General features: G+C 43.4%; 4 protein-coding genes, 1 long non-coding RNA gene and 2 other non-coding genes across 15 annotated transcripts; 3 read left to right on the plus strand and 4 right to left on the minus strand.

Annotated features, from left to right (window-relative positions):
- Nucleotides 1–1754: 1754 nt before the first annotated feature.
- HMGB1 (high mobility group box 1) lies at nucleotides 1755–10674 on the minus strand. The gene is made up of 5 exons (XM_056329224.1): nucleotides 10481–10674; nucleotides 7403–7565; nucleotides 6981–7126; nucleotides 5796–5970; nucleotides 1755–3752 (listed from the first exon to the last, which is right to left on the minus strand). Exons 2-5 carry the CDS (start codon nucleotides 7550–7552, stop codon nucleotides 3576–3578), a joined length of 648 nt encoding a protein of 215 aa, XP_056185199.1. The 5' UTR covers nucleotides 7553–7565; nucleotides 10481–10674; the 3' UTR covers nucleotides 1755–3575.
- A 7578-nt stretch (nucleotides 10675–18252) lies between these two features.
- LOC130144931 (skin secretory protein xP2-like) lies at nucleotides 18253–58687 on the minus strand. 7 transcript variants are annotated; one of them, XR_008820301.1, is made up of 7 exons: nucleotides 58389–58687; nucleotides 46381–46553; nucleotides 44406–44491; nucleotides 44016–44086; nucleotides 37740–37882; nucleotides 34023–34182; nucleotides 22065–23081 (listed from the first exon to the last, which is right to left on the minus strand). XR_008820301.1 is itself a non-coding variant. In XM_056329221.1 (4 exons), exons 1-3 carry the CDS (start codon nucleotides 33241–33243, stop codon nucleotides 23016–23018), a joined length of 813 nt encoding a protein of 270 aa, XP_056185196.1. In that variant the 3' UTR covers nucleotides 18253–21343; nucleotides 22967–23015. The 7 variants fall into 7 exon arrangements, 4 of the variants coding, with proteins under 4 accessions (XP_056185196.1, XP_056185197.1, XP_056185194.1 ...); XR_008820302.1 differs by lacking the exon at nucleotides 34023–34182; XR_008820303.1 differs by lacking the exons at nucleotides 22065–23081; nucleotides 34023–34182 and adding an exon at nucleotides 35781–35865.
- On the plus strand, nucleotides 33252–44015 carry LOC130144933 (uncharacterized). Its single transcript, XR_008820304.1, has 3 exons — nucleotides 33252–33376; nucleotides 34639–34727; nucleotides 38870–44015. It is a non-coding gene; the product is annotated as an uncharacterized LOC130144933 (long non-coding RNA).
- Nucleotides 58688–58834: 147 nt separating the features above from the next.
- Nucleotides 58835–77125, plus strand: USPL1 (ubiquitin specific peptidase like 1). Of its 3 annotated transcripts, XM_056329217.1 has the most exons (9): nucleotides 58835–58999; nucleotides 64114–64280; nucleotides 64838–64966; nucleotides 66125–66782; nucleotides 69037–69123; nucleotides 69540–69669; nucleotides 70904–71029; nucleotides 71692–71852; nucleotides 73018–77125. In XM_056329217.1, the coding sequence occupies exons 2-9, from the start codon at nucleotides 64182–64184 to the stop codon at nucleotides 74916–74918; spliced, it is 3291 nt and encodes a 1096-aa protein (XP_056185192.1). In that variant the 5' UTR covers nucleotides 58835–58999; nucleotides 64114–64181; the 3' UTR covers nucleotides 74919–77125. The 3 variants fall into 3 exon arrangements, with proteins under 3 accessions (XP_056185192.1, XP_056185191.1, XP_056185193.1); XM_056329216.1 differs by lacking the exon at nucleotides 58835–58999 and having other exon boundaries at nucleotides 59037–64280; XM_056329218.1 differs by lacking the exon at nucleotides 58835–58999 and having other exon boundaries at nucleotides 59040–64209.
- A 2484-nt stretch (nucleotides 77126–79609) lies between these two features.
- Nucleotides 79610–79682, minus strand: TRNAV-AAC (transfer RNA valine (anticodon AAC)). The gene has a single exon. It is a non-coding gene; the product is annotated as a tRNA-Val (tRNA).
- A 241-nt stretch (nucleotides 79683–79923) lies between these two features.
- On the minus strand, nucleotides 79924–79997 carry TRNAN-GUU (transfer RNA asparagine (anticodon GUU)). The gene has a single exon. It is a non-coding gene; the product is annotated as a tRNA-Asn (tRNA).
- Nucleotides 79998–86185: 6188 nt separating this feature from the next.
- On the plus strand, nucleotides 86186–94129 carry ALOX5AP (arachidonate 5-lipoxygenase activating protein). The gene is made up of 5 exons (XM_056329590.1): nucleotides 86186–86417; nucleotides 90156–90255; nucleotides 91482–91552; nucleotides 92540–92621; nucleotides 93255–94129. Exons 1-5 carry the CDS (start codon nucleotides 86348–86350, stop codon nucleotides 93415–93417), a joined length of 486 nt encoding a protein of 161 aa, XP_056185565.1. The 5' UTR covers nucleotides 86186–86347; the 3' UTR covers nucleotides 93418–94129.
- Nucleotides 94130–143529: the final 49400 nt, after the last annotated feature.

Below are 143529 nucleotides of genomic sequence, written 5' to 3' on the forward strand. Positions count from 1 at the left end.
TTATTCTAACTAGTAGGTTTAACCTTTAGGCTAGCAAAAATCAGGAAAGCGTTTTTTCAAGCTTGGCTTTGTCACCCATCTAGAGAACCTAGTGCTGTGGCTGCTGTCCGCCCAGCTCCTCTTCTGGCAGGGTCACGCAAACCCATCTTCCCGCTTTCTAGCAAGCCTCAACCCAGCTGTTACTCGGCCCTTTCTTTTTCACAGTGGGCTGGTTACACCCATGAAAGGAGCTGTAAAGGGGCTCAGTGTCAGCATCACCCTAATTAAGCTGCAGAAATCTTTTCAGCCACTTGATACTTCAGCTTTCCAGGGGCCTGTCTGCCTGAACAGAAACATTTTGTTAAATAAGCTCAACTTTTTGCTAGAGCCGGTGTGACACTGAAAGCACAGCAGAAGATACGAATGCTGTCCGTACGTTTTGTTAAACCAGCGTCAAATTACAGAGCATGCCTAGAAAGCAGGTGGCTACAACTGCAGCTCCTTTCAGGACCAACTTGAGATAAACAACCACAAAACCAGCACGGCTTCGTTTGGCGTGGACGATACCGTAATGACTGCTTGTTAACACGCAAGTTCTCTCCAAACCATCCCCGTTTGGTGTTTTTTTTCAAACCAGGAAAAGCCTTTTTTCCCTCTACATCAAGCATCTATGTGAAGGTTAAAGCCCTAGGAAATGCTTTTCATTTTGACAGCAATGCCAATGCCATCCAGTTCCCTTGTAGGGAACCGCTGCCTCAACAGTTGTAATTTCACTGTTCATTATCCCTCAGCAAGAAGCACTTTTAAAGATCACAAGGCAGATTCAAGCGTCAGCAATAACCAACCTTGTATCAAGTAACCTTGTAGTAGTAAAGTCTGACCTATTGGTGCCAAGTATCAGCCAGAGTTTTGACCAAGAGGATTATTTAACCAGTGGAGCTCGCAGGGGAGAGGACGACAGCAGGGGACCAGGCAGGTCCTTTCCAGCAATGCTCAGAAGTTCTTACTTTAAAAGAATTAATCTTCCTACAATTCCCCTCCAGAAACAGCGGCTTCATCATGTCAGAAGTTTTCTAGAAGACACAAGCAAAGACTTCAGTCCCATAGAGGTGTGCAAGCTCAGCCGATTTACAAGCACATACCAACTGCTCATAAGAAACCCACAGCCGCTCCTGGAGAGCCCCGGAGGCTCTGGTACACCTCCCAGCCATCACCAGCCTCTGCAGCGCAGTACTGGGGCTGCTTTTCCTCTGCAAGCAGCGTTTATCGTTATTGTATTACCTACCCTCTTCAGCCTTGAGCACGCTCTCTTTGTTATCAATGTGTTAACCCGAAAGATAAAGGTGAACGCCATGCCTGGCTGCTGGCTAAGCGCTCGCTACTCATCTTCCAAGATCAGCGGAATCCTCTAGGTTACTTCTGTCAACACCAAGAATAAAGGCACAAGATCACAGGGATCTCATTAAGTATATTTGTTCCGAGAACAAGACCTGTGTCTGCTTTTCTCTGATGACCTGAGGAAAAACCCTTCAGCACAGAAAATGTATTTGTAATCAGTTATGGGCATTTGAATGGGCAATATCCAGTTTAAGGAGAAAAAAAAATAAATACAAAAATCTATCTGTCCTAAGCTTTCTATATTGAGACCTAGTGAACAGCATTGTTCTTCTGTTTGAAACAGAAAGCAGGGATGGATGTATCTGAAAACACCAACACACACAAAAAAAAACCCAAACCCCACCCTTAGGATATTAAGTGAGCCATTTAACTAAGTATTTAAAACCTCTGCAATTATTAGTTTATTAGTATCATCCAGGATTCAGATGTTCAATATTTCTCCTGAAGTTATACATAAATGCAAATTGAAATAAGAATCTGAAAGTCAAAATTGTATAACAAAACAATACTCCATCACAAAAGCGTGTAAAATTACAAGAATGCTTTTTTTTTTTTTTTTTAAACACTGGCACTTAAGAGAACCATAATTTTGTAACCACAAAACTGCCAAATTGTCCCCCAAACTGGTAAGCAGGTATATGTGAAAATAGTTAACAGTTGCCAGCACTTGAAATTTTACTAAGTATGCAAAAAAACCCTTAACTTTGGTTTTGGAAGAGAACTGTATTTGACCAAATTAGACATTGTTGGTATACCATAAACATTTCATTTTTTAATGCAAAATTTAATAAAATGTACTTTTCCATACAGCTATATTTAACTTAAAAATGGGCAAACATCAAGAGTGCGGTATAAAACCTAACAGGAAAAATACATCTTATCTCATTTTCAATTTGAGACAATATACAACTTTGTTTAAAGGGCTAAAACTAGAATTTCAAGAATACAAATATGAATTTACATAGATTTAACAAATAATAATGGTACCATTTATAGAAATCTTAGAAAGAAAAATCATTTCTCGTGGGCCATTTGCTACCAGGAGAGTTTCATGGTATAAAGCCCGTGGCCATCACCAGACCTGTCACCAAAAAATAATATGGTAATTTCATGCTTTTAACTTTACACATTTTTAGGTACGCTCATCGCTCACAAGTGTTCAGAGATTTACAAATACAACTTCCATTACATGGTAACAGAGTCACACATGTAAATTTCTCTACACTGGATGGACATACACTCTTCCTATGGGTCCTTCTAGGACAAAATTTAACATTCCCTCCCTCCCCGCCCTCCCCCCAAAGCATTTCATTTCTGTAAAATTGAACTCTATACTTCTCAACTGTCCAAGACTGGTAAACTCATGCAACTCAATAGAACATTACATTTCACAAAAATCTGACCGAATAGCAGTTTGTTGAGAATAAATTTTTTGTTTTGTTTCCAGTTACGGAAGAATATTCTTTGATCATATGCCTATATATTTTTCTTACCCTATCATGACTATGCAGGGTATGCAGATCAAAGCTTTGTTTATCAGCTGGTTATATGAAAGATGAAAACAGTAACATTCCCGTGATCCCATAAGGGCATTCAATAAAGCAAAAGATGAGTTCCCCTCAAAAAAAAAAAAAAAAAAAAAAGAAAAAAAAGAAAAAAAAAAGAAAAGAAAAGAGAGAGAAAAGAAAAAGTGTGATTTTTCAAGGGCACCTATTAAAAGGACAACAATACTAATAAAAAAAATTGTATTTACTTAGAAGCATTCAGAATGTCAACAAAACAGCTGCAACTTTTTTTTTTTCCTTTTTGCAATTACAGAGTGGTATTCAGTTAACAGAACAACAATTATTTTTATGATGCATCAGAGACAACTGAAGATGAAAAATGAACTCCATCCCCGTATATAACTAATTTGTGCTGTGCACCAACAAGAACCTGCTTTAAAACTCCCATGCCAATTTACAACCCCCACACTGTACCAGGCAAGGTTAGTGGCCATTGAAATACCACTAAGGACAGGGCTATCTAAAGACACATTCGGTAGTGTGTTAACTATACAAAAAAAGAGACACTGTACAGTTTAAAAACAAATCTTACACAGCCTTACATTTCAATTTTTTTTTTCTTTAAAAGGAGTGAGTTGTGTACAGGGGGGTTAAATGCTTTATAGACAAGAAAGAAATTGCTCTAAAAGAGACTTATTCATCATCATCATCATCTTCATCCTCCTCCTCTTCCTCTTCTTCATCCTCTTCATCCTCTTCATCTTCATCCTCATCTTCCTCCTCCTCCTTCTTCTTCTTGCTCTTCTCGGCCTTGGCAACTACTTTTTTGCCTGCATCAACCTTCCCTTTGGCCCGGTATGCAGCAATATCCTTGGAGGAGAAAAGCAGGAAGAATCTCTCAAAGATTTAACCAGCCAAGAGCTCTGAGCAACTTCCAAATGGTACTTGTGAAACCAGAGCCACCCACGTATCTGCCCCTTCTCCACATCCACTGGGGCAGGATCGGGAGCTGTTCAGCTACAAGGTGAACAGAGGCCCAAAGCCAAAGAAAGGGGAACCTGCTAACATAGAGATGATACTGACGCTGGAACACACTGCTTACTGCTGCTGAGGGATCGCCACTGTTAGGCTTCTGGGAACACGTTGGAAAAGCTACTGCCTCGGATGGTAAAGGCACAGCTGAGCCCACTGTCCCATAAGGAAATGAAGTAGGGAGACCTCTTAAGGTGCCCTTCTTGCCCTACCTTCTACAATGCCTAAAGAAGTGCACAGGAGAATCCTCCTTTAAGGTACAAAATTGTAATTAGCCATCTGAAACACATTACAATGACATGGCCTAATATTCACAATGTTATGCCTCAGTGAAGAGCAGTTATACAGAATTCTGCCTAACTCAAGTTTACAAAATAAAAGGTACAAGAACTTGATTAAAGGGTAGACAGTGCCACCTTCTGCATGCAATAAATTTATTCTAGTCGTTTATAACGCACAAAATTCAGTTCCTGTTACCAGGAAATCAAATCTGTACCTGGAAAACCAAACCAGAAAAGTGGTTAGACTTCCTGACTTTGTGCCAAAATAACAAAAACAATTAGCTAGGTATGATCTACAAGACAGAAACATACCAGCTGCAGAGAAACGTCAACCTTTTTACGTAGATGGTCCAAATCTTCAAATATTCCTCACCCAGTAAATGTCACTTTCAGTAATAAAATCATCTTTCAGTTCCCTCAGACTCCCTTAAAGCTTAGCATGAGATTTTCAAAAGGTACAACAGTCACGAAGTCAAAGGCCAAGCAGTGAAACACTGACATTACCGCACCTTAAAACCCCATTTGTAAGTGTACGAAACAAGGACAGTACTAGTGAAGATTAAAATATCTGGGAATAAAGATTAATAACTCTACCATATAAAAACTCTCAGAGTCGCCTTGGCTGCATATACAACCAACTACCACGCTGAAGAGTTTAAGTTCCATAGGAAGGACAATGTGGGAAAGCTTCTAGACCCTGTAATGCCTCTCCAGCACATAATAAGGACCCAAAGGGGCCACCCTGCTCACTACAATTTTAAAGTCACTTTGTTTCCCACCAGGAGAAACACACAGAGGAAGGTCACGGCACACAAATGGATCAACATGGTAAACATTAGCTATAGGTGGCTGATACAGATTGCTATACGTTAGCTATAAGTGCATAAAGCATCATCAGGGGATGCGAACATGCATGCCCTCCCCTCCCTTGGTTTTGGGATGGGAATCTGCCCCTGGAAGTAAAAACACAAGCAACACTACCCTGCGTGCACAACCCGATTCTACAGCTCCAATTATAATAGTGGAATTTAGCTTCAGTAATTCAAGAAATTGTGTGACATGCTGTTCCGCATGTATTATTAACTATGTTAATTAGTAGAAAGGAGATGGACACAAACTAGGTACAGGAAAAAATACGTTTAAAATTAGCATCTCCTTAGTGTTCTGACATTATCCCAAGAATAACCTGTAAAAAGCATCTATGTGTATCAATTATCCTAATGTTCAGGGATGCTCATCAGTAACTCCAAAATTAGGGAGAACCAATTCATTCTTTACTACCGTTACTTAACACTACCAACTTAACTCAGATACTGCTGTGACCTATGGTTTTAATAACAATGCAGACACCATGGTATCCATTAAACCATCATTAATGGTCCTGAATTACAGATGAATGCAAACAGTTCAACACAAAGGACTGCAATTTAATGTTACAGTAACAAACCGTATGCCCCCTTATATGGTATTTTCCAACAAATACAATGAAGTTTGTCATTAGCGTATTATAATCTGCAACATCAGAGTACATGAGAAGGGAAGAAACATCTAAACTGAGGCTTGACCTCCCCGAAATGATCTCCATAAACGTCAGTGTTACCTTTTCATACTTCTCCTTCAGTTTAGCAGCCTTTTTTTCATAAGGCTGTTTATCATCTGCAGCGGTGTTGTTCCACATTTCTCCCAGTTTCTTTGCAACATCCCCAATGGACAGACCAGGATGTTCTCCTTTGATTTTTGGACGAAACTCAGAGCAAAACAAGAAAAAAGCCGAACTAGAGAAGAAATTTTAAAAAAAGAAGAAAAAAAGAAGGTAATTTAGAAGATAATTTTAATCTTGGACTTTACCACAACAGACAGTTTTGTGACCCTCGTTACAGTTTCTTAAGAATGTTTTGGAATAGCACCTAAAAGTGAGACAGATGTTAATTACAACAGAAAGTATTAAACTCGAACAAACTACTTTGAAAACTTAATGCATCCTTGTCTCTTAAGTAATGCTGCACATCTAGTCCCATTTTTGGCAGGACCCCCAGCAGAGCAAATTTTATATACCACATACAAAGAAAGAAAATCTCAACAAAAAGAGAGTAAGTGAATAATACCAGGGGAGCAGATGTTATGTAAGAATTGTTTAAAGGCACAGAAGCTGCAACATTTGTTGTTAAAAACCAGGATTTCCAGATGACGGCATCAGCCCAGATAAGACCATTTACTGGTACAGGAACTTCCCCATTTCTTTCAGCATCAACTCTATTTAAAACACACACAAAAAATGTATCACTACAAAGTATTGGTGTCTAGCAGGAGGTGAACCTGAAGTCAGCTGTCTTTACATAGTGGGTGAAGTTTTAGTTCTCCAAGCTGATTTTGCACAAAATCCGCCCTCTAACCCGTCCTGTGCAAAAGCCTCTGATTTTACATGGACTGCCAATGAAAAATTCTGCTCAAGCCAACAGGTGGGGAGAGCAGGGCCTCAAGTTCTTTACACTAGAATGATGCCTTTAACAGAAATTGGGAAAATCAGTCAGAACCGCACAGTGTAGATTTCCGCATCTAATTGCAATGGCTGACATTCCAACTTTGATAGTGGGCCAGCCCAAAAATAAAAACTTGCTATTCGTAACTGAAATTTCAACCTATCTTTATGCCACTGGTCAGGAAGATCATGTAGCCTTGTTATTTCTGAAGCTTCTAAGCCTCGATAAAATGATCATTTATTTTATAGATATGCTCCAGTATGATGATCCCAAACAAGATAACCTAGAACTAGAAATCTACTTACGGAGGCCTCTTCGGTGCATTTGGATCCTTGAACTTCTTTTTTGTTTCACCCTTAGGTGGTACATAGTTTTTCATTTCTTTTTCATAACGAAGCTTGTCAGCCTTTGCCATATCTTCAAACTTCCCTTTCTCCTTAGAAGACATAGTCTGAAAGGCAATTAGAATCACAGAGTACCTCAAGTTGGAAGGGACTCAAAAGGATTTTGGTCTTTTAAGATTCTAACCAAGTCCACTTCCAAAATTTCAGTTGGGGGAGCTAAAGGTAAGGCAAGAACAATGGGCAGTTAACACAACTTACAACTGCACTACATAATTATCCAAAACCTGAACTTTTAAACAATTTATAACCTCAAATAGCATTTCACACAAAGCAGTCATTTAGGGTTATGCGGGTTTTTTCTTCTTTTAAGCGGTTATTCCTACCTTCCATCGTTCTGAGCATTTTTTTGAGAACTCTGAAAAGTTCACTGAAGCATCTGGATGTTTCTTCTTGTGCTCCTCCCGGCAGGTTTGCACAAAGAAGGCGTATGAAGACATTTTACCTCTCGGCTTTTTAGGATCGCCTTTGCCCATTTTTGATGATTTTCTGTAACAAAGGGGGGGGGGGGGGGGGAAGGGAAACAACAAACCCTTAAAACTTGTAGTTTCTACAAACTAAGGTGGAAAGTAAGCTACAACAAAGGACCATGCCAAACAAGACCCATGGGAGCAGTATTCCAAAATCATACAGTGGGAACAAGTTTCTCTTCTGGAAAATTTACCAAAGACTTCTGTCACCGATGTTTGAGGTGACCAAATGCAAGCAACCTGGAATCTCAAAGGGCCTTAAAAACATGCAGTTCTGGTCTCCTGCAAACAAAAACATCCCTTCCAAGCAACCTGAAGACAACTACTGCAGCAGAGACTGTACTCTGTGATTATTGCTAGTGTATCAATCGTGTGCTTGGAAGGAATAAATTGTATTCTTGGAATAAAGATAAATATATTGTATGCTTTGAAAGAATAAATTGTATTTTCTGAGGAGGAAAAATGCACCAGCGTATCTTGTCTCAGCCGGCCTTCTGGGTTACTAAATCCTTTTCCCCTACAGCCTGTGTTTCTATCCCACTCCCCTGTAGGCCCTGGGCACTCGTTTACAAAAGAATTATTTATTTTTTTTAACGCTGTATATTATCATTCTGCTTTATGTGCACTGCAAAAGCCTACTCTTTGTATGTATACCTAGAAATACAGGAATGAACCACCGCACACGGTAAAACATGTTATAACCAAGCCAGGGACGCGAAAAGTATGACATTTACATATGACTAGCAGAGCCTGAGCGCAAGGACCGTCTGACTCTTTCAGGGACTCAGAGGGAATGAAAAATACCTTCCTGGAACTTTCACACCCAAATCAGACATTCAGAGTATTTCTTCTCAGCTCCCTGGAAGAAGCCACTTGCACCCTGACAAACCGCTCTTCAGCAAGAATTGAAAGAGGAAAAAAAAAAAGAAAAAGAGTATTTAAAAAAAAAAAGGGGGGGGGGGCGGGAGGACGCAGAGCCTGGCTGTACGGCCACAGAAGCAGTATTTCCTATCGGTTTGGCGGACAGACAGAAACAGATTTCTGCTGTGTGACTAAACACGTCCGGTTTGAAGTTTCTATCAAGTAAACAAGAACTGAAGAAGCAGGAGCCGCTCCTGCCTGCTACGGAGACGTTCCCAGCGGCAGCCGGGCCCGGGCCAGGCCACTGCCCACCGGCCCCGGGCCGGGCTGCCTCAGCGGAGCCGAGGGGCGGCGGGGGTCAGGCACCCCCACCGGAGCGCTGCGACAGCGAGCTGGCGTTTAAAAGCCGCCTTCCCGCCATTTTGGACGTCTCCCCTGCGGAGGGGACAGAGAAAAACTTCTCAAGTCCCTTAAGAGACCTGCGGGAAGGGGGAAAAAAAAAAAAAAAAGAAAAAAGAAAAAAAGAAAAAAGGAAAAAAAAGAGCGGTCCCGTTATTGGGGAAAAGCTGTGCAAATTTTATTTTACATTCACGCGAAGGCTCGCAGCCCGCAAGCACATGCCCAGGGGCGAGCAGCGGGGCCGGCGGCCGCCCGCAGCCGGCGACCCCCGGTCCCGGCCGTCGCCGGCAGCCCCGGGACAAAGCGCCCTGCCGGCCGCCGCCCCCGGCCCCCCGCGGCGGGGCGCGCCGTCCGCAGGCCTGCCCCGCTCTCCGCCGCCATGAGGCCTGGCCGGCGAGGCGCGGCCTGCGCCGCCGCAGCGGCGGTGGCGGCGGCGGGAGCGGCCGCCATGGCGCAGGCTCCTGGCGGAGGAGGTCACCCGCCGCCGAGTCTCCTTCCATTTTGTGCGCTGAAGAGAGCGAGCCGCTCCCCCCCACCCCCCCGCAGCCCGGCGGGCGGGGCGGGCGGGCCAGGCCGCGGGACCCTCGCCGAGGGGCCGCGGCGAGGCCGGGCGGCGACCCCCAGCCCGCGGAGGCGCGGCGGCAGAGCCGGGCGGCGCGGAATGGCCGCTGCTGGCGTCGCCCGCGCCCGCCGCCGCGCAGAGAACATGGCTCCTTCCTCCCTTCCCTTCCCTTTGTGTGAGCGCGCCCGCTACCCTGGCGCACACGCTCAGCCATTGCAGCCGGGGGAGGGCGGGCGGGAGGCAGCCGGGGGGAGGTGGGTGGGTGCGGGGGGAGCGGGGGGGTGGGGGGGCCGGCGTGCTTCCAGCGCCCGCCCGAGCCCCGGCGGCGCGGGCAGAGCCCCGGCGGGGACCCCCGCTCGCTCCCGTGCCCCGCCGAGTTCCGCGGCCCCTCGGCCCCGGGCCCCGTGCCCGAGCGAGCGGCGGCGGCTGGAAAAAAAAGTTCCCCCGAACTGCGCCCCCGCCCGCCCGAGCGTCTCTCTGCTCCGCCGCCGCTCGCCTTGTTTTCTCGCTCGCGGCTCCCGTCAGCCATGTTACAGCCGGGCGGCCGCGGGGCCAGCGGCTCCCCGGCCCGCGCCCCGCTGCCCCCGCGCTCCTCACCGCCCCGGCGGTGGCCGGCAGCGCGACGCGGCCCGCCCGGAGCCCTCGCCGCCTCGCCGCGCCCGTGCCCGCCGGCTGCCCCGCCGCCGCAGCGATGGCTACGGCGAGGTACCGTAAGCGGCTTACGGCAGGGCACGGCGCGGCCCGCGCCCCCCGCGGCGGGCGCCCCCCAGCCGCTCGCTCACTCACCCCCCCTTCCCTCCGCTCCCCGCCCCCCCGCTCAGGCGGCTTCCTTCGCCCGTCTGCCTCCCTCCCGCCGCCCCGCTCCCGAAGTCGCCCGCCGCCCGCGCCCCCGGCGCCCCCGCCCCGCCCCGGCCGGGGGGCTCGCCGCCCGGGAAGGGTCTCCCGGGCACAGCCCGGCTCGCCTTTGTGTGCCGGCGCCCGAGCCGTCGCTGCCCCACGCTCCGCGGCCAGGCAGCGGCGGCGGCACGGCGGCCAGCGCCGGCTCGCCGCCCGGCTGCGAGCGGGCGGGCGAGCGCGCCCGGCCGGCCCGGCGGGCCCCGGCGCGTACTCACCCGTGTCAGAGTCGGCACGCAGCCCTCGCTCGGCCCCGAGCCCCAGAGACGCTACACCGGCCGCCCGCCCGGCCCCAGCGCTGCCTGGGTCCCTGTGTAGCCCGGTGCACCGCAATGGCTGTGAGAGCGGGATCGATACGCAGCCTCCTCACACTCTCAGCGCTGGTAACATTACTCTCAACACAGCCCCGTCCCCATTGGCTGCCGCCAAGCCAGCCGCCGCGCCGATTGGCCGAGGCCCTTCCATTGTCCTGACCAGAGAGCTCCGCCGATTGGGCGCGGCGCGGGACACGTCACTGAGGATTGAAAGGGCGCGCAAATATAAAAGTGAGTGGAGGGAGCCGGGCGGCGGCGGGATGCAGAGTTCCGAGGCGGCGGCTCGGCGCCGCGCTGCCGCCTGCGAGGAGCGCGGGCCGCCGCCGCACCGCCCGGTGCCCCCGCACCCCCGGGGCTGTCCCCGTGCCGCCCTGGGCAGGCCCCTACGCCCGGCCCCTGCCGCCCCGGGGTGAACGAGGGCGCCGGCGCCGCTGAGCGATACTGCGGCCGCCCCGGCCGTGCCTCCGCACCCCGTGCGGCACCTCCCCGCCGGGCAGCGCCGCCCCGCAGCACGGACGCGGGAACCCGGGCTCAGGGCGCAGCGGGGCTCGGCGGGGGCGAGTACGCCGGTGCCGCCTTCTCTCGCCCGGCGGCAGCCGTCGCACGGCGCGGGCCGGCACACGGGCGCTGCCTGCGGCGGCGTGCGCAGCTCTGGGGGTGTTGCGGGAGGTGCGCGCTGGTGGTTTTCCCCAGAAATGGGTCAGTGCTCCGCAAGATGGGGATCGGAAGGTCTGGGCTCTCTTCGAAGCCACCCCCTGGGTGAGCAGGGGCGGCCGGACAGCCCCTCTCTGGTTCTCCACGCTCCTGGAAGGCGGCCCTGGGCTCCAGCCCGCACGTCCCGGCTGTGCTGGGGAAAAGCCGCGGCCTGGGCCGTGTCCCCCCACGTCCTTCCCGGCCGTGCCTCTCCCCACTTTCCTGTAGTCGCTGGCACTGTGCGAATCGTCCATAGAGGACTGTCGAGGAATAAATACCCTTTACATCCGCTTTGCCATCTACATTTACCTTCATGGGTGCGCACGAGCCCGGGGCTGCTGACCTTCCCCAAAGGCGCTGTCAATGCACCTACCGAGTCACCCGCTGGAATGCAGGGAGTTGTATACAGGTGCACATGTTAAAAACCATTCTTACCTTGTAACTGTTGTTACGCTAGCAATGTGAGTAGCAGGTAATGTTAAGAAATGGTCTGTACAATGCTTAAAAGCCTTGTCGGCCACCTAAATGTGAGAACAGGACAAATCCTCACGTGCCAGACCAGAAACCTTTCCAAAACTTCATGGATAGGAGAAGATTTTACGAAAACGTGATAATTAGGTAGGCTGTCAAAATCAGCTATTTACATGTGAACATTTGTGACTAACAATAAAATTTAAAGTATTTCCATCTGACAATAATTGATAAAGTGCCTCTGTTCTCTTTGCTGGGACCGTGGCTAATAGCTTTCAGTAGCAGGAATTAACTACAGTGAAAAGTGAATCCTAGGGAGTTGTGTTTAAGGTCCCAAGCAAAACTAGCCCCTAAATCCAAGAATAATAATACTGTGTACCTCTTCATTTAGCCCAACGCTACTTGCCCAGTTCTTAGTAAGAGAGAAACTTAAGACAATACTAGTCTATTAACTTTAGGCAAATGGAAAACTGTACAAATACCAAGAACTAAAAAAAAGTCAGACCCACATCTTCAAGTCACAATTGTACCAATTTCCAGTGCAGACAGGCCTAAGTTCAATAAAATACCTTCCTCTTTCTTTAGATACAAATGTGATTATAAAGAAACCAATATAATTATACTAGTACTAGCTCACCGCAGACACTTATATGCTGGGATGGCTCAGTTCTCTGCTTGCTTGCATCCATGTTAGGTGGGTTGAATCTTTAATTGTATCAGCAGAAGAGTCACAGTATAATCCTGTGGAGATGCACCCAAGCAGCCGCTCTGCTTGGTTTGTCTCTGGGGATTAAGCCACAGAAGAGGCTGCAAAAGATTGGCTTTGCCACAGACTTACTTTTTGGTGACCCTTGGACAAATCTTTGTGCTCGTTCTTCCTTCTTTAAGTGGGGTGGTATTTCTAAAACATTTATAAGACACTGTTAGAAACAAAGTCAATCTGAAATGAGCAAGCCTCATAGCAGAGGCCATGGGTGCTGATCTGTTAGAGGCGTTACCGCACTGGATGGTGTGCAGCAACACTCTACACTTACGTCTCAACCCGCAGTGCCACACATCAATGGCTGGTCTCAGTGTCACATTGACATTTATGTCATATTGAACGATGTGAAAAAAAATTGCATTTTTTTCCCTCCTCACTAGCTTACTTTCAATACTCTCGTGTGCATAGTACCATTAAGTCCCACAGAACAAATATATAGGTTTTATATAGGATGTAATAGGTTCCTGTTTAGGAAGCTGTCAGTACATATATTAAGCTGAGATCTGTTTAGCGTCACAAGATGTAAACCACCTCCCAGTAAGCATCTGAACATACAGCAGGGCAACTTTATTATTCAAGAAGTATTATACCAGGGCTTCTTCTGAGTGTTGTTCACACTTTCTACCCTTGTCCTCTGGCAATTCTCCCATACAAGAAAACATCAATCTCTCCTCAAAGTCTTCCCAAGTTAACCAGGTCCCTCACAGCTGAGGAACAGGCCCCACAAGTCATACGCATTTCTACACATCTGCTGACAGAGTATTTGTATTAGTATTCATCTGATACCCTTAATTAATCCAGAATCTGGTAATTTCTGTTCTGGATCCAATGCCCGAGCCAGTTGCTGCGGCTTGGTTATGACTGCTGCCTCCTAACATTTTGCTTCCTCAAGCTGGTGCTTCTTTCAAGACATTGCTGGTGAGTCAGCAAACAAATTCCAAATCTTCTAACGCAATTATCAATTGTTCGGCAAGGTGGGGTGCTTTAGGGAAGTCAATGACCCTAATGCTAAAATTGCCTCGTTTGTGAAGTAGTCCCGATAGACACATGAAGACAGCGGTTCTGCTACCTGAAATCATGTGAAAACACAGGAATAGTAAGGAACACTAATGTTTCTGTCTCAAGCAAAGTCTCTTTTTGGCTGGTTTGTGCCTTAAATTTTAAACCTTTCCGCAGAATATGGAGCAGAAGAAAACTGTAAAAAGCACAAGCATTTATGTGGCCTAGTGTGCAGGAGCTCATAGCTTTGCACATTCTGAATTTCTTTAAAGTTTCTTCTGTGAAAACCAGACCTGAAAGGAAGGAAAAGGCAGGCATTTATTCCCAGCTGTTGTCTAGACCCAACAATTTAGTAAAAGGCGAGCACTGAGAAGGTTCTGATTACATGACATATTCCAGTAAAGGTTTTTCTTCATCTTTGCTAAGTTACATGCTAAGGCCTGTACAGGTTTCCATATCCCAGCAAGGTTTTTTTTGCAGTCCCCAATGACAGAAATAAAAAGAATTTACTCATTGGTTGCAGACAGTAGCATTTTTTACAGAAGCAGTCTATGTTTCTTCTCTTGTTCATGCTGTGCCACATCCCTTCTGATACTTTACAAACATGCTTTCTTCTGCAAACCCTATTGAAGTCCAAATCTGTTTTAAATTACACTCCACATGACAGGTGCAGTCACTGAGATCACTTGGATAACATGAGCCACCTTTGACTTCATGCACAGAGGCTTTGCCTACAGAATAGTCGGGTCATAACAGCCCAACATGACTGGTCCAGAAAAAAAAAAAAAGTATGTAGCTGCGCTGAGAGTTTCAAAATCCCTATTTAGTAATTTTGTTGTTTTGCAAACTGGAGTATACTTTGGGAAAAGTCACACAGATTGGATGTCTTATTGCAAAGCATGAATAAAACTATGGTTTCTGTTAGATAGATGTTTTCAAATATATCAATTTTTACTATATCCTTTGTAGCTACTTATTTGAAAACTAGTGGAAATGTTTGTAAGGAGCTGTTTGGTTCAACTTCTTTTCCATGCAAGGCAAGCTGAACTTGGATGGAAACACCAGCTGTATATTCTTAACCTTTTTTTAAAGCATCCTTTTGTTTTCCATTTTCTTTAGAGATAACAGAGAAAGGCCTCTCCAAAGACAGAACTGTTCTTCTAGACAATGTATTGCTGAGCAGGAACTGAAAAATTCTAACTGAATTATGAAAACAGAGTTTTAATTTCGCTATTTAAAATAATTATGTCACTTCAGATCAGCCCGTCTAGCTCACAGCTGAAGACTTCTAGCAAAGACAAACAAGTATGGAGAATCCCAAGTACAGCCCACCTGGTCAGTGGTGAAGCCTGGTCAAGAGGGAGAAGGCAGAGCGGGGATCTCATTCTCCCCAGCTCTCAAAACAACTTTGTGAAACACCTTGGTTGAGACTCCTTCAGCAGAATTTTCAAGAAAGTCACAGCATATAAAGAGCCACGCCTTGGGAAGTCTGTGCCCACTTGAGTGGTGTGGTTGCTGACGGAGATGAGAAAAGGAACTTGCATCAATTCCAGGAGATGCAGGAGATGGGATGCAGGGCAGCACACTTCCCCTGGGACAAGAAGGTTGCTGTTCCATGCCATCACATTCCCTTGTAAATTTTGCTTTCTGTGAAGGACGCTGCTTACTCCCCAGTGGTTTTGGCTGTAAGGCAGATGATTTCATAGCTCACTTTGACAATGAAGAGATTCAGTGTCGTCACTAGACCTCCAGATTTTGTCACTCTGTCCTCCCTCCCAAGGAATGAGATCATTGTTTCTTCTAGTCAAAATTAAGGTAATATTACAGTGAAAATGGCACAAATAAACCTAGCTTGTTAGTCAAATCCAAAGCTACTATTAAGGTATTTTTTAACGAGACCTGAAAGCCTTTCTCACCGAAAATGTTACATTTTCAGCTTAAAACAAGAGCAAAACATTTGCAGAGACAAGGCACCGAGGCACATGTACATATGACGGAGCTGCTGGTGATTTAGGTTGTCACTGTTGCTTTTGAACACTTTCAGCCATCCAGCGGGTAGGCTGCTCGCAGCACCTTTGGAAAAAGCACTGGCCGTATTTGCCCTTTTCCTGAGGCTGCAGTGCCAGCCTGTATGCAGCCCAGATGAACACAATTCTCGGTTGCTTATTAGATGCAGACTTACAACCAATATTTTTCTCCGGTGCCTTATTTGGAATCTGCCAAATAGCTCCTTAAAATAATTTCCGAAGGAGAAAGACCCCATTCAAAGAAATGAGACTTAGCATGTCTGCAAATAGTAACAATGCATGGAATGTGCTCCGCTTCACCTTTCTGGCTGGATTTGCTCAGATTGCATCAAGTAATCTGCATATATTATTGGCTCTCTTCTATTAGTGAGAGTTATCTAGAGAACAAGATATCAGACAGCCATTTGTCCTTTCAGCATGGATGAGTGGCTGGCTAGTCTACATGGGCGAGTAAGCAGTGACTGCGGACAAGCAGCAGCCACGCAAAGTAACCTCAGCTGACTGAAGGAAGTGGTCTGGGAGAGGCAGTCAGGGAGCAGGGATGGCACCCATGCTGCTGCGGTAATTTCCTCACCAGGCTTCATGTGTGAACCAGCTGATTTTTGTTGACATGTGAGCCCTGCAGACAATTCCATTGTTTCTAGAGCTGATACATTCTTAAATCAGGGTCAGTACTTACAAAGCACTTCAACATAGAATGGTCAACATTACATTTGTATAGGCTTTTGAGGAATTAACAGATAAATAGTAAAGCTTCCAAGAAAACATATTTCCATAGCAAAAGTGTATACCTACACTGTTCAGCTCATGAATTGGGCAAACCTGCTGAAGATACATCAGTATTGACTTTTCTTCTGATGATCAGTATGCCATGAACATTTTTTTACAGTGAAAATGTGTATAGAAAGTAACCATTTCATGGTGACAGTGATGGAAATTATTTACTGTTATGACATGTGATTCCTTTAGCATCCTATTCCTACATAACTTCTTTAAATGTCTCTGTGAAGCTCTCAATGCTGGGTTACAGACAGATAGGAACTGTGTTCAGCTTCAACAGAAAAAAGGAGTTCAAGGAATGTTTTTCTAGAACTGCACTATTTCTGAAATTATTGACCTGTTGAGATGTTTGATTTGCTGAGAGCACAACATGCAGTGCAACATCCACTTACCTCTTCAACTTTCTGGAAACATTGCATCAAATATTCAGTCCCTCCCCAAAATCTCCAGACCATTTAGGTGATTGTACACTCAAGTCTACCACCAAGATAAGAGATATCACCTGCTTCTAATAAACCAAAAATGCTACTGTCCACCTTCACAGACACTCTTCTCTAAACACAGCCTCCCTCAGACCACTGTAGTAGCAGGTAAGCTTCTGATGCTGACGCCACTATTAGACTTCTACATCTGAACAGGCAGAATCCGGCCAGGCTAAGGTGATGAAAAATATCTCAGATTCCCTTCCTTCCTATTTTATCCAGCCCAAAAGACTCAACAAGATATGCTCCCTCACATTCAGGACTCCTTTAGATAGCCCTCAATGCCTCAAGTTAGATTGGCAAGATTCCTTGAGCCAGGTATAATGCTGGAACAGAGCTACTACTCTCTTACCTACAAGTTTTCTGAAAATGCACAATATACAAATATCACTCAGATCTATACTCTAACGCTTTATACAGGACTCTATCCATATCTGCAACACAGGCTAAGCCATCTGCTTCTGAATATGTAGAAGACAACTAACACCAACACAGTCCCCGATATTAGAAATCCTAGCAGTATTATCTCCACAGAACAGGAAAATAATATGAATTCATGTGATGCTGACATCCAAAGAAATAAGGGATGCAGCACATACCACTATCTGGAAACTACACAGGATCTACTGTGATGTCTACACTGCAAGCAAGCAGTTACAGGAACTGCTGGAGGAAATAAACATTAGCTCATAGCTTCAGAAAGGAACTTGCATAGTTTGACAGTCTCTCCCTTCCACTGAATACAGCCAAGTGTGTATGGTTGTCCCTGAGTAGTGTTCATCTCATTCCTAACAATGCAAGGGTAGACAATGGAGCGTTTCTCATTCAGTGTTTCTCATTCATTCAGGGAATCGTCCACATATTCAGCACTTCCCAATGAGATACAGTGCTCAAGGAAGATTACAAGTACTACAAGTTATCAGAGTGAATCACTTAAGGAGGGCAAAGAACATATCCTGGAAAAGCATAGGAAGTCTTAAAAAACTGTTATCCTTTCCTCACCTCTCTCCTTTCTGTCCCCTTTCTCTCTTCTTTCCCCCATACTCCTGTACAAAGAGAAGCTGGAAAATGCACTGTGGCAGCTGAACCTGCTCAACAAATACTTATCAGTAGTATTATTTCATGGGAAGATAATTTGCCAGCCACCCCTCCACTCTCCCCACCGCCAGAATAGTTATCCAGTATATGTTACACTCCAGTGGATGCTGCATTGATCAAACACCTACCATTATATGCAGCCGTCCCAATTTATTACTGGTTCAGGAAGGAGGATCACCTCTTAAATGACTGTTCAGAGAAATGAAGTCATGCTAGTATTCTTACGGAGACTGTCTCCAGCTGCTATGATAATCATCCTGTTTCTTCTACCATCTTCTTTCCCAGTGCCATCTTCTCCCTTTATTTAAGTGTTCTATTCCAGGACTTGGGAGACTCAGGAGAAGAAACTGAGGCAACCTAGGATGTAAGAAATTACAAACTTTATATAAACTAAACCTGTGACAACAAAAGGCATCCAAGGGAATGCCCACTTCTCTCAGATAGTCACTTTGAAAAGGGCTCTGTGAGCTCATCATCGCAGGGGGACATCTTCTAGCCCAAGTCACCCACTGCTACCAAAATCTTAGTATTAACTTTTTCATTAACACACACTTGTAGTCTAAACCTATTTAGACTAGTACTTTCTTAGCCAGAGGCCATTTGGCTTTCTGTTCTGTCCTTATTTGCCTTTACTCCTTTTTCAGGAGTTTTAGAGGATTTAAAGTCTTTTACATTATTTTAATTCTCCTTTTTTTCCTCATTTACCATGTTTCCATGAACTTTAATTTTGCTGAAACAAATTACGCTCCTTATTGAATATGCCCCAAGTTTCACTGAGGGAATGCTGCCAAAACAGAAAGGAGTACTCCTTTCAAAGTTAAAAAGCAAGACAGTTTGGACAGAAAGTCAACCTGGTGACATCAAATTTGTGTAAGAGACAATGTTAGACAAACTTGCATTAAACTGATCTGCAGCACTGAGACTTTAAACAGCCTGTAGTTCAATTTACTGAAAATCTGATTGTTTCCATAAGGAAGAAGTGCGGATCTGTGGATGCAGATTCAATTCAGATGCTGATATGCATGATATGCATAAAAGTCACTGGGTAGTCTGAGATGCTTTGACCAGGCATCTGGTTAGTCTCCTTAGGGTAAATTTAACTCAACCTTGTCCTAAAGTACAGATCAAAATCAAAACGAACAGCCACTCCTTTGTTAAGAAATACTAAAGCAGTAAAAATTCCAAGACCCTCTTTCAAGCTATGGATTTTGATTGTTGGAACTCACACATGACTTCATGGTGACAGCTTTTGTAACAAAAGAAATTCTTAATACTATGTTATTTCTTTTATTACAGCAGAACATAAGCAAGTGGCTACTTATGGGATTAAATGGATGTAAAGGATGCATATGTGCACGCCCATTCACAGTCTCTATTTTCAGTGGCCTGCCTAGTCTGTTACAAACAAAGATTTTGCATTCAATGCTACAAAATTTTGGAAAGTACATATTACCATGTTATCCATAGCACTTAAGGTTTTCTGTATTATTGTGGCTTTACAATTAAGATTATTACTTTTATTTCACTTCTATCTCCTTAAAAACCTCAATGCAAACACTTCTGCAATCCCTCCTGCACACCCATTCTGGATGATTTGATAGCCCTTTTGAAGTTTATGAAGCATTTAAATGTTTTTAAAATGGTCCATCCTTTTCTGTCCTCTAATAATTACACACTCAGATGTGCTGAAGTTATATAAAGTAATTGTTTGTTTTATCTGACCTTGCAAAAACATCAAATTCTGACCATACTAACACAGGGGTAACTAGTGAAGCAATTTCACTGCTGTATATGTGACTAGCAAAATAGTTTTGTCTCTCTTTTAATAGAAAAATTAGAGAAAGGATAGAAAAGAGCCCCAAAACTCATCCAAGAAGGTGAAAAGAAATAATGAGAACCGCAAAAAGCTCACTCAGTTTGGCTTTAACAAAAACCAAACAAAAACAACAACAAAAAAGGCGCAGTAACTTGATTACAGGGTAAAAGCACCTTCCTGGGGAGAAAACAGTGAGTCCTAAAGAGCTCTTTTATCCATCAGAGAAAGGCGTAACCAGAATCAATAACTAGAAGCTGTAGGTAAACAAATGCAAATCGAAATAAGGTAGAACATTTTTAGCAGCACACATGATTACTACTTGTATTACCCTAGTACCTGGAAGCCAAGTCATGGATCAGGGCTCACTCACATTAAGTGCTAGCAAAAAAACCCCCAACCAGCCAACCCAAAAAGCACAAACTAAGCCCAGCAAACAATCCCAACCAAACAACTACAAATAATGTGTAAGATGAAGTAACATAATAAATCGATGATGATATGACAGGCAGCAGTTTCAGGCCATGGTTTCACGATACAAAGTGCAGAGTTGAGATACTAGCTTAAGATGATTCTACCCTATCAAGACACTTCCTGCTCCCACAATTTCCCTATAGCTGTGAAAATTCAAAAACTGATCCTTATTTAAAAAAACAAGTGTTAAAAGCAGTGTTTTATTGTTTTCTTCACAGCAAAATGCAAAAGTACATGAGTTCCACTGACAAGTGTTTTGATTTTTATGAATTTCAGTGAATGGTTTGACCAAAATTTTCCTAACTACCTGTATATCTTAGTATCATCTCCAGCGCTGTTTACAGGCCATCTGAATTTGCTGCCTTCCTTGTGGGAAAAGACTGCAAAACCCAGAGGAAAACATGCAAAAGCAAAGCATAAGGCTGCTTTGTTTTCGTCATAGCAAATGACTAGTCTGGCCACCGAATCTCAGGTGTCACCCATGGATAAGGTAGAACATTAATAAAAACTGAGAGCTGGGCTATGGTCTGGCAAGATTTATCCAGAAAAAAACCTCAAAATCAAGTCTAACATAAAACATAAAGAGGTAAGCTTGTGATTCCCAACACCACTGCTCCGGCACTGGAATCTCCACACCATTCTTGGTAGCTTACAAACACAACAGGCTACTACAGTTTGACCAGGAAGAAGATTAAAGGGACAAGTGGAGTACAACATTTTCTATTATAAAAGGTTTTGCTACCTGTTTTGAGCTCAAGGATTGTATTGATCGCCCCTGAAATTCATCTGGGAGAAAACATGAAGACTTGAGGACTGCCTCCTCTTCCTGACTAATGGAAGAAGACAGATAAGAGAAAATCCCACCTTTGTTTTCCGTTCCTTTATTTACACCTATTAGCAGACTATAGCAACACACCATACACTCCAAACATCTATTGCACAAGAAACTCAGAGGATCTAATTTCTTGAGCTGGGAATGCTGAAGAGAAAACAAAAGCTAGGGTAAACTCTCCCGAAATAGTCCCTGAGACTCAAAAGCAAACTGTATTTTAAGGGTATTACCTGTGCATTTACTACCCAGTCTTCTTCCCTTCCTCCCTCGAGGTGGCCAGCCTCCTACCAGCTGATGTTCTGTATTTCACCGAGCTGAATATTCACGTTCACATGCTAGACAGGGAAACGGTTACAACCAGTTTTAAAAGCATTCATCTTTTCTTGTTTCTTATTAAAAATACTTCAAGCTACAGCTATAATAAGCTACATTAAAAGAACACAATTTCATTGCAAAGTTTAAATACTTAATAGCCTTAATATTTGCCCTCATCCACTCTGCTGAATTTTTCCAGAGGATTGTGGCCGCCCTGTGTGTGCAGGACACACGCTGCTCAGGAAGTGAATCAGGGTTCTGTATCGAATTAGATTATTTATAGGTTGGTATATGTGTTTGCTCTAGAAGTTGTGCAGAGAACAAGACAGACAACTACAGGAAGAGAGCAATGGGCATGTGGTTAAGGCAGTTGAACGCCACACAGGAACACTCAGTTCTGCCTCTGCCTTCGCCATCGGCTTCTGTGAATGAGGAGCCAGTCAGACCAAGTACCTTGGCAGGTGGCCACCAACCTTGTCTTCCTCATTTTCTGGGAGTCCAAACTGAAACACCTTGGGCCTTTTATGTAGAAATGCAAAGCAGCTGATTATAATGGAAGCTTTGGCTTTTGAGGGGGAAATGGAGCTGGAGGCATGAGTTTAAAAGGCAGGAGAACCCAATTAATATCATCAACTTTCCTACTGACTGACTGAGTGGCTTGGTTTTCTCCTTGTCAAACAGGACAGCGGTGCCTTTCTGTTGTTTTGGGAATAAGCAAAAATTCACCAAATACTGTGAAGCTCTTAGATATCATTGTAATATGCCTACAAAGGCAAAAAAAAAAAGGTATTTCTGATTCTCTATATACAGAGAAAGTTTTGGATCTTTTCATCCGTTAATTATCCTATATTGCTATATACTTGCTTTAAAAAGTCTACACAGTATAAATACTAGCATGCACAGGAAGGGACATATCCATTCTTCCTCTCAAACTCTATTTTCAATGCAATTTTGCAAAGTCCTTTCCAGCTTCTATCAGAGCTATTTAACTTTATTACTCAGTGAAACTGCAGCATGGTCATATGGAATAGAACAGGGAACAGCACTCAGTGTAAACAAAAGATACTCTCTGGTTCACAAAAATAAAAATATCCTCACTCTCAGCTATATAGTATGTCATATAACCACAGCCACAGAAATAGAAAAGCAACAGAAGAGCTAGTAAAAGTTAATGCCTTTTCCTACTTATTTTATTGGTCTACATCACAGAGTATCATCATATTGAAAGATTTCAGTAATAGCAGGCTACTATTGCAAAATTTTGCACATTGCAAAATTAAAAAAAAAAGTCTATCAGCATATTTTAAAATGTCTTGAATAGAGCTCCAACAGTTATTCTGACTTCAAAATCTGAGTTAAACAGATACCACAATGACTGAAAACACAGGTGATGATGTCCATTTTAGGTAGGAAGCCATTGAATGTAAAAATATTACACAATAATCACATCAATCGTGAGTTTTTGGCACCTGACAACAGAAGTATTTTGATGATGCCTGACAACGCTGCAAGCACATGGTGTCCTAATGCTACTGAAGTAGATGCGCATGAGATTCAAATACAGTATTGTTTGGCAGGATAATTTTCATGAATTAGAAGCAAATAGACAGGGGAATAAAACAGAAATTTAGGTTCAGGCCTACAATCAGATCTTCAGAGTAGGAACTTGCAGTCATCCAGAGTCCCATGAACTCAGTCAGGCCCCATGGTTATGGCTATCGAGATCCATTTGGACAAATCCAGTGGCAGGATTAGGGCCTAAATACGCAAACAGAAGAAGGGTGAAATCAGGTAACACAACGCACACCTCTAAAAAGACACCAGACTAGTGAAAAATAAAACTCAGAAAAATAATCTGAGTATCTAGACCATTACAAGATTTACATTTTTACCAAAAACGCTGCAGCTACAGGAAAGGCTAAAGTGGTATCTGACATCAAGAGCTTTATACAGCATTAATTGATCATGCCATATTCCCCTTCAGGCAAATACGAATACCTGCAGTGGGTTTGCTCACCTCCTGCATGCTGCCACTCTTTCTTATGTATATATAATTTGTTTTATTATTTTAAACAAAAGATTGTGGTCTGAAAAATCAATAAAGGTGATGTTTTGATCTTCATCAACTCTTCCATTTCTAGATGTGTAGATTTTTAGCCTCTTAGTAACATGGTGGCAAAACTAAAATGAGATAATCTTACCACATTTTAAAACACTGTAAAACTGACAGAAAGTAATATTATTTCTATAAAAAAACCTTTCACTGTTATGCCTATCTGAAGGTTGTGAGAAGTTCTAGCTTGGCAGCGTGTCAGATAAAGTAACTTTTTATGTAGATGTTTCTCCCTGCCATACTAATAAAACCCCACAGTAGCATGCACCTAGTACCATATACAATTGCCAATGAGAAAATAGACTGTCTCAAAAAAATGTCAGCTTTATAAGGAGGTTTGCCAACTGAAATATAGGCTTTAATACAACAGGGATGTGTGACAGCAGCAGTGAAGACACTACAGGAATATCAGGTTTAGGGTGGAACAAGCACACAGAACCACAGGCTACACCATGGAATATCATGTCATCTGAACTTCAGCAGCAGCGTTAATCATCCACCCCAGGAAGGAGTCCATGCTTTCTCTCTACCTATGACCTTCCTGTGGCTATCTGTCAGCTCAGGAGCATGTAATGGCCAATTCACCAGGCCTGTAAACATCACTGCACCTTGCACCTTCACCAGTACTACCTCTTTGAGCTAGCCAGACCAAAAATACTATCAGGTTGTCCAGGAGTATGATACCATTCTTTCCTTTACTATAGTACAGTTAGGTCTTCAGAGATCAGCAAATAATCAGACAAATCAATAAAAACACACTTTCTGTCCAAAAAAATGTTCAGGAGAATCAACCGTCTCTGATTACTTTTATATCCCCTACTTGACGGCTTAAGATGCAGCAAGATCCTTCATATAAAATAAAATAAGTTTAAAAATTATTCCAAGATACGCGAGGACACGAACACCTGAAATTCATTGAAAGAGATGTTGATTTGTCAATAGCACTGACTGAGAGGTAAAAAGACTCAAATTGCTATTATTTCTAGGCAAGAAAAAATTCTATATACAAAATTTTCTATTCAATATGCACTTCGGACATTAAGATACCCTTTTGGCAGAGACGAGACACTGACTTTACTCAGATTACTTATATATGAGGAAATTCATGGACATGCAAGGCAGGTATGATTTCCAAAATCTGTGGGAGAAAGTAATGGTTTCATCTTCTTAGTGTTGGTGTTAGGTCAGGATAGGTACCAAAATCTTTATCTCCACTTTACTGTTGAATTCCCACTTGTATACCACATGCATGCCAGAAACTGGTACATAATAAAGAACCTGTAACACCACATTTAGAATATAGTGTCATATTTTGGTCGGTTTATCTCAAGAGGGTTACAGACTAATATCTGGCTGTTGTTCAGTAAGCATGTTGGGGCAGAAGGAAGGAAGAACACCTCAGCAGGTCCTGCCTCGCCGTGTGCAGGCGGAGGTCCCAGCCGCAGGGCGAGTGGGGAGCAGAGGGATGCCTGACCTCCCGCTTCATCTCTCCCCACCAGCTGTGAGCATCCAGCTGCCGGGATCCCACAGACACATGTCACCTTTGGCCCACAGATGTCTGGCATGCCATGAAGTGTGTTTACTCAGGAATTTACAATTTCACACTTTTTAGCAAGCAAAAGGTCATTTACTGCCTTACCTGGCTATCACTGCTCTTTCTCTGAAAAACCTGAAACTACTGAAGTGCTATTAATATCAAATTCCTTTCCAAAGAGTCACATTTCCGAGGATAGGCAATTTTTTAATTTCTATTCCCTGAGCATACTACATATTTCATTATTTTAATCTGGACATCTAACTACTAGACACCTAAGACAATCTTTCTTCTTGCTTTTGCAAAAATGCATGAACCGTTTATATTTCCAACCCTGGTGGAAATGTATCTGTTGTAAAAATAACAAGAAAGCAGATAAAAAGCTGTTTGTTTTACTTCGGGTTATGCCTCCCTGATACTAAAGTTGCTTCATCTCTGGTTTAAGTGAGAAAGGCCTAGAAACAATTCTAATTCTCACCTGTTTGCTACCATGCCCACACGACTATACGCCAGTGGAAAATTAGCTAAGAGCAGATATCCTCTGCCCTTTCTGCAGTCCCTCTTCTCAGCGTGTGAGCTCTGGGACATGCTGAAGGGGGAAGGAAAGTATGGCTGTGGCTGGTACAGGACTTGGCTATAAAAGCCTCAAGCAAACTGAAAGCTTCCTCCTCTTGGGGAGGATTCTTACATCATCAGGCAGGATCAGAATGAGGAACTGAACCAATTAATTATATTACTGAAGTACTATGGAGTATAGTTATTAGGGACTTGACTTCATAATTTAATTGTAAAGAAATTACCGTACCTGGTGTTCATTAATACCATAAACCAAATAAAACGCTCGGTGCTTTCCCTGCAAATGCAACACACACCTTTTCATGCTAGGCACCCCACTGCGACATTACAAATCAAACTCAACAATTAACATCCCGTCCTTAGTGGCAGGTAGGGAAATATTCTAAGAAATATTACCTGGGAAGCAATCATAGGAGCAAAGAACTCCAAATAATAAACAATACAATTGTATTTGAGGACAGATCTTTAAGGTTTTCATATGAATGACTTAATTGCTGGTGACATACACAACACTGCACAGCTACACAGTCATCCTGCCTATTGCTCAGACAGATAATTCTAGCATCACCTGAGATCCCAAATTTACTACAAACCATAAGATTCGTATTCGTAATTTGCAGATACTTTCAGTACAACATTTCCAAGATGTATTAATTCTTTCAATCAACTGAAGCATTCCATCAGGTTACCCTCATCATCACACTTTGATTCAGCAATGTTTTTCTCTCTGCATTTGAGAAACACAGCCTGATCTCACTCGCATTCATTCAGAACACTGCTGCAAATACCCTTTTGCTAGCTGATCAGAGAACCCATTGCTGTCTCTACAGCTCTCCCTGACTTCTCCTGGAAGATCTGTTACTTGTCTTCACTTTCAAGGCCCATTCGTCCTTGCTTATCACCACCGCACCTATTGTTCCTTAATCATCATCAGGAAGACAGCTGTGGTTTGCTGGCATTTGAAGCTAGGCCAATTTTCATGAAACATAAAGCTGAAAAGACCGTTAGATCATACTGTCTGATTTGTTTATTATTTTCTGTTTGGCTAAAACACTTTCAAAACCCCCACTTTTTCCTGGGGAAAAAAAAAGAATTATTTTTAAAAAAAAAAGTCAGAGGCGCTTCTTGTATCTCTTCCCTTCCTATCTCCCACCCATCATTTAGCGTCATTCAGCTCTTCTCTCACCCACGTTATATTTTCAAACAAACACCTCATGCCTTTTCCTGTTTTACACCTTACACTTTAGGGAAATTCCCTTAAATATCTGAAAACATACTTCGCATTGCTGTTCTTCAAAGCTTTCTCTGAAATTCAGCTTACCAAGGTGCCCCTACAGCCCCTATGAGCAAAATGTGTGATAAGAAGGTATATACACACCACCTACTTTTAAGTAACTGAAGTAGGCAAGTGTGGGATGTAGGACATGAATCCTCCTATGCGGTAAATGGAAAGAGGCTCCTGTTGAGAACAATTTTGATGAAGGAATGCCTAAAATATTCCAAACTGTCCTCTGAAGGAGTCTCTGGGTAAGGTGTGGAAATGGCCTAGGGAGATCAGTCTTCTGATTTAGGTACATGAGTTGGATGCCTGAAATATGAATGTTCTCCCTCAACTCCTAGTATTTCCCTTCTCATCTGTGTATATTCAACTCCTTTCAACTATTTACATTGCAAACATTTAGGACTGCAGATAAACTTTTCAGCCTGTTTGTGTGGTGCCTAGCATCACAGGAACTTCAACATCTAAACAGCACTACTTTACAGTAATAAAAAAAACCAGTCTTACAATGCCATGCAGCATTTTATTAAACAGTACCTGATAATGTAATTTTCATAGAACTATGCACACATGCCAGGTAGAAGATGCACAGCTATGATTCTACTTTGTATTTTCTAAAATCCCTAATCCTAAAACAAAGAGCTGGAATGCATTCATGGCTGGCACCAGCTTGTTTTCTCCCCAGTACCAATGATGGGCAAATCCTCAAGACAATTCAACACAGTGAAAGAGAAGGGAGAATAAGAGTGATGGAAAGGTATATGTGGATCCAAGATGCATACAGAATTTTTGGCAGAGGAAGCAGGGTGGGAGAAACAAACTGTGGAAGCCCTTGTCATGTGTGTGACAGATGTCATCAGCTATTTTCTGAAACAATCAATGAGAAAAAGGTAAAATGTAAGACTGGTAAAACTTAGAAATATAAGGAGTCCCTTCATATAGGCAAAGAGTTCATGCCCCACAATGCACACTTCTCCCTGTTAAACCTACTGAACTTTAAATATACCCTGTATTTAGGGTGTATTTAGGAGATTTCAGTAACATGAAGAAGGTCTCTAAAGCCCAAAATAAGGAAGCAAAACTCCTAGATATATCTTACATGCTAAGAAAATCTCCGAGTCCCCAAAAACATGCTTATTGCTGGGAAAAAGATAATAAAACATTATGAAGAAACAATGACCTTCAAGAAGTTACTTGAATTAAAAAGGAGTCTCACACAAATTTGGAAATCTAATTCTAGTACAAACAATAAGCCAAAGTCACACTAGGCATCACGTACAAAAGAAACAGAATAGAACAACTACTACTGATGATGATCTAGTTCTTGCTCTGGATCTATTCATCTGGATAACAGAAAAGAAGTTCTTTCAAAGCCTGAAGTAAGAAAACAAATCCTCCTCAAGCAAACAAACAAACAAAGATGCAGACAGTCATAGATTAAAACCTGATGAGAATAAACAAGGCGAAATACTGGATTAAATAATTGTTTTCATTATAATAAATGCCATTAATGGCAAAGAGTTAACTGCAAAGTGTCTCAAAAGAATGGATTTGGCCCTGTGTTGTGGTACAGTTGTTAGTCACCCAGAAAGTGGGGTGAGTACCACGGCATAAAATCTGCAGTTATTCAGCTTACTTGGAGTCATGGCACAATGCGGACCCCAAAAACGCCAAGTATAAATGATGACAAATCACAAACACACACTAAAATAAATGCAAGAGAAAACAGTCTGTGTTTTATGAAGTTTCAAATTAAAGGCAGAACTGTAGGGAACTTAGTGTAATATAACTCAATGTGTTAGGCAAGGGGAAGGTAACAGTTACCTACAGAATCTCCAGATAAGTTGACGTTACCCACTGACATTTATTCTCCCATAGATTTAAAATGCTCACACTCGTACGCTCACTTACAAGCACCGAGACTTACCTGTCCAAATGGCCTGGCCAGGATAACTTCCATGTAAAACAGAGGACAAGGGCCATGAGCTATTAACTGATGTCCTCACCCCATTTCAGGAGTTGTTCTTGATTAGCAATAAAACCCTAGGGTTTTTAGCAGATCTTTTAGGATATCTTTCAGAAATCATCAACTGTGACAAGACAGTCCTTTGCCTCAGGATCTTGCTTACCTCGTCTTCCATAAATCTTAGGCCACATTGCTGTCCATTGTCCATTTTTCCTTGTTTGGAATATAGGTCTGAAATATATGCCTGCAGCCTCTTCTCCTGTTTGGCTAACAGGAAAAAAGAACAATGTTTGTGATATACTACACCCTTGTCGCCATCCTCTTGTTGTTAGGATGCAAGGTCTTCCACTAGCAAGTCATCTGTGCTGTAGCACACAGACACTGCTGGGAATGGTGTCCTGGAAAAAGTGTCTTTCATTATCAGTACAGGCCATTTCTTTAACCCTTTGTTTTGCTCTTTCACCTTATGCTTACACATACATTTTCATCCATCCTGCATTTACACCAATCTTCACACTCCTTTACAACTCTGCATAGTTTTATGCCAGTTAAACTGATCTGACACAGATCACTGCATACCCTCCTCCTTCCTTTGCCATGTGCCCCTCTATTCTCCTTGCAACAGCAGCCATCACTGGTAAGTCTGCTCAGGGAGCAAACCAAGAGAAAAATCAACCTTTTACTGGTAGGACTAGGATTGCTTTTTTAATGGTGTAGTTCCATGCACTGGATCACTGGGGCAGCTGAATGCCAGTGTCAGGTACAACGGAGGTGGTACAACTGCCTCTGTTTAATGGAAATTTTTCATTAGACCAGTTATGTCGTAACGGGAAAGAACAGAAGATGTTTTGGCCTCAGGACCACTTCAGCAGTTTAGTGAAAATATCTGCTCAATATGCTGCTATAATAATAATAATAATAAAATTTTTTTTAAATCAGGCTTCTAAAACAATGGAGGAGAATTAGAAGAAAGCCGGTATAATAGATTATAAAAATCAATACTGTGACCTTAACAGAAAAACCTCCACATGACGTACAGGTCATCCCTTCTCCAAAAGGATAATAAAGAACTGGAAAGGGCTCAAATGTGAACAGTGATAAACACTAAAAAGATCCTACAAAGATAAATTAGGAAGTTTAAAATCAAGAGCATTATATGTGGACATAAAAAAAATACAACTGCTCTAGAGAGGGCAGCTCAGACATTTCTGTGGTTGCTACCTTGTAACACAAGAAAAAAATACAGAGAAACATCCAAAGTGTGGAAAATCAAAACTGATCAGAAGAAATGTTTTTCACATCGTATGTAATTTATTCATATTGATTATCAAGGAAATTCGGTTATTAATATAAATACAATGTCCCTATCAACAATGGTATAAATCAAACCCTTTACTACATAAAGAAATCAGGAAGAAATTTATTTAGAGTTAACATCAACTGAGGCATTGGGATATATTTACCAGTGAAACATGAAACTGTATTATGGTTTAAGCCAATATGGTAACTCCACTCCTATCAATTAAAAAAAAGGAATAGCAATTTGATTTCATTATTGAACTCTTACTCACAATCTCACGGTAACTTTTCCTACAGTTTGCATTAAACACTATTACTAGCTCATTAACAACAGTATAGTCACAGTTACAAGATTTTGAAACTACTGAAGTTTGGACACATTAAGCTTTTATGTAAGCAATAAAGGCAAACACATGAAAAACAAAAATCAGCATGATTATAAACTCATTTTCTCCATCACTGCAAGTTCTACCTAAAATATATTTTTCCTGATTTTCAATCACATCCAGCTTCTAAAAAGTTTGTCTATTTTTTCAAAGACCTGAGATTGAACATTTTTCCCCTTACCCTTTTTTTTTGATTGTTGTTGTTTTTTTGTTAACGATTGTTTTAATGGGGATTCTCATCACATATCTTGCTAAAAAGCACCCCAAAAGTGACTACTTACTGATCACTCACAAGCAAGGAAACTAGAAATAGTTTAAGCACTAATTCTTAAGCATGCCACCACTATACTGCTTAGTTATCTTGATTAGATCATGTTTTAGTTTGAAACGCATATTGTCACAGCACACACTAGAAAACACATTACCCTATTGTATTAGTCACTACAAAGACATAATGAAAATTAAAATTCTCTCTCAAAGATCAGAGTCTCAATTTTATTAAGATAGGCAAGGAAAAAAAACACAAAAGAGAGCATAAGGATGGGGCTTCATATATTTTGTTTGAATTTTTTCCACTGCTTCTGGGAAGGTAAAGAGAAGATAGCATTGTTTGGGAGCAGGGCATAGTGGGGGAACGGGAAGGAGAAGCTGCCAGCACTGCCAGTGCAAGGATGGGACTTCATGGCTTAGGGGCTGGGTCAGGTAAACCCAAGAAATAAATGGCTGAAGCATCACACAGTACAATACAGGGTGCAAATGAAGACTTGAAAGGTCAGTAATACGGACAGCACAAAGAACCAGAAAGATTGCCTAGGAAATCTTTCTTGGGTAAAGAAAATGCAGTTGGTACCAAGACAAAATTTAAAGAGCTACATAAGAAACTGAGAAATTTAAAGGGCTACATAAACTCAGTGCAGTGACACTTCAATGTAGGCACAGGTACCGGTTCTGTTAGGGAAGGGAACTTCAGTCAATGTACAGCTGTGGGTCTGAGAAGACCTTACTGTCCACAGTGACAGAGAAGCTATCTGGCACAAAAGCAAGCCCACAGGCTGCAGAAAGGCAACATAAAATTTCTGAACCCAAATTTTCATCTATGTTCTGAAAGCAGCAGACCATTCACCACCAGGAAGACTGAATATAAAATGTATTCCCCTTGTTTAACTCTCTGTTTTGCAGATCACACAGGCTGTGAATTTGTGAGTAAAAGAATTACCACGTGCTAGATTTACCTTTTAGTTGTATAGCTTTTGCCTGTGATCATTTTAATAATACACCCCACTGACAAATAGTGATCACTTGCTGAAATAGAAGGGACCTTTTGCTTTTCTAAAGCTATTTTATTATATGCTTGAAAATATGTACTGAATATAGATAACTTGAAATATACTTAACTGTACATTTACCTGCCGAGTTGCCCCATGCACTTTTTTCAAGTAGAGGGTGTGCAATTACAATAAACTAAACTCGGGGGGAGAAGGTGTAAACTAACCTCATTTAGATGTGAAGGAATTCCTTGTTAAATGCATTTCTTTGTGCATTCCAATGGTACAAAAGCTGTTTGGTAATAAGAAGTTCCTGGACTGAAACAGACACTTCAGGACTTCTCGTTGATGATTAATGTACAGTTTAAGGGAGCCATTACTTTGTGACAGGCACTACAGAAGCCAAGTGTCAGATAACGTATCAGCTTCTGCTCCACTTCAATTCTAATTTAATGATCAGTACTCTTTTATTCTTAACGTCTTGTTTTAAATATTAAACTACAAAGTTCAGCAGGATACATAGCTGCTGTAAGAGTAGAACTCCCGTCTCATAGCGTGAATGTCGTGTAGGCATTAAATGGAAGATATTTTACTATTAATTTTTGGTTTTAACGAAGCTTATTTTTGAACATGAACATCTGCCACAATCCACCGTATTGCCAAAGGAAAATCTAAGTTTACCCTATATATGCACAAAAGAAAACTGCCATAAACAAAGCAATAAAATTACTTCAACTCACACGGTAACCTGTCAGACTGTGCTTATCATCTGGTCCGCATGCTGTGCAAATTACCTTCCCGAAATGAACAAAATATTTCTTGCGACTAGAAATGCTTTTGCCTACAATCATTCACGCACCTTTTCCCGAGGTGCACAAGAACTCTAAGCCGGAGCGTGTCTCCGGTCCAGCACTGGCCCAGCGTTGCAGGGGGAGGCCCGTTCCCAGCGCCACGGAGCTCAGCGTGCCCTCACCTGCCCCAGAAAACCGCGCAACGGCGACCCCGCGCTGCCGTAACGCGGGGGCATCCCCAAGGCGAGCCCGCTGGCTGGAAGCCCCCAGCCGCGCCGCGCAGGCCGGGGCCGAGCAGCTCGCCCCGCGGCAGCCCGCCCCGCGCAGGGAGGCTGCCCCGGCCAGGCACCGCGCGACCCGAGCGGCGCGCAGGGCTGCCCCGGCGCGCACAGAGGCCGCGGCGGGCGCGGGGCTCCCGGCGGGCCAGGGGGCGGGCCAGGGGGCGGCCACGCCCCGCGCGCGCCGCGGCGGGCAGCCAATGGGGAGCGGGCGCGGAGCCCGCCCGCCCGGCGGCAGCTGGCGCGGCCGGCCAAGGTCCGCGCGCGGCCGCGGCCCCCGCAGCTGCGTCTCCGGAGCGCCGGGGAGGGGCCGCCCGGGTCCTAACGCCGCCGCTCCCCGGCCGGCGCTGCTGCAGCTGCCTCCGCCGACTGCGGTCACCCGGGCCGTGCCCTGCTCACCCGAACGGGGAGAGCTTTCTGCCCACGGCGACATTTGACGCCAGTACCGATCTCACGGAGAAGAACCTGCGGCCACTTGAACGTACCGAGGTGCAGCACCCCCGCGTGCGCGCGGCCACGGGTGACACCGCCAGCCGGGAGAAGAGGACTAAAGGGTCCGACAGAAGGTCAGTACCTTCGGCACCCCGCATCAAACCTGGCTCTGCTTATAAGAAACCCCGATTAGGTCCGTCAGCACTCGGTCCCTACTCTTAACCTCCGAGCTGCGCATCTTCGTCACACAGCCCTGGAAAGATAAAAAAACCCTCTGCAACAGGTGGGAAAGCGAGAGCAGGGCTAAAATTGTATATGCTGTAGCATACACGAGCAAGATTCCAGGATCCTAGCAAACAAAGGAAGGATCTGGACAAGCCAAAGGCTCAGACCAGGGAAAACTGCAGAAAATATGGTCTGGTGAGGCAGCTTGTACACCTGCAGATGTGGGGTACACCAGCATGGCCGGGTTCTGGCTTGCTGTTGCTACTTAGGTCTATTAAAGGCAAACACAGCTGTACAGGAGGGCAGAGACACTGCATCTACACCCCATTCTTTCAAACGCATCAGCCTGGCCACAGCAGCGATTTCTGATGTATTTTCGCTTTGCCACCTCCTTCTCCTCGCCAATACTTCAATACCACTGGAAGATGGAACTGTAGTATTGTTTTATCTTTATACCTTTTATACTCTTTCAGTGACACATCTTTAAGTGACCCGAGATGACTTGGTCTGGGGTGCTAGAATTAAAGACAGGTTTGAAATGGCTTCTTTTATTACCTTCCAGTGTTTCCTGTGGAAATTGTGATCAACTTTGTTAATAGCTGCACATAGTTTTCTTTAATGTGCCTGCAGTCTTGCAGCCCAGACTGGACAAGGGATGGACAGACAGGCTCCACATCAGTGGAAGTAGCGTTAGGTGAGCATTGACAACCTCCTCCTGAAAATGAAGAGGGACATAGAAAAACTTCACACCCAACATAGAGCTGTTAGTAGTGTTATGTGAAACATTTATGGGAAGACCACTTTTTCATATAAATCTGTTTACTTTGGCATAAACTCCTCCACTACATACTATGCATGGCAGAACAAGACTTATTTACAAGCCAAAGTACCTGAACTGTGGCTATGTTGTAGCTATTCTATCACAGCAATCTGTTTTACTCCTTTCAAAACCACAGGTCTGTCATCCAGAGAACAAAATTTCTGGAGCTATATGCATATTTTTAATAACAAATCAACGCAGGCTTAGAGTTAATACTACTATATAGCGCATGCAAAAACCCAAACATCCTAAAGATTCAAAAGAGTATCTGAAAAATTTTACACCCCATGCTTTTCAAAAGCCTTTCTCTCATCTTGCTTCTGTGGGTGCATGTCTGTCTCTGTATTACAGATACCAAAGAAATGTAGGACTGCAACCCCTGCAACCCCTGGCCAGACAGACCTGCTTCTTGCAGCGTTCCAGTATGAAGCTTCTGTAATGTAAGTGGTAATTTCTGTCACATGTTGTGAATAAGTAAATCTGTTTTGTCTTTCACATTTTTATTAAATGAGGAAAATTTAAATTGGTAAGAAAGTAAAAATTCAAGGAGAGCTAAAATAGCCAGCAGCCAGCTGGTTCACTCCAATTAGTGTTTTCACAACACGGAGAGCATTAGATCTGTGCTATCAACTTCCAAAATAAAAGCATTTCTGAATCTGTCTAAATCATTAAAAAAATGCACAGGTGGCAATGCAAAGAAGATATTTCTGTAGCCTCTCATCAAACAGTCAATAAATTAATACACTGAAACTGTGCCACTTTATTAAAAAAAAATACTGAAAAATCACTGTTTCTCAGTTCCAGCTTACGCTCACAAGACAGATGTAGCCTACCAACTCAGCAAATCAATGGTGTTAAAAAGAGCAACCAGACATGGTAAAACACAGCTTTTTGAAAGCAAGTACATTAAGTAATTGATAGCACACATGTCCAATGTGCACAGAACTCAAGGATTCAAACGGGTATGAGCATCTTGCAGATTTATATATATATATACACACACAGATGTAATGGCATCAGGTTTCACTGTGGGCTGCCATACTGAGGACATGCCTTTAGGCTGGCATGTTCATTTAACATGAGTCACTCCGTTTGGAAACAACATAACAGAAACAACCACAAACTAATGAATTGTGAAAGAACTATAATATTTTTCTCCTCAGGGAAAACTCAAGTGTCACAAATAAAGTTAATATCACAAAAATGATTCAACAAAAGAGGAATTAAACACTAAATGGCAGTCAAATCTTTTACAAGTCAATCCCTTGTTTTTACTTGTTTTATTTGAAACAATACCAGTCAGGACAGTCACCTTAGAAAAGATCAACAGAAAAAGACACTCCAGCTTTGGTTTATATAACTACTACAAGTCCATATAAGATACTTCTATGGTGTGGAAACTGCAAAGTAGGTTTTTCTTGATTGAACTTGCCCTTCAGAATTTGAGGGGTTTCAAAACTAAGAGCTCACCTTCCCTTCCCTGCCCCCCCCCCAAAAAAAAAAGTTGGTTTTAAATGTAAACAGCTCCAATAAATAACCAAATGCTCGCCATGTAATGAACCAGAGTGAAAGATTAGCCTGGCAAAAAAAAAAAAAAAGTTGTGAGCAGCCTAAATTCCTTGTCCCAAGTTACTACAATAGCCTACAGAATCACAGCAGCTTTAAAATCTACTTATAAATATATCTAAGCAGGTATCTAAGCTTATATTCCTGTATCTAGCATACATACTTGTCCAGTGCAACTAGAGGAACCTAGTCCTTACATTACAATTGCTGATTTGTGTTCAGTTTTTTGGCACTGGAATGAGTGCATAGCACTTTGAGGGCCAGATTTTATCTCCCACCCACCTAAAAAGTAAAAATGAAAAGCTGAGTGTTGCAGAAAGGGCTATTAAATAGAAGTCACTATTAGTCAATTCCATACCAATTAATTTCAAATTAGGAGACTGCTTACATGAACTCTTTCATGTCTAACGTGCATTTATATCAAGCCTCTGGAGTCTGCCCACAGACCTCTCAGGAGTTCATCTACCATGCATTTTCTGTACTTCCAGTATCTTAGTGAGGATACTCTCTTTGAATTAATGCTGCCTTAGGTAGCTGTTAAGTTATGGTGCATGTCTATACTGTGCAACTGAGTACAGCGCAACTAGATTCTGTCAGCTAGGCTGGTCCTCCTCTCCCCCAGGATACACCACAGTTTTGCTGCTCTCATCAGGTGCCCACAGGAAGTATCTGTGTTAGCACAATGATCTGTCTGAGCTCCTTATCCTTGCCTCTCAGCAGGGCTAAGGCCTCCACAGGCATGCAGTGGACCAAACGCTGTTACCATGCTCAGACATTAACCACCACCCCTCTGACCAACATAGTCTATCCGATTAATGCCTAATCTGCTTGTGAATCAGCTCCTGAGCCACCACAGCTTTCAGCATAGTATGAGAAAATTAAGACTTCCTGAGGTCTGTCAAAACCCTGATTTCACTGGAAGTAGCATGCTGCTGGAAGAGCTACATCAACTGTGAAACTCATGCACCAGAAGAACACTCTGTCTCTGTGCTGCTCTTTACTACCATAGTGTAGGCATACCCAGGATCTCAAAATATCCTTAAGAAGAAGCTTTAAGAACTGCCAGCTGTTACCAGAACAGTTCCACTGCAATACCAACCACCAGTGGTGCCAGTTCTTTGTTAATTTCAAGAAGTCGGTACATGCAGAGATAAGAACAGAATTGGTTTTGGTGAAAACAAGAATTTTTGCTTAAGGAATTGTTGGCCTAAGCTATTTCAAAGACTAAATTAGAAGGAACCACTCCTACTATACTGTAGTTATAGTAAAACTTCCACTGGTGTTTCTACTTGCATTTTCTAATTGGTAGATTTAAATAGTGTAAAACCTCCAACAAAGTTGTACCAGTATAGTAACTTGACATGCTGCCGTGTTACTTTTTTTTTTTTTTTTTAAACCTATACAAGGATTAAAAGTTCCCAGCTACGGTTAATTGTCAATAATTACATATGTTTCATATTTCCTGAAAAGTCGGATGCAATGCCCATTAGAATAGTTACATGTGTAGTGCTGAAATATGCCTCCTGAGGTTAGTTGTAACATACTGTGAGTGGAAAAAAAGCTGTTAAAAAATATTCACTTTAAGTATTCAGAGAAATAGATTCACAAACAGTGAACCATAAATGGCCACTAACTACTTCTCTAAAATAACACTTCTAAAAAGATGCTTTAACTGTTTTTATATGCAAGAAGTCACTGCTAAGTAAACTAAAGTTGTTGTATAGTTTCAGAATTTAAAATACTGCATGGTACAGAGCAATCCTCCTATTTTCAAATTTTAGAAGAAATTTTCATTAAACAATCAGACAAATCTTCGGAGACACATACAAACACGTTTTACTGTAAGCTATCATGTACTGTTTAATAAATCACATGCAGATTCTTACCAGAACGCCATTGCTTTTGAAGATGCCATATCCATTGTTGTCCTTGAGATATCCATCCATATTCATCATTAGTACCCTGCTTGCCTGCACTCAGGCTTCAGAATGGATTTCTGACAAGCAACCCACACCTACCAAAATGGTTTCTAGAAAGAAAATTTAAAAGCTGTAAAACAAGGAAAACAAACCAACAATTTGCAAACCACTGCAAGTGCAATGCGAGCATAGTCAATATAAAATTAATTCTGAAACATTCATCATATTATGCTGGACTGTAATATAACCACAGTTATAACAATTATACTTTTAAATGTCTAGTTCGCCTATAGAAAAACTGCAAGAGCACAGTCCTCTTACCCTGTTACATCTCATATGCCTTATTTCATTAAGCATACTCATTTGCCTAGAAATAATTTCTTATAAAAAGACAGGATAAATGAATATTATTCTTAATCATATTTAAGGTCTTTTAAGGACTTATGAAAATGAAGTTCCATTATGCTGGGCAGCGCATAAACACAGAACAGTAAAACGTGCCCGATCATATAAAAACCAACAGTCTAAACAGATAAAACAGCATGGGGGTAAGTTCACACAGAGCACAAACAGCACGACTGTAGTAAACGTAAGGGTAGTTCTGTCTTCGGGGTGGCTTCTGCTTACAAAGAAAATGGAAGGAGATACAGAGTAAGGAGGACAGATTGGGTGGGGGGAAACATATGAAGTAAGCAGGACTGAAGACAGGTAGAATGGACAGAAAGAGGGTGAAACAGTCAATGGGCATAGGACAGTGAACAGCTAATTAAAGCCAGTGAATGTTCTCTGAATGGTCAAAGGTCCCGGCCTTTTGGCTCTTTCTGTTCCTGCTAGTTAGTCTCTGACTAGGTCCTTTCTTTACTGCTGCCAGGCTAAGAACAGAAGGGCTATACTGATTTTCAGTCTTTTCCCCATCACAATCCCCTCACCACCATTTAATATGGGATCAGTCTCTCCCTCACCGTAGCTTTAAAATGGGAATCATCTGAATCTGCTCAACAGTATCTTTTTATAAAACAAGCACGTCCAGATCATCCTTATTTGCAAGTGATCCAAGTTCTGATGTTCTGACTTCAACTTTTTTAATTCTTTTTTAGGTAACGCACACTGGACAAGATTCATTTACACAGCAGAAAAGTAAGGCAAGACACTCATCTATAAAACAGCACTTGAAAGTTTGATCAGAGTACATAAAACATTGCATTCTATACTGAAAAACAGAGTTAAGTTAGGATTTGGGTTGGGGACAGCTGCTTTATAGGCTCTGGTGCATGCAGCCAGATGGAAATAACTGTAACCATTCACAGTAAACTGCACTTGTTCTAGTATCAACTGAATAGATTAGGCTTATATCAGAAAGGAAGATGCATTTTTATTGTCAAAACACTCACCATTTATGTCTTGTAGCACAGATGAACGTAAGTTTGTGTAAAGGGCAAGTTTGCCCACAAAGGCAAATCGAACTTACGAAACTGAAGTGGTGTAACTTCTTATGGGGCTCTATGGATAAGGGTAAATAACCTAGAACGAAGTCACTTTCTTCTGGTATAAAGTCTTCAATACAAATAGTTCATACAGGCATAGCAATGGCAATGTAATTTAAAACAATTTCTGAAACTAGGCCAGCCCTCCTAGGCTGTTTGCTTCTATGCAGAAATAAGCTGCCAATATATATACAGTTTTATACTGATACAGCTCTGTTCACACTGTGGGGAAAGATGGCTGATGCTTTAATTATGCCAGTACAGATAAAGTAGCAAAACATCTGATAGAGAGCTTAGTATCTCAGATATAGTCCATTTACCTATTGCAAGATAGCTGCAATATTCCCAGCACAGGCAAAGCTTTAGAGTACTACTTCTTGCCTTAAAAAATAATCCCTCCTGTGTAATTCCCAGATCATCATCAACATTTGAAGTGATAATGGAATTACTAGAGACAAACCAGACTTTGAATTTCTGCCAGATTCTGTCAGGAGTTCAGCTGACGAGTTTTCTGCCTGCCACTCAGGTGTCTCTATTCTTTTCATAATACTTTTTCTTTTAAAAATAACTTCTTTTTTTCAGCAACAATGCTGTGATAATTTTGAATCTTAGTAAAAACACTGTAAAAACAAAGCGTGTGTTTGGGCTTGAAAAAATACACATAAAAGCAATTACTCCTCCTCAGCCAGACTACAGCTTTGGAAATTACCTCTGACTTGCCAATGACAATAACAGGCAAGCAGTTGTCCAGCAAAATCCCTTTAGTTTAGCTGCACAATAGTAATTCCACCACTGTCTGTGCTTTATTTGGTTGTTTGAAACCACATCTGCAAATCCATGCTGCACTGTTAAAAAACCCAACCTTTTTGCTTCTAAAAGAACAAAATTTAATTGCTTCCCCAAGTATTCCATAACATTTTAACCAGCATGTTCCCCTTAGGACACTATGAATGGTATCTCCCGGACACATCTCAAGTGAGTTGAGACATCAGAATCACCTGATAAAACAAGAATGCATTTTCCTCCTTACTTATGACTTGTTTTACAATAGCTTCCAAAACAAACTCAAGATAAACGTATATATGCATGGTTGTGTGTCCCTGTCTCCCTCTCCCCTACAAATAAGATCGCTGCTCCCAAAAATCTTTGGATTAAGTGAAATATCTACAATAGTAACTTACGTATCAAGAGGCAAACTGTATGTGCTTCAGTAAAAATAAGAATTGTGTTGATTATAACCTAGCTAGCACATAGAAAGTACTGATGGGTATGTTAGTTATTAAAAAAAATAACAAAATATTTAATTTTTAGACCTTAAACTTGTTCTAATTTTAGGGATGGATCTGTATTGCAAACAGAGGTACTTAAAAGTTGAGGGTTTTGTTTGCTAGTTGGTCAGCCTCAGCAAGAGCAAAAAAATTGAAAATAAAAATAAACACAATCCTTGTAATAGTAGCATCCTGTCATAAATAAATGTAGAGGGCATACTTATACAGAAAATATTGTTAAACAAACATGACATCTCTGTATAGAAAGATTACCTCATTACAAATAGTTAACAGAGCACTTTAAGGACCTGCCAGTAAGTGTAGTCTATTACACATAGGAATTGAAATTTCTCAATGCTATGAAACTCAGTAACAATGTAACTTCATCTAAAATATTTGTTACTTACAGAAAGCATCTTGAAGGATGCAATACTGTAATTTTTTACTTTCAGTTCAACTTCACTACTGATTTTGAAACATGCAGAATTTTTTAGTGATGGGCCATTTTTACCAATAGACTGAGGGGGAAAACTGAGGAAAATGCTTCTTTTTCCTGAAAATTCCAAAGCTTTTTTTCTCCAAGTGCCTCAGCCACAATTCTTTTTCTAATCCTCAGAGATCCTCCTTTCTTTATTACTAAGGTGAGATCAATCTTTGATATAGATATCCTGCTAAATAAAACATGGCTAGGAAATTCATGCCACACAAAACTTGCCTCTGGCCCCATGTTGCCCCTAAAAGATATAAGATTCTATTCATTGCCCTTTGTTGTGTGAAGGATAGTCAGATAAACAAGGTTGGAGGGTGGGAACATATACAACTGATGTCTCCAGGATTAAATGATCCAATAGGAAGTTAGTCCACAGCAAGTTGCAACGAAAGACACTGTCTCTAAAACTAGAGAAGGAAAAAAAGCAGTAGCATAAACAGGTCATACTCTAAAGAAAACACCCTCACCCGGTGTTTAGAAGCAGAAGGCTGTGCCAAGACAGATCCTGCATAAAGAATCATGGTCACCGACAACTAGAGAGTAAATCAATTCTAGAAGCATCCCTGAAAACAACTGGTAGAACTTAGCAAAAAGATAAGTCTCCAACCACGGTCTTTACTAAACCAAAGCAGAGGGCACTTCATCCATCTACAAACTGAAATACTTTGCCCCTTAAATTAATGAGTGTCTGGAATCCCAAAGCCAGGTCTCTGAATGACAGCTGTATTCACAGAGCAGCACAAAATGAAATTCAAGTCACTAACTATCCCCCTCTGATGTACTGATTGAAGCTCTCATTTGATACCAAGTACAGTATTTGTATCCTGTAAGATGGTAGTCCATAACATACACAATTAGCCACTACACAGTAGGATGATGAAGTTAATCTTAGGCACTACATAAGTTTCATCTTCTCTTCTTGGTGAGGATGTCAGGAGTGAGATATCTTCTCTTGGAAAACCTTGAAACTCCCGTAGCCATATCGCAGATAAGGCGCAAGCATCTCCTTCCTTCAAAAATGCAACTAACCAGCTCAAGATGACAACGTTGAAATGGCAGGATCCAAGAGGACAGTATTTAAGCTGGGTGTTGATGATCAAGGCAACAGATTTCTGGGCCTGCTCTCAAAAAAATGTCATGATGCTGGGAACCAAAACCTCCATAGCGTGCTGCGGTGGTATGCAGTCCTGCTATGGTTGTTAAGTCATAAGGTAAGCTATACATCAGCTCTCAGCCAACGAGCCCTCTCTCAGACATTCCTGGATTACAAGCTCCAAGAACAAGGCAAAATATGTCTCTCTGAGACATGGGAGAGGAAGCTAATTGTGTTCTAAAGAGGAATGGAACAAAGGTATTCCATAACACTAATACATTAATGCATTAAGCACAAAAACTGGCAGGTGCACAGATTATATACTACTCGGGTACCATGCTTCTAATTTACAGCGCTAAGGGCACATACCTACCTACTGTGATACAAACTGTCTCTTAAAATATGTCACTTCTCTAAGACTGAATGTGCTGTCTCCTGATTTAATTTTTTTAATTATCAAGAACTCTTGTAACCGTTGCTTAGATTTTATGTAACTTTATAAATTCAAGAGGGGCAGAAATTTGCCCCCAGTTGTTTAGTATACCCATGACAAGAATTACAGGGATTACTGAATTGTCGGGATGGGGGGTGAAGGGAGAAAAAAAAATTACTGTATTTTTCGTCACTCCTGAAGAAACGTGCAACTTACTACAAGCATGTAATATTTCTTCCACTTACTTAAATTGAGAGCTACTATGAAAACACTTGCATTTTAATAGTTTAGTTTAACCAATTGCTTGGCGGGAATCGTTGCTTACTTTCTTAAACCAGATGATCCACTTCAGATGCACCTGGTTCTCTCACAGTCTATATTGTTTATAGAACCAAACATAGAATACCTTAAATATCTCATCGATGTTAATGGTTCTCTGAAGTTAAATATTCTTAAAAGGTAATACATGCATTTCTTTGATTTGTTATTTCTCTTAAAATACTCTCCATTTTTATTCTTGATCTTGATCTCAAAATACTGATCTTTTACAGTATCTTTTCTGTTTTTGGAGAAGGCGAAGAAGTCAGTCTATAATTGAAGCTGGGTAAGTCTTAAAAAAATCTGCAAAGCTTTAATGTTTTCTCTTTGAAACCCTATCATGCAGAGGAAAAACTTTTTGTTTTTTTTTTTAAACAGGAAAAATTCTTGCTCTTTTTCTACCAATTACAGAACTATTTTCCACCTTTTCCTCCCACCCCCCACCAAAACAGAGAATGAAAGAGGACCCTGGGTGATAAACTAGGACAGATTACTGGAGATGGCCGTAGCAGTTCCTGTTCCTATTGCACACCTTATTCCTCTCCAAGTTCCCCATCTCCACTACTGAGGCAGGAGTACCTGCTGCACCACTATACTTTCAAAGAGCAGCCGTAAAGTAGAATAGCACCAGTTCTGAGTGACTTTAAGGCTCGAGGTTACAAACTACATTGAACTGTCACAACACAAACAACTAAACTACCCTTTCCTTGGATCAGCTGGAGCAGGAGACAAACCAAGTTAATCCTGTGATCTGAACAGAGTCCCCAACACTTACTCCATGTAGAAACTGTTACTTCTAAATTATGCATGCATTACCAAAAGACATCTCTGTCTTTGTAAAATGGAAATTGCGGTAGCTGAACTAGCTACACACTCATAGCTACATGTTGGAAAACAAGATAAAAATGTGGCTGGGAATAGAACTAGACATTCATGTTTTGTGTCGGTAAAGAAGTCCTCTTCAGAAACAGTACTGCTGAAATGTTAGGTTACTATATAATGCTCAAATGGTAACTAACAAATCCTCTCACAAATCTATTTTAAATGTAAATGTTAAGTGGAAAATATTTATAGTTTAAGTTGCACCCTTTGCTACTTAATTATCATAATTTATAAAGAAGAAACCTTTAAGTTCCTCCTCCAAAGAAGTTACTCACCTGAACTGCAGCTTCAGAGTCCCCAGCAGTCAGCCTGTTCAGAGATTCTCATCCTACTGAATGTCAGAGACCTAGTATTTCAGGGATGGGATTTTAAAATCACTTGGTGATGACTTAACTTTGTCTCACTAAAGATACACCAACCTTTATTCCCACTCAGGTCACCTCACTGATTTCACAGAAAACACATTTAAAAAGCAGAGCTGAATATTTTCAGAAATTCCACCCGTGGGGTTAAAATGGAAAAAAAAAACCCCAGAAACTGATATAAACCATTTGAGACTTCTTGATGCATGACAAATCAAGTATTTTTGTATATTCGTGTGCATTAAAAGTAATTGAAATTACTTTCAACTGCTTGCTGAAATAATATAATCACAAGTACCTTACCTTCTTACTCTTCAGATATAGGACACTGAGGAAAATCCAGTTTTGTCTATGTACAGGAGGTTGTTCTAGGAACAGTAATACTTCTGCTGAAAGATTCAGAAAAAAAATACACTCACTGTTCTCAATGTCCATATTATACACATCATAAGCACTATTATTGAATAATACTAAACTTGTTTTATGTTTTACTCTTGTCCTACCTTGGCTTCTATGGAACTGTGTTCAATAAGGTTTGACTTCATGTACAGCCAGAATCCATACACACCAACAGGAATAAGCTTAAAAAATATTATTTTTAATATCCTTAAAGAACAAAGTTAGATGCATCAAAGCCCTCAGTTTTTATTATTCTGTAGCATTTATAAAAAAGCGTTTTAAAATTGTTATCTGGTGGACACTATTTATAGTATTCATACTGCAAATTAATACTAGAAAATTTACGAAGTGTCTCCAGAATGAATTATCTATTGTGATGATTTCATTGAAATGCATTTCAACTTTTAAAACTCCACTGAAGCAACAGCCTCCTTTTCACTAGTGCTTTCCCTGTTTGGAGTTCCTTAACAGTTCAAAAAGCTTTACTTGACTAGTTTCTGATTTTTAATTATCCATTACATTTATAAAGCATTTATTTAAAACAGTATCTTCATGTTTTGTCTGAGTGTAAGAGGACAAAGTAAAGGCTTACAGTAAACGTACTGTTCTTTCTATGTCACTGAAGTTCTTAGGCATCAGCACTGTACCAGGACGGCGTTGATAAGTAGCTAAGCATGTGCACAAAACCATGCAAAACAGAATCCTCAGTTTCTGAGCCCAAAAGATATGATAGTATTCAATTTGAAAAATCTAGTACTTCTCATTGTGTAGGATTTTTAGCAAGACAAATGGTAATGTTAAGGCTCCTCAGATCATATATGCATCTATAAAGATATATTTTATAGAAGTGATCCAGTAATTTAGCAAAAAAGTAGACAGGTATCATAAAAAAAGTTCTAGATTTCTGTGCACCACTGACATAAAAAAAGATCTAGATTTCTGTGCACCACTGAAAAGGCTGACAAACTGTACTCTGCCTTTCTGATAAGAAGCAGTTTGGTTGGCGTTGTGTTTTTTTTCAAATTAATCACTTGTTTGACCACTGGTTAGAACACCAAGCTCATAGCCAGTGAGAGACACCACACACACACACACAGTTTGCAATGAGAACATGGGAAATGAAATTCAAGTACTATTTAAATATTCATAATTTTATTATTATTCTACTGCTAACACTTCTTATTGAATGTATACTGCATACAGTTCCCATGCAGAATATGACTATGAACCAACTTCTGCTGTGAAGTCATTATTATGTTATAAAAATAATTGAATGTCTAGAAAAAAATAAACACAACATACAGTAACCATTCACCTAAAATTAAATCCTGATCCAGTGTTACCATGGCAAGATTTAAGGATCCATTTTAGAAAAAAATTCTGACTGGCAGAAGATTCAAAAGCTGATTTTTTTAAAATAGAAAATTTGAAGATATTCCAAGTTGTGAATACCTGACCGTTACTTTCTTGTTATTTCCCCTGAATGATTTGAGACTTAATAATGAACACTTGCATCCAAAACAACTCTGGCTTAGCAAAATACTGAATTCAGAAAATAAATACATAAGAAACTCTGAGAAAGAACTCATAGCAAAAGAGAGTTGTGTCATTACGAACATCATAATCTCCATCCTCAACAAGTACTCCAGAGATAATAAATTGTGCTAAAATAATTTTCCAGACAACTTCCCTCCACACATCTCCTAAGCATGCGTGCTACTGCATGCGCCTTTTCATTTCAAGATACTTTCCATGTCAAATGACCAACACAAAGGCTGCCACATTCTGACATAACACTGCATGTCTGTTAATTTAAATGAAATGCCAGCCTACCAAAACCAAGTGTAATTTAAATAATAACAAAGAAAAAAGTACTTACCTGAACCTGACAAAGCACCTCTTAACTGCATCACTACTATTTCCCAAATGAAGACTTCCTTGCAAATAAGTGAGTTTTCTTCAGATCGTTATTCTGTGGCACAGGCTCCTCCAAATGGCAGAATGAATGTATTGCCATTATTGAAAATTTACAGATCATCTGAAGAAACTGAACTGAAAGCAAGAAATACGGCGGCTTTATTTTGTGTAAACTTAGTGAAAATACTTAGCTTTCAATAACTTGTCATTTTTCAATAGCATTTAAAAACACACGGAGGATATGTACATGCACTGACTGATAAATTAAGTACAAATTACTTAATTTAACCAGGTGGACAGTTCATTTGAGCAGAAATGCCCAGGTAAAGGACTTCCATTTAATGCTACTGTGAAGCAGCATTTCAATAAATTTTAGGGCTGTTTCTTTTACAGTGGGTACACTGCAAAGAAGTTTCCACCAGGACATGTAGAGTGACACATGCCTTTTTGCAGAGCATTTACTTGTAATTTAGAATTATCTTCAGGTAGTTCAAGGTATTAATTCCAGTGTAAATTATTTTGTAACTGCAAATACTGAATGACATCTACCATTGTTATGGTAATATATCCAGCCTGAGAAGATTACCCTCAATTTTCTCACAACTTTCTCTCATTTTAAGAATGTATACAGTATTTTAACTGTGAGTGCTTATTTCAGGACAAGACTGATCATTTCTAAGACAGATTCTAGAGGCATAATTTGATGAACATCTATTTTGGTAAAAATGCCTGTTCAAACAGAGATGACCCTCCTGCTGCTTGCTACAACCTCATTTGTGCAGATGTACCTGCTGGTGGAACCACTCGCTATACCATATTGAAGAACTAACTTGGGTTAAAAATTGCTGCTTGCCATAGAATTGTCTTGAACTCAGGATTAATTTTCTGATCCAAGTCACTGCATAACGACACAAATGGCTGTGCTAATACAGCAGGAGGGAAAATGAGAAACGAGCACATAGCTAAGTGCAGCTACAAATGTCAGCACTTTAGAAACTACCGTTATTCACCTAAGTGTAAATTACAAGGTAGATTACAGCTTTGCCACTGACAGGGCAATACCACAGGGTATTCTTGGACTGCTTTAACTTTCTTTTCCATCTCTGCAGCAGAGTTCACCATCGCCACAATTGCACCAAAAATGAATGCTTGTAGGGCCACACCAAAATTGTTTGGATTACAGAGACAGTTTCCTGCCAGAGACCATACATTGTAAATCTAAGAAGGTGGGAGGAAATACACACAGTATGCAAGTATATGAAGATATATGTGGGCATGTGTGTCTTTTTCCCCTAACAACAGAAGAAACTTAGATCATTGTTTAGACTGCTAAAGACAGAAAAGATTAATTCTGTTTAATGTATCTGCCTAGGTCATGTCTGATTCTAACTTTTGAATCCACTACCTGATTTGAAACAGTTTTGTCAAAGAGGAAGATTCAAAATTCATTTACAGTTGCAGGCGGATAAAGACTGGCTCACAAACTGCCTGAAGTAAGTATAGGCTGCATCATATGCCCGTGTTATTAGAGAACACACACATATGTAAGAAACACACATAGTAACTACCCCAGCTGCAGCTTGTACTAAGATACAACTATCTCGGTATTGTTAGATCTTATGTTCACAGAACTACTTGACTATCCATTTAGTATTCAAATCCACTTACATGGCATTAAAACATGCGTCTTTGGTCTGCAAATTCCAGATCTGCTCTTTGTGTTCAGTTTAAAAGTACAGTACATACAACACTTGATGGATTCTGGTTTTCTGGCACAGCATCTCATCCTAACAAGATGCATTCTTCTTAGCAGACCAGCCACTTCATCCTTTAGAACCAAATAATGAATGATTCTAATTAAGTCATCATGACTTAGGGGTCCCTAGCACTTTATTCTAGCATTCAATCTTTTGATTCTCTAATCCCATAATCAGATAATGTCCCATCAACATTATTTGAAAAGAATAAAATGTCCACAACATCTCTGCAGTGAGGATTAGCATGAAGAAATCACTCTGCTCCTTCCTAGGACCTCTTGTTAGTTGCTTTCTACACTCCCTAAAAGTCCAGGAGACCCATCAAGCCCTTAACACATTACTTAATATGTTACCATCCTCCTTTTCTTTTTAAATAAAAGCATACAAATGAAATATTTCTGTGAAAATTTTTCTGTGAAATACTATACAAAGTATTTCCGTGAAATCTGCTGCTACCAATAACACATGACAACAACTATACTTTGTTACTGTGGTTAATTCACATGTTTGGTAGGGTTAAAAGGTTACATAAAAACATTTCTGCTCACATGCATGTGAAAGTGAGTGGCCTTTTACAGCCAGTAATTTTGAGACTTCCTTCCTCATCACCACCTTCTTGCTTAAAAGTAAATGATTAACAATAATAAATGAGAACAGTTAAAGGGGTGTCAATAGGTACAAATTTTTTCCAGACACAGGAAGGAAATCCATATGAATTCCCTGCACATCTTAATAAGAAGGATCATACTACTGTTAATCAAAATACAATGTCTTAAATAATGATAAAGAGACTGTTGTGTCTAGACATTACATATATGCAGAATCTACACAGTATATTCTAACAGTGGGGGGGGGTTGTTGGGGGTTTTTTGGGTCATGGTGGGTTAGGGCTTTTTTTTTTTTAAATATAAAAATGCCCTCCCACATTCAGTGAGAAAACTTTGGCAAGTTTTTAGGGCCTCAAGCCTTTCTTAGACTGCTAACCTGCTCTGATGCCTTTGTTCCTGTAATCTCAGTCCTAGCGGTACCTGAATCAGGCAGACTAAGCTGAAGTCCATTCGCATGTCTCAACTGCACCTAAAGCATAAAATATTTAGGCACTCTACTGTGGGCTAGTTCCAGAACTGGAACAGAGTCAACTGTATGCTAGGAAGGAATTCCTGTATTAGGATTTCAATCTGATATAAAACTGTTTACAAATAATCCAATGCAACAGACAAAAAAGCGTGGCTGTATTTCTCTTACTGGTTTAGATCTTAAACTTGGGTCAAATTTGCAACTCCATGCTACAACATGATGCAATAGGCAAAATAATTGCAATGATTTGCTAGAGCTTAGTTTATTCAATAAATACAGTTTTTATAACTGAAATATCTATTTCCACAATACAAGTTTGATAATCATAAAATCATTCTAGTTGGAACAGACCTCAGAGGTCATCTAGCTCAACCTTCTGCTCAAAGCAGCATTAATATGTGAATACTTATTAATGATACAGGTCATACTCTTAACCTTGCAGACCACTAATCGCATGTAATCCTTAATTAAATGCACTCAACTGCCTTTGATAGGATTACTCATTTGCAGAAGAGTCTGTGGGACCAGTTACCTGCCATACGTTATTCCTAAGTGTGGCACATTATAATACTTCCCAGCTATACCTGTAATCAGTACCATACATCCCTTTCACTGTAAACATCTTTTAAGCAGATACCGTTTTGAGAGCAGTTTTCAAAGTGAGCCTGCTGTACATGAGTAGATTTTGATACATGAGAACAGGATGGAACGAAGTAGGGGATGATAAACCAGTAAGTGAGGCAGGAAGCACAGCTGGGTCCTGGTTTCATGGGTGTTTCACAAGTTGATTAATTCAGGATAGAGGTCCTGCTCTGAGATACACCTATAAAACCAGAGAAATTAACACCACTGGCACTAACAATCCTTTAATCATCAATGCCAGTGACTGAATTTCAGCAGAGTAACTTTGGGAACCTCTGCTTTAGTACTGCAGTTTTATTTTGTTCTGATAAGGATCTCCATGTTGGATTTGTATTGAAGTTTACACCTTTCTCTCATGCATGAAGAAGTGATTTAATATGTTGCAGTATTGCTAATTAATTTTTTAAAAAAAAAAAAAATCACTGAAACAATCCAAACGTAAAAAGAAAAAAGTTGAAATGCTTTATAAACCCACAATTACCCATCCACACAAGCTGAACTACAAAAGAAATTTGCCTTATACCCAGTAACATCCCTCTGTTCTGAAGCATGAAACACAGTAACAGTTTATCTATGTTATGTGGCAATACATAAACTCTGACACACTGACTAAATAGAGAAGAAAAACTCATCTTGTAAATAATAAGTTTAAGTAAACAGTTATTACCTGCTATAGTAAATAAATTCAGATATTAATACATCACATTCTAATTAAAATTAAGCTTATTTAATAGAACTGAAAGAGAACATAATATTTTTATTCACTTTGTTCATTTGTTAGGATTTCATGGTCATTTTTGTTTACTGTGGACACTTTACTATAAACCATAAAAATGCTATTTAAGTGGTAACAACAGCAACAAGAAATAAACAGCAGCAGGATATATAGAAGGAAATAAATTAACTTTAGCTGCTTTGATAACCTTGGTCTTAGGCCTATCTGAAAGACATCTTTAAACACCAGTATTTTAAAAAAATATGCTGAAAACCCTTTAAATTCTATAGTTGAAGACATTATTTACATGCCTTCCCCAAGGATTCATTAATAGCCATGCGGTATGCCTGGTTGCCTAGAGGGCTTGTCCCTGTTTGACCTGATATACTAGCTTTTGAAGTACAGGATACTCCCAGAATTTTACCCTTAATTATCCCCCCAAATAGTTAAATTTGGACCTCTCAGCAAACTTTCCCACCTCTGTATAAATGGCAGAAGTTAGGTCACATGATGGTGCACATGCATCAACCACAGATCACGAAAGTGACACGGTTGAACAATGCAGGTAAGAGGCAACAAGAGACAAGAATCAAGCAAGCAATTCTAAAGCCAAAAATGAGATCAGACAGATCCCCAAACTGACATCACCAGCAAAATTTCCACCTTATACATCTTTATTTTTCAGTTTTGTCAAGACACTTTAATATTTTTCTGATTAATAAAGCTGAGTAATTGAGTCCACTGAATATTTAAGTTCCCTTTTAACACCAAACTATATTGCTTCTGTGTTTTAGAAAGTGAAATTTTACTAAAGAATACTTGCTTGAGACAAAATTAATTGTATTTCCATGTTTGTGGTAACCTTGTATAGTAGTATAGTATTTGGCATTCCAGTTGAGACAGGAAGCTCAATACCTGACTATGAAGTAACAAGTCACTGTTCTGGCACCTTGCTCAAGGGAAGAGTGAACAAATTTTGAGATGCTCTCATGGTGTCTTACAAAGACAGATATGCCCAAACCTTGCTAGGTGCTGCTGCCCTATAAAAAGCAGACAGTTGATTTTGAATTTTGGCCAAGGTGCAAAACTACTTTCCTGGTAACTCTGACTAGAAAACAAACAAACTCAACAACAAAAAGAGTTGTGAGTATCAATTATACTGTATTGTACGTAGAGAATGACATCAGTATACAGATGACATATCAGCACCTCAAAAACTTCTGCATTAACACACCAGAGGTTATATGAAAATTACCAGTGTGGCTATTTAATAACATTTCTGGTGTTTTCTGGAAAAAGCATTATTAGACTGAAAAGGACAATTATAGCCATTCCCTTCTCTTCTAAAGGCAAAGGTAAAAATTATGCTTTATGTAGAAGAATTACTGAACATTATCACAGCTTTGCAATATATTCTCTCTAATTTTAAAGAAAGGTTGAGAGACTGACAGGGAAAAGGACGTACAATTAGATGCATTTAACACTCCAACACATGCAACACACGAGAATGAGAGGGGAAATACATTTATAGCAGCAAACAGAAAGGTAGTAATATTTGGTTTCAGCTAGAAGTTGAACTATTGATATTTTAAGCTCCAGGAAAAAAACAATGTAATAGTTTCTTTGTCCTCACCATCATCACCCCCATCCACTCCCCACATCCTCCACCAACACAAGACCTAAGAATTATGGAAAAATGCTCTACAAACAGTTTGGGGGATTTTTTTTTTAAACATTTAATTTATTTATTTATTTGCAGAAGGATAATGGTCTTCAGGCCCAAAATGTTTGCTTTTTAAGAGTGAAGAACCACATGCATTTTTACAGTAACCAGCATAACAAAACTCAATCATGATGTGGCCTTCCAGCACCACCACAAAATAAAACCTGACATATAAAAATATCTATGTCATATACTTCATAAAGTCAAATAATTTTCTTTGATTAACCTTTGCTAAGGAATTAATTCATACCATCAAGTTTACTAGCTGTTTCACAAATACACATTAACACCATGCCCGATACTATGTTTTCAGACATTAAAAAAAAAGCAAACCCAACCAAAAACACAAAACACCAAAGGATAATTCAGTAACAGGAAAATTTTGCAAATGCTTTGAGTTTACACAGAATTGGTACCACCAAATTTAGCAAATTATCTAGACCCATGCGATTCTGTGAAAAAAAAAAGGGAAGTATGCCATATGTTGGCTATTGAAGAAAGAAGAGATGGGACAGGTATTTTTAAACTCCTCAGAATAAGCATTAGTCGTTCTTTGCATTTACACAGCACTCATTAGAGAGAGATGCCAGCAACAGGAGCTTCAGCTCATGCATAGTGTCAATGGCTACAACAGTACTAGCATCCTTACACAATCCCTTGAATGTGATAATAGAAAGCAAAAAAAATCCAAGACTAAATAAGAAAAGGACCACAAGATAACAGCGATAAAGTTTAGCTCAACTGTCTTAAGTACTGGAGGGAAATGTTTCTGATGGATGGGTAGTAATATGTTTAACTAGACAAGTAAGAATGGATAATCTGTCGCTTTTTAAATTTTTCATGAAATATGTCATTGCTCCTTCTTCTTTCTCAGTATGAATTGCCATTTTACCAACAAAGAATCAGTTTACTTAAAGAGATTCCTTCCTTTTGAAAGTACCAGAAACTGGAATACAAGAAAAACATCCTGAAGCATGTCATAGACAATAACAAGAACTGGTTAATTTCTCAGACAGCAAGTGCATTACTTAATATTCTTTGTTCTACTAACATCTGAACCTAGTTTGGTAGGCAAGGTATTTAGAAACTTTCTCCGAGAGTCACAAGGGTTTGACTTTAATATGTTTGATTACCACTTACTTTCAAGAAAACAAAACAGCCAGCCTTCAAAGTTACTTTGAAAACAGAATGAAACCATTAGATCCTTTTTTAAAGAGCCATGTGTTACATCAAATATTGCATACTTGTGTAGATATAAAAGGGAAATCAATTCCAAATTATAAATACACACAGAAGAGAAACAGCACATTTTACATCATCCCAATTTTCCCAAGTCCTGTAAAGCACTGTCTTCAAGCTTGCTCTTGCTGAACATCACCATTCTCAAAACTAATGAATCACCTTACTGATAAAATGTCTTTGAATTCTGCCATAAGTCAATCACTTAAAACTATAATCACAACAAAGAAAAACACCCGCAACCTTAGAAATCTCAGACTTCCATGCAGAAGAACAGAAAGCCAGTATAAAGGCCAAACAAAAAGGAGAGTCAAATATAACATGCCTTTAAAGAACAATATCAATTAAAGAAAAACCAGTATGAGACCAGAAACCATATCACTGGGCATAAAATACTATCTGTGATTTGTTCACTTAATTTCAAAACACTTGGCTTGCTGTAAACCTTTTTATTTTGTATGTCTTTCAACCAATGCATCTCCAAACTTTCACATCAGTTTTCAAAGTCCTTACCATCCTAATCAAGCTAGCCAAGATCTTTGCCCTTGGAGATGTGAATTTTGTTTGACTGTTCTTATATTACATCATGCTGGGTCCCATTCAATTTCTTCTATCAACATTAAAATGTATTTTCTATTTATGCTGACTTGCACTAAGCATAGCAATGCAACACCGTGATGCCACAGGAATATAACCGAACTATTGGAAGAATCCTAAGGACACAAGTGCACAAAACAGTGATCATACAAAAAAAATGATCATACCAAACATCACCCATCTTTACATGGGTTTCTGAAGCAACATTTCACATTGATACTTTCCCACTAGAAATATTCCTGAAAATAATTCATTTCTGAAAACACAAAAGCTATTAAGTTTTGGCTATCGTTCCCTACTGGAATGGAGTCAGAAGCCTATGGGCTGTAGGACAGGGAGGTAAAATAACGGAAAGAACAGAATGAAAATGAAGAAAAATTATTTTGAGGGCCAGCTACAATTCCCAAATGGAAATTTTTGCAATGATTTTTGAGAACACTGCATCAGGCCTAAAGTGTTCCATTTCTCTCTTTGCTACAATGTAGCAATCTCTTTGCTCCTGTTAAGTATGGCAAGATAAGAGCTACTTCTAAGAACTAATAAAAAAAAAAATTCAAAAAAGTGTCCAACTCAGAGCAGTGAATAGATTTCTCCTGTTCTGGCAATGATACAGACCCCATAACAGAGAAACAATGTAGCACTTATTTTCAAAAAAATAGGGGGCGGGAAATGTCATAAAAATATAAGAGGCTTTACTCCAGAAAAAAGGGTTTAAACCAGTAGTGGTTGACAGAAAAGAACCTGGCCTCATGTTTTAGCTACCGATTTTATAACTTGTCTCAAAAAAAGATATCCCCGTCTTTGCAAAAATGCAAAAACCAAAGGATACTACATGTATACATCAAAATCAGTAATGTTAGTAGTTTGTGGACTTAGAAATAGTTATGGAGAGCAAAAAAGTTTACCATCACAGTAATCTTGCCTTCATACACACAAAAATTATCAAAATTGAGATTATCGTTAATAAGCTTTCTTGTGGTATATTTAACAGAACATTAATAACGAATTTGAGCATTAAACAGAGAAAAAAAAAAGTATAGATATAATTAATTAGTTACTTTAGCCTTTTCACATTTCCAAAACGGCACTTTGTAAATTTAAATTTTAATGTTCTTTTGTTAATTTTTGGAAAAAGCAGAAGGAAAGCCAAGCAAACATAAAACCTGAGAAACAAAACCTTCAGAGCAAGAGTTTTCATTTGGTACCTCCCACTCCATATTCAGTTTCTCAGGGACCATCATGCAGTGACAATCTGGTTAGAAGTAAGCAGCCAACGGGTGTGTAATTTGCATGGGAAAATATTTTTAGAAGACACGCATGAATAGCATATGTTGTCAGCCTGAGTACAATCTTCTAAATATATGCTCTGAACATTATTTCTCCAACACTCGTAATCATTTTCCAGATAACGATTCCTGGTACAGATACGTTACCGTCTGAAAACAACATGTGTATGATGCCTTAAACAACACTCATTTTAGAGTTCACCTTGGGGGCTGGGGGGAGCCTCTATATGATTATGTTTTCTCCTCCATATCTGAACATACTAACAGAAAAAGAAGAGTGTTTTTTTCCTGTTATACTACATGCACGATGTACATGCCAATAGAACTCAGTCATGGAAAGTGCCCGTTTCAGATACACCTTTTAAAAATATAATAAATTACAATGAATTCATACTTAAATTGTTTTAAAGTCTTTACTGCCAATGTAATCTCAAAGTTGGCAAATTATGTTTGAAAATAGAGGGCAACAAAAGGATACCCTGATTCAGAAAGTTAAATCAGATACATATGTTCATTTGCCTGAACCAAAGCAGCTTCAAAAATTGTATCAGAAAACCCTCTACTCCTCCTATGTTAGGAAAAAACAGTTTAAAAAGGTAAAGATGGAAGTCAGTAAAACCAGAAAAAAGTCGTGTGCTCATACATTGTTAGTCAAATCTAAATATAGTCACACTGACACAACATGCTGGAGAAAACAACGTTTGAGCAAGTAACAGTCTAACTACATCCCAAAGTCATTACCAGTCCACATCTGGAACACCCAAACCAATTCCTGGTGACTCTGGAGTTTGCATCATGTAGTAATTATTACTTTAGGACTGTTTTGTTCAGGCCAAACAAAGTTCTATTTTACTGCAAGATGAAAAATTTCAGGTTTTTTCCTTTGCCAACATGCAAACTCTCTTTCTAAAGCACATGGAAAAACTCAGATCTGGATTCTTTCTCTGGCCCAAGCTCTCCTTTCTTTAACTTGAATGTCAGTGTGGGAAAATGGAGGGATACCAGTAAATCATACTGTGCTACTTCACAGTATATAGAAAATACCTGATATTATAGAACGGTTTGGGTTGGAAGGGACCTTTAAAGGTCATCTAGTCCAAGCCTTCTGCAATGAGCAGGGAGATCTTCAATGAGATCAGGCTGCTCAGAGCCCCATCCAATCTGACCTTGTGCGTTTCCAGGGATGGGGCACCTACCACCTCTCTGGGCAACCTGTTTCAGTGTTTCACCACCCTTATTGTAAAAATATTTCTGCCTTACATCTAGCCTGTATCTACCTGCTTTTAGTTTAAAACCATTACTCCTTCTCCTATTGCTACAGGCCCTGTTAAAAAGCCTGTTCCCAAATATAAGTTAACTTACCAAAAAAGCTGGAGTGGGGGAAGACAAAACAGAAAATGGAGGCATTAGGTCGCTTTAAAAATCTTTACAGCTTCAAGTCATGAATTCCAATGGATCAGAGAACTGGAATCTATACTGGACCTTCTTCAAAGCCAGTCCATGCTAACAAGCAGGAAAAATGTCTACTTAATCATTGTGGAGCACAAACACACACAAGCAAATGCCTAATAATCATCTGTTAGGCAGTATATGCTTGAAACAAAAGCTTATGCTTGGTGGAAGCCAAAAACAAAACAATGAACCCTAGCCATCCCTTGAAAAAGTAAAAAATTAAACTACGATGAAAACAAGCTAAAAATTTATTATTGAAATTAATAAACAGAGCATATATTAATTTTTGTATATCCAAATACTGTATTTTAACCATGAGTAAGTATTACTAGGGCTAAAATCACAATACTAAGTCCTAAAACACCACGAGAAAAAAATCTTTGCATACATACAACTACCTAATGAAACTACTTAACAGCATTCAGCGGACTGCGTTATTGAATGTTTTAACCGTCAGAGGAACCAAAAAAGAGATTAAATACACACACTGCATTTGATGAGTATGTAGAAACACCAGTCTCAATGGCTTTAGAGCAAATCAGTTCCTTCTCCTACTCAACTTACCAAAAAGCACTTTACACTTTTGATCAAAGTACACAGAAAAAAATACATTCTCCACAATGAAAGCATGAATGAATCAAAACTCAAGATCAATCTTAAAGAAAAAAAAAAGCACTCTTCACAAATTACAATCTTTCCTCAGAACTGCTCCAGTTGAGCAAAATACCCTCAAACATCAATTCAAAAACTTCAGAACACTGCTGTACAAATTAAAGGAATAACTACAGCAAAAAGATAAGATGATGGATGCTACAATGGAATAACTACAGCAAGAAGACAAAATGATGGATGCTACAATGGGATAACTACAGCAAAAAGATGATGGACGCTACAATGGAGCCATCGTACTAACAGATTATTTCACGGTGTAAATCATGTAATGCTAAACGCTTTTTAAAAATGCAACCGAGAGTAAGGAGTCAGTAAAGCAGAGGCAGGCGCTAAGAGAAGGCATTTTTGGTGCAATCTCCTGACTCATGCCAACCCCGGGCCTCGGGGACCGGACTGGCTTGGCCCGCACCGCAGCCCGCACCGACCTACACGCCGGGGCTCCGGGGCTCCTGCGGGAGCTGGCGGGAGAGGGGCCCGCACGGTTCCAAGGCCGCACCGCGGGGCCGCTGGTGCAGAAACGCTCGTTGAGACCCAGCGCCCCGCATCACCTCAGCCTCCTGAGGCTGAAACATCCCAAAAGGGCGGCCGGGCAGCCTCAGAGAACAGGTTCTCTAAAGGGAGCTGCGCTCGGCCGCAGCGAGCGGCAGGACCGGCAGAACCAGCCTCTCGGCGCTAGGAGGGAGGTGAGACCCGAGGTACCGAACCTCGGGCGAGGTTAAACCGCACCCGGGGGCTGACTTTAAGCGTGTTCAGTGAACTGCAAGTTAGTCATCGACTGCCTGGCCCGAGCAAGACGCGCAAAGGCATTACCAGGAGGAACGCGGCTGCGAGGCGGCGGCGCGGGGCCCCCCGTTAGCGGCCGGGCCCGACGGGGCAGGGGGGCCGCAGGCCCAGGGCGGGCAGGGCCGCCGCCGCCCGCCGCCGAGCTGCACCGGGCCCGGCCACCGCGCTTCGCCCCGCCGGCGGGCGGGGGCACCAGGCTCGGGTCGCCCCTTTGCTGGGGAGCCGGGGCGGGCGGCGGCGGGGTCTCGCGCAGGCGGGCGGGCCGCGGCGCGGATGGTCCCCTCCCACCGCCCCGCACGGGGAGGGAGGCGGGAGGGCAGGTACCTCGGGCGCCGCTGCCGCTCCCGCCCGCCGCCCGGCTCCGCCTCCGCCGCCTGCCGGCAGCCTGGCGGGGCGGGGCGGGCTGGTGGGGCGCCGGGGACGCGCCGGAAGCTGCGCAGCAGCCGGGCGGGCGGCGGCGTGGGCTGGGCTGCGCCTTGCGGTGCCGGCCGCCCCGGGGCGACGGCGGCACGTAACGGCCGGTGCCCAGCGGTGCGGGCCGCGCTGGGAGGCCGCCGAGGGAGCCCGGGCCTGGGGCTGCGTGTGCCTCGCGCGGCGCCGGGGACCGGGAGCGGCGGCGCGGCGGCAGCAGCTAGCAGGTGAGAGCGGGGCCCGGCAGGCCGGGCGGCGGGAGGGGCGGCCGCGGCGCTCGGCGGGGTGCTTGGAGCCCTCCGGCGGGGGGCGGGGTGCCCGTTCCGCGGCGGAGCGGGGCCCCTGCGGGTTCCGAATGCCGACTGAGTATTTCATGTCAGTAGCTGCGCGGCTGAGGCGTGCGGTCCCTCCGCTCGGGTGGCGCTGGCCGGGAGCGCCGTGCGATGGAAGGCGCGCTCGCTGAGGCACGGGTGCACGCATATGTGCAGACGTGCACCGAGCACAGGCTTCTATAGTCTTAACATAGGTAGCTGTGGATGGCTCTGGCTGCGGGCTGAGGGCTCAGGCGGCCGTTTCCCCGCGGGTGTACGCGGCAGCCCAGCGCCCTCGGGGGCGGGGGGCACCAGGCGGGGACCCCTGGGTGGGAGCTGGCCCCCCTGCGCCAGGTCCCTTCCTGAAATCCTCCATCTCATAGCTGAGGCTGTAATACGCTACGCTAGTTCAGGCTTTGTTTGCCCCACACTGCTCACTGTTTTTTTTCCGGAAGGACGGAATGATTTGTCAACGAAACGGGTAGTCCCTGTCCCTTGTCATACACGTATTAAATATGAAAAGGTTTAAGAGAAGACTGACTGTAGAAGAAACTTTTAGAACAGCAGAGTAACAAACGTTGTGAGCATCAGTTTTATCCTGGTTCGCCTTAGGTTGGGTTAGGCATCTTGCAGGGAAGAAATTTGTGTTTGCCTCCACATAAAGAGATTTGCAGTTATGCACAGCAGTTACAGGCTGCCCAGTAGAGAGAGTTACCTTGTAACAGCAGTGATGTCTTGTTATAGTTGCACTTAATGGAGCACATTTTGTAGCCAAAATTGTAATTTTTTTTTTCTGTGACTTGAATTTTTATGGTTATGACCTCAGATACAGAAAAACGTTCATAGTCTAATTTCTTCTTGTATAAAGAATGGAGAGGTGACTAATAATGCAATGGATATTTTCCTTTTGTTTGTTTCTTTTCATCTTTTCAATATCCCCTTGATGAAGGAAAGAAGACTTGTAAGATGATTTACAAGAAGGCCAGTTTTAAGTGTTCTTTTTAGTCTTTGAACAAAGGGGAGATGTTCTTTTCACTGTAATGTAGTCAGTGTTTTGTCACCTGCTTGCTACAGTTTGTAACTGATTTTTATTTATAAGGTACTGTTTCACAAGGTACAGCTTACTATTATGAAAAGGTCCAGGTCCCTTTTACCACAGCATCATGCAATGGTTTAGGCTGGAAGGGACTTTTAAATCTAATGAAGTCTAACCGCCCTGCTGTGGGCTGGGACAACTTCCACTACATCAGGTTGCTCAAAGTCGTGTCCAGTGTGGCCTTGAACATTCCCAGTGATGGGGCATCCACAACTTCCATGGCCAACTTGCCCCAGTGTCTACAGAATTTCTTCCTTACCTCCAGTATAAATCTACCCTCTTAATATTTAAAACAGTTGCACCTTGTCCTGTCACTACAGGCCCTGGTAAAAGGTCTCTCCATCTTTCTTATAAGCCCCCTTTATGTATTGAAAGGCCACAGTAAGGTCTGCCTGGAGCTTTCTCTCCTCCAGGCTGAACAACCCCTACTTTCTCAGCTTTTCTCCATACGAGAATTGCTCCATCCCTCCGAACATTTTTGTGGCCCTCCTCTGGACCTGCTCCAACAGGTCCATGTCTTTCCTGTGCCGAGGACTCCAGGTGGGGTCTCACCTGAGCAGAGTAGAGGGGTGGAATCACCTCCCCTGATCTGGTAGCCACGCTTCTTTTGATGCAGCCCAGGGTCGGACGGGCTGTCTGGCCTGCAAGCATACATTATTGGCTCATTTCCAGTTTTTCATCCACCAACACCCCCAAGTCCTTTTCTGCAGGGCTGCTCTCAATCCCTTCATCTCCCAGCCTGTATTGATACTGAGGGTTGCCCTGACCCCGGTGCAGGACATTGCACTTGGCCTTGTTAAGCCTCATGAGGTTCGCTTTGGCCCACCTCTCTAGCCTGTCAGAGTCCCTCTGGATGGCATCTCTTCCCTATAGCATATCAACTGCATCACTCAGCTTGGTGTCATCCACAAACTTGTGAGGTTGCACTCAGTCCTGCTCTCTATGTCATTGATCAAGATATTAAATAGTATTGGTCTAATACAGACCCCTGAGGGACGCCACTCATTACTGGTTTCTACTTGGGACATTGAACTCTTTGGATGTGGCCACGCGGCCAATTCCTTAGCCATCTAACAGTCCATCCATCAAACCCATATCTCTGCAGTCCTTCCCCTCTTCTGTCTTCTGCCCTGTCAGCTCTTTAGCTCATTGAACCTTCTCACAGGCCAATTTAACTTACTAGAATAGTAGAAAAACTTGTGCTTTACTGACGTTTCTGCTGGTTTGTGAGCTCATTTAGCTTGTGGAAAGTCTGATAAGGATGTGAGCTGTCAGAGAAGGTAGGGGGGAGAGAAAGAAGAGAAGAGAGACCTCCCTATTCTGCAGCAGTGAGCCATTAGATCAACTCCTCTACTCAAGGAAACGTAACAATAGCCTTAGTAATTTTATCAGGTCCATAGCATATTTTGCACTACATTTTTCAAGTATCCAGGATAAAAGAAGGAAAGTAGCATAAATGATTTTAAATGTGACTCTGTAAGCTTGAAAGCACGTTCCTGTGTGCTTTCCCATCTGTAATACGGATACTACACATTGCTACAATGGGTTGTTTCAGTACTTGATAAAGCAGTCTTTTAATTGTCTGTTTTTCTTGGCAGCTGTTGATCTGATGCCCAATTTTTGTACATTGTGCAAAGTTCACTAATAACTTGCTGTAATGTTACAAATACTACAAAGTACAGGCAGGCCACTTGGTACAACTCTGCCTATCTAGTACTGGCAGATCAGTTTTATTTGCTTGTTGTGTTTATGTCCTTGAAATAAAAGGACAATTAATACTTTTTAAATGTTCATTATATTCAAAAGTGCAATAAAAGTCTTTACGCCAGTACTATAGTACTATTGCTGGGTGATAATAGTTGAGGGAGGTATCGTACATCTCAGAACAGTATTTAAATGATAAAAAGAAGAGCAGAAGTAACAGAGAACATAACCAAAAAAAAAAATTGCTTTCCTTTTGAGAGGTATAATGGGGACCTGCAAAGAAATAAATACATTTTATAAAACGCAGGCATACTTAAAAAGGAATAACCTGCAGGTTGTTAGTGTTACTAACCTTTCAGTGTGTGTTGTATTTGTGCGGTGAGAAATTGCCTGGAGTTACAGTTGTGTGATCTATGTATTTTATTTACTCTGGACAGCTGAGACTGCTTCGGGCCAAGGAACTGAGTAAAAGTCCCCTGAACAAGTTAGAGGCATTTTTTTTTACTAGCTATAGAATGGAGGGTAAAGTTTTTCAGTGTTTTAGTGTGGTTGGTATCTGCACAAATTGTATAAAAAAACTCAAGGTCCTCGCTTGACTATTATACGGTAAGAGAGTTGAGTCGCAGTGTAATAGTACTATTGCCACTGCATGAAAAATTGGGGAGCTTGGCTTTCCTTTATAGTCCAACAAGCTTGTATACTTTAAGCTAATTCATTAATTTTTACCTTGAGTGAGTCTGGGACCATGGTGTTTCTTGCACATCTTCCAACTCTACTTGGAAAACTAAGAATGCGCTCTAAGGCATGTGGGTTGATGTTTTTATGTTCTTACCTTCCATTACGGCCATTAGTTTTATGAGTCAGGGTATCTTTGTACGCTGCAGCATGGTAATGCTGAATGCATTGAACGTGTCCTTATCATCTCATTTTGACTTTCTCTTTAGTTGCCATTAGAGATTGATTTGAAATGAGTTGTTAAATTTTTCCTAGTGCTCTTTTTTTTATTCATGTTCTGTTGGATTTTAGCATTCTGTTCAGTTCTATAGGGTCAATCCTTGCCCAGTATTATAAACAGTTTGGGTTGAACTGGTATTTACACAGGTCTCCAAGAATATCTTGGGAAATTTCTTTTTTTGAAAGGAAGTATGATCTGAGTTAGTGCTATAGTGTAAGAAAGGGTTGAAAGGACATCATGGTGTGGGAGAGGATGTTGTTCAGTGAAAGTGATGAAAAGGGAACAGTCATGGCTGAAAGATATTACATTGATGACTTCACAATTCAACTTGCCTTAATTATGTCCTACATCTTAGAGAGATGTATTTATTCTAGTTAGTTCCATTTGAAGTCAGCAGGAGCAGAACTGGATCCCTGTAGTTCTAAATCTCTGTTTTTCTGGTTGATTCAGGGTGTAGTTAGCCTCAGTGCCAGTGAAGGAGTGGACTTAGGGATATGCCTTCTGACGTGCATCTGGTTCTTACTGAAGTTGTCCTCCATAAATGTGTCTCTGTGCATGTGTGATATGTGAGAAAGGCAAAATTTCCCCCTGAATTTGAGAAATCATTTGAAATAGAATGTTCAATGTCACTTGTAAAATATGCAATGGAGTTATAGAGCAATGGTAACTGTGGAAGAGCTTTAGTTTGCTAGGAAGTCTGTAACCCTGTTAAAATGACATTAGAGGTTTCAAAAAAGTGGCAGTAGCAGCAGGATGCCCTTCTGTAGTTAAAAATTGCAATGTTTGCAGGATAAACTTTTAATAGTTTATTATGCAATGAATTCACTGTTTTGAAAGATGCAACAGTGGGTTGGTTTTTTTTTTTTTTTTTTTTTTTAATGTTCCTCAGCAGCCATCTATAACTGTATGGGATCTTATTGTAGCCATTTTTAAACAAGTTCTTTCTTTGAGGCTTAGGTGCAGTAAGCTGAGATGCTCAGGCAAAACACTGATGTTTCTGTAAAGCATAATGCACTTGGAAAATATGCGAGACCTTGTAGAAAGCAATGCATAGATAAGCTTGCAAATTCAAGGCCTAAAGCTGTTAAATCTATTAGGTGACTTAAAGTTTTGAGTTCATAATCTGCGCTAGAAAGTAAATATTTTCAGTGAAGAAAATACTCTTCTGAATCCATTTTCACAGAATGTGCAGGCTGCATTATTGTTGGTGTATTTTTTTCCCACAAAATTTATCTAATTTTTCTTTAATTGTTTTATTCACTTCTTATTTTTCAGGAGTCTTTGAAAAATCCTTAGTGGTCATGACATTGTTACAAGTGACATAAATTAGCCAGTGGCTCAGAATGATGGATACCCAGAAGACTACAAATGGTTTGCAAGTGATTGGAGAAGGGACTGGTATAGGGAAATCGACACTCCACATGGTGGGGTATTTGGGAAAAGTCAGTTGAAACTTGTTTTACATGTGTGCAAAGTTCATATTTTTCTCTGCTTTGAGAGATTTTTAATTGGTCTTAATTTTACCAAAAAAATTCTCAAAATTATTTTCCACGGAAATCTATAACAATGGCGAAAGATTAAGATTATTCTAAGTAAATCTGTGCCTATGATTTTTTAATGGCACTATTTTTATGACTGTTTGCATTCCTGTGAAAACTGATTTGTCTTTCAAAGATCTGAGCTTGTGTTCCCTGGCGATAAGTATCCTGTGGTTCAGTTCAAGTAGAACGAAAAGTTGCTTAATTGTGTTGTTAAAGATACCTTATTAAATATTTGAATATTAAAATCAAAATATAAATTTATTTAGAACACTAGCATACAAAAATATATCCTATAAATATTTAAAAAATCTAGTTTACTCTTTAAAATTCTATTAGGTATTATACTTAGAAGTTGCACGCTGGTTTTCTGTCTTGGTATATATGTATGTCTTACGTTGGGATAATACATGAAATACATAAATTTATGCTGCTTTTTAAAAAAAAAATTTTTTTTTTAGAATTGTAATCCTGTGGAAACAACTGCATGTGAGTATTGTCCAGCCTGCAAAGAGAAGGGCCAGATCCAAGTTTTACGGACTTACCGCATTAATTTTCAAGAGTCCATTCTTCTTTGTGAAAATCCTCAGGTATTACACTAACGGTTTTGTTTGTTTGTGCAGAGGCCTTTACCTTCAGCAGTTACACCTCTTTTAAGTTTAAGATTGTTGTTGGTGAGCAGATTGTTGAAACTGGACCCTTTTGAGTCCATATGCTGGATGATGTTTGCTGTGTACAGACAAAAACGTAACTAACCTGTGTAAATGCACTGTTTAGGCATAGCTAGCTACCCTGAAGAATTAAAAAGAGTAGATAAGAATGAACAGAGTTTCCCTTATGCAACAAGGGAACACAAATGATACTAAATAAATCTGTGTACGCATCAGAATAGTAAGGTGAAAATTTGATAATCCAGGTAACTAAAACATGACTCTTGCAGATGTGAGTCTCCTATTTTCCCTTCTTTATGTCTGGGTAATGTGAATAGGTTTGTTGTTATAATTGCAGTGGGGGTTTTTTTTCTTTTTTTTTTTTTTTTTCCTTTTTTCCCCTTTTAAGTTTTAACTTTACTTGGATTTCTGTGCTGCTTAATGTTTGAGTTGTGGTTTTGCTGTCTCTCCCTTCTTCACTGCTCCGTGTACATGGGGAGGGTGTAGCAATCTCATATGGACTGGTGCCCTTGTAGAGACTAGGCCTTGTGGGTCTCCGAGTTGCTTTTCCCATCCTTCCCTGCTTTTAAATAATCATAGTATTGTTCTGGAGATTGGTAATAGTGATTTGACTATATTCTGGTTGCAGACTAGCCACATATATATAAAAGACCCTGCCAACACCTGGTCTGTGTTGGGCTAGCCTGAAAGATACCCTGCCAGTTTTGGCGCCAGTGGTGTCTCAGGCACCTGATGATAATGCCAAATCCGTAGCCTAGAGGAATGGATTTAGCAAAATAAGAGAAGAGGGCTCTCCTTAGTAAAATTAGGTGGTTTTCAAGGGTTGGAAGCCTTTACTGGAGAAGTAGTGTTGATGATCACTACTGATATATTTACTTCACAATTGCTTATAAGACAGGAGTTGGAAAAAACAGTCTTCCTGTCATACATATGTTGAATTTATGTGTTTATTTCATTAAAATATCACTTTCCAGAAGTCTTACATTCCATTTTAAGAGTATGGTATATACATTTTTAGCTCCTGTACACCTGAAATTGCTATGTAGATCTCACTGTAACTTTCTTTCTTTCCTTTAGTGTATCTATCCACTTGGCTATAAACCATTAAACAGCATAATTATTTCTGCTGGTTCAGAAAATCATCAAGTTCCATCTGTCCATAAGAAAAGGAAATTGTGTGATGTCAGTGACTGTTCTCCTTCTGAATCACATCCAAAAAAATCAAGAACTAATACTGTGGTAACAGTTGAGCACACTAACAATACAGACCCTGTTGTCAGATGTTATCAGAATAGTTTATGCATTCCCAAGTCAAGCCTACATGATGTATTACAAAATGACCAGCAAAAACCTAGTAACAATGTGGAGTCCCGCATGCAGAAGGCAGATCTTGAAAAAACTGCCAACACCAACAGCTATCAACAAAGTCCGCCTAGGACTTCTAGTCCCAAAACACAACTCTTGCCAAATTCTGAACTTTTCTCAACAACGTCTGAAATTTTGCTCAAAGATGATAAAGATTCTGCTAATAACACAGATTTATGTCTTCAGTGGAGAAACATACATAATCTTTGTTGGTTAGATTGTATTTTGTCGGCACTAGTACACTTAGAAACATTAAAATGTGCTCTAGCAGAGGAATATAATGATGAGAAATGTTTACTCCAGAAACTCTTAACAAACTATAATCAAGCAACTGTGCTTCTGAATACCTGTAAAAGAAGTAAAGTAGAAGGTGAGTAAATTTAGCTGCTGTTTCTTCATATTCAGAGTGATCTTACCTGCTACAGATATGTGGAATTTAGTACAGTGCACTTAAATATGCCTCCTTCTATTTCAGGATCACAAAAAAATGAGTTACAACCCATTACTGTGACTTTACAATGTGGAGTGCTTAATCTAGCAGAATCCTAGTAACCTTATACATTGTTTTTCTTGGGGCAAACAGGCACGCTTTGAAGGCATCAAACACTAAGCATCTCTTGATTTGTTTTTTTGGGTCATATCCCACACAGAGAATTTGCAAATTGATGATGTAATTGAGCCTTACCCTGTTTCCTTCCCCTCTATTGGTTAACATATTAAGATGCTGTTCTAATCTTAATCTTCAAAATAATTTCTCTTGTGTTTTATATCCTTTTATAAGTGGGCAGTTGCCTTGTCACACCAAAAATAGTAAAGCTGTGAACATATGTTCTCTTTTGGCTGCAGCTGCACTCGAAGGAATGCTTTCCCTGAGGTCTACAAGCTCTGGTGTGGGTGATAGTGCTTTCTAACATGTTTCAGTCAAAATTAGGCAAACGCATTAACCTGGTTCTGGAACCTTGTCTGGAAAGGGTTAGTGAGTGCTCACAAGTGCAGCTTAATAGGTTCAAGGACTGTAACTTCCAGGCACTGGGGCAGTGATGAGCAGCTGGGGGCAACCTTCCAGGCAGCACAACTGGAGTCAGAGGAGGATGTGACACTGTAATCTACTAGTACGGCCTTTGATCATTTTCTGTGCTGTGGACTCAGTTTAAGAATCTTAAACTAAGACGTGTTTTTCTTAGTTCTCTTGACCTGGCCTGTTGGTGTCGTAAGTCTGAACTTCTAAGTCATCATCTGTTAGAGAATTAATACAGATCTCTGGTTAGCCGGTATGTTTCATGATTTATTTTTTTTCAACAGACATTCCAGGGAAAGTTTGTGGTTGAATATATATAGACTATAGTCCAAGAACAGCATCAGATAACTTGAAGAAATTAATATCTTTTCTGGGAAAAACAATAGGTGTATCAAAAATTGTTTAATCCACCTTGTGGCAGAGAAGACATACTATTTTTTGGAGGGGAACAAAAAAAAAAAAATTCCCCAAAAGATTCTGAAGTAGTTCATGTAATCTGCTTGCCAGAAAGTCAGGCTGTTTGATTTTAGGTTTCCAGCCTATTACCTGGAAGCATTCTACCATCACAGAGCCTGTCTCAGATGTTTTTCTTTCTCCTCTGTTGTGCTGTATTTGCAAAGGAGCTCTGGTGTGCAAGAACCCTTAAATGGGGATATTGAGTGTTGGAATATAGTCTTGTTTGTGATAACTTAAACTTTTTCATTTCCAGGCATTGCTGCAAACCCAGTTAGTTTATTTGGGGAACAGTGGATAGGAGATTGGATGAAGAGTACTGTTGTGGAGAATAGGTGTAATGTTTACTCTGCCCATCTGTGTAGTTTTTCAGTATCTTTTACATACAGCTGTTCTTAAAAACAATCAAAAGCAATTGAGATGCAAGAAACTTTTTTACCTTTTTATATATAGATAGATTTTATAAGTATTAGTTTCAAGAGCTATTCTAAATCCTTCCTTTAATTTGTGTACGTTATGATCATGATTGTGTAGTAGAAGTTTTATTCTTGCTTGCATTTAAAGAATGCATTTGTGTAGAAACAACTAGTAAATTTAAAATACATAATAAGATACATAAAGCACACAAAGTATTTCTAAAACTATTTTAAAGGCTGACTTAGGAAATCAGTATTTAATCTGGAACAATACATTTAAATGTTTTGTTATGAATTGTATAACATCATTAGAAAGCATGTAAGCAAATTTTTGGACTCTTCATCTTAATGTTTACATTTTAAAATCCACTCTTAATCTCTGAATCTCCAGGGTTTGTAATGTCTGGTTACACTATCCTTAAATGTTGTTACTATCTAGCTGTTGGTACACGCTCTTAGCCATAATTTGTCAGGTTGAGTAATTACTGGTTAGCAGGCTGCAGCAAAATGTCGACAACTTGTGTAAATTCTTCTCTAATTTTCAAACCTGTGAATACCAAGCACTGGCTATTTTACCAACAGTTTTAAGCAAGTATGGATCAGTTTGAAAGGCACCGGTTTTCAGAGAATGAGTGCATGTTAGGGTATGTATGAGGCATGTTAGGGTTAGGCACGTGTATGAAAGGGTGGGGATGTTACACATAAATACACGAAGGCATATGTATTTTTTTCTTTAGATGTTCTTCCAAAAGCAGAATCTTACCTCAGTGAAATCAGAAACAGAATGTTTACACAGCTTCAGCCTCAGCTTAAGTGTGAATTGGGTAAGTAATTAGCATAGTATCGCAGTATTTACTTTCAGGAAACTCTACATGTAAAGCCTTGTATGTCAGTACATAAAAATAAGCATGTACAGATGCATACAAGACAGTTTGCAAATACATTTGTTTTTATTGGTGACATACATATACTTTACAGTGTGATCAGCTGGTTTGTCCCTTGACTGTTTTTGACTTTTTAGAGAGCATATTCTCATCTTTGTAACTATGCTGTAGTCATGAAATCATCATTGGTAACAACCTAATAACATGGATCAGTCCCTTTGCTGTGAGGATTAGAAGTACAGCCTTGAACAGATAACTGGAATGAAAATCATAGCACTAAGCTTATCTTCCTTTCTGAAGTACTGCAAGCTGATTTCAAATATTCAGTGGCTGTTTTTTCTGCCCCATCTTTGAAGGTATGAAGGAGAGCCCAGTGTTTGCGCTCCCTCTACTCTTACGACTGGATCAACAAGCTGAGAAACTATTCTTGCATTCTTTCTCATGGAAGTTTGAATGTTTATGTTGTGGCTACAAATACCAGGACCGGTGAGATTTTTATTTAAGTAGCTTCTATATAACTGTTCTACCTTACACTTTTAAAATTTGCATATAATAGTTGGCTTTCTTCAGATCTCCAGGTTTTGTACAGCTTAAGCTTGCTGGTGAAGTTTTACTTTTTTTAGGCTAGCATTGGCAAATAGTTTACTGCTATGTCATATATTAGGAAACCATGTTATCACTTAATTAAGAAAGAAATAATAGGTAACTGTGTGAGTCCCTGGTCATGGTCACTCTGATATTTTGCTGAGAGTATACATATTGTTGCAGTTCTAAAGAATATAGTCCTAGTACACTTTTGCTATTGAAGAATATCTGTAATATTCATTTGGATTACAAAAAATCAGATTCTCATACATATTTACCTATTTTCAAATAGTATTACAGGGAAGGAATTTCTTTAGAATTGGTTTAGTTCTCTGTAGCTGCAGGTACAAGCTAGTAATTTAGACTCCTTTTAGAGTCATCAGAAAAAGAGAGACACCTTCAGAAGACAGCTAGCATCATTTGAAAACACCTGTTTCCTTCCGCTATCTTAGGTTTATACAATAAAATTGTAGATCCCCAAGTGAGATGCGATTAATGCTGTTACGCTGCCAGCCGATGTGTAGGCCTGGTTAATAGGATGTGTTCAAGAGGCTTTGTTACATACTGTTTTTTCTTTAAAAGTTGAATAGCTTACGTTGAATATAAAGGAAGTCCTTTCTGGGGCTAATGAATGAATAAACTATGTTATTTCACTTTAATATCCCGTACATTGTATTTTCATACAATATAACCTCTGTGTAATCTCTGCTCTGAATGTACTGGTTTTTGAAAGCTAGACCTTGTATAACATGGATTCTGAGGTAATTTGTTACTGCTTCCTTCTCTCCTTGAGATTCTGTATTAGCTAGTAAATTACGTGGATCCTGGTACAAGCTCTATCTTATGCTGGAAAGGAAACAAAGGTAACATGCTAAGGGAGAAAGAGCAAATAATGTGAAACTGAAGGCCACAGAGCTGCTGAAAACAAATGATGACTGATACTGTTTGGCAGAACTGAATTCAGTGCTGACTTGGACGTGATGCAGTCACAGTGGAATTCACACAAATGGCATGAATATGAAGAGAATTTGGCTTTGGCATAATGTTTTAATAACTTTTTTTCTCCTGGCAAAGTGTGTATATTTATTGTTTTCTGATCAGCAACTAAACTTATTTTTTCTCTGTGTGTGTCCAGATGTAGGAAAACACTAACAACGTTCACAAATATAATTGCTGATTGGCATCCACTTAACGCTATTCATGTTGGACCATGTAATAACTGTGGTGATAGATCTCAAAGAAGACAGATGATTTTGGAAAAGTAAGTTTGCATATATGAACTTGAAAATAAAATACATAAAATTCTAAGACTTCAATTATTGAACGTATCACTTTCCAAACCAAACTATTATCTTGGGTTTACAGAGATGCTAAACTTTAGACTCTGATAAATACTCACTTTTAAAGATTCTAGATCGTTCTTAAATGCTGAAATGGCAAATAGTGTTTAATAAACATGAAACATAGAGCAGTGTTTAACATGCTGACCAGCACATGTGTTTGAGCCAGGTCAAAAATACCAAGTAGTAAATATAGACAACTGATATGCAGTGTCAGCCTTTTCACAACCCTTGCCATTGCTGGGTAAAACTGCTGTTTGATCATCTGTTTACTAGTTTGATTCGGGAACAATGTCCTTTCCTACTGTGGTTATGCCACAGCTGTCTCCTGGGTTTTTTCACCACTTCCCAATGACCAAAATCCCTTACGTGATGTTGGGTTTTTTCCCCTAATCTGTAACAAAATAGAATATCCAGTTGGAGCATTCTTATCCTGTGACTACTGTGCAATCTGAAGAGTCCAGTGTGAAAGCAGAATAGCAAAGGCGGAACCACATACTCTTTGAGCTGCCTTACTTTTTCATTAGGATCTTTTGCTACTGTTTCGTTTTAATAAACTGGTTCTTTATTGTTTCTTTATTAGAGTACCCTCAATATTAATGATACATTTTGTAGAAGGCTTGCCACTTAACAACCTGAAGAACTATTCATTTCAGTTTGAAGAAGACACCTACCAAATAACATGTGTTGTTCAGTACCAAACAGATAAGAAGCACTTCATAACCTGGTCTTTGAATCCGGATGGTAAGAAACATAAATTCTATTATAACACTTCATGAGTCTATATCAAATACTGTGTTATGGGTTACTGCAATAGTCTCAACAGTCCATCTTATAATATCAAGGATTTCTTCCGTCTGTATTATAAACTTCATATTAAAATTTTGTGAATAATTGTGGGAACTTTGTTGCTCAGGGTGAAGGCTTCAGTTTGGTGTAACTGATTTGTTCAGCAGCGTTCTGTCCTACACTGTACTCACTGGCAAAAGTTATTTGGGTAGAGTTTTTTCTCTTCATTACTTTGTAAAAGTTAAAAAATACTGTCTGAGCATGGCTGTGGGACAAATGATATTGGTTATTTTGAAGCCAGTTACTAATCCATTCTTGGCTGGTAGTGAGGGAACCTATGAAACTACCAGCATTAACTAAGTTTCTTTTCGTTTATGAACAGTACTGCACCTGAGGAGGCAGGGAGAGGCACAAATCCGTGTTAGAAATGTTACTAGTGGTGCGATGGTCATACCATTAGTGGGAACTCCATAATCAGTGAAGGTGAAAAGTTGGTATTTTGATTCTCATGCTTTTGTAGAAAGAATGGAGTGCAGTCTTATCAAGCATTGGGACAACATGAAAATTGTCTAAATCATACTGCCAGAGTTTAAATATGAAGAGGGAGCCGCTGGGAAATGCCTAGTTGGGAATATCCTGTACCTCACAGATAATCTATTTTAAAATTCTTAAAGCTGTAAAATATTTGCTCATGATCTATGAACAATTTGCAGATGATGAGGCAGATTATTAAAAGGAACAGTTCCTTTTTAACTGCCTGCCTCCCAGCCAGGCAATGTAAAGGTCCACAAAGAAACTTAATTTGAGAGATGGTTCTTCCCTCAGGGCTGTGGGTTTTTTTCAGACAAGATGTCGGCATCATTAGCTCAGACAAAAAAAAACCCCTTAGCTTTGTTTCTTTGGTTGATGTATTAATATTGCTGGAAATTCTGCTTGTGTTTGATTTTTTTACAGTGGAAATATCCTGGTTTTCTCTGATGTAATAAAGAATGGAGAAAAAAACTCTTTATTTTCTGCTTGTCAGGGGAATGGGTTAATAAAAATATTTGACAAGTATCTGAGGTAGTGACTTAAATTTTAAGTCTCTGAGTCTCTACACTGGTTGCTATTTGTTTTTCAGGAACTTGGCTTGAATGTGATGATTTAAAGGGGCCATATTGCAAGAGACATAAAAGATTTGAAGTTCCTGCTTCAGAGATTCATATTGTTATCTGGGAAAAGAAAACATTCCGTGTGCCAGAAAAACAGAATTCGCAATTCCAGAGTAAAAATATTGAAGATTTTCTTCCTAATAATGTACCGTCAAATTCCACAGCGTCACACTGTGGTTTTGGTAACACTGTAGACAAAATACTTGCAGAACATCACAAAGAAAATTCTGTGAGAACTCCAGATAAGAAACAGCAGCAGGCAGCTGAGGATGAAGGTATTGTTCATCATGGTTTAGAAAATCTGGCACATGATGATCTTGTAACACTGATGCTTGAAGAAATTCAAGTTGACTCAGAAGGTAAATTGTTGCTGAACGGACAGATGGTGGGAAATAACTCTGTTGTTGAAACAGTCACACTGCAACAGCAGGGATCAGCTTTTTCACCTAATGCTCCATGTACAGGAGAGTTTGCTGGAGCTAGTCTATCTATGAGCAATAACTGCATGTTATATGAAAATTCCAGCATTTGCTTACCTCTAGAAGAGTTGAACCCAGCAAATTCTACTCCTGTGCCCAAAATACATGACCCTGACCCACCTGACTCATTGCTTGCTCGAAGAACAGGCGACAGAACTGATTTACCTAACAGAGAACATGGATTAAATTCACAACTACAACTAAACAAGAAGTGTTCAACTGTAGAGAATACTACACAAGAATCACCCGACTTGAAAGATGCAAGCAAAATCATAGTTAATTCTCAGGTCACCAATTCTTCTGCTGCCAATAATTCCTTTCAGCCTTCCCGCAAAGATCAAAAAAGAGGATTTGTAGGAAGCTGGGTAAAGAAATTATTAAACAAGAATAATTCTTTTATGCCTTCAAGTGCCTCAGCTCTCAAGAATGAGAAAAGTTGCAAAACTCCCTCAATGCAAAAAATAAGTGAAGTGTGGTTGCCAGTCAAAGGAGCAAGTAACTTTGGTGGATTTCAAAGCAGAGGTACAAACAAATCAACTGAGATCCCGAATTCAGTGGTTCCTCAGAACAGTAATACTCATCCGTTATCAAATTTCAAAGGATTTTCTCAAAACACTTGTCTTCCAAGAGCAAGTCATACCACTCTTGAAGGTCCAGCTTGGAATAAGTTAGGAAGTACATTGGGTACCTCAGGTAAAGTCACTCAGTTCCATTCACCTAGCTTTAACTCTGGGAAGACAGAAGAGTCAGATAGTGACAAAACAAAAAAACTTCGCCTAAAACTGTTGAAAAAACTTAATGCTAAAAAGAAGAAGTTGGCTTCACTGGACAGGCTAGCAGTGGAACAGACGAAACAGGACAAACCTGTGAGTGGAGATGTAAGCACCCAACCACAGACTGAATCTCACAGTGACAGTGAATTATTGCAGAGCGTTTTAAGGGAACTGCAATATCAGATTGATGTTGCAGATAATGAATCTGAATTTAACGCAAACTCTGTATCAGGGTGCACTAGCCATAGTAACGGTGATGAAATACTGGCGGAATTACTGTCCTCTACTTCAACTGTTGCTTCCTTAGAAGCTCAAAAAAGTGAAGATGAATGTATGTATATGGAAATGGTGGACAGCAGTGTTGCAATGACAGTGTCTGGTGAGACCTGTGTGCCACTTGCAGCAATGACAAGCAAGGACCACAATTATTACAGTCCTGTAAAGGACAGTAATTCGGAACTTCATACAATAAGCAAACCCAGTGTGAAAAAACTTGCCTTTGAAAGTCCTACAAGGGAAGATATCCTTCAAGACCTGTTTTTCATTTCAGGACCAAGCTCAATGGCAGGTGACATAGATTTACCTCATTTTGATGAAACTCTGTTTGAAACTTGGTAAATATTCGGTTTCTTGGTTTTAAGTAATTTTCAATGTTATGTATATTTTGAAGCAAAGCACTATTATATTATATTTTCTAACTGATTTAATTGCACACTGGCTGTACTTGAACAATTTATATTTGTGGTATTTTATTTTCCTTAAAATTTTATTGTAGCAGACAAATAAGGTTTTAATGCATTTTATTTTTCTAAGAAGCAGTTATTTTAGCTGTCAGATATAATGATGATTTTAATTCAAAGCTCCTATGAGTCTTAACTTTTGCTGCTTTTAATGTGGAAAACTTACCCATATTCTACCAAGTTTGAGAAGTAATGAACTTCAGTAGTCTTGATGATGTGATGGTGTAAGAAGTATTATTTAAGTAGTAGTGATTTATTTTACAGGATCACCTAGCTCCTGAATTTAGTTTGTCTGATGTTAAAAAGAAAAAAAAAAAGGTACCTTCTGTGATCAGGGATGTATGTTTGCATCCTTTGATACAAAGATCATTTGCAACACTAAACTCAAGCCTGGTATTCTGTTAGAGACTCTGTTCTTTTTGGAATTACTGTTCTACAAGCTCACCCTGATGTATACACAACACCCCTCAGATCCAAGGAAGGGTGGATATAAGGTAGAAATTTTCCTATTTGAAGTTATGGCATATACTGAGTTTTGATCCTGAGTAACTGAAAATATAATTTGGTAGAATATTTTTCTGAGCCAGGTTATTTTATAAGTAAAATTAATAAGATTTGGGCCAGAGTTTGCAGCACTAAGAAAAAGTATCAGATGTGACTTTTAGTTATTAATAGCTGCAAATTCACTAATAAAAGAAAGGTTTCTAAGAATTAAAGTTAACTGTAAGTTAGCACCTATTACTGTTGTTACTCAATTTTTCATAACCAGAGCAGTGCACCCCATCCATATACGAGCATGCCAAGGAGAGGCAAGGTCAATAGAAGGAAAGTAATGGAAAATGTAGCAAGACAGCAATGAGTAAGCAGAGCAATTCACATCTTGGTGTTTCTGGTTTGTATAGCTTTTGTTTTGCTAGCTGTGAGTCTAGCTAGACACAGAGCTGAGGGTATTATATGCTAAATCAGATTAGCTGTACATTTTTCTTGCACTTGGAAATAACAAGGATTTTATCAGCAAGTCCTTGTTTCAGCCATTTTTAGAGGTGTTCTGCATTTTATCATTGTTTTAGAACCCAAGTCCAAACCATGAAGTCTTCAGTCTTAGTCTTCCAGGAGGTGCAATTGAACAGAACTGTTACTACAAGGCATTGACTGCAGATTTAAATGGTCTTGGGTTGCTTGAACCAGGTTCAAAAAGTTCGATAAACTGTCAGTAGCACTGAACTCACCTTGCCATGCTGTTTCTGATGCAATTATGTACCAGTTTATCGGACTGGCACTTCAGACAATGAAGGGTTTAATTCTTGAAATATAAGTCTATGTAAAGAACTTGAGCTCCCTTGTTTTAGATGTTGTAATTGGTAACGTTACAGCAGAGAACAAATCAATGGTTTCTGAATGTAGTGCCACTATACTGCTGGTGAAATGTTTGCCTGTTTGAACTCCCCTATTTTTAAAAAAAAAAAAAAGGTGACTAAAATTACAGTTTGATTTATCAGTGAATAAAACAGGTGCCTCTGCAAGACTTGAGAGGGGTAATAGGATATTTCTGCAGAGTTTTCCAACCAGTGGGTTCTATATATGCAAACCGCTAAAGCGCAGTGTGTCCTCCAACCTTGACTGCTTCTTGCAGAGGTTTCCCCAAGCAGTGGGGAGCTGTCTTCAAGTGTAGATACCATCTGTGACCGACTGGATTGCAGCTGCCTGCAGCTGTGAGGTGGAAACTCCTTCACCAGTGGCTCAGGGCATGACACACACAGGGGTGAGCAAAGCAGCAAGCCTGGGATTGGCGTGATGCAGAATGCGTAGGGCAACACGAAGAAGAGAAGATGAGCGAGTCCTGGTGGTAAGGCCTATAATAAGAGAGAGGACTATAATAAGCAGAGAAGGGGATGGGGGCACATCCACTATGCATATATGCCTAGAGAGAAGCAAGAATCTGGTCACCACTGGCAGCACCTCTGCAAACTGGTGTTAGGAGTCCTCTGTCTGCAGCCGTGTGGGATACAGCATGGGTATGTGTATGTATAGAAGCTGCGTAAGCAAATAAATAGTATTTGAGATTAAAGCAAGTCTGAAACTAAATCTCTTGGGTTGCAAGTTCTTTGCTGTCTGTTTTTTTCTGGAATAATTAACTAAAGATGATGCTGTGCAGATTTGTCTGTTTCAGTAATTTTTTTACTGCCTCAGATCCTGTGCAAGTGAGAATTCAGCTGAGATTGGATGAAGACCCCATGACCAAAGAAACAGTTTGGAATTTGGTGGTTACTGGACTTCCTGTTTTGAGAATAGTTTTAAAATGCAACTTTTTAGTTGCCATAAAGAGAATACCAAGTGTTGTATTAGTTTTCTGTCCTTTAGAAATACACTAGGTGGGCATATAGCAAATACGATTAGTGAGCAAAAGTTAGTCACTGTATTTTGGAGGTTTTATCAGTGTTATAGGGTAAATTTCCAAAAGCCTTTTGGAAAGGCTTCGAGCAGTTCAAGGCATTGTATTTTACACGTTCTTCACTTCTTGCATCACGTGATCTTGTCAGTCTGTGTCTTCTGATTGGGGAAAGGCACAATTGTGGCACTACCAGATTTACAGCTTGTAGGTCAGAATCAGCTCTGTGGTGGAGGTAGCACTGATTCAGATCTTACTGCTTCATATGTTCAAACACTTTTAATCAAAGTACAGGGGTGGAAAAAGGGCCGCCTTCTCACATCCTGCCTACAATAAACCAGCCCATCTGCAAGGGAGCTGCCTGCATGGATTTTTAGCTGTGTACCTGCTGGAGCACTCCTAAAAATTCATTGTGGTGCTGATTATAAATCTGATTTTGATCTTGATGTTTTTCATGGGTGGCTGTTGCCAGCATTGGTTTCTGCTTTAAATAACTATTCCCTTTCTGACAGTGTATCAATGGGAGTGATCATGTCTTGTCTGTGTTCCTCTTGCAAACCTAAACAGCTGCTGTTCTCCATGTGAGCCCCTTTGTGCTCAGAGCAGAGCATGTTAACCTTCCAAGCAGATTATGCAGCTCAAAGTGTGCACTGTGATTTAAAGTCCACCAGGATTCAGTCTCGGAGTGGAAGAGCTTACAGTCTAAGTATAGATCTGAGGCAGTGTGCAGACGGAGCAAGAGAGAGAGTAAGGTTAACAGGATTACAAGGCTGATGAAGTTTGCAGCATGCTTAGTTTTGCACTGCTATGCACAAACACAGTGTGGTTGTGTACAAGGGAGATGCTGAAGCAGCACAGCACAGGAGAACGCGGCGGAGCCACGGGACTCACGAAGGAGAGCAAGTGCTGGGGAAGGAGCATAAGGCATCCCCTACCTGTTGGGGGCCAGGTGCCTCCAGCTTATGTTTTCTAGAGAGGCCGAAGAAATAAACCCTCGTGAGATATTTCTCCCTGGACATGGGTCTGTATTACTCTTTTATGCAAATGACCATCTACAGGGGCTTCTATAATGCCCAAGGCAGGGTTTGGGCTAGCTGTAATCTTGTCCCCGGATTTCCAGTTTAGAAACAGGGCAAGTAGGCAGGATGTTAAAATAACCCATGAGCCATAAGGGTTGGCAATACACTGGAAACCTGCCGTGGATGTACCTGGCAAGGAAGCATCTCCCCTTGCCTCTCCAGCAAAATGGAACTTTGGTCCTGGCAGCTGGTCCTGGTGCAGAACCTTCCAACGCAAATGCTAGATGGAGAGCTGAAGCAGAGAGCCCCAAATTATTTTATATCCTTCTGTTAGTGGACTTTGTGTTCAACCACTTTGGCTCAAAGAGAAGATGGCGCATAATTTTTCTGTATGAAATATGTACTTGAGCCTTTAAATGGTGTTTTACAGTTCTCCCATGCTGTAACTCTACCTTTTTCTGTAGGTTGTTTCATTTTTCTGTATCCATGTCTTTGCTGCCTGGCTTTTTCTGTTGGTGTAGCAGAGGGAGAGACTGAAGTCATGGGGAAAGCTGGGAGAAGTTGTGCATCTGGATTTTCTAAGACACCATTTTAAACTATTTCAGTGAGCATCCGGCTCGCTTTTTTTCTTCTCTCTGACTTGGAGCCTCTCTTTGCTAGGGAAAGATGAAGTTTTTAAGTGCTTTGTGCTGCAGCCCTGCAGACGTGACTGTGACCTGGCGTTCCCCGCGGCCAGCACCCCAGCGGGTCCCGCACAAGCCACCAAACGCTCTTCCACGCCTATGGCCGCTCGGGGACAAGCGGTGACAGTGCTCCCACTCGGGCCCGTACTGTTCCGAAGGTTTTGTCCCAAGTTTTCTGATGACGTTCAGACCGTGTCAGGTGAGACTCGGTTGTCCCCCCCGAGGCCGTCCTTCCGGGCAGACGGGGTGAAAGTGTTTGCGAAGGGAAAGCGTGTGCGGGGCGGGGAAGCATCAGCACCCAGCCCCGCCGCGGACCCGCCAGCCTCAGCTCGGTCGGTTGTTGCCTTCTCCCGCGGGGGCTGTCCCGTTCCTCCCCCACGCCGTGCAGAGCCGTTCCGTCCAACGGCCGCTGGCGCGTTTTCAAGGCGGAACCGGGAAAACCAAAAGCCGCGGTGACGTAGGGAAAGAAAATACATGCTGTTTCCGCCCGGTTTCGAACCGGGGACCTTTCGCGTGTTAGGCGAACGTGATAACCACTACACTACGGAAACTTCCGCTAGACTTCTATTTTTCTGCAGCGCCCCTTGACCGGGCGCAGGGAGCATGGCGGCGCGCAACAGAGCGGCACCCCAGCCGCCGCGCCGGCAGCAGCCACTGACACTCCTCCCGGCGGCGGACGAGGCCCTGGGGCTCAACGAGGGACTCAGGCAAAAAATAATACGACCCCGCCGCTGCGAAACCGGCCTCGCAGCGGAGAAAAAAAGACCCCAGCACCTGAAAAGTGGTGCTTTGCGTCCCTGGGTGGGCTCGAACCACCAACCTTTCGGTTAACAGCCGAACGCGCTAACCGATTGCGCCACAGAGACGCGCTGGCAAGCCTGCTAGCCGCGCCGCTCCTGATCCCTGCGGCGGCCGGGGTGGGGCTTGGGGGGGCCGTGGCTGCGCGTCCCCGCGGGAAGCGGCGCGCCCCCGCCCGTCCCTTTGGCATTCCGGCGGCGGGACGGCGGCTTGTGCTACAGCGCCTTGGGCGGCGGGGGGGGTAGGGGGTGGGGGGGTGCAATCACCGGGTTTGGGGGTGATTTGCTTTTTTAATCTAAAGAACATGAACACCACCACCTCCCACCCACCCCCACCACCCCCCGCGCTGTCACCGCGGCCTTTCCCGCAGGAGCAAGGGACAGGCGAGCAGCAGACAAGCAGAAAAGGAACAGCGTTCCAAGTTTGGTCTGTTGGTGGGACAGTTGCGAGTGAGAGCCTGAAAGCTTCGTGCTGAGACAACAGACCATGGTGCTGGCAAGCAGAAACCCCATGGTCATACACCAAGGACAAGGAACACAAACCCAAGCATCAGCCTATTGACACGTGGCCAAAGTATCCAGCACCTTTTCTTCCACAATCTCGATACGAAAAGGACTAGTTGTGACCACAGACTCGAGGAACAAAAGACAAAATTCATCCCACAAAATTGAAAGACCTTTGATAATTATTTGCAGGAGCTGATGGATAGTGAGAACACTGACAGAAATGAGCCATGGCAAAAGAAACATCTCCAAGGGGAGTGGAGGGGAACACCCAGGAATCTGCTGCCCAAGCAGCCTCCCTTCAGCTCTGAAAATTCTATGAAACAAATTATTAAACAATTCGCAGCCACCTAAAAGGTAATAAGGTGAAAACGACAGCCAATGTGAGTTGTGAAAATGAAATTGTGCCAAAGGAGTGTAATTTGCCTTCAGGAATCCCAGGTCCCAGAGACAGAGGACAAAGGCTGGAGTGAGGAAGACATATCCTTGGTGGATGAGGACCAGGTCAGGGCATACTTAAGCAACCTACACGTACATAAGTCTGTCGGCCCTGATGTGATGTACCCACAAGTGCTGAAGCAGCTGGCAGATGTCATTGCAAGGTCACTCTCAATGATCTTGGATCGATTATAGCAGCTGGGAGAAGTGCCCAAGGACTTGCCACCAAGAAAGCACACCACCCCCAACTTCAAGAAGGGCAAGAAGGATGACCTAGGGAACTACAGGCCAGTCAGCTTCACCTTGATCCCTGGGGAGGTGATACAGCGGCTCATCCTGGAGACCATCTTCAGGCACATCAAGGACAAAGAAATTGTTAGTAGTCAGTATGGCTTCACCAAGTGTCCTGTAAGATCCTCACAGAGAATCCGTTGGTGTATGGGTTGGATAAGCAGGTGGTGAGGTGGATTGAAAACTGGCTGAACACCACCGGAGGGTGGTGGCCAGTGTCATGATCTGGTTGGAGGCCAGTAACTAGTGGTGTACCCCAGGGATCAATGCTCCTCAACATCTCAATTAATGATCTGGATGATGGGGCAGAGTGTACCCTCAGCAAGTTTGCAGACAACAGAGAACTCAGAGGAGTGGCTGTGAGACCAGAGGGTCAAGCTGCTATCCAGAGGGTGGGCTGGAGAAATGGGCCGGCAGGTACCTCACAAAGTTCATGGAAGCCACCCCTGTAGCCCCTCTGCTACCAAAACCTTGCCGTGCAAACCCATTGCACAATGGCTGCTGAGAAGCTGCTTCTTGGGAGCAAGGAAGGGAAAGATGACAGAGGAGATCCCCACAAGGTGGCTCTGCCACTCACCGGGCACCACTCAAACCCTACGGATCAATAACTTCCTGGGAGACTCCTGGGCTTTGCCAAAAAGGCCTCAGAAGGTGCTGTCCTGTGCCCCCGCTCCATCCTTTGGTCTCCTGATGGCAGGGAAGATACCAAATCTGCCAGCATGCCCAAGCTGGAGGCGGGCTTCCAGCACCTTGCTGGAGGGACTCAGATTCAAACTAGTCTCACTACATTGCAGCTCCTCTCCAGGCTCAACCTGCTGAAATTTAATAAAGATGAACCCAAACAGCTGCTCTGGGGCCGTCAAGCCCGGCGCGCACGCTCTGTCACACAGGGCTCGCCGGAGAGGCAGGAACGCAGCCGGGAGAGCAGTGGGCGAGACACGGAGCGGAGCGTGAGGAGGAGGCTGTGCCGGGGACCGGGGGGACCATGGGCTCTGTCTTCAGGTGCTGTGTTTTGAGCAGAACCTGTACAAATGGAGTGTGGAGGCAGTAATGAAAAGGAAGAAGTTTGGGAAATGTGGAGAAGGATGGGTTTTTGAGGCAGTGCTCTGATTGCTTCCATGGTGTCACTCTCTTGGCCGTGCAAAATGCAGACAGCATTTAAAAAGCTGCAGCGTGCCCTGTTGCACTTCACGTTTCCAGCTCTGTTTATGCTCTCCTTCAGGTTTTTGTCAGGCTTCGGAGAGGATGTGATGCTGAAGCAGACTGACGTGATGGCAGGTAGTCACACACGCCTATGTAGATGTACTATATAGTTGGTGGTTCTGTGGTGCTTTAAGTTTGCAAAGCACAGTGCTAATACCAACCAACCAGTTCAAGAGGCTCGTGTCCCATTGCATTTATGATAAAGCATGATGGCTGTGTGTCGCCTGACATTTGTATATGGGAGCTTCACAGCAGCAGCTTTTATTTTACAAGGAGATGCACTTTCATTGGAGTCCTTGCAGCCAAGCACTAAGCAGCATGCATGAGAGGAGAGATGAACATCCCAAAAGATATTTATAGATCTGTGTTCCCAGTCCTTTCCTCTTCAGTACGAAAGCAATTCTACAAAAGGATTATTTTGACTGGCTGTTCAAGATTTCCAGAGGAGGAGATTAATGTGTGGGAAGCCTTGCAGCACAACTGGAAAAGCTCGCTGGCTTTGCACATTTTCATGAGTTTCATGGCTCACTGTGTCAAGGTTATCTCCCTCAGACAGGACGATGTAGATGTCAAACAGCAATACAGCAAGCAGAAGGGCTGGGGTCTGACAGCAGCTGCTGAAGCACAGAATTACCTGTGCCTGGAGAGCACCGACCACAACTGGGGCTTACAGCTGATGCAGGCACTGATCCCCAAGGTGTCTACCACCACCACCCCACCACCCCCTTTATTTTTTATCTTCTTAAGAAAAATCCATTATTTCAAATGGCCAAGTGGAATATGATGGAGGTGTCCTGCACTGATCTTTCTACCAGGTGGACAGGGTTTTATGGTGGTGCCAGCTTTGCCTGACTGAGACAGTGATCTTGTGTGTATCCCGCAAAAGAAGAGGAGGCAAGAGCCACCCAGATGTTTAGGTCTCAGGGAGAGGGAACAATATGATGTGTAGATATGACATAAGCTGTTCACAGATTCATTTTGGCCCCACCTTAGCCCTTCCTTGCCAAGGCAATCCCCCAAATTGCCAAAAAAATTGCCAAAACCTCCTTCCATCCTGCAGCTATGCCACTCCTAAGGGGTATGAAAAGATAATACTCCTGGCAAGGGATTTCTGCTCTGTCCCACCATACTTACAACAGTGTTGCTCTGCCACAGTAAAGAGATGGAACTTCCTCTACATCTCTCATACCCTCTTGATTTCCTCTGCTTTGCCTTAAGGAAAACCCTCAGAGTGATGTTGCACTTAAAAAAAACCACCCAAAACGCCACAGTTCTTATTTTACAGCAGCCATACCAAACAGATTCTCACTGGCAAAGCTTTTTTTTTCCCCCTGCACACCCAGAAATCAGCTTAGCAAGCCCTGGAGTTGATGTCATGGGGGTTTGTTTTGCATGGAGGAGGGTGAAGCCCTATTTTCCTCTATGCATACGTGAGGGGTGACTTTGGAGCGAGCCTTGGCAAAAAGCAGTAACAGGCTGGGTTTCCAGCAAAGCGCCAGTGCCGCCGGAGGGTCCTTTGGTGCCAAGAAGTGCCAGGGGATGGGGGGAATCAGAAGGGGCAGAGCAGAAGAGCAAAGCAGGGATAAGGATGATGTAAGAGGTGCTGAGCAGCAGCAAAGCAAAGATGTGGAAAACAAAAGAGTGAGATGAAGAAAAAACGAAGGCATCAGCTGCTCAGCCCTCGCAACCTGGCAAGCACATGGGCTGTGGGCTGGAAGCTTGGGCTGGCCAGCTCGAAAACCCGCTGGCATAAACTCCTGGTACGGGTTTTTGTTTTGCATTATGGCAACTTCAAACCTTAGCAGCCTGACTCCTACCCCCTTTAATATGATGCTTCTGCCAAACTGAAGTCACCTATAGGAAGCCTTTGAAAGCAGGGAAGTGTGTGCATTTTCATGGAAGTTGGAGCAGATCTCAGATCAGGCTCATCTGCTTTTACTGCCCCTTGTAAATCAAAAGCAAGCTGCAAGTGCCTGGTAGGTTTACACCAGCATAACACAGGCAGAAGAAAGAGAAGGATCTGTGTCTGCTGTGGGAGGATGACTAGGAGTGGTCCTGCGGCAGATACCCTGAGGACCTGTGCTGTCTCCTTTGCCCTCTCCCATCAGCAGCTCACTCCTGCCTGCCCGAGCCCATGCACAGGTCCTTTCTTCACAGTCACAGAACGGGTATCTGCTTGGACAATATTCCTCTTTTGACTTAATTGTGTAACCACTCTTTAGGTGATGGGTTTTCCTCCTCAGATTAGTAGTAGCTTAGAATTAAATACCATCCTTAAATACCAGCTACGATTCTGTGCTTAGTAGACCACAAAGCATAAACTTTGATGGTCAAGTAAGAAAAGACTGTTTTGTTGGGGGAAAGAGAGCTTCAGTCCAAATAAAAGCATTCTCAAAGTGCTATTGTACTTCTTTTTTTGTTCTTGGGTTTGTTGTTTTTTATTTGCTTTTTTTTTCCCCTAAAGCAAATTTTCCAAGAGTTAAAATTCTAAACCTAGATACTATTTATGGCCTTGCTTTTCACACAGTCATGTCTGCATGGACTGCAGGGAAGGGAAGGTGTCCCAGAAAGACAGCTTTTTCCTATTAAGTTAACAGTAGGTCACCACTCGAAATGTTTATCACCTGCCTCTCAGCCAGCATGTTTCTGTATATTTGCTTGTACCCAAAGTACTTCAGAGTTTTCCAGATATAATAGTGCAGATGATAATAATTTGCATGGTAGAGAAACTGAATAAAAACACTGTTGCAGGTAAACATGTCCTCGTTAAACAAGATGGATTTTGCAGCTTGGCTCCCGCTGGGAACTTCTACCAGGCTGTGTCCCATCCAGAGAGGTAACCAGTTATCTGGACACGGTTTGGATGCTAGGTGGCACTCAGACCTTCTGGGTAGTATGTGGCAGAGTAGACACAGACAGATAGGAAAAAAGTTGTCCAGGATTCTGTCCAGTGAAAATATTACTTCTATTGGTGTTAAATCCCTACTAAAGGTAAGCATTTTCCATAAGGCTTTTCCCCATCAGAATATGGGCAAAAGAGAGTAGAGTAGTTAGGGTCAGCGAGTGATATACACTTTGGTTGAGGATGCTTTCCAATGATCTTACAGAAGCTGCGGGACTTTCTGCAGCCGTCCAACACTGCAATCTGTGCTTCCCTGCCTTCTTCACCACAGGGTCAGCACTGAGGTGTGCACATGCTGCAGCAATTATCTTCAGCCATATTGGGCTTTGACTGATAAAATTGGGGTGCAACTGTGAAGTCTGAGCCTGTAAAATGCCGAATGCTGGCAGCTGTTACTGTCTTCCAGGGAGTTATTTGTAGGAGGAAGGATGCAGGATCTATCTCTGGTAATGAATGATGGTTTTCTGTGCCCACCCATGATGCTCGCAGCATTTGTGTACTGCCTGTTTAAATACGCCAGATGGATCAGGAGCTTTTTGCTTGCAACCTGGAGACCTGGGGTCTCCTCACTGGCGAGGCTGATGGAGATGTGACTAGGGAGGACACATGTCTGAGAGCAGCAGTGTTGTTGAGACTCACCAAAGTTATTTCTCCTCCCAGACACTTGTGGGGTGGTCGGGCACTTGCAGGCAATGCCATGATAGCCTGGCTGGTCTCTTCCAGCCTTTCTGCTCTTGCACACAGCTAGCCAAATGTTCAGGCATACTTTAGATATCAAGGTTGCTATTCTGCTCCTGTACAGGAAGGACAATAGATACCTATCCACAATATAGACCCTCTCAGATCACAAACATAGGATCTCTTGTTTCTCTGGGCTTCGTCTGTGTGTGATGACTGAGCGAGCGGGCGAGCCTGTGGCTGTGTTGCTCTGACAGGCACCTGGGTGCTGCCACTCTCCTGTGAAGCCATAGGAAGTGTTTCATGATTCAAGATAAGAAAGACCTTCACTTCCTCCTTCTGTGCTCGTAGGGCTGAGCTGCTGCCGAGGCTGCAACATCCACCCCGACAGCCTGCTTGCAAAATGGACCAGGAAACCGTGGGAAGCGTTGTCCTGCTCGCCATTGTCACCTTGATAAGTGTTGTCCAGAATGGTAAGACAAAAATAAGCATTTATTTAAAGGCTAAAAGGGAGCTGGGAAGAGTTCGGGATGATGTATGCTGATCTGATCTTTGGCTAGATAACCTCTGGTTGTAAGTGTGCCTAGGCATGACTTTGGCTTTGGAAATTATTTTCAAAGCATGTGATTTTGCATGCCATTGTCGCAGTGTCTTGGCAGTGACATGGTCCTACTCTGTGCTATTCTAGAGTGAATTTGTTGTACATATGCCAGCTAATGAAAGGACTAATATACTGGGGTACCCTGTGAAAATATGTATTTTGATTTGAGGACCGAGACCTCCTTTCCTGGCTGAAGCCCCTGATGTGGGCCGCCAAGGCTGCTCTCCAGCTGGAACCCCGCCGCCATGGGCAGGGGCCAGGGCCCCGGGGCGCTGCGGTGGCTCAGACCTTTGCACAGAGTTTGGTCAATGGGGCAAAACTCCGTCAACTCATTGCAGGATTCTGTTTGGGTTATTTGTGGACAGGCAGATCTCCTGTATTCCCACATGTCCACATCCTACAGTCCAACTAATCTCAATTAACTGCGGTCCTAAGAACACTGCGCATTTCCTGCAAGGGAGAAGTTTCCATTTTTAGCTCTTATTCAGACCTCTGTAGTCTCAACTGTTCTTCAGCATTTTTTAAATAATACAACAAGTTTCAAATTTCTCTCTTGTGCAAATCTGATTTCAACTTGATCATAATCTCTTACAAATACTTAATCACTTTAGCAGGAAATTCTGCCCAGAGTACTGAGAAGGGAGTGAGTTTTGCCCCAGCTGCACTGATATTACCCAGGTTCAAGAAGAGTCAGAAGTGGGATGAGGGGCTGATGCAAATGCTGAAAATCTCCTGTGAAGGCTTCTTGGTACGAATGGGAGATTCCCACTGAGTGCAAAGTCCACATTTGGTCCTAGGAAATGGGCTGTTCTTGGGCTGCTGCAGAGAGGGGAAGTGGTGGGAGCCTCAACACAAGCCTGGCTGCAAGGGAGAAAAAAAAAAAAAAAAAGATGCAGACTGGTTTAGTTTCGACATAGACACTAAATGCCACATCGTTTACCCCAATACTGTTTTCTGGTAAATGCACAGCATGTGACATTACCAGAATATGGCACATTGAGATCACAGCACATACTGCAATTGAATGTGTCAAATATATATTTCTTGCTATTTAAACAAATGGCTTTATATTCAGGGTTTTCTCCTCTGACTCTGAAACTTGGGCATTTGCCTTCCAGCCTGACACACGCTTTTATCTCATGGAAATTTGTCTGTGAGATTATTGACCCAACTGCTGCAAGCAGGCAGCACGATGCTTGGCAGAGAACTTAGCATGCCAAGCACGAGTGGCACACAGCCCTAAGCCATGATTTCAGACCTTGCATCATCTGTTTTCCTTCTCCCAGGATTTCTGTCTAGAAAGACCATACTGACATGCAGTTCTGCAATGAATGCAATAATTAAGGCAGTAGAAATGCTTGTCAAGGGACATCAGTTGTACTGAACTCTTGCTATGGCTCTGGTTCAGCAAAGCACTTGGGCTTCAGCTTAACTGTCTTTAAGTACATGAAGTCAATATGATGCAAATTCGGGTTTGTATGCTTTTCTGCATCTGGTGCAGGATTAGAAAATAGTCTGGGTGAATGCTGTTATTCCTGAAGCTGGAGGTGGGCTGTGGTGCTGCCCCAGTCTGATGTCTATTTACTGCCACTTTCTTCAGGTTGGGAATCTCCATATCCCACAGAATGACTCTTGCGGCCGGATGCCACTGAGTCATGCCTTTAGCTTTAGGTTTTGGTTTTGCATCAGAAAGATGTTGCAATTCATCAGCTTTCAGGATTCACCAGCTTTTACTCCTCAGTATCTCTGAAGTGAGACAAAGCCTGTTCCTCATCCACAGTGTGGGTGTACATGATAACCCTACCGTGCCTTTGCCCTACTGTCCAGTCCTTTGGCCCAGGATCCATACACCGTATCAGAGACGGCAAAAGCTTCCAGGACAGATGCCTGGAACTCCACAGCCAGATCCTTCCCTGGAGACCCAGCACCCCCAGGCCTGCCCAGCTCTCATCCTAGATGCTGTGCACCTGGAGTGTCACCACTGGCACTTCCAAGCTCTTGTCCTTGGTTACAGCTGTCATGTTGGACATGTCTGTGTTCAGCCTGATGGCTCTCAGCATCGCAGAGCCTCTCTGCAGTGGCTTGCTGGCATTTGGGAAGTGGCAGCACCTGCTGCAGTGGTGAGATTTATATATATATGTATATACAGCTTACTCTCGGCTTTCTCTGAAGCTGTGGCATCTTCTAGTAATTTCACATACATGCTAAAAGGAAGAGAGAAGGTATTGTGCATATCCCGGTGAGCCCATGCAGTCCCAGACCTGCAGGAAGTGGTTTCTCATCACTGCAGCTTTGCACTGGACAAAACAATGCCGTTCAACCTAGTCCTCTTCAACTAGGTCCTCCTAGACCCTCTGAGCAGGTTAATAACCCCATGCCAAAGGCTGGGGTGGTGGGCAGGTGGAGATGCTGAGAGCTTGCAGTGCCTGTGCCACTGGATGGTGTTGGCTCCGGGTCCCCCAGGGCCAGGTCCTCCAGGAGCCAACCAGTGCTCCGTGCTGGTGGCAGTGGGAGGGTCTGTAGCTTGGCTCAGGGTGGGGACGCTGGCTTAAAGCACTGTGGGTTTTCCAGCACTGTGGGTTTTTCCAGAGAAAGAATGTATGTACCTAGGGAATCACTCAGTTTAGGAAAGCAAAAAACTCAGTAGCTTGTAGTGAAGGCAATGGAAGTACAAAGAACATACTTACAGCATCAGTAAGGGGATAAAAGAGGTGACTTCACATTCCAGGGATGAAATCCTGCAGCTTATCAAGTCACATTTCTACTGCTATAATAACATCTTTCCTGATGGGTTATCTTTTATATATAACTTTTGTTAATATTCTAAACCATAGGGTGATTTGGGTACACTGAGATGGGATGCACAACAATACAAAGCTTGCAGCTTGTAGCCTGTTGGGGCTCTGTCTGGTGTATTTAGACACATGATTTAATGGTCTCTGGTTTGGTGTCATCAGATAAAATGTGTTTGTCAAGCATATGACACATTATCTTGAGGTGCTGCGTTTTTGCGACAGCTAGCACCCTAACACAACACTGTTGCTTTAAAGGAGGATACACACAAGATGGGCAGAGCGAGATCAGCCCTCAGGACCAGGTTTTCAATGGGCCTTTCTGGAAAATAGAGCAGCCCTGCAGGATGTCCCTGGTTTGGCAAATGGGTATCACTAAAAGAGAATAGATTCCCTTGTCTCCCTGCTCTGTTAGAGGCTGAGATCTGAGGTTGGCAGCTCTGACTGGAAAGCTTTGTCCCCACTGAGGGCTCAAAGGGCCGAGTCAGGATTGTACTTCTGCAGCAGAGAGAGGTGCAGGCTGCCAGAAGTGCCGTGTGGGAATGAAGCAGGGCTCAGAGATGAGGGCAGGCTACCAGTCACGTACAGGCATGTGGGGATGTCTGAGGTCACATCGCACTGCACCCTTGTGCAGAGGGTTCGATTATACCTTGGTGACAGATCTAGCATGCTGGCCACATCCTGCACCCCTGCACACCCACCTCCTCTCCTGCCATCCAGCCTGGATGCTCATGAGAATAGAGCTGAGCCTACAAAGCCCAGCTTCTGCAATAACTCCAAGTTACATCTCAGGTTGAATACTTTGTGTTTTTTAACAGCTTTTTTTGCTAGCAAAGTGGAGCATGAAAGCAAACACTGCAACGGCAAGGGGTTCCAGCGGCCAGGATCCTCTGCCTTTGACCGCGTCTACACTGCCAAGTGAGTAGGCAAGCTGTGAGGAGCCGGTGGTGGCAGAGCGGGGTTTGTCTCTCTCTTTGTTAGGGTTTAATACAAACCCTTTTGGCATCCAGAGGTGGGCTCCAAATGCCCTCAGATGAAGGCTTTGGCTGCATTCCCTTGCTGTGTGCATTGCGGCTGTGTTCAGACCCATGGTTTTCCAATATGGTGAACCCAGCTCCCTTCTGGACATCACGTACCATACTTATATTGGACTTACAGCCCTGATGAGTACCATGGCCCTTCATTTGGGAACCAGTTCACCCAGCAGTAGCTAATGCTGGAAGCGTGATACCAGCACAGCCAATGTTCCCAAGGGCACTGCATCTCAAAAGGAAAGAGCTGGCAGAGAAGTGCCAGCTTGCTGAGGAGCAGGTTGGTGGCAAAGCTCATACAAACCCCTCAGTTCGGGCAGCTCGGTCAGCACGTGGCTCTCCACTTCTCCACCACACTTGTACCTCTTGTCTTTGACATCCCTTCAGAAAGATCAGAGGGGAAAATTGATTCCAACCCAGGAAAGAAAAGAACATAAAATATTTATTATTACCCGTGAAGTACTGAAAATGTGCTTGAGACTGGATGGAATGTCCAAGTGCTGCCCTTCACAAGTGTGCAACCCCTGCCAAGGGCAGGGTGCTTCCCCCTCAGACAGCATTGCCAGCTGGATGAGGCAGCTGGAAACCACTCCTGTTCCCCTGCAAAGACACGTTAACTCTGTGAGATGCTCATGTTTGTGGTGCGATTCTCCTTTTGTTGGTCGCATGCAGCTTTCAATGCCAATAACTTGATTAATATGACTTAATTACGAGAATTTTCCAAGCCAATAAAGCACACGGCATCTATTATACACGTGCCATAATCAAACCTGTTAAGAGGAGGAAAGCAGCTTTCGCAGGTGCCAGGCATGTGTGTGGAACGGTTTGTTTGCCTCATTGGGCAGGACAAAGGCATCCATTATCCGGGGGAGGAAGCAGGGAAGGAGACCGGGGGTGAGGCAGCCGCGGTTTTCAGGCATGGACATGCCAGCCAGCCCCCAGCAGCTGCCTGCTGCGGGCAGCTCAGGGGCCTCCCACCGCTCCGCAGTAAAAACCCACCTGCAATGGTGTTAGCACAGCCCTAATTCACACCCCACCATTCTTTGCTGGTGTAATGTTGATTTTGTGTCTATTTCCCGTGTTCTGACCTCTGTCATATAAATTCCTTCCCAGCCAGAACTGCGGACATGCGTACCCTACGTTTCTCGCTGTGCTTTGGTGCGCTGGCCTTCTCTGCAGCCAAGGTAACACTCATTTAGGGTTTTTTTCCTTTCATCCTTGCACCGCTTTCAGCAAGGGATGGTGGGTGCTTTGGAGGTTACACTTCCAGGGACCAAATCCTCCTGCAGCGGGGGAACCTGTCTCCCCCGTCTGTCCTGCAGCTACATATGCGGTGGCAGCAGCAGCACACTCCTGGCACGGTTTATGCCAACAGATGTGTTCCCAGACATGATTCAGGACAGTCCAGGCCAGGGACAATTCCCATACAGGCATTACAGGTGAGATCCCTGGGTTTTTAGTGGAGGGTTTAGTATTTGGATGCCGGATGCCACATTATTCACCCTCGGGACTCAAAACGGGCTCATTTGACTAAACTGCCAGAGCTGCCAGCCCTTCCCAGTGCTGAGGGCAGCCCAGGAGTATGTACCTGCACTTCTAAATATGATCGCCTTGAATGCAATTTGAGGTTACCTAAAGTTGAGTACTTTCCTGGGGTCTGTGGCTATTCTTTCTGGAAAAGAGAAGTTTCCTGACCAGGAGAAGGGGGCTTTTCCCTGCAGGTCTGGGGAAAACTAGGATTAGTGGGGAAAGCCCCTTTTTTTGTGCTCAGAAATGAGTACAGGACCATAGTGCTGTCCTCTACCTGCTCCTAGACTAGCACATCTATTGGCTGCTGTTTCTTTCCAGTGAAGACAGTGCCTGAGCTGGCACCCTCCTCCCTGAGCCCAGCGTGACCCACACTGGGTTTCTGACAGGGACGAGTGTGTGCTCAGCACTGGGCAAAGCTGTGTGCAGTATTATACCCAAAAAGTTTTCAGAAAAGTCAGAGCGAGGGCAAAGCAAGTGCTTGGTTTCCCATGCAAAGGTCTCCATCCCGATTCCAGAGCTCATCCTGAAACCCAGGGCTGCAGGTTCCCCTTTCCCAGTCTGGCCCAGGCAGCAGGTGAGGACATTAGGTACAGTGACACCTGGGCTGGGGTTTCTAACACCTTGCTTTACCCGTTACCCAGCTCCTGCTGCCTTTGCTGGCCTGATGTACTTGTTTGTGAGGCAGAAGTACTTTGTGGGCTACCTCGGGGAAAGGACTCAGAGGTAAGGACTTGCAGTGCCTCTTTGCAAAATCTGGGATGCAATGGCAGCAGAACCAGATGCTGCCACTTGTACAGGCACAGCTGCCGGCTCATGGTGCTGCTTGTGATGGGTGCTTGCATGGGGTAAGGCAGGAAAGCCCTACTCTTCTGGGTGCATGGGGAGAGCTGTGGGAGACGTGCAGCAGCACTGGGGTCAGGGGAGCTGCAGGAATGGAGCGGCTGCTTCGGCAGCTTCTGCCCACAGCCTCTGCAAACACACAAATTTGCATGTTCGTGCTACTATTTGTGCAAGATCATCCTTTGCTATTAATAAAGCTCATTACACACATGTGGAACAAGGTCATCCCAGCCTGTGATGGCTGAGAAGACATACAAGTCCCTCTGAATAGCCGCTTTAGCAAGCAGCAGCTTACGCTGAGCACGGCAGGCCAAAGCCAGACCCAAATGCATCCTGAAAATGGCATTTCAGACCTTGCAGCTGCCTTGCAATGCCAGACAGAGCAGCAATTTGCCCCCCTGTCTCAGTGCCTGAGGTCTTTCAGCTGGTCTCAACAGCAGACTCCGAAGCCTGAGGACTTCTCCCGTGAGGTGATGTATGTTAATGACTTGCTTTCCACTCTTTCTGTCTCCTCAGCACTCCCGGTTACTTGTTTGGAAAGCGCATCATATTGTTCCTGTTCCTCATGTCCGTGGCTGGAATACTCAACTACTACCTCGTCTTCTTTTTTGGAAGTGACTTTGAAATGCATATAAAAACGATAACCAGCGCGATCTCCCCGTTGCTGCTCATACCCTAGCTCCCTGCAGCACTGAGAGGGTCAGCATGGCTAATGTATCAATACCCAGAAGCAGCTATAATTCAACTGTTTAAGAAATGAACCTGTAACCCTTTTAGATTGCTGTAAATCTCATGCTTGATGGGCTTTGTAGTTTGATTTAACCTTGCTTTTTCCTTCAGGAAAAAGATTTATCGTGAGCACTCAGCGTGCCCAAGGAATGGTAACAACTTCCAGTTAATTCTTTAGAGTTTTTTCTTTAACCTGCAGTTTACAAGCTGATTGCATGACTGGAAGGGGCATTGTATGCTTGCTTCATAACTGCATTGTACTTAGCTTTAGTCCCCAAACACAGGAGCCTCTCAGAATCGTCCCTGACCGATGACTCCTGCAGTTATCCTCATGCACAGGCACAGCCTCTTGCCAGCATCCTGCATGCCCCTGCTCACACAAAGACACGGACCAGCCTCTTCACCTACCATTTCCCTCCCACTTGTTGATGACTGAGCTCCCACTGCTGCAGGAAGATGGCAAATTGGTCCCTGTCTGGTCTTCCTTGATAAATATTCATGTGCGTAATGCTCCTGACACTGATCTCATTTGCACTTCAGCCTTTTTGTTCTCCCAGAGCTGTGGAAAGGGATCTTGCGTAAATGAGAAGCTGGTTTATTGACAGTGGGGTTGGATTTGTTTTGCTTGGCTTTGTTTAATAAAACAGTTTAAAAGGATGAAATTTGTTTGATCCCATCTTCTTTGCCTGCTGCATGATCCTGACGCCCCATGGCTCAGCAGCTGGCCGGTGAGCGCAGCAAGAGGAGCAGTGCCTGGCTCTTTGTGCAAGCTGCTAATTGCCCTGGGCACAGCCTCGCAAGGACGCAAGTTTAACAACTCCCTCTCTATTAGCAAGTTCAATTTTCTTCCTCTGGCACTAACAATGTGCCCCTACAAGTCCGTACCGAGGAGTGGTTTGGTTGGAGAAGCGAACCGAGGTAGACAAATAGGCTGGTGCAATTTTTTATACATTGCTACCCTATGAGTTCTTAAGCTCTTAAGCCTGTCTGATTACTGAATGCAGGATGGATAAAGCTGTATTTTATGACTCCTTTGGGAGGGACAGAGACTCCTTGCTATGTGAGAAGAGGGTTTGCAGAGTTGTTGGCAAAAGCAAGCACAGAACGCCGCCCGCCTTTGTACCACACCAAGGCTGGTGGGTTTCGTTGCTGCCCGATGGGGCAGAGGTGCTTGTGCACAGCTGCTCTCCTCTGCACCTGTCCATTTGCACTGCTGAAATAACAGATATCGTTTCTCAGTTTTTAATCTTCTGCAGGAATTTTAGATGTGAGAGATTAGTAATAAACCTATGTACTGCACCATGATTAGCTAATAAATGTTCTCACTGGTTAGAATAGGTAATTCAAAAAAACATAACATAACCCTCTAAATTATAGCTGCAGACACACCTTATTCCTGGGTACAGCAGTTACGTTCCTTCCCTCCCCTCCATCTCTAGTGATGGTAACACACTCCAAACCCTTCACACCACACTTCTCTGCCACTCTCTCCCTCCACAGCTCATGAGCAGCTGCCCATCCTTGGTGGTGAATCCCCACCCCTCTGCCCTGTGGGGTCAGCCCAAGGGATGGCAGCGCCTCAGGAGGAGCGGAGTAACCCCTGTGGCCAGGACTTACAGAGCTCTTCCACATTGCTGATATCAGCAAAGCCTCACACTGCCACCGCAGATGTCACCCGGTTCAGGAGGAAATGCTTCACCAGCGCCACAGTCCCAGCTCTGCAGCCAGCCTGGTCTCCCAGAGGTCTAAGGCTTGTCGATGGAGACCGTTGCTTGTGGGAGGTGACTCTCCCAACCTTATGTGTCCACCCTGCAGGTCTCGGCAGCTGAGTGTCTCCCCTGGTGCCTCTTTCTCCTCTATAGCAAGAAGCATCTCACTTGACCTCCTTCTGATGTCCCCTGCTAGCATGAGAGGAGGCACTCCTCCAGCCAGCTATAAAGGGCAGAGGATTCAAATGTCTATTTTGGGTCAAATGATCTATCTCAGCACTCATAGGCTTCTCTGTTGGCTCGATGGTTGCTTTCTACACAGCTGTATTTAGGCACGATCAGGTCATCTTCTGAGGGAACCAAGCTCCATCTTTTCCTGTAATCATTTATTTTGCAGGGATATCTATTTGCTTCATCAAAGCCTTTCTGATAACAAAAGAGATGAAAATGTAGGCAAAATCTATTTTCCATCTAGCTATAAATGGAAATGGTGATAGTATCTGGCAAACAGGTGGCACATAAATTGATCACTATGTAAATTCTCTGTGAACGTCACACTGTGTTTCCCATGTTACAGGCAAGCCTTGTGGCTGCATTTGCCTTCCCACTCCTTCTGCAAAGGGAAGGAAACGTCAGTGCTATTTGGGCTTTCCCCGCTGTGTTATACAACTCCAGTTGTTGTTTTCGGCAGTAAAACCACCCTGGTCTGGGTAGTACAGCTGCCAGCACTTTGCACACCAGCTACTCAGAAAGCTGCAAACATAGGCTCATTGCAGGGGTGTTGGACCAGACGACCTTTAAAGGTCCCTTCCAACCTAAACCATTCTGTGGTTCTGTGATTCTACATGTCCATATGTCAAAATACACATGCTACTGTAAAAGATGTATGGGCACAGACTGGGGTCACATACATATGAACCTACTAGGACCTGCTGAGCTGCACTGGACATGGGGACATGGCTGGTGGTAGAAGTGACGGTCCCCTCTGACTTCTCCCGTTGAAGGCTGGCTTGCCAGCTCTAGGGGCCCGCACCCGCGTTTGGTGCCGCGCACAGCGACCCAAGGCTGTATGCAAACAGCTATCGCTTTCCCATCCTGCTGATTGTGCCAATGCTGCTAATTGTCCCGTTTGCTGTGTTGCCAGGCTGTGGGCTTTGCTCCATCAGCAGTGCCCCAGTTCCTTGCCATGGCATGCCACAGCCACGCTGCATGACTGTCCATGCATCAAAATCCCAGGTGCACAAACATACTGTCTGTGTGTGTATACGCATAGACATGGTGTGTTTACTTACTATACCTGTGTGTGTATAGATATATATATATAAAAGAATATATATATACATATATATAAGGTGCTGAGTCATGTGAATGCTAGAGGCTTTTCAGGGAAGGCAGGGAAGCAGGTTGCTCAGGCACCAGCCCTCTCGCAGCTTGCAGGCTGTGTGCATCAAAGACTGCAGAGACTGCTGGAAGCCTGGCTGTCACAGGATGCTTTTGATCTGCTGACAAAGGCCTGGAGTACATACAATATTCCTGCTACAGTAACCGCATCGCTTCTGTACAGCACTACAACCCTCTAGTGGAAACCTGGCCCTATTGGCACACCGGTGCTTCTGGCTGTGGGATGAGCTGTTTCTTTGAGGTTTGAAGCCTGACAGTGATGCAACAGCATCCACATTTCTGAATAGATGCATTGTTGCTATTAAATGCTATTTTTTATTATTCTGGCACATGGGAGGCCCAGCCCTGGAGCGGAACCTCTATCCTACCCATCCCAAATGAGCAGCCCCGCTTAGCACAGGATCTGACCAAGCAGGTAACATCCAAGTGGGGTAAGAAATCTGTGAGTACCACCCACAAAGGGTTTCCTGCAATATTTCCCAGATTCCCTGTTTCCCAGAACTTGAAAAATCAGCCTCTGCAGTATCAGCTTGATCTGAGTCATGTCTGTGCCAAGTCAAGTTTCCAAATGAATCTCAGGATTGGGAGAGCAGTTTTGCTGGCAGGGAGCAAAGATTGGCCCTGGGCAGCTTCTTCAGCTCTCACCTGCTCTGGGATTACTTTCTCCTAGCAGAACAGCTGCTTTAACATTCAGAGAAACCTTTCAAATGCCCTGTCAGGGTGGAATGCTGCAAGGCACTGAGCACTGGCCCAAGTCAGTGGTGTGCCTTTTGCAGACTGCAGCGGCAGCAGCATTAGGCCATGCAGGGAATCCTCGGAAATAATCCACCCTTGATAAGGAAAGGGCAGTACAGAATGTGAATAGTGGTAAAACCATTCCCTGGGTGGTTTAAAATTGGTCTCATGTCCCAGCCAGGGTGAAAAGGATAAGTGTTCCCATGGAAAAGCCCCTCTGTGAGCTGCAGAGCCCACCAGCATGCTGGCAGAGGTCATGGAGCCTCCCGGGAGAAGGAAGGACCTCGGAGGCCATGATGTCCCTTCAGAGCACCTGCGGGACATGTAGAAGCTTCACAGTCCCTTTGGGTGATGAAGACTGCTGTCCCTGGGGTCGTCAGGGAGGGCGCAGGACATCTCAGCTGTGGCTTCTCTGGAGGCAGTTTGGTGCCTGGGGGGGTTAGGATGGAGAAGCAGCCTCTGCACCGATAACTGGCTGCAGCAGAAGAGCTGCTTTTAGCAGCACTGTTGTGAACCCCAGGAAAGCATGTCCCGTGGAGAGGAACAGCTCAGGCTGATGCCTGACTCCTGCCCCGCCGTGTACCTGCCCTGCCAGAGGGAGGCTGTGGGCAGGAAACCATCAGAGCTGCTCCATCTCCCGCCTGCCGGAGCATCTCACTGCTCCCAGCCAGCGCATAGAGACACAAAAGCTGGCAAAAGTGAGATTCCTACCCCAAAGGACAAACAGCCTCCACAGTGAGCTGTTTTTCCCTTTAGAGGAGGAATAAATAACTTTTCAATTTCAAGGTCTTCATACTGCGAGGTGATTTCATCAGACGGATGAGCTCCTGGAGCTTCGTGCTGGCTGCCTACTGAGCTGCTGGGGTGTTGCCCGCTGAGAGCTTCCCACTTGTCCCCAGGGGAAGGAGACCGGACACCAAAGAGCCAGCCATGACGTGGGGTGCAGAGAGCAAACGGTGTGTTTTGCACCTAAAATGATAAAGGGGTGGTGGCGTTGCAGTGGAGTTAAGCTCACGGTTGTGGCAGTGCCGTTTGACTGATCATGTGCCGTGACCCTCTTGCAAGGCCAGGGGATGCTTCAGGAGGCTGAGGAGAGGGGCTGCCACCTGCTGCGCTGATACTTGCCACTTCATACAAGCATATAGCTGGTTTATTGTTCCTGTGTTTTCCCCACAGAGTGCAACCGCTGCCTTCATCCCCCAACAATGTTTTCTGTGCTCTTGGCACAGCACTTCAGAGGGGGCCAGTCTGACCCAGCAATGGCCCCTTCAGTACTCTGGGATTAAGAAGAGCAGCATGATGTCTCCTGGCCAGCTGCTACATGCTTTTTGTTGGTGCTGCAGCAAAGGAATTTCTTTTCAAAAGGCGGTGACAGCCTTCCCACTGCCCTCAGCAGATGGGAGGGGATGGGGCATGTCCCCACCAGCAGATGTGGGGCTGTGGTTCTTCCAACTGGCTTGTCCCTGGGCTCTCTCACCTTCACGGGGACCACGTAGCCTTGCTGGTGGACAGAATTACTTCCTTTTCTCAGACTAGGCAGCTTCAGCCATAAACAAAAGCAGGCAGTCATTTATCAGAGTTTAAGTTACAGCTCAGTCCGGAGCTACGTTTAACAATACTGTGGTATCTCGCTCCATGTGCCTTCAGCAGAAGCAGTGCTGAAGAGCAGAAAATCACAGTTTTCATGGCATAACCCCACAGCTCAGCTCTGACCTCATTTCCCAAATCCCATTTGCCCCCTCTCCCTGCTGCCATCAGGCTTCCCAAGCATCCCCTTCAGTGCCAGTTGTACCCATTCATCCTTCTCCATGTTTGGTGTCCCCTCCACGTCTCTCCATCCAGTCAACATGCTTGTTGGCAGAGCTGACTGGTGAGCCAGGCTGAAAACAACCTTTTGTTCCCCATTTATTGGCTGTTTTTTAACCCATCTGAGCTCCCTGATCCCCAGTGCCACAAGCAGGGACTGCTACAGAAATACTTGCGGAGCTTGCGGGGTTTCCCCTCTGCAAAGCGTAAATGCTGTGCTGATGCGTTCCTACGTGGGTGAGGTTTCCTTCCCCTGATTCATGCCAAGTTATCACAGTCACCCAAAAGCCAACACCCAGCTCATGCTGTCTGTAGGATTGACACAGCATCCCATGCAGTGCAGAAAAGATGTATCTGGATTCTGCCAAGCTTGCAGTCTCTGCTGCAGATCTCTGACAGGGCACATGTCATGTGCTGTCACCCATGACATGCTAGTAACACAGCTCACAAATAGAAAATAGCAGCAGGAAACTCTGCCTGGACATGTCACAGGGACCAATACCCCTACCACTCATTGCCTGTCCCACCCACTGCTGGTTTAACAGCTCCGGGGCTGCTTTATTTCAGAAAAAGTACTCTCAAACATGGGCTGGACATTTTTTTATTACTTTTTTTTTTTTTTTCCCTGAAGGAGGAGAATGTAACCCTTCTGACTGAGCTTTACTGGCGGCAGCACAATCTGGGCTCAAATTTAAAGAGGTTGCTAAAAAAACATCAGCTCCAGCTCCCTGGCAAAAGCTGAACTTTTCCTGTTCACACACAAGCCACACTATCTTGGAAACAACCTTTTATGAAAGAAGAGAAATTAAAAGCAGGAAGGTAGATAAACAGTGATACATCCCTACCCTTCTACAGCCCAGCCCCCCTGGCGAGGTGCCTTGTTTTCTCCCATGAGGTGCCAGCAAGTCCCCATCCTGCCGGAGCCACCACTTCCCTGTGGGACAGCATGCAGCCCCCTGAGCCTGGCATTTCTCCAACACTGCAAGCTCGGAGCTGAAAGCTTACCGTGTTTGCACCTCAGCAGTACCTAGCTCCAGTATTTCGCTGTAAAACATGTTTGCAAGAGGCTGCCCTGGCCTCCAAGGCATTGAGTGTCCTGCATCACCTCTCACTCCATGGTGGGCTGCTCCAGCAGGCAGGATCACCCCTCCCCTTCCTTCCCTCTGCGCCCCCAGATCCCCTGTGACACATTCTGGTTTCCCCCCACCCTCACTGTGTGGTCTGAGGAGCTGCCAGCTGTGCCCAACATCCTAATCTGAAACTGCAGAACCCCACCAGGGCCATGTCCCTGGCACCCACCGTGCACAGGGCAGATGTGCGGGGCGTGCGCTTCCTGGGGGATGCGGGGATGGGCACTCCAGACCTGCTGACATCTGCGTGATGTGCCGGGCTGCCCCGGGTTAACCTTTCCCACTGCCAAGGGTGTGTGAGGGGATCTGGTCGAGTCTCTCACCATACAAACAGTAAGTGGCGAGCAAAAGTCGAGACCTGAAGTTGCACATCACACGACAAGGCTGCAGTTTCACACACCACTGAGCACGTTTGATAGCTTGCAGGCACTGGAAGGAGACGGTTCCTAACTCCCTGTGCTTTCCCAACCTTTTCTTTCCCAGTCCTGGTCCTGGTGTCTCATCCTCACCTTTGCTTCGGGTACAGCACCCAGCAGATCTGTCCCTGGGCCACTCCACCCCCTCAAATAGCAGAAGACCACCCATTCCTGTGGGTACCAACGGTCTGTAGAAAGAGTCTGAGAGCTCTGTTGCAGCATTAATGGCAGGGTGGGAAGGGTACAGCCTGTCTGGGGCTATGAGCTGTGCATGGCTCCGTGTAGCTGAGGTTGCACTTGGATGGTGCCTGGCTAGTTATGGTGTTAGGACTTGAGAACAGTGGTGTCATCCTGTGCGGGTTCAAATGCTGCTTTTAAATGCAGCCAGAAGTCATAGGAGGCTTGGGGAGTATCGCTGTGTTTGCCCTGTGCTTACACCTGTTCACAGGGGTCTGTTCTCAGCCACAGGGGCAGGATCATGTCAACAAGAATTTTTGGTTTGACTCAGTACAGCTGATCTCACATTTTGACAAATTTCTGCTCCCAGCTAATTTTGCAAAGTGCACCATGGCTCTCCATTGAGGTGGGGTGATGCATGCTGCAGATCAATTAAGGGACACCCCTGCCAAATCTCTTCCTTTTTCAAACGATTCAGCAAATGACTATAGGATGGTACAAGTGGGATTTATTAGTGTAGCATGAAAAATTCAGCACTGTAAAATGAAAGAAGATTAGTCCATAGGCCCTTAAAACCATAGCTGGGCTTGTTCTCTCCCTCCACCAGCAGGTGACCATCAGACACACACAGTGTTCAAGCCTGGATGTCACCAGCCTGCTCCAGCGCTTGCAGTGGAGAGCTATCCTCCTCCTAACGTTTCCCCGGGGAGAGGACCCATCTGCCAGCCCAGAACAAGGCAGGGTCCTTGTGCAAGAGCTCCGCACAGCTGCTGCCCCAAGGGTAGGAACAGCAGCGAGGCAGGTGTGAACAGTCTCCTTGTGGCTTGGGTGAGGAGACAGGTCTTGGGGCCAGCGGTGGCATCGAGCAGCACCCCACTGAGTGAGCAACCCGGTGGCATGCCTAATCCACCTGGGGAACCTCACACAAGCAAAACCTGCCCTGACCTCCTGTATTGCTGTCACCTGAAAGCAACATGGGGCAAAACCTCCAGGATGCAACTTCACATGTTCTGAGTCAACCTGCCCGCTGAGTGCAGAGGTTGCCATCTCTCAGCGACTGTCCTCTCATCTCTCCATCCTTCACACCCCGGAAAGGTGACCCAAACAGACAAACATCACTACTCCCATCCTGAGGTCCCTCCACTGCTGCTGCATGTCACTGCTGGTACTCAGCACCCTTTCCCTGGACCTAGACCACATCACACATGGTGCTGACCCCCTGAATCTTTGCTGTCAAGGACAAATTTAGCGTTGTAGGCAGTGGCAGCAGCTCTGCTCTGAGACTCTGGGGGCTGGAGTGAGAAGGAAGTCAAGCTGGGTCTGAACTGCCACTTGCAGGACTGGTTGCACATGCCAGCCCATGCTGCTGGACCCACTGCAGCTGGCACAAGACACTCAGAAGGTGGTGGGGATGGCAGGCTGGAGCCCCCCATTTATGTGTTACCTTCACCCAGGGTTTTTTCATAAAGTACGGCAGGAGCAGCCCTGGAGGGAGCCAGGCAGAAGGCATTAGAGACGGTGCATACACCATGCGGTGTCACCCAGAGCACCTGAAGCCTGCACCATTGCACCCACTGCATCCCGTGCTCGGCCTCCTTCAGCAAAAATGCCACCGAATGCAGGCTCAGGGCAAACATAGATCAGATGCATGCTTCCAGAACAGCCAGCACAAACACAGTGGCAGCATCTGTGGAAGTGTGACTCAGGGCAACATTTGGCAGGATCCTTAATGCTTCCCTCCCTCCCTTCTGGGCTGAGAAAACACAGAGGGTGATTCAGCAATCCTTTCTTCAGTGCAGCCTGTGTTGCAGCTCTTTGTTTTATAGTGGAGGTGTAGCAAGCCTAGGAAGGCTGCACATCCCAGGAGGCATCTATATGTGGACAGCTTTGGAAACCTAGTTCAAACCTGTCTGCGATGAGCCACGGCAAATGTCAATTGGGCAAGGTTTCATAAGTTTTAATTCCCAACATAGCAGTGTCCTCTACTTTTGCTGTCTGGGATTTTCTAACCCAGATGGCAAATGCTAGCTGGCCTTTTCCTATGCTTGACTACTTTAACATGTTTACACTAACAAGGGATCTAAAGTTGATTATTGGCCTAGTTGCTTGGTCTTCCATTATAAATCACAGTAGAAATATGGGGGTGTATGCGCAAGATACCCCTACGATCAGTGTATAGTCGTGTTATAGCCCTGTGGGAGCTATACAAGGGTACAGAATTCATTCTTTATATTCACCATCTATGTGGGTAAAGCTAAATTTATGGCATATAGCCAAAATTCTTGCACTGGTACCCTGCTTGTTATGCCAGGAGACCCTACTGGTTACATTATGGAGTTTATTACTGGCAAATATATACAAATGTATTGTATACATAAATGTATACAATATAAAAATATACCTTGAGGGTAAGTGTCTGGAGGATGGGGACAGGCTATTTTCAGTGGTGCCCAGTGACAGGACAAGGGGCAACGGGTGCAAACTGCAACACAGGAAGTTCCATCTGAATACGAGGAAGAACTTCTTTGCTTTGAGGGTGACAGAGCACTGCAAGAGGCTGCCCAGAGAGGCTGTGGAGTCTCCTTCTCTGGAGACATTCAAAACCTGCCTGGACATGACTCTGTGCAAGCTGCTCTGGGAGAAGCTGCTTTATCAGGGGGTTGGACTAGATGATCTCCAGAGGTCCCTTCCAACCCCGACCATTCTGTGATTCTGTGAAATGTCTAGTGACATTGAGATTTTGGGTACAGGAACCTTCCAGGATTAGGTGTGCCTTGTGTGGAAGGAGCAGAGAGCATCGAAACAGAGCCAGTGCCAGCTTCTAGCAAAGGACCCCCCTGTGCAGTGGCTGGGAGGGAAGCAGAGCTGTGTCTCCTGCTCCTGAGGACCTGTCACCATCCTGTGTCTCAAACACTGTAGCCTTGGGGCCAGGGTAGGATAAGCTGAGCCTGGCTAACACACACTCCTCTTTGCCTCAGCACATACTGTATCACTTAGGCCAATGCTCTTCCAACGGGTCTCAGGATTTAGTGCAGCTCATATTTGATCAGGCAGATCCCCAAGGAACCATTTGAATAGCAGAGGATATGAGTACAGAATATGAAGGGACCACCTGGGTCATTAAACCCAGTCCCCTGTTGTCCCTGGCAACCATATAATAGACATTTAATCCAGAAAGGTCCAACTACCTCCATTCCTCCTCCCCTGTGTGGCCGGAGCCTGTAACATGATATTAAAGCCATCACTGAAAGCACATTTCTTGCTGCAAACAGGCAGAGCTCCCAGAAAATGGAAAGTCTCTGATGTCTTTGGCCATAATATATCGGTAGGAATAACACAGTTCCTAGCAATAGCATTTCACACAGAGCCAGACTTGGCATTTCCCCAAACACTTTCTCAGCCATTTTAGCGATTTATAACTAATAATTGCATAGCTGGGTAAATAATTAGACTCTGAGGTTTTGTCTTAGCTTTTTTTCTTATAAATAAATCCCTTGTTCACAGGCTATATTAAAACACCTGTCAGTAGTGTAGCGTGCATTTCATATCAGTGACTCACTTATTTCCTCCTTGGGTACATTGATTTTATTTCCATTTCCTATACTCCTTTATTTATGCAATTATCAGACCTGTCTTTCACCAGAAATACATCTATTCTATATGTATAGGTGTGTATCTCTATAGTGGAGATGGTTCACACACAGAAACACACAGGCAAAAGGGGTTACAGAGAAATGGGTCAGCACAGGGCAGAAACCCATCATGAAATGATGCAGATGTCCTAAACTGCATCTGATTGTCCTGAGTGAATGCTAAGGTACGGCAGAACTATGGCAGAGCTATAGCAGACCATGTTATTCCACTGAAGGAGCACTCTGAAGGAAAAGCAGTGACTCCCAACAGCAAACTCAAGCCCTGCAGGGGAACTGTTGGTTAACGTCTAGAAATACCCTCAGAAGGTCCTTCTAGGAAGGCAAAGATAAGAAGGCAGAGAGAGCTATTGCAGCACTGAGCTCTCATGGGACCTGGTGTTAGCAGGTACGTATTAAACATCTAAGAAAGTGAGGGGTAAAGAAAACAGAGCAGCATTAGCAATATATTTACCTCTTGGAAATGTACACTGCTCCCATTTCATTCTTGGTGTGGCCAAACATTGCACAGCTAGAGTCCAGACAGGAAAATAGATACCAGTTAGATTTATGAAAGGACAAGCACCTTCAGCACTGGGAATAGATGAGCACATTGCCTTTTGTCAGTTGGAGGCAGATTTATGGGAGGGAGGATGTGGGACGCTAACGGGGCTGCTGCTCTCCCCCACCCCATTATTGCTGCCTGGCGTGGCACACGCTGTGCGTCATGTCAGCAGGGCTCTGCTGCCCCTCATTGCTACCACAGCCATATCTGGCCCCATTTTAATTCACCCCATTGTCAGTCCCTCCTGCAGCTTTGACCCCTCTCCCTGTCTCCACTCTTCTCTTGAGTTAGATGAAATTGTTCTTCTGATTTAGGGAATGAAGTTTGCAGCCCACAGGAATTAACATCTCCTTGGGGGATGTGCTGGGGGTGCAGCAAGCAAGGCAAAATCTGTCCAGGAGCAGGCTGACTCTTACGTAAACAGAAATTTAAATTCAGAAGACCCAGAAGATACAAAAGCCTGTGTTTTCTCTACACTTGTTTCCACTTTATGCCAGCTGAGTGCTGTTGTCAGCTAAAGCTGATGGAGCTCCAGCACGTGGGGCAGGGAAGACCTGTGACCATTACTAAATCCCATGGCAGAGACTGGGTATAGCCAGCATGGACCTGGGTACACCTGACCTTGTTCTTGAAAACTGGGCTCACTTTTGTGTCATAGAATCATTTAGGTTGGAAAAGACCTTTAAGATCATCAGGTCCAACCGCTAACCCAGGACTGCCAAGCCCATCACTAAACCATGTCCCTAAGCACCTGGGACACAAGAACAAGTAAAGACGCTGGCTTTGGGCCCATCGCCTTGTGCCTCAGCTCTGACCCTGGGTAAGGGTCACAGATTATGTGCAAGAGCTATTTCTTAGTGACACTAATTTCTTTTTGTCCACCTTAAGACCTTTGGCACACCACCAGCAAGTACCAACAGTAAAGTAGCTAGACAGGCATTGCTTTTTTCTGTGCTTCTTCTAAGGATGGACGTATTTTGCATCACAGAAGTAAAACCCAAACTCTTATGGGTTGAGTAAAACAAAAACAATCTATAAGAAATCACTTAATCCTCATAACCACATTTTTCTTTTCTCCATCGGGTCCAAGCCTTGCAGCAAGGGCCATAGCAACACTTCTACAAATGCACAGAAGGCAATTCTGCTGGAATTCCACCCAAAGCGGAGGGGCTGTGGAGCCGGAGAGCCAGCCTTGGCCACACGCATCCCCCTTCACAGCACCCCAGCCACACGCTGCATTACCTCCAGCCCTCAGGAGACCTTCTTGGCGTGGGCTTGCACAGGCACGTTTGCCAGGGTCCAGGCCAGCTGCTTTCTGTGCAAATTTCACTCATGCCCCATGTAGGGGCTGGGGCTGAGCAGAGCCCTGAGGACTCTGCAAAACTGAACGTTTTGATTTTCCTGGCTGGCAGGAGGTTCACTTGCCCCTGGCTTTCACTGAGGGGAGTTGGGGAGCAGCTGCTCCCCCACAGCCATGGCAGGGCTGTCAAACGGTGACAGTAGGTGGCTGGCTGCTGGAAAGGGGCCAGGAGTTTCAGGAAAAACATTAGTCATGCTCTTTACCAGAAAAATCTTCGGTAACCACTGAGTGCTCTTCTGGCCCTGGGAGGGGTTTGGTTTTGGTTTGGTTGTTTTGGTTTTTTTTTTCATTTCTGTTGCCTGTTGGGTTTTAGTTTTGTTATTACCTTGTGAGACACCCCAGAAAATCTCCTTCACAGCCAAACCCATCCTTTGCTTCACAAACTGGGCAGCTGTCCCCACCATGCTGCAGCCACAGCACAGCATCCCTCGAGGAGCACCAGACACGGCGGCCACTGCCCTGTGCTCCTCTGTCCTCTTAGAAGGGCAGTGGCAGAGTAAAAAGTCAATCTATTCTTTATGCCATTAGGTGCCTTTGTGTGTTACTTCACTCTGTACATAGAAGGGAATGAGTGGGGTCAACTCACCTCTGTTTGTCATAAATTTTCACCTAATTGGAAGGAGTTTCTCTCTAGGGTTCATGGTGGCCCATGGAGACCTGTGCAGTAAGATGTAGTCAGGGCAGTGCATGAGAACAGCCAAGTTTTTCTCTGATGAGGTGGCCCATGAGATTGAGAGGCTGGAGCACGCTTCATACAGGGCCACTATGGCTTGAGTTAGGGAACAGCACTGCATAACCCGCATGGAAGACATTCCCACTGATGCTAAGCTATGTCCTCTCCAGGATGGGATGGGGTTCGAGAAAGGGCAGAGAGGGACAACTAAAACGGTCATGGTAATGAAATAACTTGTAAGCAGAGACCAACAAGGTTTTGGTGAGGAGGAGGTTGGGAGTTATGACTGACATTTGCAAAATCATGAATGCGATGGGTGCGGTGAATTCAGAATGGTTATTCACCATAGCCCACAAACTAGAACTAGGGGGAGTATGATCAAACTGTTAGTAGAATAGTTTTAGATACATTTTTTTCTTCATATAATGGGTAGTGAGCCCTCACCAGGGTCCTACCTGGGCTTTGCCTTGGAAAGAGCTAGGTGGACCGCATGCAAAACTGAATGAAGGAATGAACCAGAAACTGAGCAGTGGCTTGGAGAAGGATGATCATGGCCCAATATCTCTTCTTTATCGCTGTTGTCATAACCGTCGTGTATATGTCTCTAGGCTATTGACAATTTTGAGATAAGCCTTGTAGGTACTCATCTATTTGGCTTATTACAAGAACATACCCTCAGCCTGTAATTCTTGCACAAAAAGCAAAATAAGAATTAAGAGCTGTGACTTACAAGAATGAGTAAGGCAGCGTTTACCCTAGCCAGCTAATTCTCCTTTAAATCTCTGCTGAAAGCCACAGGCACGCTTCCAGCATGTGAGTCTTTCTTCAGTATTTCCTACAATTTGAGCAAGAGTTCAGCTGGAGTTCTAAATAACTGGGGGAATTGGCTCTTCTCCATCTAGTTTCCAGCAGTTCTGCCAAGTTCACACAGAAATTGAAATGAACTTCCTAAAATTTCAAAATGTGCCTCAACCATTGGAAGTTAGTGGGAAATACTAGTGCAATAGCCTACCAGCCAGGTCACACTGCAGAAGAAATGCGACCTCTGGCTGCAGTGTGACTGGAGTAGCGCGAGGAGCAACAACTGCCAGATCATGTGTGAGGAAGAATCCCTCATCTACCCAAGTCGGCGGGAGTCACAAGGAGAGGTTCAGGGATTTATTTCACTTTCCACTCAACCTACATGGAAAGAAATCTGGAAACTGCCCCCCTCCCTACCCATCCCTAGGTCAAACCCAAACTTTGGCAACCCTGTAAGAGACATGTTTTTTAGCTACAAATTTTGGTGCTTCTGCCCATGCACATCTCCAGTGAAAGGGCCCAGAAGCATCCCAGAGTATGTATCGTGCCTTTTCAATATGTTCAGTAGCTATTTCTGAACCTCGAAAGAGATTTTGTTGGGTGTGAGCTACCAGGCAGGTCATGTGTAGCTGCAAGTGAAGCCTGGCAGAGTGCAGAGAGGAGAAGGTGGGCAGGGAGAGCCCAGAGGACACCACAAGGCATTGCTCTACAGCTGGGGATGTTTAATGTGAGTGTGAACAACTAATACCCAGATCATTTGGGAATGCAGGAGACTGCAGGTTCAATTGCACTTACTGTGGAAACACTTCACTCTGGAAATGTTTGGTATGTGTAGATTTGTTTAGCAGACCTGTGGAGAAAGCTGAAGGGTGAACACTTATCGCTCAGGGCTGCTCAGTCTATAGGATTTACTTGTGACAGTTCGTAGCTGTGACGGTTAGCCAGAGAACAGGGAAGAGCTTCAGGCAGTGAATGTGAATTCTGAGCTGCTCTGGGCTTGGAAGGAAGAGAGGCAGAAATCTGGACAGCTACAGCCTTTGGAGAGACCTATGGAACAGTCATGTTATAGGCTCATCCCAAACTTTTACAGTGGGAAGTGGCCACAGATCTTTGTTCTGCTGAAAGCCCTGATGACACAGGCAGGAATTTCTCACAGCAGCAGGGAGGTTTTCAGCAGCTTCTGCGGGTGCCCCTCCTCACTCAGCTGTGCTGTGTTTGTGGGAGGACATACAGATGTGTCTTGGAAACTTATGCAGGAAAAAAAAAAAATGTGGAGTGGTTATTCCCAGTCCATATCAGTTTGCTTGTTTGGTCTATGGACCTGTGCCAGAAATGGTGTTCAGCTGTGGAGTGGCCTCGAATAATTAGCAGCACAAGCTGCTGAAGCTGGCACTGCCGCGAAAAGAAATGTTTGTAGACTCACAGCTCAAAAAGTTAAAGCTTTGACCCTACGCTTCAGCAAAGGACTCAAACCAATATACAGGGCAGCAAGTATGTAATGTAATAATGCAGAGAAATCTTTTTACCACCCCCCTTCCAATATATAAAACATGATCACATCACATTCATCATTAAAAATATCCTTTCTCAGTAGATCTACATCTTAGCACCAGTGGTTCAAGGATTCTCCCAGCTCCCCATGAGATTTCAGCCAACAGATGGCAGCAGCCCTATGCCTAATGGCGCTACTGCTACGATTTTTCTTCTCATCGAGGCATTTGGTTGCCAGGTTCCCTGGGATGCTTTGGACCTCACTGATGAGCCTGTGGTCAGAAGGATGCCAGAAATGTTCCTGTAACAGAGCAAGTGGCTGTGAAATACAGAGTCTCCACCGGTTGCGCTCTCCGTTGAGTTCTTGGGGACAGGATGGCTTAAATGAGAATACAGATGCCCTAGAAAGCACAGCTGAGTCCTACCAGAGACATCAGACACAGCAGCCCCACCGGCTGCATGGCAGCTCAGCTGACATCCAGCATCACTGGTTTTTCATACATGAACTCTGCGTGGTTTATGTAACTCATTTATTTACACCCTGTCTCCACCCCATCTGCAAAACAGCACTTGGCACAAGGCGCACGTAGGTGGTCCTTTAGGTGAAACGCTGCAGGCACTTCTCACTTCTCCTGGCTCTTTGCCACTTGTCCTGCATTTGGCCATTCACAGCCAGCCACAGGCTTTTCCCTCCAACAAACCACTTGAAACTCAATCTCCTCGCATAGAAGTTTTATTTCTTAGCCAGCACTTGCATTTTACCTCCACTCTTTATTTTAAATGTACAGTTAAGATGGCCATGTGCATCAATGGTGTAAAAATAATGTTTGTGTGGACATCTAACAGACTCCCCACCATCTTGTATGCATTTTGCTCTATGTGCAATGTATAGCCCCAGGGCTACAGGGCTGGCCAAAAAATTTCCTTGGTTTACCACATGGGGTTGGAGAAGGGATTAGGTGGATTTGAGAAGCAGGAGGGGGATGGGTGCTGCGGAGTTGTCCCTGCCTTGCTGAATTCACTTTCTTCTTCCCAATGCCACCATGATGGTCATCTGCATCTCCTGGGCACTTGTCATTGTTTAGAGGATGCTGCACATCTCATGGTGCAAGGGGAAGAAGCTTGGGGATGGATAGGAAAAATGGAGCTGGGAGGTACTGAGGAGGAGAAGGCAGGAGGCATTTCAGAGCGGGAGCAGGAAGAGACATCGTTAGGCTGGAGTTACCTCTCTCCACTCATCGGTGCACTCTTAATTTGAACCAAGGCCTCAAGCAAATAAGCAGAGACTTCAGCAAGCAGAGGAAGGGAAAACCTGGAGAGAGACAACAGGTTTGCTGGCCATGTCCTAAGCTCTGCATCCATCACCCATGCAGCACAGGCCTCCTTAATATGAAAGACGCTGCAAGGAAAACCTGTACAAAACAAAGACAGTGGGTTGCTGGTGGGCACAAAATTGGGCAGTGCTGAATCCAGTACTCTTACCGGAGTACTGAAAGATGCATCTTCTCTGGGGGTTGCAAGTCTTTGCCAAATTTCAGCTGCCTCTCTTTTCTGCTGTGAGGCTGCTCAGGAAAAGATTCAAATAAACTTGTGTGGTGGGGTGTGTGTGCTTTCCATTTTCAAGCAGGAATAACCCAATTTTACTCAAATTTTCCAAACCCCTTCCTCTCTGGAGAACGTCAGCATTAAAGATGAAAGATCTGGAAAATTGTATTAAATGACTGAAAGCAAAGCAGAATGGATATAAGTAATTTCTTAATAAAACATCTTTGCTTAAATACTTGCTACTCTATCAAAATAACAAACAAACAAAGAAAGGAATTTCTTCAGGCAACTGGAAGAATCTGCACATTCACAGGCCCTAGTCCTCATGGGAGACTTCAACCACCCCAGTTTTTGCTGGACAGGCACAACAGGGTACAAGCAGGACATCTCTGGAGTATACTGACAATAACCTCCTGCCACAGATGACTGAAGAGATGATAAGGGGAAATGATATGTTGGACCTCAGAATCACAAACAAGGAAGGGATGTGAGGGCTGGGCCAGCCTTGGCTGCAGAAACCATGAGATGGTGGAGTTCAAGATCCTGAGAGAAGTGAGCAGGGAAAAGGATAGGACCACAGCCCTGGACTTCAGAAGAGCAGAGTTTAAGCTTTTCAGATTGCTGCTTGGAAGGATCCCATGGGTTATGGTCCTGGAAAGAAGAGGGGTCCCCAGGAGCTGGTTGATTTTCAAGGATCATCTCCTGTAAGCTCAGGAATGGTCCATCCTCACATGCAGGACATGAAGCAAAGGCAGCAGGAGGTCTGCATGGATGAACAAGGAGGTCCTGACAAAACCCAAACATGATAAAGAAGAACACAAGAGGTGGAAGCAGGAGCAGGTCACCCATGAGGAATACAGAGTCACTGTTGGAATGTGCAGGGATGAGGTTGGGAAAGTCAAAGCCCACCTGGAGTTGAATCTGATGAGGGATGTGAAGGACAACAAGAAGGACTTCTATGGATATATCAGCAGGTATACTATGGGCCTGCTGCTGAAGTGGGGAGGGGATCCAGCAAGAAAGAACGTGGAAGAGGCTGATGTACCCAATACTGCCTTTGTCCTGGTCATTCTGGTAAGGCAATCCCAGGCTTCTGTGACTCACGGGAACATCTGGAGCAAGGAAAACTTACTCTTACTGGAGGAGGACCAGTTTAGGGAACATTTGAACCAACTAGACATACAGAAGTCCATGGGACCTGATGGAAGGCAACCACGAGCACTAAGGGAGCCAGCTAATGTAGTTCCAAGGCCACTTTCAAATAGCTTTGAAAGGTTGTGGTGATGAGAAGCTCCTAAGGACAGGGGGAAAGCAAATATCACTCCTATCTTCAAGAAAAGCAAGAAAATCTTGGGGACTACAGGCTGTTCAACCTCACCACAATCCCTGGGAAGATGATGAAGCAAGTAATCCTGGAAACCATTTCCAAATATATGAAGAAGATCAAGGTGACTGGAAGAAGTCTGCATGGATTTATGAGTGTTATGAAAGTAAAATCATGTTTGGCCAGCCTGGTAGCCCTTTAAGATGAGATGACTGGTGGATGAGGAGAGAGCTGTGGCCTTTATTTACCCTGAATTTAGTTGCCTATTTTCACAGACAAACTGATGAAGTACAGGCTAGATATGTGACTAGTAAGGTGGACTGAAAACTAACTGAACTGCTGAGTTCAGAGGACTGTGATCAGTGGCACAAAGTTGTGCTGGAGGCCAGGCACTTGTGGAGTACCCCAGGGTTCATACTGGGTCCAATACCGTTTAACATCTTCATTAATGAACTTGCACCCTCAGCAAATTTGCAGAGGGTACAAAATGGGGAGGAGGGATTGATGGACCAGTTGGTTGTACCTCCATTCACAGGGACCTCAACAGATGAAGAAATGGGTTGACAGGGATCTCATCGAGTTCAACAAAGAGGAGTGCCAAGCTTTTCCCCTTGGGAGGAATAACTCCATGCACCAGTACACACTGGGGACCAGCCAGCTAGAAAGAGCTTTCCAGAGAAGGGCTTGGGGGTCACCCAGCTGACCATAAGCCAGCAAAGTACCCTTGCGGTAAAGATGTCCAGACACCTGGGCTGCGTTGGGCAGAGTATTGTTGGCAGGTCAAGGGAGGTGATCCTTCCTATCTGCTCAGCCCTGGTGAGACACATCTGGGGTGCTGCGTCCAGGTCTGAGATCCCTGGTACAAGAGAGACATGAACACTGTGGAGAAAGTCCCTCGAAGGATCATGACGGTAATTAAGGGATTGGAGCACCTGATGCATGCAGAAAGGCTGAAGGACCTGGGACTGTTCAGCCCAGAGAAGGGAAGGCTCAGGAGGACCTCATCAATGTACATAAATACCTGATGTTGGGAGACAGTAAAGAAGACAAAGCCAGACTCTTCTTCTTTGTGTCCATTGGAAGGTCAGAAGTCAATGGGCACAAATGGAAATATAGGAAATTCCATTTAAACGTAAAAACATCATTTTTTTTACTCTGCAAATGATCAAACACTGGAACAAGTTGCTCAGGAGTCTCCATTCCTGGACATATTCAAAACCCAGCTGGACGTGACCCTGGGCAACCAGCTTTAGGTGGCCTTGCTTGAGCAGGCATTTGGGGTAGATCTCCAGGTGCCTTCCAACCTCAATCATTCTGTGATTGTTATATTCTTTAAATAACCTTGTTTTCAATGTAAGTCAAATGAATTTTGTTTCCTGAAGTGAGAGCTGAGGCCAAGAAATGACACAGAAAGATGAATCAGTGGAATCTTACGATTTTAGAAAATGTTCTTAGTGATTTGACTGTTTCTCAAAGTAATTGTGTTGGTAACTTTATTCCTGGGAAACAGAAAGCTTGCTGAATTCCAATCCACATAAAAATTAGCCCTGCCAATACCCCAGACACCAGACCAATAACCTTCCTCCTCCATCACCATTTGGGCTAAACAAAATACATTAGGCATCTTAATTAGGTGTATGCAGTCATCTTGGAAGGCACATCGAAAATGATCTAATCCACAATTAGCTCACCAAGTCTGGATTCTGTGGGGATTTTCTTACGCTCTTGATTATGCTGCATACATTAATGTACCTCTGCAAAACACCTCTGAGACTGACAATAATACCCAAGCACAGAGACGACTGCAGTGTCCTTGTCTCTTCAGTCTTACCGCTGCTCTGTGTTTTGTCCTCGTGGTGCCCCCGCAGCTGGAGCTCTCTGGAGCTCTGCTGGTGTGTATCCCAGGCACAACGGGGCCCTCTTGACTCTGCTGTGCATAAATACATCAAATTGCTGCTCTCCATCTCATTTATGCAATCCCCAGGGGAGCATTAGTGGTGCCTGCCTCAGAAGAAGATGGGCGAGAGAAAGCTTATCTTACCAGCCCTCGCTCAAGGGTCAGGTCCAGCTGCAGTCTCTGCACTGAGAGGAGGGTGATGCTAATACCCATTGCAGAGCCTCTCTGCACATGGGAGGAGGGAGACCGGGATGTGCCTGGCCGTGTGTTCACAGAGAGGAAGGAGGTGAGAGCAGAGGTCGTAGTCACAGTACTCAAAGAGAAATGGGTTCACATATGCAGTCCTAGAAGATGTTTCATTTGGTTTTGCTCTTCTGAGCAAAATCAAAGCAAAAATAAATCAAAATAAACATCCCAGCTTCTACAGGTTCACTGGAAAACAGCCCAGCTGTAATAACAACAAATCATACACAGTGCCTAGCTCATTTTTCCTTCTGTAGGTTAACCAGAGAAGGTCACAGCAATCATGTTTAATAAAAGAAGGTTTCCTTTATTTTCTGGCACTGGCTCTGAGCAATTGGCCTGTAAGAGCTGCTTCCAAAGCCACTCCCCGGCTATTCTCTCTCTTTTGTGCTCAACATTCCTTGAGGCACTTGCAGCCAAGTAGATTATTTCTCTTTTTTTTTTTAAAAAAATGAACTGATTATATTAATTTAGCTCATATTTCAACCAACACACATTATTAAGTCTGCAGATTGTATATTAGCATGGGAATTTTGAATACACAGTAATTGAAATATATTACATTCAAATAAAGTCTCAAGAGGGCAGCTTCAAATGCTGGTTTAATTCTAATGCTTTTTTTTTAAAGTCTGTGCATGGTATGAAAATAAGTCTCTGGAAGAGACTCTCCCTACACTGATGAACTAGTTCACTGTTTTCTCCTAATGGTACTTGTATTTTTTCTTTGACAGCTGCCCCCGAGCATTTGGTTTGATTATCAGCAGATCTTTAAGACTCTGTAATCTGTAAGTGATCTCTGTGGTGAAGACGGTCCATATTTTATGCCTTGCCCATCACTTAGCTACATCGTGGTACCTGTTGAGCTACATGACCCACGGCTACATCCATCCTACCCAAGAGCAATCCCGCACCCCAACTAGCCACAGGCTCTGCTTGCAGGATGCCCCCCCAGCCCCTCCTCAGGGTGGCAGCAGGCTCTGCAGACACCTTCACCTCTGGTCTGGAGACCCCAACCTTGGGGTCTTCTTCAACAGGACTGCTGCTCTGCCAGGGCTGGTGAGTGCCACCAGGGCTGCGGAGTGTGGTTAGTGCCCACAGAGGATGACTCAGGCGGGCACAGCTGTCGCTGCTGCCCACCCAAGGAACAGAGAGCCGTGGCAATGGGAAGCGAGCCTGCAGCTTGTCCTAAAAAGGAGTGGGTGGTTGTGCCTGTGACATGCCACAGCCATGGAGTCCTCGGGGGACTGGCCACGCATGAACCTCAGCCATAAGTGACAACAGCCTTGGGGCAGCCTGGTCATCACTTGGTTGAGATGCTGGACACAGAGACGGCATCTGGAAAAGGCAGGGAAGCAGGTGGGCATTTCCCCAGCCAGTGCTGTCATGCTCACAGATGCCCTGCCGGGAAACACCCAGCTCAGGCTCCCCAACAGCTGAACAGCAGAAATTGAGGGTCTTACACCCCACTGTTACCCCAGACCCACCTACCAGCTCAGGCCCTGCAAACAGCCAGGTGCTTCCTAACTGCCAGTGCCCTGGCCTCCCTGGCACCTCCAGCCTAAAGCAACCCATGGATGGGGGGCAGGGATTCTGCTTCCCATCCCTCAGCCCTGTTTGTCTGTCTAGTAATAAAAAAAAACCCAAACTTTTGTCTGTCAAGCCAGCTGGGTGCAGCTGAGCTGTGGGAGCTGGGTGCTCCCTTGGAGCCTCTGAAGGTGTGATGTGAGAAGAGGATGACAACCCCTGATGTGTCTGTGCCTGCATTTCCCCATCCTAAGGCTGCTTGGATCCCATGGACACCCTTCTTGCTTGGAAGGTTTTAGTGGGAACCGTGATCCAGCAGCCTCAGCCCACAGAAATCAGCCTTCCTCTGCTGCTGATCTGCATTTCTCACCCCTGCTGCCTCTACCTCAGCAGCTAAAGTTTCTGCCCCAGCCTGCCTGGGTGTGGACCACACTGCTTCTGACCCCAGGCTAGTTCCTCTCTTGCTTGCACTCTGATCGCTCACCCCTGCTTGTACACGAAGCTCCCGCTCCAGTTGCTGTGGTTCATGTGCTGTAGCTTGCAAATGAACATCATCTGTATCAGGAATTTTAATAGAAATCAGGCAGCAGAAGAGACTGAAGGATGCTTCAAACACTTCAGACCCTAAGGAACTCTTCAGAAACAAAATATTTCAGTAATAAATGAAATGCTTTACATTGGTCTTATCCCTAACATCAGGTTCAGCAGCCAAGACTGATCACCAGGCTGTGCCCTTGTACTGGTAAGCCCCAGCCAGAGTGGGAAATTGGGAAATGGCATGGCTGCGGACAAGGAAAGTGGTGGGGATCATAGTACCCTACGAGCATGAAGGCAGAGTAGGGAAAAAGCATCAGAAGAAATACTCCTTACTGAAGTGACTTAGAAAGCATTGCCAATAATCAAACTGAGTTAGAAACCGAACAACAAAATAAGAACATGGCAGCAGGCTCTTAGAGCAGAGGGGGCTGCTTGCAGTCAGTACACGGTAAAGATTAGAGATTACCCAGGTACAGCGCCCCAAACTAACACTCTTTCATAGGCCTGTGCTGATAAATTATCTGGAACGCAGCATACAGTTCCCGTAGATCAACTTCAGGGAACATCTGTAGTGGAACAGGTACAGAGTGTAAATACAAACGAGAGAGAAGAGCTCTTCTAAATGGGAAACTGGCTGCAGATGAGTCCAGGCTGGAAATCAGAGGACAGCTTCCAGTTCATAGAGGAGAGGGGCTCTGCACAGTTTTTCAGGAAAGGTAGTAAGAACAAGTAGGTTAAGTCATTTCGAGCCTGGCTCTATAAATCTTTTCAAAGTACTCCTGAAGGTGACATTGCTATAGACAGCCTATTTCTTGTGCCAGAAAGAGCACTGGCTGCAACAGATCAAATGTTATCCTCAATGCAAATAAACTTATACAAACAAATTGTAAGAAGGTCCAGCTTCAAGAAAAGAAACATTATATTCTGTCTTAAACTTTTCCACTACATGCCAAATAGAACTATGGTGTTGATAAATTTTTAATTCAACTATTCCAACCCAGGCTGTAGAACACAAAAAAATCTTGGACTCACAAAAGTGATGTAAGTGGTATCAGTCACCGTACCCAGTGCAACCTGATTACTGGCTGTGATAAAGATGACCTCGTGAAACTACAAAAAGCATTGCCTTGGTTTGATGAATTTCATAGTGCAACTCTTAACTGCAGTGATTTCTTAATTCATATTTTTCCAATGTATGCTAAGTACAAATGTTGCTAAGTTTTCAGGTCAAGTTTCCTGTATTGTCCTCTATAGAGTATTTGCAAGTTGAAGTCATTTAGTTTTTCCAAATAGTTATTTTGTTCACTGATAATGGAAATACCACGGACCTTTCCTTTGCCTTACTTATTATCAGGATAACTGAAGAAGAAAGAAAGATAAAACAGAGGCAGCGCCCCATCTCAGCACCTAGGCTGCGTCCCAGGTATTCCTAAGGTAAAGGTATTGTAGGGAATCCTGCCCCACTTGAATGGTGCTCTGTGCTTTCCTGTTCTCTAGGCTGCCTAGCTCCATGGACCATGGACTTGCCCAGGCTTCTCCTGGGCCTGGGACAGTAGCTCTTGCCACCATCCTTGCCAAAAGTGGCTGCACACTGATTAATGCCACATGGTCCATCAGGAAAAGCTGATCTTGATTAAGAGTAGATACCCAATTTCCCTTCTATTAGATCAGCCTGAGTGCATCAGGTTGTATTTATTCTGACATTCTTCATCCGATCATCTGACGTGTTGTGGAAGGACAAGTGATGCCTTTTCTGGGGGACAATTACAACAGCTGAGAGCAAACCCCACCAGGTGTGAAGTATTTTCACAGGGGTGAGTGGGCATTGCTTTTATACCTTGTGTCATATGGCTGCAGGAGTTCTGATTTATTGCAGGGACATCTAAAACCAGATTTACATCTCTTAGAGCTGCCCTGCTGCTCTAATTAATGCAGTGCGGGGCCGCATTTTCTCTCTCTCTCTCTCCACCAAGACACAGGGGCATAAAGAACAGTGACCCGGGGGGAACGGCAGGCTCCTGTGTACCCTGCACTGTGCATGGCCCTGTGATACTATGGGCAGTGACAGAGCCCAGCCCCAGGCTGGCATCGCGTGGTGGGAGAAATGATGGAGGGGAGGGCACAGCTTTACCTCTGCCACAGACCAGATAGTCAGGTGGGCGGCACAGCAGAAAGGCAGGCTTGGGAGAAAGTCTGTCATGCATTTTTGGACTAATTTGATTTGGTCTCCTTGGATGTCATTGCAATGCCTTCCACGCTCATTTAAAAATAGATTTATGCAGGCTGAGCAGTGACTAAAGCGGAGTGGGGCAGTCTGATATGCCATATGAGGTACAGCAACAGTAGCATGCCCAGGCTTTCTTTTTGCCCAGAGATGCTCCCGAAGTCGCATTTTGCTGTTGGCTGTCAGGACACAACTCCAGAGGTGCTGGTGCTTCCGAGCCAAGTTCATTCCAGCTTCCCCGGGCTTGGTGTAACCAGGGGCTTGCTGAAAAACCACCTTGTCCTGCTCTTGGCTCCCTCTCATACATGATTTGGTTGTCTTCAGCTAAAAACTGTACTTGCACAAGTAATACTAAACCCAAGCTTTTCAAGGAGTTTTAGCTTCATTATGCCCTTAAAACTTAGGTACATTAGCTCTTATAAAAAGTACTTCATTGTATAAAACCACAACATAATAGTGAAGTCCTCCAGCCCTCAGTCTCATGTACCACAAGCTCCTTAAAATCCAGCTAGCTTTAGAAATAAAACCTTCAGTTATTTCACATTAGAAAGAAAGAAGCTTAAGGAAAAAAGTGGAAGCATATTTTTGCTGCGTGAACAGTCTGTGGACCTTGGTTGGCGCTCAAAAACCCCTTTCTGAAATGTTTAAAATGAATTCTTGGTGATATTGTTTTGCTTCTATCACATATGCTCCATCTGTAAGATGTGAGTCATTCTAGAAGAAAACAGGAAGGTCTCCATGGTGGCAAACTCCCGTGGTCTGAAAAAAATGTGACATCTTTTCTATATCCTGTTTATTTTGTGATTCCCCAGCCCCCCTCCCAAATAAAAAGCTGAGTTTACAATGTTAAACATGTAACAGCATGAGTTTTAATATCCAGAATAAACAAAATCTTCTTGAATGTGCAAAGAAACTGTCCTCTCTTATGTATACCTGCAAAAAGTTATCAGTATGCTCCTATGTAGTGAAAACTCTCCAGGAGGGACTTGTTAACACAAACTGCTGCAGATTCACCCAGAGCAGATTCACGAGAGCTCCCAGAGCTGGAGAATATTTCCTTAGCCTTCCCTTATGAAAAATTAACACAGAAAGATCTCTGTCATAGATCCTACCAAGATTGAGATTGTAGCATTTTATGTGTTTATACACCCTAGTAAGTGATGGCTGTAAGGCTGCTCTGAGCAAGCAGAGTATTGGGAAGCCCCTGGAAGGGGGACAGGGCTCTGCCCCCCAGAAACACCCAGAAGCCTGTTTCACACCGAGGACCCACTGTGCAAAGGTCTGTGCAAGCCACCAGAGCAAATGCACCATTTCTCCCAAAGGTTTCACATTCTTAGTAATGAAATGTGAGCCATTTCCCCCAAATCACCGGAAACTGTAGAAGACAGAATATCCACCGAAGTTAGGGGGAAAAACCCCTAGCCTTTTGTACTTTGCACCAGCTTGGAACAGGTTGGTCTCAAAAATACCATCGGATGCAACTGTGATTTTTGCACAGACTCAACTCACATTACATACACTTTGCCTTGCTGGTGGTACATAGTACAATCTGCATGAATAAAACTATTTGGGTTTTTAACTGGAGGATTATATGGTGCAAAATGGCTGGCAGTGAAAGTCCAGTCTTGTTTTACCCTTCCAGTGCTCTGTACTCACATGGATACTGTTAGAAACACTCCAGGACATTAAAAGTCCCCATAGGACAGGAGCCAGCCGAGGTTATACATTTTCTTATTGCTCCCAATATGTTAAACAGCAAAATCATTTATATTACTGCTTCTTGTAAATATTCCAGGTCACGCTTTTCTCAGTAAATTGCTTTTCATGTGAAGTTTTTTTCAGTGTCTGTAATTATAATAGGGCTGCACAACCAGTTCCCTAAGAAAATGGCCCTGGATTCCCTTAATCTCACACAGGTTTTGTACCAGAATATTAATTTTTATTCAGTAGGGTAGCTCTTGATTTATACTGGCTTGTTACTGAGAGAAAAAGAGAAAAAAACCCCAAAAACAGAAGGGCCAGTGAATTATAGGTGGTGTAGTTTCACCTCAGCCAGCAACTCAACCCCACGCAGCCGCTCGCTTACTCCCCCCACAGTGGGATGGGGGAGAGAATCGGAAGGGCAAAAGTGAGAAAACTCATGGGTTGAGATAAAGACAGTTTAATAGGTAAAGCAAAAGCTGTGTGCACAAGCAAAGCAAAACAAAGAATCCATTCACTGCTCCCCACCGGCAGGCAGGTGTTCAGCCATTCCCCGGAAAGCCGGGCTCCGTCACACATAAAGTCTACTTGGGAAGACAAACACCATCACTCCAAATGTCCTCCCTTCTTCCCCCAGTTTTATAAGCTAAGCATAATATCGTATGGTATGGAATATCCCTTCAGTCAGTCGGGGCCAGCTGTCCCAGCTGTGTCCCCTCCCAACTTCTTGTGCACCCCCAGCCCACTCGCCGGTGGGGCAGCGTGAGAGGCAGAAAAAGTCTTGATACTGTGTAAGAACTGCTCGGCAATAATGAGAACATCCCTCTGTTATCAACACTGTTCTCATCACAGATCCAAAACATAGTCCTCTACAAGCTGCTATGAAGAAAATTAACCCTATCCCAGCCCAAATCAGCACATTCTCCATCCCTTATTCCATACCATTTATATCATGCCAAAATCCTACACTATCTAATACATCCTCATTAACCCCATCACCCTTCCCATTCTTTGATATAATACCCAGATATCATTCCCTTAGTCTGTGGACCAGCCCTACAAAATGTCTTTAAAATGTCCACCAATGTTCATTGAGTTCATTTAGTCCGTGACTTTGGGCTCCATCTGTTGTGGTGGTCACTCAGGACAGGAGAGGTGGTGTGTTGTGTGGAGTTATTGGTCACCAAAGCCAGCTCAGGTTGGGTCACTGCTTCTTGTAAGGTTTGTCCTCCATTGGTTCAGGTGGTTCCTGTGATAGTTCCTATAACATGCAACTCGAACTCTGGGTTACAACAGGTTAAACGTATTTCCATTACAGTCTCCACCACTGGTCCCTTTGGGCCAGACCACTGGGTTTAACATTTCAATGACCACCTCCCGTTGCCCCTGGTCTGGCTGGAACTTATCCGCAGACTGCAGTCCTTCAGGTTGTACCTGCTCCAAGTGCAGCCTAATCTCTGAGCCACAGTCTCCTCAGGGTTATACCTGCTGTGGGATACACTTATCCACAGAAAAGTTGCTTTGATGTGCACCTGTTTCAGCATGGCCTTCTTCATGGGCCATGATGCCTTCAGAGCTATACCTGCTCCAGTGTGGCCTTACCCACAGCCTCAGCTTCTTCAGAAGTAAACCTGCTCCAGCATGGCCTTACCCATGGCTACAGTCCCTCCAGGGGTGTACCTGCTCTGCCACAGGTTTATCCATGGCCACACACCTTGAGGTGCTCCAGCATGACCTCACACACGGCTGCTAATACTTCAAGGTGTACCTGCTGCAGCATGGACTTATTTGCAACCACAGATGCTTCAAGATGTACTGTAGTGGAATGAAGCTGGGTTAATTATCATTGATAATATATAACTGAGTTGGCTTCAGGAGTGGTGGGTTGGCTGATGGAGACAATGTGCAGGTGTGGCTGCTTCTGTTGAGGGGTTGAGAGCTAATGAAGGGAGAGCAGCTGAGGAAGAAGCAAGAGAAGAGAGAGCAGGCCCTGGATGAGGCGAAGGCAAGGCAGCAGAGGGACTGTATGAAGAGTATGTTGGTATGAGATGGTAAAAGACCTTGTTGCAGCTGGCTGGTTTGGAGAGTGCTGTGACAATGTACCTTCTGCATGGACTTAACCTTGGGCCACAATCCCTTCAGACTCTGTGTAAGCACTGCTTGGCAGTAACAAAAACATCCCGGTGTTATCAACACCGTTTTCAGCACAAATCTGAAACATAGCCCCATACTAGCTACTGTGAAGAAAATTAACTCTTCTCCAAACAAAACCAGCAAAATAGGATAGTTTTTTTGGGTTTGTTTTTTTTTTTTTAACTTTGATTTCTGGGGGGAAAAAAAGCTGGAACAAATGAACAATTTGTAAGTGTGAAAATGAGTAGCAGATAAAATGCATTTGTCAAGGACAATCTGTCACATTAACCCACATCTCTTCTGGGTGATAGGTGTTGTGAGTAAGGAAGAAGAAACAGAAGTTATGCGTCTAGAGTTCAGCAAGCTTTCTGCTGTCTTATGTGATGTTTTCATTGGCAGAACAGCAAAACTCGGACTAAATGAAACTATGACTGCAAGACGCAAAAATATTGAAGTACCAGACTGCAATTATCAAAGATTTACTCGTCAAATGAGAGGGTATATTGGCTGGAGTACATCTGCCACCTGTCCTGAACTTAAGCCCATGGTGTGCTTTCGTAAGGAACCCGACAGCAGCACCGAGTGCTCACCCAGCGAAACTGCCTGGTGCAAAGGACAGGTGGCAGCTGCTTGGCTCCTGCCTGGTGTGGCACTGGTACCGCTGACCCTGCCATGCCTGCAGTGGGGGGGGTCAGCTGGACGTGCTCTTGGGTAACTGTGGTAGCTCACCTCTTTGTTAATGGTTCTTTCCCAATGCTTCTGTTCGCAGCAGCGAGCACTGGTTGTGTTAGTTCTTTGCTTTTGGCAGCGGTGGTAAGAATTTAGCACCGGTCAGCCCTGAAGGGTGTCACTGACTTCAAGGAGAGGAGTGGTGCACTGCCTTTGTCAGCACTGCTAGTGAAGATGCTGGGCTCGATTCGCTGGTCTAAACATAGGGTTCATAGCGGGTATGAGGTGTGTGGGGTTGGCAAAGGTTATGCAGCACTCAAATCCTTCTGCAGGAGCTGCTAGACACTAACTGTGGTGCCCAGGGCATCTCAGACAGCACTGGATGCCTATGTTGAGGCAGCACATCCAGTGGAGCCTAGCAGGCACCTCCATTTGATCATTTGAATCACTCCTTAGACTATGCTGATGATACGAAGTAGTCTCCATTGACTAACAAGAACTGTGATTCCTGTCTCACATACAGACTCCTGCATTTTTTCTTAGTCAACAGCTGAATCATATTTCAAATACTTTTTATGGAAGTTTTGTTGGACATTCAGTAGTACAAGTCCAATACCAAACCATTAAACAGAATAAGAATTTTGCCCTGCCCTTCACAGATTGAAGAAGCCTTCAAGCCTTGGGCTCAAAGTTCCTTCATTGGGTTCATTTTATGGTTCTAATATTATTGACAAATGGAAAATATTAGCTCCTGTTAACCGTTTTCTCCCCATTACCACCAAGCACTTTACAAACAGGGACAGGAATCCTGCCTTTCTCCAGACACAGAAATAGAGACACAAGACTTGTTCCTAGATACATGGAAAATCAGTGCAAAACTGAGAACAAGTCCATGTGATTTTCAGCATATCCACCCACTAAGTCATGCTGACCTGTGACAAATTTTAATTGCAAATTAAATTTTTTCCTGATCTAATAGAAATCTGCAGTAAACTTCCATGCACCGAACCCAGAAACAATAAAGAAAAGTAGATGGAGAAAAAGGAGAAGTTTTAAGCTACGGCATATGTATTCAAAATATAATTGCTGTCTTGTATTTCCCATCAGGGATTCCAGCTCTGGACACTTCACTCACAGACGTTTGGGATCACATCATGTTAAATGGAAAAGCATTGGTGTCTCCTTTCCCTCTCTCATTACATGAGGTTTGATTGCACTGTGCTAGTGTCTGACCACCAAGTGGAGCAGAATCAGGCAAAAAGAGAGCAGTCCTTCTGCCATGCTTAAAGCATTCATGTTCATTAAGATCACAGTGGGGCAAAAGTACAAAATTGGAGGCTTCTGGCTGAGCAAAATATATTGTAGACTGTTGAGATATTGTGACTAATGAGATGTATGATCCGGCATCATTCAGCTTTCTCATTTCCAAATCGCAATGAGATCTGAAATTGCTCACTTTCACGTCATTTACTGAGGGTTAGCAAAAAGACCCATTCTTTCTCACACTGTGCTCCCTAGAGAATTTCTAAATCATGTGATTTTGCTATTGTGGTCCTTTTCTGCTTTCAGAAGTGTCTCTGGAATAATGTCTATTGTCCCCAAATGCCTGTTAATTGTGCTTAGTTTACTATGAAATGATTGTTTCTTCTTCTAATGGCTTATCCCGCAAATCAAACAGAGATCGGCTCATCTGTCTGAGCTCATGCTTTCTTGCACATTAACAACAGTGCAGAAGAAAGCTAAATTATGCCCACAGTTATTGCAGGCAGTCATGGTCTTCCGACTAATCTCAGAGTAATGTCACTGGAATCCCATTATCTTCAGCAATAGAGATTAGGCTGAATTAAGCAGCTATTTTCGACCAAGTTCCTCCTCCACCATTTACTGAATTTGCAGGGCTAATATAGAGTATTAAAAATTTTCCAACATAGGCTGCGTTTAATGCTTCAATGAAGCACATGTTTTCTTGGCTACATTTACAGTCTACATATGTATTCAAAAAGTGGGGTGTAGAGGGCAATTCAAGCAGGCAAAATTCATCTGCATCTAACTTCAGCAGTACAGAACTACTTGGTTTAAAGGTGGCAAATACAAGCCATTGCTGAAGAGATGAAAACTGACTGTGAACAAGGCCAGAAGCTGGAGCCCTTACCAGCAGAACGGTGAGATCCTGGAAAATCTTGCTTCTAGAAATATTAGGTGTTGAAGTGCGAGTAGCCCAAATGTAACCCGGGTCCTTCGTGAGGGTTGCAAGACTGCAGTGCTCCAGCCTGCCTGGCAACAGACAACCTCTGAAGATGACTCCAGGTATGAAGAACATCCATGCATGCATGGGGACAAGCTTCCCACCCCCTCACCTGCCTGCGCCTCCCAGCCCCAGGCCGCAAGGTTCCTGGGACAACGCTCGAGCTGCTGCAGGGAAGCATATGCTGCTCATCGCTAAATACTCTCATTTTTTGGTTAAACTGCCCTACCATCTGGGCTGGTAATTTGCACTCCGAGAATATAAGTTCCAATTAAATTAAAAAGGAAAACTGAAGTAACTACAAATTGATGTGAAAACAAAAAGACCAGTGGAACCTAAAACCTCTGATAGATTTTTAACATTTTGGCACGTACACAAAAGGTATAAAGGTATCTGTAAAAAACTCCAACTGCTGCCGTAACAGAAACATGTTCATAAGTGATCAAGAAAGTTGTAATTGGGCATTTTCAGACTACCTTGCTCCCAGAGCACTTGATTTCCTCTCCTTCTCCCATAACTTTCTTTAACTGTAATTTCATTTCAATTCCCACTCACTCTAAGACCCACCAGGTTGTACGGTATTAGCTACAGTTGTACTCAAGGCACCTGCCAAAGGCTCTTCTGAAGTGTGTTATAACATACTTTGTGCCAAGACATGTTCAATAGATCAATTAATCCATCATTCATAAATGGAATGAGCATGAATGGTTGGATGTTTCAAGAAATGCACTGGCACTTTTGTAAGTGAGTAAATATAGCCATAGCTTAATTTTCCTGGAGTTAAAATTCTCTATTTCTTGTTTTTACATATGGAAACACTCAAATGTATTCTGAGTTTAAAATGTCACCCCTGCTACCGTTACCACAGATCAAAATTGCACTTGCTTCTGGCATCAAGGAGGTTGTGTGGAAGGGAAGGCAAAAACCTGAAAGGCTCCAAGACAGCAGAAGTTTGTAAGCTGGGAAACCTCCGTCTCTTTAAGATGCTGTCTGTGAAAGCTCAGAAAGCTCCTTCTCAAATTAATTTTGCATACTTCTAGAGGCCACTAATGGATGTGAACGCTGTTTTGTCTGGCAACTGCAAATAGAGGCTCATGCATGAAGTCTTACTGGAGCCGGCTGCGGGCCATGTGGTCTAGTTGAGCAATTAAAATACCTAGATAGTGCACTCAGTGCAATGTGTACAATTACCGCATCTTCTTGCCAGTTCATAATCTTGAGACTTTCCAACAACAGGACCTCTGTTCTGGCTTTTGAACACAACCAAATAGCAGCAATTCATTAAAAGACCTAAGTTGCCTAGAATAGCTTCAGTGTTGTGGTATTGCTTTCATACTTTTCCAAATACCCATAAATCACCTGAAATATTTCTTAATAATTTAAATTCCTGCCCAACCCTACAGGAGCCAGCAGCATTAAAGAGGCACGGCTATATGACAGAGCTCAGGAAAGAAGTTTTCAGTCGAGGGGGAGATTTGGGAAGAATGACAGCGGTCTGAGTAGGCTTCCCAAGCAAAGCAGTGCATGGTGGCCCTGGAACACCTCCACCAGAAAACCTCCAGCAGAAAACAAACATTTTTTAAAAAATTGCTTGAAATTTTACCAGTAGAGGGAAACAGAGCACCTTGGCTGCAACCTGCTCAGAGACCAGGGCTGTCACTGGCATCTTGAGTGTTCCTTTTCTTTGAGAATGAGCTGTCCTGTCTCTTGTCCTGGTGAGTGCCCTGGTTGACCCCTTGCTTCCTGCAACTGCACATGGGCAACTCCACGCCTGGGAGCAGGTGAGGGCCCTGCACTGGCCACCTCATCTGCCCAGCCCAGGGGATGAGATACCTTCAGCATCCTGCTGTGTGGGTTTGTCTCTTCGTGAAAATGGGATAACATTTGCCCTTGATATGTAAACGAAACCTTCAAAGTTAGTTTCATGAAGGTAGGTTGCTAAATCTCCATTAAAGCGCTTAAATGCAAGTAGCTTAATCTTAAAGGTGTTACATACCTCTGACTTAATGGAATCTGTGCCTTCTTAGCACTTCCGAAAATCAGGCCCCTAAAGATTGGCATCAGGATCCTGGCTAGAGGGATGGAGTTGCTGGGGTGGGAGTTTGATTTGTTTTCCTCAATCTGTTAAGAAATATCTAAACACTTTTATATGCAACCTATAACTGGTATTTTTGCTTGCTCTTCAGACTCTGCCTTTTTCATAGGTGTGAGTGTGGAGTACAAGTTTAGATAAAAAGACTGTAATATCTGTATCTTGCATGGTGCAAATACCACAGCAGTTCCTTGAAAGCAGTAAGATCATAAACTTTCAAAGGAAAAAAAAGTGCCTGGCTTTCCCTGGCGTGGATCCTATCTTTGGCAGCTGTAGAGCAGTAGTGTAATCAGAGAGATTTTCTACTCATGCAAAAGGGTGCAACTTGTCGTTCATCACCCATCCCAGCTTTCTCTTCTCTGACCCATGTTCTGCAGTGGCACCATCGTGTTCCAAAAAATGACTCCATTTAGCAGCAGCTAAGGATGGAAGCTGGCAGGCTGCATTTCAAATCTGCCTTTATTAGTTTAGCAGATATACAGAGTGATACCTGGCCTGTGTTTGTAACCTACAACGAGTTGTAAGTAACTTTTTATATGGACTTAATTTCCTGAAGTCATGCTGTGGGGTAGAGGAGTGCTCTGAGGTCTGTGTCTGCCATCACCCAAGTCCGGGACTTGTGGTGCAGTGCTGCGGTAGCTTTGTTCAGGGCTTGTTGGCAGGCAATGGGCTGGCTCCGGCATGGAGCCTGGATGCCACTGCGATGGGCACCTGGGCCTGAAAGGAGCTCCTGGATCCCACATCCGACCACATCCCTTGAACAGCCCTAAATATGCAACCCGTTATCTGCACAGAAAAATGCAACAGCTTAAATTGACTTTGTAATTTTGGAAAAACATTGGCTTACAGCAAAGTAGCCAAGAAGTGTGAGTTATAATTAGTGGAGTTTTTACAGGTTCGGTTTCCCTGTGGAGTGGTGCAATGCCCGTTAATCAGCTGTTCTTACAGGAGCCAATGCTCTACAGCCATCCAAAAGTAATTTAAATAAAAAAGTGTCTCAGTAAAAGGGTTATCATTCCTTAGATGATAACAATAGGCAAAGCTGATTTTTCCAGGAATCAAGGTTATTTGGCGGTGTAGCCTTGCCACAGAAAAATTTTCTTACATTGAAAAATTAGTCTTACAGAGAAACAATGAGGACTTACTAAAAACAAGACAGTCTGAAAGTGGTGCACAGTAAATTTACATTTTTTCAGTTGCACTTTTATAGGTTTGTCAGTGAAAGGTGATGTAGCACCACATCTGTATTTTGTGGGCAAGAACCTTTATTTTTCCTTTTTCATATAAACTATACTGTGATAACAATCTGCTTTCATTAAAAGTTTGCACATGGCTGCAAAAAATGTTGAGGAAATGATACAGGACATTAATTTATCAGTATAATTTGTTTCAAAAAGAGAACATACAGAAGATTGTTTTAAAATTGGCATTTTTCACAAGGTTTTTTTGTGGTTTTGTTCTGTTCCGTTTTAATACCAGTCTGTGCAGGAGGGACAGAGAGAAATTGTTACAAGTTTTTTTCCAGAGGGGACTATAAACTACAAGTAAAATGCAACAGATAGGATTATATTGAATTGCCTCAGTCACCAAGCATTTCTTCTCCCTGTTATCTTTTACAGTAACACTATTGCTTACTTGACTCATTTTTGCATCTTTTTGTTGCAAGAGGAAAAAGAGGAAGTTTTATTATGTTACTCATTGTAGCTGAATTTCTTTTTTGCAAAGAATGATGGGATTAGCTAAAAATAAATCTGCTATTGACAAGGTCAGCTGTTCCACAACATAAATTAGCTTCCAAAAATCATAATATTGGATCAAAAATAATTTCTCCCAAATCATTCAGTCTGAAATTCTATTTCCTTCTTAAGTAATCTGGATCATGCTTTCGGGATTTTCCTGGTAAGTACAAGGACAAGGAACTTGTTTTTTAATTGAAATAGTGATTTTTCCATTTTCCTTTGACGTGAAAGGATAACTAACTAATACATTACATCTCAATAAGATCCTGAGAGTTGGGGACAGAAATTAACAGTATTGTCAAGATTTTCAAAGGCTGGTGGATAAAGCTGGACAATAGCTTCATGAAATGCCTTTTATTCAGCTACCTAGCTCTGGTAACGATAATTGGAAAAAATCATGCTGTATCCTTAAATGTTTTCTTAAGCTTCTCTGTTTCTGTAACTTTAGCTGAGGGATGCCTTGAGTAACAGAAACTCAATTACACGCTGTTTTCCTTTTCATAAAATATGCTCCCTTTGTTTAAAAAAGCACACTCAAACCCAGAAAAAATATTCTGTTCCAAAATAATAGCTGATAGCAGTACTAATGATGTTTTGTTTAATAAGGCTTTAATACTCACCACCCATGGTGAGTATGAAGTGTACAGAGAAATCATCTTAAGCAGACCATTAGTATTCTCTACAAATGTCAAAATAAAAAATGGCTCCTTAAATAGTATATATTTTCTACTCTGTCTTTTTTTCTCCTTGTATTTTAAACTGTTCCAATTAAAAATAAGGGGCTCAGCTGGCGCTGTCCCAGTAAGAGTGTGTTATGTTGGTCATCTGGGCTGCGGTTTTGCGTTCCCCTCTAATGCTATTACTGTTTGCTGGTAGTTGTGAATGCTGACTGCTTGACTTGAAGTTATTTTACACACGTTTTGCCAGCTATTTTGCCCATGTTCTTAAGATTTAAGCAAATAGTAACTCAGATTTGGAGATCCAAATAAAGCATAAAAATACAATTCATATTTCACTAAACTGATTGATATTCAAAGTAGCTATTTATGGGTGGATGTACTTTCCTATGGAAATAAGCTTCAACAAAAAAGTACCTTGCAATGGCCTAGAGAAAACCATCTTTGCATCTGTATCTTTGTAAATGTTGTCATACCCTTCTTGAGTGCTTTTAGCTTATGAATTATTCAGGTGGAAACATTATGCTGCATATGATCACACTGAAGAGCTGCAAAATGAAGAGTAGTGCACAGGGACTGAAGGAAAATGTGTCGAAAAGACTTTGTAAGTAGCCTTCTCTATTCCTCAAAACCCCATATCTGTGAGGGTTTCTGCTGTCTACAGGAGAAGAAATCGCTTTCAGGTGCTTTATTTGAATGGAGCACTCTCCTCACCCTGCTGTGCCATTGCTTTCGCTGAAGCATTGCAGCAACAGGCAAATATAGTTTATAGCAGATGCTTCTGTGGTTTTATGATATTTGGTTAACTTGCTGACACTAAGAATTTTAATACTGGACCGAATTTCTGCTGGCTCACTTTGATATTAGTTTGAAGTGATTCCGTGTGCACTTTTGTATACATACAGGTATCTAAATCTAGTAACCAAGATGATACTTCAGTGCCAAGGTCAGGCTTACATGTTTTTTTGATGTGTCAATAAAAAATGATCGAATTTTTTGCACCTCTTTCCCTTGAACTTAATCCATCTATTCTGAAGCAAGGATTATAGTTTAGTACAGAAATTCAGCTAGCAGGTATATTGGTTTTTAGCAAGATATGTGGACTTCCAGATCTGCAGATAAAGATTTGTGATAAGGATTCTTCTTGTCCAAAAACATCAGCAGAAATGACTCGGCCATTACCTTCTAAAGACAATATTCATGTTGAAGAAGCATCAGCTTTGCAGAAATCAGATGCAATGTCCATCTGGAATCAGGTATGTTCCTCAGCATGGGTAGTCACTGGTAAATAGCAGATCTGATTACCTGCTTCGCAACATAAATCAGAAGTCAGAATGCTGCTGCAAATTGTGAAAGAATTTGCAAGAAAAAAACTTTTATCATTTGCTACAATGTTTTTCTATTGCCTACTGTTTTGTAAAGCAAGTTTCCACACATATCCTTCAGACCAGCACTGCAGTTTCAGAAGAGTGGAAAGTTTCTTTATGCGGAACTGGGAAATGTGCAAAGATCTGCTTTTAGAATTCCCGTTGCTGCTCAGCAATAGAGAGCTTAGCAGCTCCCTGTGTCCCATAGCAGGGCTCAGCCCCATCTCCCCCTGCCGAGCTGCCCCGGGGCTGCTCGCTGGACCCGGGGGACAGAGCAGGGTCTGTGGGTGTTTTGGGGCAGAGGGTAACATGCCTGTGAGGTATGCTGCCTTAGACCTATATTTTAGTGTTTGGCCATGGTGGTGTCATTTTTTCCCATCAACTTTAACAGTCAATGTAATGACATGCCGTTATTTTGCTACACAAAGCAATGTCTTATTATACTGAAATCTCTTACTTTCCCTACTTGGTGCTATAGTAATTAAGGTGATCTTATTATCATCTGAATTTTAGCAGAAACTGATTATTTGGCAATTTCTCCTAAAAAACACTTCCAGACAGTTTGAGGCTGGCCTCTTCACAAGTACTGCCTAACCCGTGATCACTCTTGGAGCACATTTCCAGCTGTTTTCCAGTAACTTTTTCTTTGTCAGTAGTCGGGTTTCTTCAGGGTGAAACATGAAGCCCAGGCCTGATCCTGCAAAGACTTCAGCAAAGGAGCATTCAGAGAGAATATGCACCGTGCCCCAGGCTGGCTCCTAAGAACGCTCCCTATAAAGACTGTAGGAATGTAGGAAGTGGTTTGCTCATCAGCTGCACCAAGTTAACTTGATTTTTTTGAAGCTCATCAAAGCTGACCTACCTATAATTGGTGTTTTTTTGCTGAGACATCTGGCAAGGGAGACTGTCCTGTGTTTGGTTCAGCTCCACATTAAACGAGCTATCATCATTAAGAATTATAAGGAAATTACCTGCACTGTACTTGGGTCTCACACAGATGGGATGATGTGACTATGGCAAAGAAATGCTCTACTACAAGCAAGAGAAAGGCTTAGGTATGGCTGATGGAGCTTGTTCTTAGTCATAGTTACATCATAACAGCCAAAGAACAGTTATATGAGTGTTACCTTCATTATAAAGGCATAAATGAAACAGGATTTCACCCTGGAAAGCCTGGTCTTATTCTGGCAGCCCTAAGCCTTCAGAGAGGATGCTGTCAAGGCTGTGAACTGTGGACCTGGTAAGTGTGCCTGAGCAGCACTCCTCTGTGCCCCAGCTCACCCATGGCACAGTGTGCCTGGAGGGACCCTGGAAATGCAGGGGTGGCCTGAGCAGGAGACCCAGCCCCACAGGGCCACTTGAGGCTGCTGGTCTGCTCCTGCCCTCAGCTCATGGTAATGAGTAACTAATGATGACATTTTAAGAAATTTTTTTTCCAGGAGCCATCTGGTTTGGGAATAGCCAAATGACGGCTGGAGCTAATTCAGCAAAAAGACGTTTCTGAGCCAACAGCAAGGTAATAGTCTTCTCAGATACCCTCCGTGCAGAGGTTTTCTGGTCAATGAAGTGTGGGAGGTGTAGTAATACAGCTAGCAGTCACAGAGGAGCTAGGCCAGGCTTGAATTTAGGGCTGATAGCTTAAAGGAAGAATTTTGAAAACAAAATAAAACTGTTGGTGAGATAAGTAAAAGTCCACTCAAGGTATATGCAATAAATGAACCCCCCAACCCTTCACTTGCATTGATGTGCTAGAGGCTGAGGTCATGACATTGCACCATGTATGTTGTCACCAGAAAGAGGAGCTATCATTCAGTTTATGCAGAGCAGAGCCCTCTTCTTAAGCTGGAAACTGCTACAATGCATTTTAGTTTAATTTTTTCTTTCATGGAAAGAGAAATTTACATATCTGCTCTTTCTTAATTGAAATAAATCACCCTGACTAAGCATACTGTCTGCTTCTCCTGCATACAGTAGCACCAGGAGTTCTCAATTTCCTAAACTAGCAACTCCTGCAACTTGTGTCTTTTCTAATTTTCTTCTGCTAAATTATTCAGTTAAAAAAATAAACACCTCTAGGTTATATTTTTAAAATAAAACCACAGAGTTATGCAGATTGGAAGGGACCTCTGGGGGTCATCCAGTCTGATCCCTCTCAGAGCAGGTCCAGCTGCAGCAAGCTGCTCTGCAACATGTCCCAAAGAGTGCTGAGCATCTCCAAGGACGGCAATTCTACCACTTCTCTGAGCAACCTGCACCAGTGTTTGGCCATCTTCAGGGTGAAATATTTTTCCATATATCTGAAACAGTCCATAAAGTATTTTGCAGCAAGAAAAAGCAGTTGCTCATGAACAGTATACAAGCTCCTGCACCAGACTAAGTCACACATTAAAAGAGGGAAAAGTTTGATAATCATCAGGAAATGACTGATGACAGTGTAAGGTAAAAGTTAAGTAAAATGTAGTGAATATGTTTTGAAGATTTAGTAGGTTTGGGGGTTTTTTTAACAAAGAATATAGTTCAATCATAAGCAGTCAATACACTTGCAAACTGAGGCTGGTAGTGTTGTCTCACAAATGGAATTTGTTACCTGGCACACAGCATCAATTCACACACCGAGTCAAGGTATTTTTATCTTTTTATTCTAGTTTGTGCAAAGTAGGGAGCTAGGTGATAATCTGCAAAAACTAGCTTGCTAACTGAGGAAACTTCACACTATTCATATATTTTAGCAAACAAAAAAGGTCAGTCTTCACTGGCTACATCATTCCTTCATTATTTAGTATCCAGTTCCCTATTTGACAAGTAATTTTCTTGTTTCTTATGTTAATTATCTTGCATACTCAGTTCTTACTTCCTTTTGAGTCGGAAGGTGTCACGTTAAGAAGGGAGAGTTCCTCGAACCCTTTATATCTGATCACCCTGTCAGCTTCCCAAGAAAGGCAAGACCCTTGTGCCTGACCAGCCTGTTGCTACCTTCATTTTGACAGCCCACCATATCAGAGGGTGACTCAACTCACCTATTCAGGGACCGCCCGACAGCATCACTGAGTCAAATCCCTTATAAAAACTACCCAAATCTCTTATAGCAACGACTCAAATCTCTGGACACTTATACAAAATGAACTTCAGCTGAAGATTTTTGTTATACAAAATACAACTTTGTGACAGAATACAGTTCAAAGATTGCCGGTGATACTATACTGACTGCAAAGAAAGCTTAAAACAACGCACTTAGTAACAGATAGCATGAGTTTGTCACAGGATAAAGTTCTTACCCAATAGGTGTCCCTATGGGGGAGAAGACAGGCTCGGCCCATCGCCTGGTCCCAGAAGTTACAGTGGAGGCTTCCCTAACTTCTTCCCTCCCTTGCTTACTTTTTATACCTCGTAGCACAATGCATATTCAGTATCACACACAGGACTGGTTACAAGTTCCTCACTTCTAATGGAAATTAGTACACATCCTCAGACAGGACTACTGAAGTTCTTTACTAACTATGCATGCTCCCCAAGTGGGGTTTTGCCCTCTTTTGGGGGGGCTATTTGAATCAGAGGTCGAGATCTCCCACTGCCACAATTACTTTTGTCCTACTTTCAATTAATTTTCTGATGAGATATGTGGGTTACAACACCTCATCAGCTTGTCTTCTCTTGCAGCTAGAACTTCCTCACCTGAAGGCTTCTTTCTTAATTAACGGTGTTCTTTTCACCATCTGTTCTTTGTCTCCGATCCTTCCAGAGGCTGAAAGCCTTAATTTGAAGTGCTTTTTTTCATTATTTTTGACGGCTTTAACGAGTGGGTCAGCTCAACTTAAACTTTGTGCACAGAAATGTTTAACATATAGCTAAACACTAAGTCAGAGTTGGGTAATTCAGGAGTATAGACAACAATTTCCATCCCACCCCACCCCCCTTTTGGACTTATTTCAGTCCAAGACCCGTTCATTTTCTTTAGATTTAGGTGGACCTTGAGTGACTCTAGTCATGCACCTTTTTGTTACTGATGGGTATCACATGCCCAGTGATGTGTAGTGGTACCATGGGGGCAGGTAACTTTGAGATGGATGCATTAGTGTAACAATGGGATTATTTCATCTGAGGAAAGTAATTTGGCTGCAATGGTTGGCTCAGTAGCAGGCTTCTTCTCATAGTTTCTTCATATGACAACTGCTATGCAGCTTGACAGCTGTGTGGTACCATCAAGTTCCCATTCCTGCAATGAGCACAGCAGAGCCTGGCTGTGGGGTCTCCACTTCGCTCCACCCTCCGTTACTCCTATCAGCAGGCACTGAGATGGCAAGGTGTGTTGCTCAGGGAGCCATGGTAAAGTAGCCGTCCATCCTGAAAGTGATAGCTGTATTTTACCCTAAAAAGCTTTCTGTAATACTATGTTTCCATTAGGTCCCAGTTTCCTCCAATTCCACCTCAAAGTAATTTTCTCACATACTCCCCCCATGACTAAACTCAAGGTTCACATGAGGACATTTAGGTGTTAATAATACATGGAGTATCAAAAGCATATATATATAGGGAATATCAAGCGTATGCATGTGGAATAGAGATAGCAAGTAGGATAGTTGGTTCATCATTCCCAAACTTTTATGTACAATACCATCATCAAGATGAAAAGCAAAAGGGTTGGTATCAATAAAACAACAGGGTGAAGTACTCTGTTGAACATTCCAGTAGCAGTCAGTGACCATCTGAAAAGAGTGTCGCACCATCAATGTTCTCCATCCTTTTTCACTCTTTGTAGGACATGATGGATGTCCTCTGCATCATGATGGACTGCAATCAGACTATTCTGTCCATCACCCTTGATTTTCCCAGAGAGGGTTTCTTGAGAACAGGTCAGCGGTCATGATCTCCCCCTCATGGATTACTTTTCCTCTGGTTTCACTAACTCTTTGCTGAGTTCAAGATCATTTTTTCCCTCATTATGCTCAGCTCATTTCTTGTGGTGAGCTTCCAGTCAACTCACCTTGTCTTCTGGGAGTGTTTTCTTTTTAAATTCCTTTCTGTTTGTAACCTTGAAGTTCTTGTTTTACACAAAAAGATTTGCCGGCGCTTAATGAAGCGCTTAGCAGGACCTTGTTACCATGCCTGTAACCTGAATTGGCTATTAACAACCTATTTGTTCTAATTGTTTTAAAATTAAACTATAACTATACATTCAGTTTTATTAATCATTTGATATCAGTAGTTTATCTAGGCACAAAAACTCTCTGAATTAAGAATGATTATACTAGAAGTTGAAGAATTAAAGGAAATAAACACATATTCATATATAGAGAGATATACACTAATAGAAAACCCCAGGCAACTCTCCAGAGCACTAGCACTGCTTCTCCATGTACACTAGACACATGGGTAAGTAGCCACAGAATATCCTTTTAACACAATCTTTCTTACAGCTCTCCCAGTGAACTTAACAGACAAAAATCCATTAATTCTCATGGGAGCAAGCTGTACTCATTTTCTTTTGCAATTTGTCTTCTCTGGCATAGATCTGTGGGTTACGCCTTTCATTTTGTTTTGCTGAGGGGATCAGGGCTACAAGAAAACCTTTGCATTCCTTCACCACGTCCCCCAGCCCAGGATCAGAAATGCTCAGCCCCACAGCAGGATTTGGGTGCCCTGCCAGGGGCAGAGGGATGGCCATGCCATGGGTGGTGCTGCCCCGTGTGCCCCATGCATCTCCACCTCCCTGCGCAATGCGGAGAGAGGAGCAGGGCACGGGGGATGCACGGCCAGAGCTGTGGCAAAGTCCTCCCCACTCACCTGGCTCCACCTGCCAGAGCTGGGGGTCCAGCAGGCAGCAACTGCTGCCTCAAATTTCCAGAGAATGGCAGCTCAGGTCTTAAAGTTGCTCAGGGACTTTTCAGGACACCATGTCTCTAAGGAAGAAGGTGAGACCTTGCACACCCACCAGTCAGCATGTGCATTGTTTTGCATGTGAATGCAGATTCTGCAGCAAATTACACTTTTTGATTGGTTTTGTTAGACCAGCTGTTGCTTTAGAGCTCATTTTCTTGCAATCAGTCTCTCTCCCTGGAGAACTGGTTGCAACATGAAAGTTTATTGTGGTTTCTTAGAAAAAGTATTGAAAAGCTACATGCTGCTCATGGCCGAGGGAGGAGATTCTAAAGGAAGCAGTAAACACTTGGCAAGGATAAGAGGTGGTAAGTGGTTTACAGAACTTAAATTGGCCCTTGTGACCCATCCCTCATCTGTGGTACCAGTTGCTTGTAGAAGGCTTGTCCAATTTTAGAAATTCAGAAAAATGACTGTTAGAATAACTCACGCTAGCAATGTTCACATAAGGGAGTAATGCTTGATAGGTAATAATGATAAACTCTGGTCACTCCCATTAATTAGAAGCACTTGGAAAATTGCGTCCTCATCCGAATCTTCATCCATGGGCAATGTGCTGCTGTGTACCCCCAAGTGCCTTTGTGTTCAACAGATCTTGACCAAGATCAACTGAGTTGTGACAGGGTCCATGCCACAGACCGTATCCTGTGTCACCCAAGTGCCACATTCCTCTGACTACCACACTCACCAGAGGTGAAGTGATACAGAGAAGCCAACATGTATTTGTGTGTAATGTGCTGCCCCTTCCATACAATGACCATCTGTTCCTGGCAGGGCTGGAAATAGAGCAGCTGGGGACTGCCTGTGACTGCACAGGTCTTGCATCGCTCAGCAGGATGTGTCCCTGCAACCACTGGGCTGTCCCGGACCAGCTGTGACACCGCGTGGCTTAGGAACAACATTTCTGCTGGAAAAGTTGTGACTGGCAAGCCACGGTTTTTTCCTTCCCAACATGCCATTTTTCACCAGGCAACAGAAACAGCCAAGAAAGGAGTTTTAGAGGCCAAAACTGCACAATAGCTTTGGAAGCAGAAGAAACCAATGGCTGACATTTTAAACATGTTTTATTGTTGTTGATTTTTTTGTTCTCCATGTGGCTGAACAGGCTTAGTGAGATGTATCTGCTGAAGATGCAGCAAGGGTTGCCTGCCTCCTGATTCTGCAACCTCTGCATCCATGTTGAGAAATAAGAGATGGTTAGAGCACCTGAGTGTCTACAGCAGTGTATGAGAGCTTATACCTGGGTCTTTTTGGGACTACTCCATCTACCCATTTCCAAGAAGAATCTGGAGATGGAGCTAGCCCTGTGCCAGACTGGCCAAAACCCAGACTATGTCACCTAGGCTCAGGACTAGGGGTTGGGCTCTGGCCTTTCATCATGCCATTGCCTTGAGAAATCTCTGGCTGGTAAGTCCATCTCTTCATGAGGAAGTGAGGAAGATAAGGAAGTCTTTATAAATCCATAGTAGTCTGTAAAGCAGGAGAGTACATGCAGTTCCTCAGTGAAGACGTTGCCCACCACATGATGTTTGGAAGAAGGAAGACTTCTTGGACAGCTGTATTGTGGCAATGGTTTCCAGAGAAGTGGACAAGAGTCAAAACAAAACAGATGTCTGAACTCTGAGCAAGGAAAATGGGAAGAGAAACTGAAAGCTCTGGACTGAAGTAGGAATAAATAGTGTGGGTGTGTTTGTGTGTCCTAAAGGGGCAGAGATTAGGTAGGATTGAAAACATCACAAAAAATGTAAGTTAGAAGCTGTCAAGTGAAGGGAATTGATAAATACAGTAAAAAGAAAGATCCATGGTTGAGTGGCTCAGGAGCATAAAGAATATAGAAACAAAAGCACCCTAGTAACAGTGTAGGTTATTAGCTAGTTAGTAAACATAGAATTGTCGAAAAAGATACAGTGCAAAATGAAAAAGCATCATTTTGACCCAGAAGTTACTTAATCTCTGGCTTGTTGGGTCTCAGTAATATCATATGGTGACGAGACTTACAGGTAAGTTTTGTCATTTTATCATCCATCACCAGCCGGTTGTTTATCTAAACATCATTGTGATTTCCCCGAAATGCAGTTCCATGGCAGGGAAGGACAGGACTTCAGGACAATTGAGGTATCACAAAACCAGGGTTTCAGCATGCCTGCATGCCTGGAGAAGTCACCCTTCCCTTGAACTAGGGAAAGCAGACCTAGTTATGAACATGTGTGGTTGTTAATGTAATTTTTTAGAATGGGCGTATTTATTTAAGTCTTTATTTAATCCAATACTGACCTTTTAATGAAAAGTTCAGAACTAGAGATGAAGAACCAGGAGGAAGAAATGCACTTCAGAAGAACAGGTCTGTGTTCTAGTTCTTTCTCCTTTGCAGATCAGGTGGAGACTCAAGTAATGGCAGTTTAACAAATTACAAACCATTAACTAATATGCCCTCACTCTGCATTTCCACTCTTATAGTCTATCCCACGTGTTCAAATGTTTTACTGAGAGCGGTCTAGGCTAAGTTACCTTGTTCAGCAAATGGGGAGTGCTCAGAAGGTGTAAATAGGGGGAGTTCAGCTCCATGATCACATAAGTGGATTTGGGCAGTTGAGTGCAAGTGGCTCCATGTGAGCTATGTGTTGAAGGTCCCTTTACAGCCCTTGGAGACCCCCCTTGGCCTGGCCAGCTCCAGCTGGAGGATGCTCGGCTGGTCAGCAGGGGTGCCCACTTTGGGACAAGATGAATCATTCCTTGATTTCTCTGCCTGCGTTGATGGAGTCTTGATTCAGGCCTGCTGTTATACCTACCTTCCCAAACAAATGCCTGGGATACCCAGGGGATCTCAGGTGGCATTAGGAACCTGTAGCTGAGCACACGATAAACCCTGCGGGCAGTGGAGTGGTGCACCAGGTGCAGGGTATGGCTGTATTGACTAGGCTGCAGGAGGAGGCCAGACACTCAGCTCATGTTGTACATTCACAAAACCAAGGTCTCCACATCTGGAACTGAATTTGGTCCTTTCCAACTGTTTCTGTGCCTTGACTGACTTACCAAGCCACAGTGGCTGGATTGTTGGCCAAAGTGTCCTTAGTTGCTGCCAGCAGACATTTCCCCTGTTCTTGTTTTTGTTTTTATCTTTCCAATCCGCAGCAGGGCACTTGTCCCTACTCTCTTGCCTTGTTTTTATCTTGTAAGCTTTTTGTAGCACTTAAGGCAGTGGAGCAATACAGACTGTTAAAGATAAAATACAAGCACCCGGTACCACTCAGTCATGGTTACAGCAGTCTCTGGTAACTGGCTTCTGTGTGGATGTGACACAAATTCCAGCCTGATGTGAAAAAAGCTTAGGGCTCAAGAATTTTTGGCCTGCTTGTAGCTTTATGCCTGCATTTCAAGCTAACAGCTCAATGTGGCAGTCACGTACAGCCTTCCCCCACCTCCTCCCTCACTGCTGGTGTGTGAGGAGAAATAATTCTCACTCTGTGGCTGCAAAAGATAACAAAAAATCTCAGTAATGCATGAACCAGGCACCCCCTCACCATTTCAAGCTCATCGAGGCTTACAAGCCATGACATTGTGCTGTAGGATGGTGTCATGGGTGACCTGGAACGCCACCTGTCATATGGACCACTGCTCCATTGCACATTTTCATAAGGATGCTCACAGGCATGATTTACAGGAGGCAGGGATCGTTAGTGTTCTGCCAGTTGTAATCTCTGCTCAAGTGTGTATTGGTGATGTTTGTTTTATTTCTGCATGCTGGAGCCTGGAAGAAACAAGCTGTTTTCTGATTATAGAGATCTGAGCTACATGCATATTCTCAATTACACAGTGTGTTTGATTACTAACATTTTGGAAATCACAGACTATTCCTCTGGCAAAACTGATTCTTTTCTGCAATCTCACAGCATGAGCATTGTTGTCACCTGAAAATGACTTTTCGAGGATTGTGTTTTATACCACAGTTTTCTCCTTCCCTTAAATTAGCTCTCATCTGTGTTTTTCACAGATGCATCTACAGCATGTGCTGGAAAACACCAATGAGGGTATCATTCTGTTCCTTTCAGCATTAAGCATGTTCCTGTTAACAATAGCTGCTGTGTTAGGCAGGAGCCCTGACTCTGGAGCAGGCTCCCACTGAGCTAGTGACTCGACAAACCCAGAGTGATGAGCAACACCATGGGAGTTTACAGCTGAGGTATATGTAGTAGGTGTATATGAAGTACATGATTACAAGGAAGTCTATGTAACACGGTAAAGGAGGAAATACGAGTAAGACAACCTCAGTGAACATGGCAGAGTGTTCTTGGCACATGAGCAGCCTGATGTTTTTGGTTAAGCTTTTTTTTTGAGTGGGCAAAGGTCATAACAGGAATGTAGTATTGGTTTGTAAACCTGTGCAAAAAGACGTGAGCTCTTTGGACATACCGACTCTTTTTTGTCTGTGAAGCCATAGTTGTTAACAAGTGGAAAGAAGAGCACAGAGGTAGCTCCACAGGTGGTAACAGGGAGATTTCCTCCTATGGGAAGGGCAGCAAAGAGGAGGTAGATGGATGAAGAGAGATGGTATCTGAGTAACTGTTGATAATATTCAATATTATCCAGTTTGGAGCCTCCCAGTTCAAAAGAGCTGTGGAACAACTGGAGAAGATCCAGCAGAGAGTTGCCAAGGTGGTCAGGACCTAGAGCACACAACTCAGGAGTAGATGCTTGAAGAACCTGACCTGGTTTACTCTGGAGCAGGAGAGGCCAAGGGGTGATTTAACAGCAGCCTAATACTTGACTAGAACTGCCCGAAGGGCTACTGCAAAGACCTTGGAGTCAAACTCTTCCTAGTAATGCCAGGCAATAAAAGCAGGGGCAACAGCCATGCGGCCTGGGAGTTTTAGGTAGGACAGAAACGGTTTACCAGAAGAGTAAACTTCTCACTGGAACAGTTACCCCATCACTGCAGATTTTCAACACTTTGCTGGACAATGCAAGGCTGGCCTGTTCCAGCTTTGGTAACGGTCCTGCTTTGAGCAGGAGGTTGGACCAGAGGCCTCCAGAGATCCCTTCCAGCCAACATGTCCATCACTGCAGCCATGCTCTGCTTGCATCCAGAGCTTCAATATAACTGCTGACAAAACATGACCAGCATACAGCAGAACCTACTGCTCAGGTAGGGTGTGATCTGCCTCTGCCCTTCCCAAAGGTTTAGGCTTTCTTCCTGTTCTCTCAGGTTATCTCTCTACTGCTAAATAAATGAAAGGTAGGGAGCCAGCTGCTGTCACCACCCACTGCCCATCACGCTTCCCTGCAGCTGGTTCTGGCAGGGTGCTGGCCGAGCTCCATGGGCCACCAGCCACAGGACACCCTGCACCTCGTGTGCTTCGGCTTGTCTGGGAGTCCTCGGGCTGCAAGCTGCATCTCCTGCCAACAGCTTCAGGGAAGCAGCCCAGGAGAACAGCTCCTCCCTCACCAAATGGCTGGTGAAGGAGGCATGGAGAAGGCAGCAGAAGGGTAACTCCCTCAAGTTCACGGTAAATGTATCAGAGAGTGCAAGTGCTCAGCAACACTTCAACCCTGCAAAGAGCCGTTGGAAAGGATCCCTACATCCCTCAGCTTCTAAATGCCTCTGCTGTGAGTAGGATTTGGCAAAGAGGACCCAGGCAGCCAGACACAGAGCTGTCACTGGTGGTTTGGGAGAACCTAAGTATCCAGTAATGTGGCAAAAAACCCTGTTTATGGCATGTTGAGTTACATGGATAGCTGTTCAGGTGGCGCGTGGTGGCTCATACTTCAGGTGGAGTATGAGTCAGCCAGGAGAGTATCCAAGTGGCTATACAATTCAAACTTCAAACAGTCCTAGCTACTGGCTCTGCAACAGGCAGCTCTGATCTGGAAGAGAAACCAAACCTTTCATCTTCATAGCACCAGCTGCCCAAACCAAAGTCTGCTGCTCAGGCTAGCCGTTCCCACACTTGCCTGCATCAGCTGAGCCACGAGCCAAGAGTGAGCCCCACCAATTGTGGAGCTGAAGTAAAACGCTCTTCTTCCTGAATAAATTCAGCCCCCAGGTGATGGAGGAGAAAATACAAGAGTGTGCGGGTAGGGGGTAACACTGGGAAAGAGAAGTTGGGGAGCCTATGGGATTGCCTGGAGAAAAGAAAAGCTAATGGGATGCAAAACCTCCAGCAGCAGGTGCAGATAGACAGGCACAGGATAATCAATTAACCAGAGGAAATTTCTATCCACGAATGTTGGCTGATTTGTCTTCTGAGTAGGGCTGAGTCTCTGATAGGACACAGTGACATGAGCTGCTTCTCAGGGAATGACAATGCTGAGACTATGTGCAGGACCTGAGCGTGTGCGGTGTGAATAATAGATTTCCATAAGCCCGATAACTCTGAATAA

This window comes from Falco biarmicus, chromosome 2 (genome assembly GCF_023638135.1).
Source record: "Falco biarmicus isolate bFalBia1 chromosome 2, bFalBia1.pri, whole genome shotgun sequence".
Taxonomy (NCBI): Eukaryota; Metazoa; Chordata; class Aves; order Falconiformes; family Falconidae; genus Falco; species Falco biarmicus.

Bases quoted from the DNA above. Each gene is read 5' to 3' on its own strand.
- HMGB1 (XM_056329224.1), bottom strand. From the start codon at position 7,552: ATGGGCAAAGGCGATCCTAAAAAGCCGAGAGGTAAAATGTCTTCATAC. The intron at 5,971-6,980 runs GTAAGTAGATTT...TTTCTTCTCTAG, and splicing joins AATGCACCGAAGAGGCCTCC to TTCGGCTTTTTTCTTGTTTT. The intron at 3,753-5,795 runs GTAACACTGACG...TTCTCCTCCAAG, and splicing joins TGAAGGAGAAGTATGAAAAG to GATATTGCTGCATACCGGGC.
- LOC130144931 (XM_056329221.1), bottom strand. From the start codon at position 33,243: ATGTCGCCGTGGGCAGAAAGCTCTCCCCGTTCGGGTGAGCAGGGCACG. The intron at 29,059-32,600 runs GTGCGTGAATGA...TTTTCCTGTTAG, and splicing joins CTTGTGCACCTCGGGAAAAG to CCAAACAGGAGAAGAGGCTG. The intron at 23,082-28,954 runs GTAAGCAAGATC...TTGCGTATTTAG, and splicing joins TAAGATTTATGGAAGACGAG to GCCCTAATCCTGCCACTGGA.
- USPL1 (XM_056329217.1), top strand. From the start codon at position 64,182: ATGATGGATACCCAGAAGACTACAAATGGTTTGCAAGTGATTGGAGAA. The intron at 64,967-66,124 runs GTATTACACTAA...TCTTTCCTTTAG, and splicing joins TTCTTTGTGAAAATCCTCAG to TGTATCTATCCACTTGGCTA. The intron at 69,124-69,539 runs GTAAGTAATTAG...CCATCTTTGAAG, and splicing joins TCAGCTTAAGTGTGAATTGG to GTATGAAGGAGAGCCCAGTG.
- ALOX5AP (XM_056329590.1), top strand. From the start codon at position 86,348: ATGGACCAGGAAACCGTGGGAAGCGTTGTCCTGCTCGCCATTGTCACC. The intron at 90,256-91,481 runs GTGAGTAGGCAA...ATTCCTTCCCAG, and splicing joins GACCGCGTCTACACTGCCAA to CCAGAACTGCGGACATGCGT. The intron at 91,553-92,539 runs GTAACACTCATT...CCCGTTACCCAG, and splicing joins TGGCCTTCTCTGCAGCCAAG to CTCCTGCTGCCTTTGCTGGC.